General features: G+C 39.3%; 2 protein-coding genes across 3 annotated transcripts; one reads left to right on the top strand and one right to left on the bottom strand.

The window, feature by feature from the left end:
- Positions 1-12577: 12577 nt before the first annotated feature.
- On the top strand, positions 12578-31398 carry LOC121519138 (beta-galactosidase-1-like protein 2). The gene is made up of 19 exons (XM_041801950.1): positions 12578-12678; positions 13222-13407; positions 13488-13556; positions 15811-15906; positions 17637-17745; positions 19581-19673; positions 19758-19839; positions 19934-19998; positions 20378-20462; positions 23705-23842; positions 24006-24086; positions 25044-25153; positions 25260-25406; positions 28905-28976; positions 29109-29187; positions 29290-29377; positions 29463-29574; positions 29675-29791; positions 31312-31398. The coding sequence occupies exons 1-19, from the start codon at positions 12587-12589 to the stop codon at positions 31396-31398; spliced, it is 1908 nt and encodes a 635-aa protein (XP_041657884.1). The 5' UTR covers positions 12578-12586.
- Positions 31399-34831: 3433 nt separating this feature from the next.
- On the bottom strand, positions 34832-98392 carry LOC121518892 (galactosylgalactosylxylosylprotein 3-beta-glucuronosyltransferase 1). Of its 2 annotated transcripts, XM_041801575.1 has the most exons (8): positions 98303-98392; positions 69455-69713; positions 47565-47647; positions 44084-44226; positions 40639-41150; positions 38819-39115; positions 38405-38510; positions 34832-36312 (listed from the first exon to the last, which is right to left on the bottom strand). In XM_041801575.1, the coding sequence occupies exons 4-7, from the start codon at positions 44193-44195 to the stop codon at positions 38424-38426; spliced, it is 1008 nt and encodes a 335-aa protein (XP_041657509.1). In that variant the 5' UTR covers positions 44196-44226; positions 47565-47647; positions 69455-69713; positions 98303-98392; the 3' UTR covers positions 34832-36312; positions 38405-38423. The 2 variants fall into 2 exon arrangements, with proteins under 2 accessions (XP_041657509.1, XP_041657510.1); XM_041801576.1 differs by lacking the exon at positions 69455-69713 and having other exon boundaries at positions 98303-98324.
- Between the last annotated feature and the right edge of the window lie 33283 nt (positions 98393-131675).

Raw genomic sequence — 131675 nt, 5'->3', positions numbered from 1 at the left:
GACGGGGCAGGTGTAATTTAAGCCCCAACTCATGGCCTCTGCTTGTAGGTGCAATGATGGCGACCTCATGAGTTCCAGCACACAGCTGAGGAACTCATGAGCATCTTTTTGATCATTGCCCTCAAATTCTGGGTTACATTCAGCCACAACTGACTTGAATGTAGCCAGAATCTTCCTCTTCCCTGCCTCATTGCCAGCAGACCTAGACACATGTACTTCACTGAACACTCTGAAGATCTCTGTCTCTGGATGAGAGCTCCAAACCATTTCCTGGTTGTAGAGCTCTTTTACAAAAGGCTCCAGAGACAGCAGACCCTGCAGAGTCGAGTTCATGTAGCACGTCTGTGCCAGGTTTGGGAACCCGAGACAGGTAAGCTCATGGATCGGGACGGGTTTTTTCACAGATGGTGGATAGTCCAGCTGACTGATGGTGCTGGAGTGAATGCTTCCACCATGGCCTGCTGGGCTGATGAATGGGGGCTTTGGATTATTGGTGGGGAGAGGGTCAGTGTTTATCCAGTGTGTCTTCTTGTTCTTGTTGTCTCCAAAAGCTCCATCATAAACTTGGCTATTTTCACCCTCAGGATCCTCAGTGTTCTGGGGGTTCAGTGAAGCCTCCTTAGCTTCACCCTCTCCACCCTCAGGCTCCTGTTTAAAATCAGGGTTTGATAATCCTGATTGTTCAACATCTTCCTTATTGGCGTCGCTGTTGGTGACTGGAGCTTCTCTAACCTCAAACTCTTTGTTTTTCTCATCATTGAGGCAGATTAGCTCCTCACTAAGGGATCCTATGAGGGATGATGTTGCCACTGATTCAGAGTCCAGCAGACTGACCGTGTCGATCTGAAGGCTTCCGCTGTGACCTGCTGATGGGACTTGTGAGGGCGTTGGAGCACTCGAAGAAGGAAGGTCAATGATTGTCTCGGTGCTGTCATATTTTGGTTTCGTGGCAGAGGGTGGCGCTGCAGCTCCCTGTGTTTTTATTTCCCACACAGTTGTCTGTTGATCCTCCTTCCTTTTGAACCACTTTTTCCAAAAGCGGGGTTTTTTAGATGTTTTAGGGACTCCATTGTTATTGAAAGAGTCTTGGTCCTCTGTAAAACTGGAATATGGACTTTGGATATAAAAGTCTTCTTCCTCTTGTTTGAGTTTGTCTTGGCCAAAACAGTTACCCATTTTTATTTCTTATTTTAGGTATATTTAAAGAAGTGTTTTGACCTAAAACTCAAAGTAGTGACAAATTTCACTGATCCAATATATCCTGATATTTCAGTATATATATAGTATTGATATTATAGATATATAGTATAGATGTTTTCAAGTGGTGGTATGTGTTACGTTCCTTTGATCTATGACGTCACAAGCCCGCCAAGTGGACCAATAATAAAGAAGGGGCGGGGCTTAAGTTGCCCACAGGTACCATAGCGGGCTAATGTGGCTAACGCTAACCTCTGCCTGTTAGGTGAGTCAATGCGGTGATAGCCTGTTCAGAAGCAGGACTGGGGATGTTAAACACACCTGAAAAAACGGACGAAACAATACCAAAACACACAGGGATACGTCTGTGAGGCCGGCTGCATCAGGTAAATAAGTATTCACCTGTCTATTAGTAGTAAAACGACCGTTTGACGTTTGAGCTACGACCGTTATGTCAGTGTGTAAAAGCTTTACTGACTCCTGTCATTTAGGCTGAAGATGACCAACGGAGATCATCACAATAACAAATTTAATATTTTAATTGCTAGAATAAGAGGCTTTTAGATGTTCATATTAAAATGTTTAGTATTGTCACTGGCATTGAGCAAGTTTTGCTTGCCCGTGGGCTTTTTGAAGTTGCCCCGGGCATTCGGGCAAACGTTAATGTCGGACCCTGGTCACTGGAATTGAGCAGACCCCAGGAAGATAGGCTGCTGTAATGCAAACGTTAATGGAGATCTGAAAAGACTAATAGACAGGTTATTATTTAACTTTATGTGAAATATTAGGCTAAATTGTGTTTTCCATCAGACCCATTTATGAACAGGGTGTAGCTGGTATTTTAAATGTATATTGACTTATGAGTATACACAGGATATTTTCACATAAGGCTCATATAATCGAGACAAACTAATCTACTAGGTAAGATAATGACTTTTAATGATCTGTTAAACAACTAAAGCAACCATATGGCTGCTTTAGTCTGACTGGCTTGAAGGGTATCTGTTCTATTGACTGACTGGAAATACAACATGTAGCTTCTGTTGTGAAACAACTATAGTATGGTTACTCAAGCCTGCTCAACCAGAGAGCCAAATTGTTGAAAGATATCTTTGCAAGAGCCACAATCAAGCTAAGTGGTGAAAAGTGGCAAAAAAAAGACTTTGGAAGTAGTGAAAAAACAAGTTAAAGATGGCAAAATTGTTCAAAAAGCAGCAAAAATGGATGAAAAAGGGGTGGAAATGAGGAAAAATTTCAGGAAGTAGCAAAAATGGGGGAGAAGTCATAAGAAAATGACTTACAGGTGGCAAGAAAAGGTCCAAAAGTGGCAAAAATTACACAAGAAACGAGTGAAAAGTGACTAAAATGGGCAAAAAGCAGTAGGAAACAAGTGGTGTTTAATGACAAACGTGTGTTTAAATGAACATAAAATGGTGAAAAGGGCAAAAATGAGATAAAGGTGGGGGGAAAATGGGGAAGCAAGTGGTATTTAATGGCAGAAGGCAGCTTAAATGGGCGACAAGTGGACGAAAATTGGGATCAAAATGGGATCAAAGTGGCAAAAATTTGAACAACGTGGCAAAAAAATGGGATAAAAGGGTATTTAATAGCAAAAGGTAGCTTAAATTGGCGATAAGTGGCAAAAATGGGCAAAAGGTAGGCAAAAAGTGGTATTTAATGACAAAAGGAAGCTTAAATGGGTAAAAAGGGGCAAAAAAGTTTCCCTTTTTTTAAGGTTTTCTGGGGGAATAATGTTTTAGACTAAGACATAAAAGGGCCACAAATAATCACAAGAGAGCAACATGTGGCTCCAGAGCCACACGTTGAGTATCACTGATCTATAATCACATATATTAAATATTTCTGTTGGGAAATTATGCGTTGATTTTCTGTTTTTATAGGATCTTTCTCAGATTTCAGGTTTTGACAAATACCTTGTTTTTTTAAGGAGTTACAGACGTATTACTTAAATGGCTTCTCATTGAAATAAAAAGGATGGTTTACTAGAACAGGACCAGGTTTATTTGGTGGTGTTGATTTGTTTTGAAAATGAATAATGTTTTAAAAAACCAAATAGTTTCCACCATTTTCTTCAGAAAGTGAAATTATTTAAGAATAATATGACAAAAAAAAAAAAATTATTGTTGTTTTTCAATCAATGATTTATGTATCTATGTATCTATACCTCTATCAGTTCTGTCAGTTGTAAGGAGAGGCTGATGTGATCCATCCATCTGCTGTGATCCTGTGTCTGTGCTGGTAAGAGGGCTGTAACCACAAAGTGCTGAACGTGAGCAAGCTGAGGAAGAAAATCCCAAACATCCATACGTACTAGATTTCAAGCGGCTCTACCAGGTATTCTGTCATTTAATATGGGTATAAGTAAATAATTGTCATTTTTCTAGTAAATGAATGTATAAATGGTTGTCTTAAAATTATGTTTAAGTGTTTCATACGTACTGATACATGTGGTTCAGCACGTTTCCAGTTACTAATAGGGAATCCACAATAGGTGAAGCATAGTCTGAATGTCTTAAAGCAGGGGTTCTCAACCTTTTCAGCCCGCAACCCCCAAATAAAGGTGCCAGAGACCAGGGACCCCCACTGTACCTGTGGGTGGTTGAACACAGCCGTCAAGAATAGTAATGTGCAAACAAGGCTGCCCATAAAGGGAGGATAAATGGGAAAGCCTTATGGGACCCGGCCAAACTGGGGGACCATGGAGGTCAGCAAAACATGGCCCATTGAAAAGTTAAGCTGTAATATACATATCTTATATTTCACTTGAATAATAACCACTTATGAAATAAACAAATATATTTTTCTTCATTTGTGCAGTGACTAGCCTTCTTCAAAATGTAAATCCCTTTTGTTGAAAACAGAATGAAAATGGTTTAAAATTTGCTAAAATGGGGTAGTAATGGCAAAATTGGTGGAAAAAGTGGTGAAATTGGATTTAAAAGTAGACAACATGGGTTAGAAGTGGCAAAAACCTGATAAAAGTGGTTAAATCACCAAAAAATAGGTTAAAGAGGCAAAATAGACATAAGTAGTGGTAAAAGGGGACTAACAACTGGCTGCAGTGGCTTTAAAGTGATAAAATCGGGTGGAAATTTGGTGAAATAGGTAAAAAAAATTGATATAAACTGGCAAAAGGGGTAACTGAAGTGGAAAAATAGGCAGAATTTGGCAGAAATTGGTTTAACTGGCACAAAGAAGCATATCACATAATGAAATGTGGTTAAAATGGGCAAAATACAGGCTTAAAAGGTTGGTACTGGCAATACTGGGTCAACAGAGGCAACAATAGGCAGAAAGTGGCAAGAATTGGTTTAGAAGTGACAAAAACAGGCTGAAAAAAAAGTGGTGGAAAGGGTTTAAAATCGGTTTTAAGGGGCAAAAATGTGTTGAAATTGACCAAATTCATAGGAAAAATGTATGAAAATGGGTTAGAATTGAGCAAAATTGGTATGATGTGGCAATAGTGTAATTTAAAAATATCCTTATGTTTTTGAAGGCATCTGGAGACCCACTCTCAGAGTCTCTCCACCCCCAAAGGGGTCCCAGTCCCAATGTTGAGAACAACTATCTTAAAGGACCTATTTTATCGTTTCTTACAGATATTGACCATGATATACCATGCACTAATCCTGCTGCCCCTCTGCTGTAGAGATGATGGACCATTTCATTGCAATGGAGCAGGTATGAGTTAGTTTTTTACTGTATGATAGGAAAGATGCTTTTATGGGTCTCTAACCAGGAAATGATTATGCTACATTTACACCCAGATTTTTCGAACAAAAATTGATGAGGATTTGGAGCTTTGATTATATATCTGAGTCTGTGTTATTTCTATTTACTTCTATATTGTTTTGACTTGTTTTAACAGTGTGAACTTTGAAGTCCTTGCCCAGTACAGCCGGTCAAGGCCAGAAGACGCCCTTTACCAGGAACATTCCAGTTTCAGTCATGGTGGACTGTGTGGATCTGTGCTGAGGAGGAGGAGGAGTTGATGATGGGGTAATTGCAGCCCTCTTCGCTTTCATTGTTTTCAACAAGGCTTACACACTTCACATGATGCACACACTTTCTTTAATGGACTTCACAGGCCATTACTGTGGCAGTGACTTTTTCCGCTGTACTCAAGCATCTTTATAGTACAGTAGGAGTGAATGGACTTATTTTCATCTTTATTTCAACTTAGTTGTTACAACATTGCTTTTTAATTTGCTTCCAGTGTCAAATTTTTACGACTGATTGGGATTTAAAATGGGAAAAAACAAATCTATGTAAGATTATACGTATGATATGATTTACTGATGCTGCCTGAGAAGTCATCTGACAACAAAGACTTTAAACAAAGATTCATCAATGGTTTGTATGCTTTTGCACTATTTATTTTCTTAAAAAGTGTTTTTAAAATTTGATATTAAATATGAATCGTTATGGTGATGTTATGTTGTAAAAACAGTTTAATGTTAATATGACAAAAGACTAAAAATTGCTATTTCCTTTTTTTCTTTTATTTGCAATGCAAATGCGTTTAGGTCATGTAGTCCAGTTACTTACTGTGAAATTCACAATATATTACTGGCTACCTAATTGCACAAGTTCCACAGTGAGTTCACAGTATTTTACTGTAAAATATTTCACGGTAAAATCCTATGAAACTTACTGTGGAGGTCCATAAAAATTACAAACAGAATCTGTGACAAGAGGTCTCTCTTGCACCCATGCCTTGTGTCTGTCCCTGCAGGTGACTCTAGACTATGGATTCATGATTCATGAGGGTTTTGCTGAACATCTTTTTGTGTGTGCTGTGCTTCCTCCAGATTTCCCAGCCTGCTCTGCTCATCTTGGTTAGTTTGTTTGGTCCCCTTCATAGAAAAGCAGGTAGGCCGTCTTACGCCTCGAGCGGCAGACCATTTGCCTGGTTGTTTTGCTGACTTCCCTGTCGTTGCAGGTCAGACAGCAGTCCCTCTTGTTCACTGAACCTTTTGGCCTGTAGGCAGCATCACAGATATAATGTCCATATTCTGCTCCTGAGCCCAGATGATTGACCATGCTCACCAGAGAGTAAGAATTGGCTGTCTCTTGGTTGACACACGACTTCTGGTTCAGAAGCAGATTCTGGGATATCACAATTGGCCGTTGTACCTTCTCCAGACGGTAGGACTTGGTATACCTGAATCGCTGCAGCTGCAGGATCAGTACATTCGGTTGTGTTAAGAAAGACCACCTCTGGGTTGACACTTCAGCGCCACATTGACATTTGAAGTCAATGTGTGTCTCTTTCATTTAGGCAAACAGGCAGCTGCTCACACAGTATCCCTGAGATAGGTCCAAGGACAGATTGACAAAGTCCTCATTCCTTGTGGATTGAGATCCACATTTCATGCAGGTTCTTGTGTTCTGCATCTGGAAGACAATGCTTGCTTCCACTGGGCAGGTGTAGTTTATGCCCCAACTCATGGCCTCTGCTTGTAGGTGCAATGATGGCGACCTCATGAGTTCCAGCACACAGCTGAGGAACTAATAATAATAATAATAATAATAATAACTTATTTAATCCTCGAAGTGAAATTCATTTGTCTGGAGTCTCATCTGTTTATAGTAGAATTATATAGTCTTATTGCTGAGGGTATAAAAGATCATTTATATCTTTCTGTCCTGCGGCGAAGGGAGAGGAGCCGTCCACCACAGTTGTTTTTTTTTTTTTTTGGAGCATGGGCAGCTTTTTGATCATTGCCCTCAAATTGTGGATTACATTCAGCCACAACTGACTTGAATGTAGCCAGAATCTTCCTCTTCCCTGCCTCATTGCCAACAGACCTAGACACATCTACTTCATTGGACGCTCTGAAGATCTCTGTCTCTGGATGAGAGCTCGAAACCATTTCCTGGTTGTAGAGCTCTTTTACAAAAGGCTTCAGAGACAGCAGACCCTGCAGAGTCGAGTTCATGTAGCACGTCTGTTCCAGGTTTGGGAACCTGAGACAGGTAAGCTCATGGATCGGGACGGGTTTTTTCACAGATGGTGGATAGTCCAGCTGACTGATGGTACTGGAGTGAATGCTTCCACCATGGCCTGCTGGGCTGATGAATGGGGGCTTTGGATTATTGGTGGGGAGAGGGTCAATGTTTACCCAGTGTGTCTTCTTGTTGCCATTATTCGCACACTCAACCATTAATTTCTCTTTTGGTTTGTTGAATGTCTCCAAAAGCTCCATCATAAACTTGGCTATTTTCACCCTCAGGGTCCTCGGCGTTCTGGGGGTTCAGTGAAGCCTCCTTAGCTTCACCCTCTCCAACCTAAGGCTCCTGTTTAAAATCAGGGTTTGATAATCCTGATTGATCACCATCTTCTTCATTGGTGTCCCTGTTGGTGACTGGAGCTTCTCTAACCTCAAACTCTTTGTTTTTCTCATCATTGAGGCAGATTAGCTCCTCACTAAGGGATCCTATGAGGGATGATATTGCCACTGATTCAGAGTCCAGCAGACTGACCGTGTCGATCTGAAGGCTTCCGCTGTGACCTGCTGAGGGGACTTGTGGGCGATTTGGAGCATCAGAGATTATCTTTTCTTCCTCTGAAGCCCTCTTGTTTGGTTCATCTCCTCCCTGAGTGTCCTCTGTGGCATCAGGGGCAGTCGGAGCTTTACTGTCCTCCTTCCTCTTGAACCACTTTTTCCAAAAGCCTGGTCTTTTTAGTTTTTTTGTTTTCCACAGAGGTTTTGTGGACTCCAGTGTTATTCAAATGGTTTTGGTCCTCTGAGAAACTGTAATTTGAATTGAAGACATAAACGTCTTCTTCCTTCTCTTTTTCTTGACTTTTTTGACAGCCAAAAAAGTTGCCCATTTATAGCTTTTTTTTGTTTTGATATTATGAAAAGAAATTGTACCTAATATAAAAATCAGTGACAAATTTCTCTCTTGGTTGATCAGATGTCTCCAGTGACTTTCTCTTCACAATCCCACTTCTATTCTTGGTGCAGAGGTTTTTTCATCATTGAGGCAGATTAGCTCCTCAGTAAGGGATCCTATGAAGGATGATGTTCTCACTGATTAAGAGTCCAGCAGACGGTGTTGATCTGAAGGCATCCGCTGTGACCTGCTGAGGGGACTTTTGGGGGCTTTGGAGCATCTGAGGAATGAAGGTCAATGATTGTTTCTTGTTCTTTTTGTTCCTCTTGATTTTTGTTTTGCTCAGAGATTATCTTTTGTTCCTCTGAAGCAGTTTGAGCTTTTCTGTCCACATTCTCGGTGCTGTTGTAATTTGGTTTTGTGGCAGAGGGTGGCGCTGCAGCTCCCTGTGTTTTTGTTTCCCACACAGTGGTCTGTTGAACCTCCTTCCTTTTGAACCACTTTTTCCAAAAGCGGGGTTTTTTAGATGTTTTAGGGACTCCATTGTTATTGAAAGAGTCCTGGTCCTCTGTAAAACTGGAATATGGACTTTGGATATAAAAGTCTTCTTCCTATTGTTTGTGTTTGTCTTGGCCAAAACAGTTACCCATTTTTATTTCTTATTTTAGGTATATTTAAAGAAGTGTTTTGACCTAAAACTCAAAGTAGTGACAAATTTCACTGATCCAGTATATCCTGTGATATTTCAGCCAATCATAAGTGGGATATGTGATACGTTCCTTTGAGTTGAGTTGACGTATGAGCTACGTCCGTTGTGTCGGTGTGTAAAAGCTTTACTGAGTCCTGTCATTTAGGCTGAAGATGATCAACGGAGATCATCACAACAACAAATATAATATTTGAATTGCTAGAAAAAAGGCTTTCAGATGTTCATATTAAAATGTTTTGTGTTGTCACCAGGGCTTGACATTTACACCTGCCAACTAGCCAAATGAGTGACTCCAATTTGACTTGAATTGTGTCACAATTTATGCTTCACTCTTGCCGTGCATGTGTAACAGTGTAAAAAAGTTAATGAAATTATTTTTAATTTCCTGTCAAACTGGGACTGCAACCATAGTTTTACCATTTTGTATTTTATTTTGAAAGTCCACAGCGGATGTTTGCCTTGCACTAAATGCGGTGCACTTTAGCCATCTCTCAGTAGCAAACGATCTTATGCTGTGGGTAAGTTCGCTCAGACATAAATTCTGCTTTAAATGTAAATTCTGAGGATATATTGCATAAAGCTCATGAGTATTCTTGTATACATGAATATCTAACAGAATGCTGGAAAAAACAGTAGCTTTATTGCTTTGCTAGTGACTTTTGATTCCATTCGTAAGAGCTTTTAACGTTAGTTAGCCACCGCTGGCTCTAAAGAGTGAATGTGACTGATACATCTTTTAACATGGAACTTTCCTTTGTAGTCTGAGCGGGAACAGACGTCTGAGCGACTTGCTGTTAATTCTTCACAACTCTGGTTGTGTGTTTGCTGTCCCATGTTTTACAGGTATGTTTAGTTTAAGCTGTCTATATCATTTGTACTGTGTTTGCTGTTTAAAATGATTGAGTTTAATGCATTACTGATACATGTTTGCTGTGGCATGTTTTCACCATTAGATGGTGCTATTGATTTAATTTTGGTTCTGCAATGCTAAAAGGAGCTTTGGCCAACTCTGTATATATTTTTGAATGCATCCCACTCTTACAGAATCTGCAAAGTATTTTATTTGTGTAACATTTACCTTTAACTGAAAAATTATACTACTATACGATCACTACAGTAGCAAATGATCTTATGCTGTGGTCTGAGCGGGAACAGACGTCTGAGCGACTTGCTGTTAATTCCTCACAACTGTGGTTGTGTGTGTGTGTGTGCTGTCCCATGTTTTACAGAATAAACCAGACCAAGTGCTCCATTCATCCTGCCTCCTGTCCATTATATTATAGCAGCAACAGAGCAACATAGGAAAGGTCACACATGCCTGTTAGCCCTTATGATCTGTGCTGTCTGTGTGTGAGCTCCAGCTGTGTGTGTGTGTCGCTCGTGCGAGCCATGGTGTGTGTGCAGTGTGTCTGAATATTGTTTGATTACTACTCACTTTATATCAGTGTTACTCAACCCTACTCAACCAAAGAGCCGAATTGTTGAAAAATACCTTTGCAAGAGCCCCATCTAAGTAGTGAAAAGCAGAAAAAAAAATTGAAGTAGCAATAACAATAAGTTAAAGGAGGCAAAATGGACAAAAAGCAACAAAAATGGGTGAAAAGGGGCAAAAATGGGGAGGAAAACCTGGGAAAATGGTCAGAGAGTAGCAAAACTGTGTGAGAAGTGACAAAAAAATAAATTACAGGTGGCAAGAAATGGTCCAGAAGTGGAAAAAACGTGGCAAAAAAAGTTGAAAAGTCACTAAAATGGGAAAAAGCAGTCAAGACGGGCAAAAATGGGCAAAGAATAGGAAACAAGTGGTATTTAGTGGCAAAAGGTAGCTTAAATGAGTGAAAAGTGATGAAAAGGGCAAAAATGGGATAAAAGTGGCAAAAACAGGCAAAAAAAGAGAAAAAAAAGTGTTTTTTAATGGCAAAAGGTAGCTGAAATGGGCAAAAAAATGGGGAAAAAAGGCAAAAATGGTATAAAATTACCCAAAAGAAGTGGCTAAAATGGGCAAAACCGAGGAAGAAAGTGGTATTTAATGGTAAAAATGTAGCTTAAATGGATAAAAAGTGGCAAAACATGGTGAAAAAGGGCAAAAAAGTTTCTCTTTCGTAAGGTTTTCTGGGGGAATAGTATTTTAAATGAAGACAGAGCCGCACGTTGAGTTAGGAGGAAAAAGGAATTCAACAGTTTTTTCTTTTTGCTTCTAATATTTAACAACAGACACTGCAGTTGTTTAATGTTCTCCAAATGTGAGCCTCACGCACCAAATGTAAGTCATTATTATTTCAATAGATAATTTAATTAGTTTTAGACACATATGAAGACATTTCACCCATAAAGTTTAGAAAAGAATAGGGGAGGAGAGGAGAAGTTTGACAGAAGTTCGATTCTCTGGTGGAGAGCTGAAAAATACAGATGTTTGTAATCTGCTATAGTTTTGTACTAATAAATAGTCAATTAATAGTCCGCATTTTAATATTAGCATAAACTTAATATCCATATCCATCCATCCATCCATCAGCTATCCATCCATCCATCATCCATCCATCCATCCACTAATTCATCTTTTCATCCAGCCATCACCCATCTGTCTGTCCGTCCGTCCATCCATCAATCCATCCGTCCATCCATCTACCTATAAGTCACCCATCAACTCACCACCCAGCCCTCTGCCCCCTGCACCCCTCGGGACCTGTGGGGGGGCTATGCTAGCCCAGGCTACAGGAGGCTGGCTAGAGCTAAGAATAAAGGTTTGGATGCAGTGGTGTGGAGCTGCGTTCCCAAACAGTTACCCTGTCCTCCAGAGCTACAAATAAGCTACATGTAACACGTACCATTATCAGTAAAGGAGGATGGGAAAAAACTGAACATCTGGCACACAGAGAAGACCCAGCTGAGGCTAAATTGCGGTAGAAGCAGAGAGGAAGCTTAAGAGAAAAGCAGCTAAACCACAAGGGTGCTTGTTGGTAACTGTACGTACGCGTAAGCGCCAGCCGCTGTAAAGCAGATGTGATTATAAGTATAAAGAGTAAAAAAATAGTGCTGAAGCTCATTCAACGCCAAGATGGACGCTCAGAAAAGTCACAAAAAAAGCACCAGTGTGCCTTTGAGCACCATTTGACAACCATTGCCTTAAAAAAGTCTTTAGAAGTCTGATTTTTGCAGTTAGAGGTCTTAAATTTTAACAAGCGAGACATGCCCTTGTCCAGTCTTGGTTTTCTTGCCAGCCTAATACAATTTTAATCATCTTTATTCAAAAACTGTAGCATGAATATTCCCCATAAACAGGGAATTTAGTGTTGGATGCTCTAACTTCTCTGAGGAGGAACCCAGACCCCTTTTATCTGATTTTATCTGACTAATATCAAATCTTAGAGTCTGAACATAAATCTATTTTGCATAAGACATTTTATTATAATACAAGCTAATAAGCATTGTATTTTTATATAACAGTTATTTAATGTTTAAAAACATCCTGTCTGTGAGAATAGGCGTAACCTTTTGTCTTAGGTACTATTGTTCATCCATCCATCATCTTAGTCAGTATCAATGAATGAAGTCGTTTTAATTGCTCCAGTTATTCCGTCAACCTAGACTGAAGGGTCAACAATGTTTTCATGTTGCGTGTGGAGTAACACACACACACACTAATGCACTCTCTCACACACAAACGCTGCTAATTGGATGGTGTGTTCGAGATCTCCATGGCTGTGCAAGGTCACTCCCATGAGGTGGTGCGTTACTAATGCGTTCATCTGAGCTCTGATGCTGCTTAAACTTCACTGCAGCCTGAGTCACTGGAGGGAAACTCAGTCACTCACATCCATGGTTGTCCTGAGAATTAGGAGTGTGCACAAACGAAAGTATGCACTCATCAGCCTGTGCATCGTTGCTTTCATTGTGTACAGATACCTCAGGTAAGTCAAATTTCCCGATTTCAGATATAAATCAGTGAAGTTTGAGTTGTTTTTTAGCTTTCAGGGTATATGTAAGCTTGCCTTGTCAGAGAGAAGTGATGACCTGCTGAATTTGAAAAACAATGCTGCAATTCTCTGTAGAAAAAGAGACAAAGTGTGTATTCAAACTTTGCCATAGACACACAGACACACTGTAATGTCAGTGTCTGCAGGAGTATTGTGTAGTTGTCTCTACTTTAGCTACAGTGTAGTTAAAACAGTCATAGCTTGTAGTTTAAAATCAGTGTAGTAAAGAAAAGTGTCTAGGGGATAAAAGTGAAAGCCATGATAGGGTTAAAAAAAAAGAAACAAAAAGATGCTTATCAGTTTGAAATTGAAATATTGCATGCTAAGTGAATTCTATTGCCTGTTGATTCAAATATGTTTCTGCACGTTGTCGTCTTGTTTGCCTGCACAAGACTTGTGCAAATTCCTGTCAGGCACGTCATGTGGCTCATTCATGCACAATGGGCAGTGTGACACAAACTTCATTTCTTGTTCCAGCATGCCAGCAGGGGGACGCAGACTGAGCAGGAAGGTGGGTCTGAGTGCAAACACGTCCCAGTTCACTCTGGAAGGAGAACCCTTCAGGATCCTCGGGGGCTCCGTTCATTATTTCCGTGTGCCGAGGGCCTACTGGAGGGACCGGCTGATGAAGATGAAAGCCTGTGGGCTCAACACCCTCACCACGTAGGAAAACTTATCAGAGATGTTGTTTCTAGAAGCTGCACTGATATTAATAATGACATAAAATGTGCTGCAATTTGCAGGTTTGTGCCGTGGAGTCTGCACCAGCCAGAGAGAGGGGTCTTCAACTTCCACACTCAGCTGGATTTAGAGTAAGAATGACTTCTTTACCTGAGATAGACTCATGCATAATCATTCAGCACATACAGTCGTTGGATTTTTAGAGCACCTTCAGTGAGCTAAATTTGCTGCTCTGAAATGTATTTAAGAAGAAAACAACTCACACTGGAGCTGCAATAATTTATCAATACAAGCAAAAAACAAATAAAGTATTCGAGCCCAAACGAGCCTGCACAACAAGAAAATAACCAAGAAATCACAGGAGCCTAATAACAAGAAATATCCAATGCATCATAAAAACAATGCAAATAAGAAAGATAAAAATAATGTAAACAGACAACAGTAAATAAAATAGTTGTAATCAAAGTGTAAAAGAGAGGCAGCAAAAGCAAAGAGGTAAGACTTTATACTTTATTCAGACCCATAGGTCTATATCAGCATGAGTAAACATAAATACAAGACAACTAAAGGAGTCATTAAAACTAAACAAGGTTTTTGTACTGATGTTCCCAGTGCCATTGTGGGCTGAGAATGTGACACTTTGATTTCATTTTCTGAATCACAAATTTGTACATAAAATTTCTCAGTACAGCGTGAAATTTGAAGACATAATTGATAACAAATGCCAAGCATTCACACATCTTTGCAATTTAAGATATATTCTAAATGCATCGCTATACAGCGTCTGTAGCGCCACAAGCGAGCACTAAAAAGTGAAGTACAGTGAGCTCTTTATGGCTGTTGTAACTTTTCTGTACACATTTGTTATTTGCATGCCAGTATATTTGATTATGCAGCAATGATGCGTCACATCATCATGTTCACTCAAGTCTTTCCTGATCATGCTAAATTACACTGTAGCATTGTAATGTGATAACAAGAAAAAGAAAGACAGAAAATGCTGCTTTTGATCGTCTCTGGCTTTTAACAATCATATGAAATTCTTTCACAGTTATATGTTATTAGTGTCATTCTACACAGCAGATTCTGAGAACTTGCTGTGAGGTGAAAAGATGACCAAATCATCAGCAGACAGCAGACAGTTAAAAGTGTATCGGGAGTTTTCTCAGATTTAGGATACAAACAAAGAGAGCTCAAGTCAGAGATGTCTTTATCATGAGTTTATTTGAAAGTTATTCTTGCAAAAAGAGAAGTCTCACAACAACAGTGTCAACAGACAGCTGAAGGGAGAGTTCTGCAAGGCACAGAGTGCAGTCCCTTTTTTAATAGATTACAGAACAGCGATAAATGCTGTATAATTCAATAAAGAATGATCATTGGATAAAACATCTGCAGAGTACAAACACAGTATTTTATTGGTTGACTGACATCTACATGAGTGTTGACCTTAGTTGACACTAATTCTGCATACTTCTGCAAAAGTAAGATTTTGCTAGAAAGTCACTCCTGTTTCATATAACTTCCTCTGTGATTATTAAATAAATCAAGATAGCGTTTAACATTGTTTTTTCTTGTCTGATATCTCGCACCCTAGAAGTTCCATGTCTGCAAAGCATCATGTGTATAACAAATTAGCATGAATTAAAATAAATTTTCCATTACACAAGTTTAACAGCCACCATACATCCAGTCTGACAAGCTTAAAACTGTTCAGATCATTCATGTACACATTAAACAGGAGAGGTGACAGAACACCGTCCTGTCAGACCCCATCGGTCACAGAGAAGGGGGCTGTTACAATCCTGCCACATTACAATTTGCATGTTTGGATGCAAATACCTGACCTACAGAGTTCTTATCAAATAAGAAAGAGTCCCTCCATTTTCTTAGAGTGTAACATTGTGCAAGAGTAATTCTGTTAAAAGCTTTGGATGCATGTTGGAAACAGAAAAATGTTTTTCAGTTCAAGCTTCTTAGGTGTGAGAATGTGTGATTTTCTTTCTTTTTTCATTTATAACAGTTAACGGTTAATTTAAGGGTTTTAAAAAAACTACTCCTTATATCACCTTAGTAACATCTCTAGCACTTATACCTGCTGTGAGATGAGTTAGGACAGCTCTCCTTTCTTCTCATCATCTTTACCTCGGGGCTCAGGGGAGAAGCTCTAGGCACAGAGGTCCCACCTGACAACAGCAACAACTCCCAAACAACAGCAGCTTAGTGAGCAATTATTAGCACAGCAGTGATAAATGACACCTCAGACTGATGCTGTGGTTGCTGAGCACATTTCAAATTCATGAAACATCCACATATGTAATCCCACTGAAAACTTTGTGTTTATTCAGATTAAAATGATTTCATGTGTCTTCTCCTTCTGTTTTTCAGAGCATTTATCAATCTTGCAGCTGAGCTGGGGCTTTGGGTGATTTTGCGTCCAGGGCCTTACATTTCCTCTGAGCTGGACCTCGGGGGACTGCCGAGGTAAGTACATGGAGGTGTTTTAGGAAAAAGTCTTGTCCTCTGGTCTGAATTATCATCACTGGTTAACCAGATAAGGCTGACAAAAAATATTTAATAAGTTTTGCTTTACCATTTTTTGAAACCTCTTTAAACAACAGTAAAAAACACAATAATAAATGCCACATGAACTACACTTTTTATGCATAACTACTGACTTATGGAGTATTTTGCTCAGTTCTGTAGCATTAAAATAATATCTCTTCCCAAAGGTCTCAAATGCATCCAGTCATGTTTGTTCTTATTCTTGCAGTCACCCAAGCAAGATTATGTTTCTGAAAGTTATACTAAAGTTTACTGAGGCCATGGATGGCCACATTCCTCAAGCTCAGAGCAGTAGTTCTCAACGTTGGGGTTGGGACCCCTTTGGGTTCACGAGACACTGGGAGGGGGCCACCAGATGCAGTAAAAAAAAAAAACTATGAATACTTTTTAAATGATTTCCAACTGCATATTTTACTATTTTATATGAATTTATGCATAAAATAAGTTAACTGTATAATAAAAGCATAGTCATTAGGTGAGATTTTTGCTGAGTTCAAAGTGATATCTGAAGTATCTCAAGATTTCCCTAAAAAGGAAGTTTGCGCAGAGGCCTGCCCACAGATTTGGCTGAGCCCCTGAATGACCCAGGACCCTCCACAACCTCCCACCCCCAGTTGTAATTTATTAGTTGTATGACTGTATGTTTGTTGGGTCAGTAGCACTGGTGCTAGCGTCCTGGTTAACAGTCACCTTGTTTTGGAGCTAAAAGGTGTGTCAAACAAGATCTGCTACTGATGCTGAAAGTAGTTATTCGTGCCACTTTTTATCATTTTATTGCACAATTTGAACCCATTTTTGCCTCTTTTGCCAATTTTAAATGTTTTCATCATGTTTTATCTCAAGTTTTTGCCCATTTTCACACACCTTTCCTCTTTAAACCCTGTTTTATCACCTTTAAACCTGCACTTCTGTCTGCTTTAGCCACTGCTAAATCAGTCCTCTCCACTTTCCACCTATCTTTGCCTTTGTTGACTTATTTTTACCACTATTAACCCATTTCTACCACTTTCTGGGCCCATTTTTGTCTATTTCAACCACATAGTATCAGTATTTGTCATGCCTATTTTTGCCAGTCTATCACTGTTTATTCACATTTCCAGGCATTTTTGCAACTTTGAACCACTTCTACCACTTTTTAATCCAATTCACCACCTTTTCCAGCCATTTCTGACACCTTTAAGCCAATATTAGCATTGTTATCCCCTTTGACCCCTTTTTGTGCCTGTTTTGTGCCACTTTAACCCATTTGTGCCACTTTTCACCTATTTGTTTGCCATTTTTATCAATTTTTTTGCCACTATCACCCAATTCTGCTACTTTTAAAATCTAATTTCACCACGCTCTGCCAATTTTTCTCCTTTTTAAGCCATTTTAATTCTGCTTTAAAGAAAAAAGATTTACATTTATTAGATGTTTATATACTACAGCACAAATGAATTAAAAAGATACTTGTTTTGATAATCGTGCCTGTTATTCAGGTAAAATAAATCATGGATATCACAGCTTAACTTCACAATGGGCCGTGATTTTGCTGACTCCATGGGTCCTCAGTTTGGCTGCCCATCATACTCACCTTACCTCTGTCCTTGTAGAATTGTCTCTTTATAAATTATTAATCTATATTTATCTTGTTTTGTGTCTCTGTGCAGCTGGCTCCTCAGAGACGGCAGCATGAGACTGAGGACGACTCATCCAGGGTTTACTGATGCTGTCAACACCTTCTTTGACAAACTCATACCAAAAGTTGTTCCACTGCAGGTAGATAGTTCTGACAACAGCCAAACATCAGTAGGTTTTTATTGGCAAAGCAAAATCTTAATTCTTATCAGGCCTACTTTCTCATCAGAAACATCTCATCACACTTTTCATTAGACGGATTAAGCTGAAAAGTTCAGATACACATCTTATTTCAAGACATCAAAGCACAAAAATAAGCCATGAATTGCTTGAAAGTACAAAAATCAGCTAATGGGGGAAGAGAATTTGACTGAGGTGCTTTGTAATAAAGTATAGTTTATAAATCAGTTAATAAAGCTAATGCTTTTGCCACACTGGCAGATTTTTATGCCTCTGTGCCAGCAGTAGTTGAGGCATTATGATTTAGTTCTTGTGAATTTGATATCTCAAAAACACTTTGAGAACTTTTAATACACTTTGCATGAATGCTCATCCTGATCCAAGCATGAACTGATCAGATTTTGGAGGTTATAGGTCAAAGGTAAAGGTCATGGAAATCATGCATACCCCATACTAGTGAAAGTGATATCTCAAGAATGCTTTGAGGGATTTTCTTCAAACTTTGCATAAATGTTTGTCTTAACTCAAAGATAAACTTTTTAGATTTGGGATTTTAGGTCAAAGGTCAAGCTCATGAGGCTCTCACTCCCACTCAGTGATGAAATGATTGGACTTTAGAGGTCAGAGGTGAAGGTCAAAAGGCCTCAATGGTCAGCCCTTACTTATAAGAGTTGCACAACAGAAATCAGCCCAGCCCTTGTTCTTAACAAACAGTTTCACACTGTCTGGCAACTGTAAAATCGTGGAGTTCTTTTATCCCCTGGGCAGTAGTTTTAGTTTTTGTTATCACAAGTAAATCACTTTTTTTTGGACTGTTTATCTGGACTTGTCAGATCAGTTTGACCTATATTAAAGATATAGTGTACTGAATTTCTGCACAGAAATATTTATATTGATTTTATAAGTGACCATTATGTTACATATAATCCTATGATTGAGGTCTTACAGTATTTAAATATTTCCGAAAGTTTTCAAAGACAGAGAAATAATCATTTTTTGAATCATTGTAGTGGGACGTGTCTTTCTACAGAGGCTCCCATAAGTTGCAAGTTCAATTATCCAAACTCACCTCTGTAACGTGGAAACACCCCACACGGTATTTCTGGCAAAGTTAGGCCAGCACTTCTCAGCATCACCTGCATTTACTTTGGAGAAAAACCACTGTTTCATTTTCATTCATAAATTTCTCAAAATGAGAGAGAAATGCACAAAAAGGCACTTCTGTGTTTGCTTCAAAAGTGAGCATAGACTTGCCTTTTTTGTGCATTTCTCCCTCATTACAAGAAATCCATGAATGAAGATTTTCCAAACAAGCCTTATGAGGTGCCGCTTTTATTGAACAGAATCCTCAGTTCAAAACAAAGAGGTAAAACGCGGAGATAGTCCTGTAGCTCTGGTTTGTAATCATAATATTGTGTGATTGTTGTGGTTTAGAGCCCCCTGGTGGCCGAATTATGCACACTGTTTATTTAAGTGTCATGAGATGTTCTTGAGTAGAAATTACAAATACAGGTGCTTGATTTGAATCGATCATTTTAATTTTTTAAGAATATTTTGGGGCCTTTTAATGCCTTTATTTGATAGAAGAAGGACAGTGGACAGACTCGGGAACAGGGAAGAGAGTGGGGAGAGACATGGGGTGAAGGGCCACAGGCCGGATTCAAACCCAGGCCACCTAATGGGTAGCGCCTTAAACCACTAGACCATCTGCGCACCCTGAATGAATAATTTTAACAGTATGGTTCATTTTGTATCACAATTGAAAACTAAATTTTTTTTTGTCTGTGTTTTTTCAGTTTAAAAAAGGAGGCCCTATCATTGCAGTGCAGGTGGAAAACGAGTATGGATCCTATGCAAAGGATGAAGGCTACATGATTTTTATCAAAGAGGTGAAGATGCCAGTTAAAGCATGAAAATGTCTACTTAAAACTAGATTGGTATGACTGTTTATATAGTATGTTTTACTTCAACAGGCTTTACAGTCCAGAGGGATCAGCGAGCTTTTGTTCACATCAGACAACCACAATACGTTAAAGTCAGGAGGTGTGGATGGAGGTAAAGAATACAATCAAAACACACAAATCACATTAACATATACACACAAACATTCACATACACACAGCTTACCTTGTCATTTTTTATACTGCAGCTATCAGATCATTGAAGCTGCAGAAACTGAATCAGAGAGACATCCAGGATCTGACTGCTCTCCAGGTGAGTATTTGGCCTTTTTTTCACCATCTATCATGAGTGCATGCTTCATGAGGATGCTACTGGCCCCTAAGGCTTTGACTAGTTTAAAATCACTGCCTATGTACAAAGAAGCAACCCCTTAGAGTTTGTATTTGCAAGTTTCTCTCCCTTGAGGTGATTCTGCTCATTGGACAGTCACTGGCATTTATGTAAAGTAGGCTAATCCTGACATGTTACTTCCTCTTACTTAAATGTCTCCCAAATACACTGTGAGTGTAATTGTTGACTGAAATGCATAGTCTAATATCAACACAGGCAGTTCTGCAAACCACTTTTATGATTCTCTTGGCATGACTGATAATGTATGTTATAAGGTGTTTTATACCTCAACTGTTTTCAGCCTAACAGCCCCACAGTGGTGATGGACTACTGGACGGGTTGGTTTGATGTGTGGGGTGAGCTCCACCATGTGCTCCCTCCAGAGGGTAAGGAGGCTTCTCTCTTCTTTATGTGCTATTATAGATGGAAAAGAAACCTGCCCACCTGTGCTTACCTACATTAGTTTCATTTGTATTATTGATGGTTAAAAAAACAAGATTATGCAAAACTTGCCGTGTATACAGTGTCTATGAAAAGTAACCACCCCCTTGGATGTTTTACCCTTTTACTGATTTTAAAAATCAGTCATGGTCAATAAAATGTGGCTCTTTTGACCAAAAAATAAATAAATAAATAGAATAGAAAAACCTCTTTAATGGCAATGTGAAAACACATTTCTACAAAGTAATGTCAATTTAATAAAAAAATGTCAGGTAAAATAAGTGACTGCATAAATATTCACCCCCTTTAAAGTGACTGACCTAATCCAACAGAGGTCCAGACAATTGGTGCTAGTAGTCTCAAAGGGTTATTGAAAAGTATAAGGCGGTGGATGCATACAAAAACATTTCCAAGGCACAGAGTTCAGTTAAATAATCACAAACTGAGTGACCGTGCAAGAAGGAGACTATTGAGAGAGGCCACCAAGACACTTATGACTGCTCTGAAGGAGTTACAAGCTTCAGCAGCTGAGATGGGAGAGACTCTGCATACATCTGCCCGGTTCTTCCCCAGTCAAAACTTTATGGGAGAGAGGTAAAGAGAAATCCTCTGTGTGAGAAAACTTTGATTAAATCTGGACTAGAGTTCACTAAAAGGCATGTGGGAGACTCCATGGGCAAGTGGGAGAAAGATTTGGTCTGATAAGACCAAAATGGTGCTTTTTGGACACTGCACATCACCACAAACACACCATCGTCACTGTGAAGCACAGTGGTGGCAGCATCATGTTGTGGGGATGCTTCTCAGCAGACAGCCCTAGTAGGCTTGTAAAGGTAGAGACTAAACTGAATGCGGCAAACTATATGAAAATCCCGGAGGTCAATATTATTTGATCTACAAGAGAAGATTGAGAGGGAATTTATTTTATAGCAAGACAATGACTCAAAGTATACAACAGCAGCTACACAGAAAATGTTTAAAAACAACAAAGTTGACATTCTGGAGTGGCTGAGTCAAAGCCCAGACCTTAATCTAATAGAGAGTTTGTGGCTGAACTTCAAAAGGGCGGTTCATCCCTGTTCCCTGTGCAACCTAATAGAGCTTGAGAAGTTTTGCAAAGAAGAATGGAGTGAATTTTCAGTGTCCAGATGTGCAAGCCTGATTGAGACCTATCCACACAGACTTAGAGCTGTGATTACAGCCAAAGGTGACAACTAAATACTGACTTGATGGGGGGAATATTAATGCAGTCAGTTATTATACATTCCATTTTTTTAATTGGCATTACTTCATAGAAGTTGTAATCACAATTAATGTCAGTGCAATGAGTCTACATCTTTATGTAGAATCTGCACAGATTAAATTACGTAAACAGTGGGAGAGACATTTTATTTTTTGCTTAAAGTTGTAATATGACACTGCAAAATACCAAAAGGTGAAATGTTGCACATGCAAAGATCCTTAGGAAAGATATCTTAATGTAAAACTTTGTTTTAACCATGCCAAACAATTATTCTTAAAGGGATATTTCGGGATTTTTGAAGTTGGATCATATGAGGTACTTGGTTATAGTAGTGGCATTAGCCTCCAGTGATTCCTGTGAAAGTTGCTCCAGTGGTTATTACGAGCTCAGAGAGATCCGCGGCATAGTGGCTGTAGATGGGAACATTTTATCTGTGTAGTTTAACAAGTTTTACATAAAAATGGGCCAAGAAAATATGTTGTCTTGCCTTTATGCTGTGTCAAAAAAGTACAAAGCACTTAATTTCTCCCAAAAAACCTCTGTGTCAGGCACTAATTTATGATGCAGCTTTTGGCATTTTGTCTCCTTCCACCGTGCACTGATCCTCTGATCAGCTGTGTGGGTCTACACACTTCTAGGATAATAACACCTCACCAAGCCAAAACAAAGATAATAAAGATAATTTCCTTTCCCATTTTTGTGTTGAACTACATGGATATAACGTTCCCATCTACAGCCATTGTGCGCTGGATCTCTCTGAGCTTGTAATAACCACCAGAGCAATTTTTACAGAAATCACTGCAGGCTTACGCCACTACCATAGCCAAGCACCTCATATGACCCAACATCAAAAATCCTGAAATATCCCTTTAAATTCAGAATAAATCTAAGCAATGGAGATGTTTTGCCTTTGTTCTGACAAGCTGTGTGCTGTACCTTTTTTAGTATTATAGAAATTTTGGTAACTCTTACCTGGTAAATAATATTCTGTTATTAGGTAATTACCACTGTAATAAATAAGGAGGTACAGACAAGCTACAGCTCAAATACTAGGATTATTCCTAGTAAATATGTATATATGGTCAGTTACAGTGTTATTGGTGTAATAAATTTATTACAGTTGTACTTATCCAATTATACAATATGATAGAGAAGGTAAATATCTAATATTTCAGTTGAGGTTCTCTTACATCTTACTTATTCATTATAGTGATAACTACCCAATAATGGTATTATAAACCATTTATATTTACCAGGTAAAAACCTATACTTTGAGCAGCAGATGTAATAACCCAATAACACAATAAAATTGACCAGGTAAATACCTACAATCAGAGCTGCAGTTTTTCTGTATGTACCTATTTATCACCAGAGGTAATTATCCAATAACACAATATGATTAACCATATATTTACCAGGTAAATACCTAGCAGGTACAGTCCTAGGGGACTGTAAAAGAAAGGGTTACCAAAATTTCAACAGCATATTTCATATCTACTCTGCATATTTCATATCTACTCTTCATGGCTTTGAGGCTCAATGTTTAAAGCAAATTGTGAAACAAATAGCTGCAGATTTACAGTACAAACACTGATATCACTCCTCCAATAAACCCATATAGTCAGGTCACCTCATAAAAGTTTTTCAGCGTTTTAACTTAAGTGGCTTGTGCTCTTTGCTTGCTATAAACAGACACTTTCTCCCTCGTTGTGTAGATTATATGTAAATTAATTTTCCTTCTGCTTTGTTTTTGCATAATGAACACCAGCTGCACGCCAACAATGTAAATGGAAATGCAAATGTGAACGCCAGGTGTAACCTACTTTTGAAAGAGTTTCTCAGCCCCTGTTGAAGAGGCAGAAAACTTTACCTATAAAGGTTATATATATATATATATATATATATATATATATATATATATATAAATACCTCTGTTCTTGTCAGATATGGTGTCCACAGTAAGAGAGATCCTGAGGAGAGGCATGTCTGTGAACCTCTACGTGTTCCATGGAGGCTCCAGTTTTGGCTTTATGAGTGGGGCGCTTGCTGAGCCTTCATACAGAGCTCTGGTCCCCAGCTACGGTAGGTGTCAACGTGTCTGCACATATGAGGCAAATTTACAAAGATTTTATTCTAATAAGGAAGCACTGGCATGTCAGGACTGAAAATATTGGATGTTTAATATTGACTCATACAGCCAGCAGGGGGCAGCACATGATAGCTGATCTCTGTTGATGTTCCTCAGATTATGACGCTCCTTTGACTGAGGCTGGGGAGTACACACCAAAATACCACCTCCTGAGGGATTTACTCTCTCGATACAGCAGTAAGTTTGATATTTAAGTAGGGATGAGCAAGTCTGGTCCCCAAGAGGGCCACATTATTGTTTTATCTGAGGGTCAAGCTGTCAGAAATACCCTACATTCTCCTGAGACCTGCACTTCAGTTTAGACTATCCCAGTTATTTGGGGTAGGTGGGGCCTAAGAAGTAAAACACCTAAGCCTTGTCTTTGAACATGAGGAAGTTTTCAACTAAATATGATAACTACAAGGACAACAGGCTTATCGAACTGTACAACACAAAACAAAATTATTATTTCTTAACTTGTAGGAAATCTTGTTCACAAATTTAGTACCAGAGTACTAAAGATGGCTGCTCCAAGACAAAATCATAAACAGCACAACGCATATCCATAGGCGTCTATTAAATTAATAACAAAAATTTTCATTCATTAGCAGATGTATGGTGTTGTCAGTATCCTGATGGTGGACCACAATAACTTGAAACAAAAAAAATTCTGTCTTTGTGCTATATTCAATCAAATATTGATTAAAAAGGTTTAGAAATCACTGTATTCTGGTTTGAATCACATTTTACACGGTGTCCTAACTTTTTTGAACTTGGTATATGTAGTAAAACAAAATTTTGTAAAACCATTTTATAATTAATGCCACTTAAATCTTCATTAAAGAGTTCAAGAAAAAGTTACAGAAAATTATTTTAATTTATTTCTTGTAGAGAAAAAGTATTCAGCAGTACCTGAAGGTCTTTGTTTATATATTTGTTTTGTTTGTGATATTCTGATGAGTTTGGTCTTTTTCCAGGTGTTATACCAAGTAAAAGACCAAAGGTTGAAAGTCTTGTTATTTACAATTTACTGATATTTGAAATAAAGCACAGAGTGTGGAAGCGGTCATTTGTGGCTCATCTGATTAAAGAAAATGAAAACGAGTAGAAAATGGTGTAATAACTTAACTCTTTTTCCTGATCTTGTCTATGCAGAGGGAGAAAGTTTCCCCGACATGCCGGCCCTTCACTACAGGGAGTCTTACGAACCAGCCATCATGTACCAGCACCTTTCTTTATGGGATGCTCTGAGCTTCACTGAGGGAGTATGTTCTATGTAAGATTATCTGTCACCATATGTTCATAAAATAAACAGATCTTTGCTTTAAATTGAGGAGGGTCAGTCAATTTATATCCTTGACTTTCCTGCAGCCGTATAAGTCAGTCATGCCCGTGAGCATGGAGAATCTACCTGTGAACAACAGGGATGGGCAGTCTCATGGATACACGCTGTATGAGACCGCCATCACCAGCGGAGGACTGTTGAAGTCTGGAAACAACGTCAGAGACCGAGCCTTAGTGAGTCTACTTTTATACACCAGCTCTAAGACTCTTTTTTTTTTTTTTTTGGCATGTTAGGGATTTTTTTTATCTAGAAGCTGATAACTGATGTATTTAATTTTGCGAGACCAGAATGTACACAGGCAAAATACATCGCTTTTTCCATAGAATAGTTTTCTTATATCACATGAAAACGGATGCTTATATTGCAGTAAGAATTAAATTGCAGCTGATTGTGCAGCCCTATTCCTGATTCAGAGAGGAGGTTTTTAATAAGACCAAAGAAGTCACCTGCTGGAGAAATGCTGATTTATTTTTATGGTCAGTGGTAAAAGAAAGTTTTTGCATTGTGACAGCCTTAGAGGTCAGTGTATTTCCTGGCAGATCCATTTCCTGGTTGAAACCTGACTCAAAAATTAGGAGAAATTCTCGTTATTCAATATTTTTGTGTTTGACCAAAAAAAGAAAAAAATGGCAAAACAAGCCTTTTTTCCATTTTTCCATTTTTGGCCAAAAGTGGGAAAAATGGAAAAATGAGCCATTTTTTTTCATCTTTTACCAAAAATGGAAAGAACAGAAAAATTAGCTGTTTTTTTTTTGTTTGCTTTTTTCATTTCTTCACTTTGGTCACAAAAACGGATAAACGGATATTAACATTTTTTAAAAAGGGGTCCAATTTATTTAAAAAATAAAATTCTGGTATTTTGTTGTCTTCATTTAAAGAAATTCTTGAGAAAAAGGAAATCATATGACCACTGGGAAAGGTGATCATTTCAAAATAAAAGCCTCCATGTCAAAATGAGCCATTCATCGCGTACTACAGAATGATAATGGTATTCTACATATATTTATGTATCTATGACCTGAAATGAGAAAAAAAGATAATTAAAGGTAATAAAATTACATTTACATTACATTTACAATTTACATTATTTTTATCATTCATTGTATAAAGACCGAACCTGACACGCCAGATGGATTTGTTTCACACATCCATCTAGGAAAGCTTCAATAGGAAACTTTTGAGAAAAGGCAGAGGCTTTGAAAAAAACTCGGAGTGTGATTGGATGAATGTTCTCTCTGTCACATCTCTATGGGCCAATAAGAGCAACAAAACACGTGACGTAGCAGTTATCGAGCTGCGTGTGCGCAGCTACTAAGGAATAACATGAAACATGGCGACTATAGACATGTAAGTACTCGACTTTTGTCATTTTTGAAAAGAAAACAACTCACTGCTGTTCTTTGTTCTTTTAACAAAGAAATGTTGTCAAGTTCTGATAAAACTGGCGCTTTAGCAGCATCCACGCTAATCTCTTTCTCCATAACTGCACCAGCTCCAAATGTTTCAGATGGGTGCTTAACAAGATGGATTCATCAGTGAAAAACAAGGAAACGGGCATGTCCATCCTCGATTTCGCACTCACCACAGCACTGAGACCGCCCTTATCAAAATAACCAATGACCTCCTCACAGCTGCAGATTCTGGACACATCAGCCTCCTCATTCTCCTTGACCTAACTGCTGCCTTCGACACAATATCCCACACCGTCCTCCTTGACCGCCTGTCACCTTGTCACCATCTTGGCATCACTGATACAGCTCTCTCCTGGTTTCACTCATGTCTCTCACAAAGAAAACAGTTTGTTACCATCGGCACCTCTCACTCATCCCCCGCCCCAGTTAACCAGGGCGTGCCTCAAGGCTCTGTTCTTGGACCTCTCCTTTTCACCATCTACATGCTTCCCCTTGGACAGATTATTCACAAACACGGTCTCAGCTTTCACTCTTATGCAGATGACACCCAACTCTATCTCAGCACCAAACCATCCACTCAGCTCCCTCCCCACTCCCTGGTAAACTGCCTCCACGACATCAAAGCCTGGATGACCTCTAACCAACTCAAACTCAACAGCAATAAAACAGAGCTCATGGTGGTGGCCCCCAAAGCGCTGCTGCAGAAGGTTGGAGATCTCATGCTCGATGTGGACAGGACCTCCATCTGTCCATCCCCCGAGGTCCGAAACCTGGGCGTCATCCTGGACTCCACCCTCTCCTTCCAGTCCCACATAAAGTCTGTCACCAAATCTGCCTTCTATCATCTCAAGAACATCTCCAGACTCCGACCATCACTCCCTGATCCTGTGGCTGAAACACTCATTCATGCTTTCATAACCTCCTGCCTGGACTACTGTAATGGAGTCCTGTCTGGAGTTCCCAGCAAAACCCTGGACAGGCTTCAGTACGTCCAAAACTCTGCAGCTAGAGTTCTCACCCACACTAGACCCTGGCAACACATCACTCCGACCCTCATCCACCTCCACTGGCTCCCTATCAAGTCCCGTATCAGCTACAAAGTCCTCCTCCTCACATACAAATATCTCCATGCTCTGGCTCCCCAGTACCTTTCTGATCTCCTCCATCCATACACACCATCTCGCAACCTTCGATCTTCAGACACCGGCCTACTTTCCATGCCCAAAACCAAACTCTGAACCTATGGAGACAGAGCCTTCAGTGCTGCAGCTCCCACCCTCTGGAACACTCTTCCTGCAGACATTCGTAGCGCTCCATCTCTGGACATTTTCAAAAAATGTCTCAAGCACCACCTGTTCACCACAGCCTACAGTCTTCACTAAACCACCCCTTACACTCATCCTACCCCTCACATAGTTTGTCCATGTCTATGTGTTCCTGTAAAGCGTCCTTGGGTTTCTTGAAAGGCGCTATATAAATTCAAGATATTATTATTATTATTATTATCTGCTTTGCAAGGTTAATAAAAACCATTTTGGCCAATTATAATACTGTAAAACACATCGGGTGGCTCTTGTTCTGACATGGAGGCTTTTACTTTGATGAAACACTCACCTGTCCCAGTGGTAACGTGATTTCCTTTTTTTTGTTTTAGAATTTTTTTTAAATGAAGAAAACAAAATAACCAAACTGAAAAATACAAAAATTGGACCCCTTGTTTTTTAAATGTTATTATTATTTTTTCCGTTTTTGTGACGAAAATGAAAACACTAATTTCTCAGTTTTTTCCATTTTTGATTTAAAAAAAAAAATGAAAAAACACTTTTTGGTCAAAAACAAAAAAACGGAATAATGAGAATTTCTCTTGATTTTTGAGTCTGGTTTCAAGCAGGAAATGGATCTGCCAGAAAATAGACTGACCCATATAGCACCCTTTGATGAAGTAAAGACCACTAGCAATGACTGAAATGCATTCCATCCAAAAAGAATCACAAAGGTAATGAAAAAGCGTCAAAATCAGCTATTGGCCAAAATGTTCGTTAAAAATCAGCCCCAATTTTCACAGTTACAGCAGATCCAATTCTGTAAGCCGTCCCTTTATTGAGCTGCTTTACAAAACACTGCACTCTTTAATGAAAATGTGTGGAAAGTTTGCAAATCTGAAGTCACCTTTAAGATATACTTCAGTCCAGTGAATAAGAGCTTACTGTGTAAAGCACAGTAACATACTTGATCTGACATGAGTATTATTCCTCATAGGTGTTTGTTGACAGAAGCTACATCGGCCTTTTCAAGCGTAAAAACCTGGAGCTGGCGGTTCCTGATGGTAAGGTATGAAATCCTGTTGAACAATGAAGTCATGTTATATAAATCTTAATTAATTCATATCAATCTGACGTGAAGGATGCTGAAGTGTCGGCTGTAAAAACTTGTCAAAGGCATAAAAGCGATGACTCCCTGCAGGGACGGCGTACTCTGAGTTTATTGGTGGAGAACTGCGGGCGCGTTCATCAGGGGAGAGACCTTGACAAACAACATAAAGGTGATTGACAGACACAATGCAGTTCATTGTTATGCCTGCTATTAAAGCCCTCAAACACTCAGAGGATGGTGAAGAAGCCAATTTTGAACTGTGTTCTTGCAGGCCTTGTGGGAGACGTTTTATTAAACAATATCCCCTTGCGAGGTTTTACAATCTACAGCCTGGATATGAAACCCAGCTTTATTGATAGGTCTGTATGCTTTATTGAATCTAAAGCCGTGCGTATCTCTTTCATTTCACTGTGATTTTGAGTGTAAGTCAGTGTCTTATTTCAGTCTCTATCAGGCACCTTGGAAGACGCTCCCTGAAAATCCCAGCTTCCCCGGATTTTTCATGGGGAGGCTGTTTGCGTACGGATATCCAAGTGACACGTTTGTGAAACTTCCAGTAAGTTAACAGAACTCATCATTTTATAGCTGAAAACATGTGTTTGTATGATAAAAATGACATGAACTGTTAAGATCTGGTATGTTTTTTGTCTTCTAAGGGCTGGGAGAAAGGTGTTGTGTTTATTAATGGGCTCAATCTGGGGCGATACTGGTCCATCGGCCCTCAGCAGGCTCTCTACCTCCCTGGTCCCTTCCTCAATAGTGGAATAAATCAGGTACAGACATGCAAACATCAGTCAGAGGTAGTTTGACACTGGAATCAACTTTTACCAAAGGTATAATGGTACACACAAATTTCAGTTCAGGTGTTAAAAGTTATGGTTTGGTATTTTTTTGGTAAAATAAGAGGAACTATCACAACACATGCCATATCTTATTTATTTGGAACTTGGAAAATTCCCTTTAAAGACCAGAGAAGACCAAGTGCCCTCTTTGGTGCTGTCCAAGTGGGTAAAATTTACCTTTTTGGTGCCTTTTAGTGGTAAAATCTGAGAACATCCCATCCAGGATCCCATTTAGGGGGGCAGAATATGATAAAGTACCCTTTGGAGCAGGAGTTCCTAAACTTTTCTGCCTGGGGCTCCCAAATTAACAATGCCAGAGACTCGGGACCACCACTTCTCTGATGCTAATGCATATAATGTTATGAATGTCCATGCACACTCACTAGGTCTTCTAGACCTTCCTAATGTTTCTTCTTCTTCTTTTTTTGTAATCTCGCCATGCTTCGTAAGCCCCCTGAGGGTCCTGACACCTACTTTGGGAACCACTGCTTTAGAGGGCACATGTCCATAGTGGGCAATTTTTATTAACCATTTTACAACTTTTACAATTTTTGTCTACTGGTGCCCCCCCCCCCCCCAGTGTACAAGAGGGACTATTTTGATTATTTTTGCCCCTGCCCCTCAAACATGTTGAGTTGCCACTGTGGAGTATTCCCTCGTATCCACGGTAAATGGCACATCATCACCACTCGGAGAAATACGATCCTCTCAGATTTAGAAAAAAAAGGCTTCTGATTAGAGCGCAGCTGCCTGGCTCTGTGCCAGAGCAGAAAAAGAAGTTAGGGATTAAATTGACTGTTTTCTGGTACAAATCTCCTTGTTATGATGCTTTTAATGACCTGTAACTGTTAACTTTCACTGAACGCAGTGAAATCAGCTAAGAAAAGACTGTACTGGGATGAACACTCAGTGATTTTATATTATTGTATTGTTAGGGGGGCAGAGCTATTCCCCATTGAGACCGGTGATGTCATGGGTAGATATTTGCCCTGCTCAAATTAAACCAAGCCAGGAGAGAGGTGAACAATTTTTTCTAAATCAAAAATTCAGTCATACAATCATGTGTTTTCCCATGTTTACAGCAGCCTTATTCCAACATATCTAGTGTGTGAAGACACAAAGTTTGGATTTCACTTTACAGGGACTTTAAACTTAAACTATGTGGAAGGCCAGCAAGGCTGAGCAGGTTCAATTCTGCTACGCTTCCAGGCTTACTGAGTTTTATTATAGCGTTTACTGCTGTCTCTTGCTCAGTTAGCATATGACATGAGAATCTTGTCATCTTGGACTGACTCGTGGACTAACTTTTGAAAAAACATCACACTTTCCAAAAATGTCAGTTCCCATAATGGACTACATGTTTAATATTTATAATCTGTAAAAGCAAGTTACAGTGAGTTGACAGTGCTCTGACTCACCTTATCTCCCTCTTTTCTGTTTCCATCGATCAGGTCATCGTGTTTGAGGAGCAGGAGGGAGATTACAAGGTTCACTTTGAGGACACGCCTGACCTTGGCATGGCGGCAGACATCCAGTGACATCACTGGTTATATTCACTTTCTATAAATGTAAAGAACTAAGGTGTATCAATGATGTAAATAAATGTTATATTTAATATTCTAAAATGAAAATAATATATGAACAGAAGGGTTAAAAACAGACTGAGGCATGTTTATATGGGAGCAGTTTATAACTATTTACATACAGTACCTTAAATTACAGTGATTCTTTACACATAGAGCAGAAATACTCAGTTTATTCTCTTTACCATGGGTGTCCTGTAAGAGTCATAATCTGTATTTGTGAATGGCAGTTATACTGTAGTTACTGTTGATGTATGATTTGTACTGCCTGTGTGAAAGTTTTGGACAGTGCAGGAATGAAAATCCACCATATTCATACAGTGACAGTTTTCCTCTGATAACACACTCAGGAAGAGAACAAAAATATTTTGAAAATGTTTAGTAAAAATCTGGAGGAACTTCAGGCCTAGCTCACAGTACTTTCGGCTGTCCAATATGACCCTGGGTAATTTTATGATTTGCTGGTATCCAGAACTATCAAACAGAAACAGCTAAATAAAGTCAGTTCATCATTTTTTTTTTTCGGAACCGATTCGATCCAGTCTTTTAGATGAGTGATTGACCATTTAAAGCAGCACCTGCAGCTCCCTTTCTCTCTCTCTTTCTTGCACTAACACTTCACTGTTAACACCATGATCTGCCCTTATATTACATGGAAATCATGGAACATCACACATAAAGGCTGAAATTTGTACTCACAGCCACATCTAAGAGACTGAATTAAAAGTCAAACTTGGTACAGCGCTGTTGTTGGATGGATGGACTCACTGTTTTTAAGGAGTAAAAGAGCCACAGAATCACCTTTTCTGCTGTTCTATTCTTTTCAGCACTTCTCGAAATGAATTGAAAAATAAAAACATCGGACTTAGTTTGCGAGATTTTAGTGTGTGATGTTTTTAATAAGATTATTATTTAAAAAAAATGTGAAAATAACAGACTCAGTGTACAAAGAACTTCAAACTGAGATTATTATTTTTAAACTGTAGCTATACCTCTTTAAAATAATGCCTATAGCTGTATCACTCTTGTGAACATAAGCTGCCTTGCTAATGCTTGGTGTGCTACGTGTAAAAAAAAGCTTTTACCATCTGAGGATTTTTATCGAAAGTAAAGGGATACCTGCCATACAGTGATGTTGAGACTGTAATCCATGCTTTTATTAACACAAGACTGGATTACTGCAACTCACTATATATTGGCCTGAACCACTCACTCTTGCACCACCTGCAGCTGGTACAAAACACGGCTGCCCGTCTCCTCACTGGCAAACGCAAGCGTGACCACATATTCCCTGTCCTAGCTTCGCTGCAGTGGCTCCTGGTTGCTTTTAGAATAGATTTTAAAATTTATTGTTTGTTTTTAAAGCCTTAATGGCCTAGCCCCCCAGTACCTGACCGAGCTTCTCCATTACCATGTCCCTGTCAGAACACTGAGATCATCTAGTCAGTTGTTGTTGGTCACCCCCAAAACGAGGTATAAAACAAAAGGTGACCGAGCCTTTGTGGCGGCTGCCCCTCGGCTCTGGAACAACTTGCCCTGGCATATCCGCTCTGCGGGATCAATTGAGGTTTTTAAATCATCTCTAAAGTCACACCTCTTCTCCCTGGCTTTTAATCAAGGTTAAGTGGACACCTGACAGCATCTTAACAAAATTTTTGACTTTTTTTTCTTCGTCTATATATTTGAACTGTGTTTATGTATCTTGGTATTGTATCTGTGCTGCTTTTGATCTGTACAGCACTTTGGTCAACCCCATTTGTTTTAAACATGCTGTATAAATAAAGTTTGAGTTGAGTTGAGTAGTGTATCTAAACCAAATCCAAACCAACCAATGTTGGCTGGCATTTGGTTGAATGCTGATGTTAGCTTGTTCACTATATTAGTGTTTGAATCATCTCAATGCTGTTTTGACTCAAAAGACCTGATATACCTCTATAGTCTAACTGGTACTGCTTATGGTCCATATTATCTACAGAGAAGATCAAATTGAAACAGATAGCATAAGGCTTTAGTCGATTGAAAGCTAAATATGATTTAGCTAACATATGGTTAGCTATCAAATGCAAACATTAGCTAGCATTTATGTTTAACTGTTACATGCTACCTTTTGCCTGGAATTGTGAGTTTCAATTTATATTATGTGACACTATAAAAAACAAATGTTATTTAGGCTGTGGTTATATGCTAATGTTAGCTTTTGTCTGGCGTTATTAGCTCAGGAGTTATCAAATGAACTATATGGACAAAAGTATTTGGCCACACCTGTTTTTTTTTTTTTTACTGAGTTCAGATGTTTCAATCAGACCCTTTGCCATCTAGCGGTTTTCCATACCAAATGGGTTGTTCTGAAGAGCTCAGTGACTTCAGTGATGCCATCTTTGCAGGAACAATAGAGTAACTCAGTCATGAAGCAGGAAACCATGCAAAATCACAGAAAGGGGTTAACAACTGCTAAAGTAAATGGTGCGTAAAAGTCGCCAACGCTCTGCTGCCAAAGTCAAGCATCAGACCAGGTGGCACACTGTTATTGTTATTGTTATCATCATTTTTATTCTTACAACTACTATTATTATCTCATTTCTTAAAGTGAATTCAAAAACAGCTAAAACTGCATTTCTATTATCACCATTATACATGTTATACATGTTTCTCTTCCCCACCATTATTTTAGCTAATGCTAGCCTAACAGTGATCATTGCGTCGTCTTTTAACTTCATACTTACATCTAATAATTGTTACTAGAACAGTTTCATTGAATCCAAGAGCAAGAAGACTTCACTTCTATGGTAAATTAATGCTGGTCTTCTTGTAATAAGGTATAGTCTTTATTAAAATATTGATGTTTTACGCTGGTCTATTATAGTAGACTACATCAGAGGGTATGGTCTAGACCTGCCCTCCTTGTAAAGTGTCTTGAGATAACTTTGGTTATGAATTGGCGCTATACAAAATATGATTGATTGATTGACACAGACACTGGACAGTGGAGCAGTGGAGTGATGAATCACGCTCCTCTGATTGGCTGTCAGTTGGGTGAGTTTGGATTTGGCAGATGTTTGGAGAACATTACCCATCTAACTGAACTGTGCCAACTGTGAAGTTGGTTTAAGGAGGGACGATGGTATGGGGCGGTTTTTCAGGGTCTAGGGAGGCCCTTTATCTCCAGTGAAGGCCAATCTTAATGCTTCAGCATACCAAGACATTTTAGACAATGCTATGCTTCCAACTTTGTGGCAACAGTTTGGGGAAGGCCCTTTTCAATTCAAACATGGCTGTGCCTCAGTGCACAAAGCAAGGTATATAAAGACATGGTTTAAGAGAAGCTTGACAGGCCTGCACAGAGCCCTGACCTAAGCCTTATCGAGCACCTTTGGGATGACCTGGATCGGAGATTGTGAGCCAGGCCTTCTAGTCCAACATCAGTGCCTGACCTTATAAAAGCTCTACAGAATGAATGGGCATAAATTGCTACTGAAATTCCCCTCCTTACTTTCTTCCTGTACTGTCTTGACACACTTTAGCAGTAAAATGGAAGCCATTTGTGAGACTCTATTTCCATTCATTTTCATCCCTGAAACACAGAAGGACAACCATTTTTCCCATGAAGTGCTAAGCCTCCAACCCTGAGCTTTACACCGGGGGAAAAGCCCTCTTTGTGAATATGGTGGATTAAAACTGTAGCTTATAAAACAGACAGGTAGATGAGGCAGGCGTGATCCACACAACAAATCAATCAGCAGCAACATCAGACTCTCTATGAGTTAAAATTTAGGGTTTCAGACTGCTGTTACCAATAAATTACTGATCAAACTCTTAACAGTCACACAAAATGAAAACATTAGCATTTCAATCCATGCTACTGCAAGTCAACAGTGTATAAAATCACCACTTTCAAGTCAGCCGTCCATGGTGGGAATAATTAGATTGTGTAACACGGCTACTTGAAAGGATGCGCATGAATTTTCAGATTAATTGCCTCACATCCCGGAAAAGACGTGAATAATACCAGTTACTGTGAAATAATAAATAATTAGTCTGAGAAACTGTCAGTGCTCCTAGTGGGGTCTTAATTAGCTTATGAAGGAGTAGACAGGTCCGTAGAAATACTGAATCTTCTCTTGAATACGAGCAGTTGCGTTACAGCATATAAGAAATAAACAAGCCTCTACGAGAACAGGGTGCTGTAATAAATCACTGCTCTGTGTTTTTAAGTGCATGTGTGTGTGCTCGACATGTGCAGAGTGAAAGTGTGTGGAGGAGTTACGGGACTCCTAATTAGTGCTGGGTTCATGGTGCTATCTAAATAGCTCAGTGTTGTACAGTACGAACGGGGAGGGCTCAGATCCCCTCAATGCAGTCTGTCAGTCACTGCTGACTCACTTTAAACAAGGACCCCTTTATTCCTCTGTGCAGCACTGTGCCCGACAGCCAGCTCGCTCCACAACAAAAGAGCCCTATTTAATGCTAATTGGATGGTAGGCTGGTGTTCTCTGCACTCACAGGGCTCTTTATTGCTTGCCGTGCCATCTCTCCATGCAGTTTGAAATCGCGCAGCATCCTTTGTCTCATCTCTCCAGGGAGACATCAGTTGGCAGGCTCCTTTTGGCACCTCAAACCAGTGTCTCGCATCAGCCAGCGCTCCGAGCAGAACAAGCCGGTTTGTGTTTGTGCTGTTGTGCTTTGATACTCTGTGGCCGGATCACGCACATGGCTTGTGTGTCCTCCCGGGCTGGACTGGTGTGTGCCTCCATTCCTAAGCTGTGGTGAGGATCAGCTACAGTGCTGTGGTTAGATTTCTGACCCCGGCTATTGCTTTAAGAAGCTCTGAGGATGTGAATCCAGGTGGAGGACGATGAAGAAACGTCTCTTCTAAAACGAAGACAGGGAAATGTTAGGACTGTCAAGATTAAACTTTATATTTCACAAAAAACCTCAAATGTCATCTGCACCTTGTGTTATAAAATATTTACCTTTTTAATGTCTCCTTATTACCTTTTCAATCCATATAAAGTTCCTTTTTACATGTTAAAATCTTCAATTTACTTAATGCAGGTTAATGCAGATTTATAGATTGATACTTGGACTTATACTAAAGTTAATTTTATCCAAAGTAACTTTAATTTTACTTGAGGTCAGTAGTCTCGTACGGAGTCCAAGACGGAGTCCCGATTCAATACCAGTGTGAATTTTCTGGACTGACTGTGCAGACTAGCAAATTATTTTAGACCTATATGACTCAGAACATGGCTCAGCAGATAGAATCATAATGTACAACATTTTGCTTTCCTGCTGATTATTGAGTTTTACTGCTAAATATTAAAATAACAATAATACAGAGGGCTGCATCACAGGCTCTCTCTATCTCTCCACTATGCTCTATTCAGGCAGCTTGACGTGATTATAGAACAGCCTGCTATTGGCTGACAAACCTTTACAAAGGGTAAACAATATGGTGGTTAGCATTCAAGCTAGCAGTAATAAATAATCATAATTGGATTAAAATGGATAAAAAGACTTTAAATATTACTGGTGAGGATTTAATCATTAATTTCCTGAAAAGTCACATGAGTTCTGGGATCACTGAAAATGCTGCCACAAGGGATTGAAAGCATCAATATCATCGATGGGAAGGCACAGCAGTTAGTTTCAAGAGGAGAAACAAGTAAGAGGCAATGATTTATGGTTCAAAAGTTATTCAACTTTTGATAAACTGCATCACTTCTTGTCTTGTATGACATTACTGGTCTGGAAGGCATTTTATCGATCGCATTCAGAGAAAAACTGTCATGCAGCCGCTTTTCTTTGCTGCTGCAGTGAGTCCTGTTTCTTCTTCGCAGCTCTAAAAACGGTAGCTCGTGCATGTCGTGTTTTCTGGCACCAAAGACGAGTTGATTTCCAGTTTATAGCACTAACATTTAGCATGGCTAAATGAAACAAAATATAAAGCTAAACCAAACAGTATTGGATTGGTGCATAAACTTGGGTACTCACAGATACAAATACCTGCATTTTAAGCAGTATTGAATGTGTTTCGAGTGCTGATATCAGAATCATCATCCATATTTCCAGGTTTCCCAGCTGACAGCAGGAATCCAAGTCTTCCTGAGTAGTAGGCATGATAGTCTCAAGGGCTTCGCCCCACCACCGCCTAACAGCTGCAGCTTTAGAAGTACTCCCAAACACGCATCTTTTAATCAGTTGTACAACGTAGTTTATAGGTGCCTGGCAAACCCCGCAACCTGAGGCTCTGGAGGCAGAAGACGCCAACCTCAGATGCATCAGCAGCTGCCTTATTATGTAGTGGCGTATGAACCTGTCTGAACTGATGACTGGTCTTTATGTGAAAGATTCAAGAGCATCAGCCCTTATAGAGCTGGATCTGTAGAACGAACAGAAATCAATTGATGCATCAGTTGAACTTTATAAATTGGTTTATTGAGGTTCTGCTGATTGTTATCATAGCTCATCTTGCATGCTCTGGCACAGCATCTCCAATATCTGGTTGACCTTTCTTTCCACAAGAATAATGTGAGTGCTCAGTGCTCACCAAGGATATCTACATGTGTTGTTGCTGCCATTCCCATTATTTTGTCATTATAACAAACAGTAGAGATGTTACAGTAATTACTAATTCTGAAAACCTGTTGCACAACAATGAACTTAAACAAAATAACAAGTGGTAAAGTATTTCAGGTATTTGATAAATGCTCTTATCAATATATAAGGTAAATGTTCAGAGTTTTCATTTAATTACTAGCAAATGGTCGTTTATCCCCCCCAAAATAAAAAAAAAAAAATCTTCAGGACCATTCATTAAACATGTTGTGTAAAATCCAGTCTTGTTTCTTAAGTGTTGTGGATATTAAATCATGTAAACATGAGCCAAAGTGCTCCCTTTTCACAAAAATTCCCCAGGAAAAAACACCATCACTCATTTGCATTTTCAGACTTGTGCACCTACCTGTGTCAGATGAAGTCTGTCATATCTCCACATTGGAGTCTGTAAATCCTTTCTTGCCCTCGTTTACCAGCACAGGCTTCTCGGTCCGTGTGTGCCATACTAAAACCTGCAGGGAGAGATGGAGACGGGCAGGAATACACTCAGAGTGATGAAACACTTTATAAGACATTTTGGCTCCAGATGCAGCGCAGTATTTTTTATTACATCACACCTGCTAAAAAATGTCTAGAGGAAGAAAGAGGCGTCGTTCAGCGGAGCTTTAATCTGACAGTTTAGTGACTTTAAGAACAAACTGCTTTGACAGTGGAGGATCTGAAGATTTATCCTCAGTGTTTACAGCAGCGGCGTGATTTGATTTCAGGTTCACAGAGGTTTCATCACATTTCAAACATGCACCAATGCTCCTGTTCTTACCTTGGTGCAGTTGGCAGCCTTGGGCTCCAGATCGCTGAGGGTGACCAGCTCCTTTAATAAACTGCTCTCCTGATAACCTCCCTTCACTCCTCGCAGTTTAAAATAAGCCTGAGGTTTAGACAGAATGAGGTGCAGGTTCACTGCAAACCCCGCCATGTCGATAGCAAACGGCCTGTGGGGGTCGAACACCGTCTTCCAGCCGTACACTTTTCCAAAGACGTTGACTTTAGGGGATTCATAACGAAGGCCGCCGACGAAGGCTACGGGCCACACTGACACCTTTTTAGTGGAACGCATCTGGAGGTAAAAAAAGACAAAGATAAAGGTCAGTCCTCAGGATTGACTGGTTGTACCAGTCCTGCCTACTTTTTACTGGCTCCTTGTTGGATGAAAAGTTAGTTTCAAGATTTAATCAATCATATCGAAGTAGGTCTGGGTTCAGCCTTGAGCTATATAGAGAGATTTTGAAAATAGAGCTCTCAAAGTCTATCATCAGTCAGAAACACTCCATGTTGATTGCATTTGTATGTTGTATTCCTATCAAGAACAGAGATTTGATTCAACTCAGAAAAAACTTGTAAAACATTTTAATGATAAATGTTACATATTAAAATTAAGCAGCTTTATCATTGGATTCTCTCTATCCTTCCCTCACACACACACCTGTTAGCATTTTAAATCTGAGCTGAAAATGTGGCAGGTAGCCTTTCTAGGCTAATAAAAAGATTTTAATATAGACTCTAACTAATGGGACTTTAAGGGAAAATTGTTGGCGGGTTGTTGGGTATTTTTTAATTGTGTAAGAATTCTGGTTAATTGATCATATTTGGCTTTCATCCATCTTCATACGCTTATCCAGGGTCAGGTCACAGTGGCAGCAGGCTAAGCAAGACATTCCCCCAGCAACATTTTCCAGTTGCCTCCTGAGGGATTCCCGGGCGCTTCCAGGCCAGATGGCCTGTATAATTCCCCTAGCGAGTTCTGGGTCTTCCTCGGGGTCTCCTCCCAGTCGGATGTGCCCAGAAGACCTCTACAGGAAGTCACCCATGAGGCATCCTGATCAGATGCCCGAACTACCTCAACTGGCTCCTTTAGACATGAAGGAGCAGCAGCTCTACTTCGAGATCCCTCCGGATGTCCGAGCTCCTCACCCTCTCTAAGGCTGAGTCCAGCCACCCTCATTTCAGGAATCTCATTTCAACTGCTTGTGCCCGCGATCTCATTCTTTCTGTCATTACCCAGAGTTCATGACCATAGGTGATGGTTGGAACATAGATTGACCGGTAAATTGAGAGCTTTCCACCCTCATTATCTGAAATTCCCCCATTAAACGAACAGCTGGTTTGACTTTTTTATCTCTGTTTATCATCTTTCTTTTTTCTCTCTAATTGAGAGCCCCCTGCTGGCTGAAATTTAACACTGTACGTTAAAGAGAAGGATAATTTCACAAGCCTGTGCTTCAGCTTTTTAAAATGTTCAATGGTAGCTGCAACTTTCCTAAACTCTTTTTGCCCTCTAGGCCTCCATGCTGGCTGACACCTTTCAATAGACACTGGTAACAGACTGAACCTAAAACTCCACACAGTTTCTTCATCTGTACTTAACATACTTTTAACTGTCTTTCTTATATTTTTTTGGGTGTCTGCTTTCAGACTGTCCTGCTTTTTTCTGTCAAAGAACTTTGTGAAGTCTATTTTTAAAGGAGCCATATGCAAAAAGCTTCAATCATGAAGTCTAAGGCTGGGTAAAGAGGAAGAGGCATTGCAGATTTATCCAGCTTCCTGTCATGTTAGATCTTTCTCTGCACTAAACCACCCTACCTCATCAAACAGCTCCAGACTGTAGGTATTATCGTCATCTGCAAAGTAGACGATCCCCGTCTGACTGCTGTTCACCCCAAACGTCTCCCTGAGCCATCGCAGGGCCAGGTTCCTCTGAATGGTGCCCCGTGGTATTCTGGGATCCCTGGTGTCCCCTCTGACTTTATAGTTCCTGGGCGTCTCCACGTTTAGGTGAGTGTAGTTGAGTCCCGTCTCTTGCAGGAGTCTGCTGACCAGTGTGGTCCTCCTCTGAGAGTCCTCCACCAGGATCCAGTGCAGGTTTGGGACGTGCAGCAGAGTGTTGGCCAGACGGGTCAGCTCGGCCTTCTGTACGGGTCGGCTGTAGGTGGGGGTGATGACGTGGATGGTGGGCAGGATGTCCGACCACGGAGGAGGTCGGCTGTAGACATACTCAGTACGCACCACCTCCACGATGTCCCGGTTCTGGAGAGAGCAGGACTCTTTAACAGCAAAAGTGTTCCTGGAGCCGGAGCGCCCATCACGTCTGTCATCTACCCAAGAGAGGAAATGTTTACAGTATTGCCGTTAGACAGATGCTATATATTTTATATAAAAAGAATAAAAAATAAAAAAGTTAATGTGCAAACACGGGCAGAAAGACAGAAATTAACTCATTATTATAGGAAAAGTTGTGTTTTTACTTGGGAGAGTAGGATGAATAAGTTGAGATTTCAAAAAGAAAACACATTTTTTTATCACATGAAAATGCAGTAAAATAAAAAACATGGGTGCATGTCCTTCTAGGGCTTCCATAGTAATAGAAAAGAAAAACACAGGATGAAATAAAAGATGACGAATAAACATTAAATTATAATTTTAAAAAAGTGACTAAACCGTTAAAACTGAATAGAGCAACGTGCTTCTTTCACTTCACTGATAACAAAGAATGTCAACAAGCAGCTTTTTTTGTTTGCAGATGTTAGTGTGCATTTATACCTCTCTCTTCCTCTTAAAGAGAAGGGATGTAGGCTGCAGTATGTTTAAGATAATATATAATTAATATTCCAACAATAGTCTTTGTAAACAGCACACATGAATAATAAAACCTCGGCATTTGAATAAAAAGTTTGACCTGCAATGATATGAACCGCTTTAAAGGAAGTATTTCCATAGATTACTGCATTTATATTAATAGCTAAAAAACCCTGTATTAAACTTCAGTTTCTTATATTTGATTTAATAATGACTTACACTAAATGACCAGTGTTATGAGTGTTAGTAGTTTCTGCTTGAATCTTTTTGTAGTGACCTTAATGCAGAAGATTAAACTCATGCATCATTTTAATAGATAATTTGATATATTTACAGGTTTACCTTCATATAAAAAGATGCGTCCATCGTAAATTATGACATGAAAATAAACAGGAGTTTGACATTGCTAAAGACTAGAATGAGACACGCTCACATAACCTGGTACTGTTTTTAAGATTTCTTTAACAAACAACTTAGACAACATTAAATTAAATTTAAAGAAAAAAGCTAGAAAAATTTATGTTTTGATTCCAGTTATAGCTCTTAATCCACTACAAAACTACCCATATGATATGATTAAACCCATATGAATGGTTCATACCAAGGTCTTTTCCTAATAAAGCTTGTGATTTGGGCTATCGTGTTTGGCTAAATTATGAAAACAATTCAAATGTATGCGTATTTATGACAGCAGTATGTCACTTTTTTGTGTGGGTCCTAGGGGAAGGGGCTCAGTGGAAAAAAGGTTTGGAACCACTGCTTGAGATCTCAAGAAAATGATAGAAAAACCTAATTAAACTGATTAACTCAAGAAGACAAATGTGGACACATTTGACACAACAGGATAAATATATTGAGATGTCAGAAAAATATATATTAAAAAAATCACTTACAGAAAACTAGAGCAGAATAAAATGTAAAGATGGATCCCCTTTAAGGACTTCTGCAGAGATTTTTTATTTTATTTATCTATCTATTGTAGGAGACACATTAATGAACATGGATATATTAAAGTACCAGATTGTAGCCATGGATCTGCAAAAATCTGCAGACCCTGGCAGGTTAATGTATGCAGATAGAAGTGTACTTTTAATATGTACAGAATGAAAAATGAAAAATATACATAAAATCAGACAAACCACAGAGAACAAACAACATGGACTGTTCATTAATATGCAAAGACCCACATATATAAATACTGAACGTGGCTTTATGACTTTGCTAAAGACTGACCAGGAAGTGTCCATCGCGGTTAAAGGTTTCAAAGCCCATAAGACAGGTGGTAAAGTGCTACAGTGCCAAAGTGAAGAGGTGTTGATGTATTGTAACCTTGCAAAGCTGATGGACTGGCCAGACTCCATGTCTGACATCAGGCAAATACATGTTGAAAAGCTCCAATCCACAACATTTGTGCTGAACCTAACACGGCTGAGAGCCATCTACCCCTCCCCATATATTCCTTATAAAAAAGGACTGGTACAAGTTTGTGTAAGAGCTTTTATACCAAACATTACAGTATGTGACATGTACTCATTCTTAAAGTGTTATAGTTTATTTTTGTCCCTATGCCCCATGTAGAGTCTGATTTATTTGGACACTATTTTGACAAAGAAGTGCAGTTTATTTTGTTATAATTATTAATTTTTATATTTTAATGGAAATCACAGATGGCTACTTGAAATGTGTTTGAAGTTTAATGTAAAAAAAATAACATGCAACATTCAACATATTAAAAAGTTATAGAATTGGTGCTTGATTGTCTTAAAAATTATAGTTTTAATATCAAGGATTATGTAAAATGTGCGCTATTCTGAGAATTAGAGGATTTAGTCCATCAATTTTCGGAGAAATACATGCAATTATATTAATCATGGGTCTGATTTATTAAAAGCCAAACTGGTACTGAATGAAAGAGCCGGCTCTTTTTACAGAACTGAGCCAAGTGATCCAGATCTCTGAGCTGTAATTCCCATCACTAGTACTGTGAGCCAATAGCAATGGCTACCGCTTAACATAGCAGTTAGCTCAGATGTAGCTACAGTGTGGCGACAGTTTTATCAGAACTGGACTGCATTTCTGTATGAGATAAAAAGCAATGAAAATTTTATCTACAATGGCAGCTTGTGTAGCCCTAGCATTCTTCCTGTTCTTGTAATTTGGTGTAATTTGTTATTCATCTTAGTATTTTAAGTTGTTTTAAATAGCTTTTTATGTATTTTCCTCTATTCTCCATTTATATGAGCTAATCCTCTGTAAATAACTAGACCTTATGTCTTTTGTAGTTCAGCCTGATTTCATGACATTCATCAACATGTGACGTTTTTTTACCCGAGGCCAGAACACTGAGCCACACGCATGCTTCGAGTGTCAAAAGCACCATTGTTCTGTGTTTCTATGATGAACACAGATCAGAAAAATAGCATATTCAGAGTCTTGTTTGTTGAACTCTTACCCTTTCGAGCAGCGAGCAGAGGAGTGATGGTGTTCTGATGCCAAACGGTGATGAGCAGTGTCCACGGCAACACGATCAACACGATGGCGACGATGTCTCGTCTCTTCAGCATCTCCAGGGTCAGACCTGAGTCATCGCACTACCTGAAGCACATCAAGACACAAGATCAGAAGTTTAAACAGGAGAGCTGGTGGCAATGAAGTCACAGGCTTTTAGATATAGAGCTTCAAATTTTGTTGTAATAATTCCTGCTTTGTAAGTTTATTGAATTTAATAGCAAATCAGAGTAACACAGAACCCCCCCTTCTTCTTGAGCCACCTCTGTATTTCCACTGTCCAGATGTATGTATACCTCACAGAGGCGTAAAACCACCCAGTGAGAGTACTAGCTTAGTCATTTGACTGTGAAAAGTCTGTAGGGACACTTCTATGCTGTAATATTATTGAGAATGATATTCGTCATTATAGCCACGAGGTTTGGAAGGAGTACGAGGGAAATCTCCTCACATCACGGTCCATTCAGAGTGATCATCATCTATAAAGGACACATTCACTGATTTATTTTTAGCTCTCTGTCCTCAGCCCATGAATGGATGAACTGGTTGACTGAGTTTTTTCAATCTAAAGGCCCATCACTTTACAATGTCTCTCTATTTTTCCACCATAGCTGCGGGGCACAAACTACAAGGAGGGATTCATTGTGTAAAGAGGCAGACTGAGCCCACTGGAGCCGACGCATGAACGAAAATAAAAATAGGTCAGAACTGCTCTGGACTCTCTTTGTCATATAACGTCTGCCTGTGCACAGAGAACATTTAAGTGAACAGTGAGGACTTCATTGAGGCTGAAAACAAACATACACACAGAAAACTAATGGACTCACATGTGGTTCAGTTAGAGGTCCACAGAATCAGCTGGACCCCCTGAAAAACCAGTCAGTGGACCGTACCCAGATGTTATATGTTTATGATGTCAGTGCACGTGGGTTGGACCAGTAGCATTGGTGCTAGCATCTTGGCTAACAGCTACTTTATTTTGAAGCTGAAAAGCGTATCAAGCTATGATCGGGTCTAACGTTCACATCTGTTAGTTGTGTGCCTCTTTTTAACCCCTTTTCACCACTTTTTCTACCACTTCCAAAGCATTTTTCACCACATTTTAACACATTTTTGCAGTCTTCAAACTGTTTTGCTGATCTTTGCTTCTTTTGATTCATTTTCGCCCCTATGTTGCCATTTTTAAACCAAGTTCACCCTTTATTTTCAAATTTTTAACCCATTTTTGCCACTGTTAAACTTACTATGCCACTTTTTTATGGCTAGTAATCCATTTTCACAACTTTTTGCCACTTCAAGCTTGTTTTCTATGCTGTTTACTTTCTTAACTACTTCTAACCCATTTTCTTTAGCCACTTTTTGCCACTTTTAAGCCAATTTCACCCTTTATTTTCCACTTTTAACTAATTTTTGCCACTGTTAAATTTTTTTGCCATTTTTTCATGGCTGATGATCCATTTCTGTGACCTTTTTTTTTTTTTTTACCACTTTCAGTTCATTTTTGCCACTTATTTTCTTTTACCACTTTTAACACATTTTCTTTTACCACATTTCTTTGCCACTTTGAACCCATTCCTGCTGATTTTTTTTGCCACTTCATTACCTTTTCAAAACTGCTTTTGCCACTTTAAACTGAGCTTTGCCACTTATTTTCTGTTGCTTCTTTAAACCCATTTTCTTCTGCCACTTTTTAACCAATTCCCCCCTTTATTTTCCCCTTTTAACCCATTTTGCCTCTACAAACCTAATTTTGACATTGTTTAGCTTATTTTGCCACTTTTTTTAAGGCTGATATCCTTTCTGCAACTTTTTGCCACCTTCTTACCACATTTTTTGCCACTTCTTGCCTTTTTAATGCCTTTTTAACAACTTCTATTGCCACTTTAACCCTTTAAGTCTGAAAGGCCCCCGATATGGGGCTAGCTTAGCCTCCTCTGAGGAAAAGCTTTAAAAGGCAGTCTCAGAGTCCATGGACAGAGTCCTGTCACACATTGTTTGAAGCCCACAGATCCAGGCAAACTAACAAGCACATTTTCCAACTAAACAAAACACAACGCGGCCCACAACCAGTAGATTGAAAAGATGTCAAAAATGACAGTTCCTCTAAACACTGTATGTTACTGCAAACAAGGCACCCTCAATACTTTATATTTCAAGCCAGCGACACAGTAGATATTTACTCTAAAAGTGTAAGAATTTTTAGGCCCCAAAAAAATCAGTTATGCTATTTTCCATCAGTCCCAGTAACTTCTACAGGGAAATCTGCTGAAATGTGTAAAGAGTTATTGTTACATTAATGCCAAGCTTTTTCATGTAGGCTTTGTAGTTGCAGAGAAATACCCAGTTGTATTCTGGTATGTCATTTTCAAGCTTGAGCACTGAAAAAGGGCCTAGAGATGAAAGGGTTAAACCAAGCTTCACCGCTTATTTTCTTTACCACTTTTCAACCATTTTTTGCATCAACAACTGTGCAACCATTTAACTGTTTTCCACTTAAGTTGTCACAGTTCTTTCTACCTTGTTTTTCTGGCGTCTGACATTACTTCCCAAATGTTTTGGTCCAATATGCAAAACCACATTGTTATAACTATTTAAATGAAGGGATTTCTGTTTTAAGTAAAGGGGTTGACATTTTGAATGCAATGGAGATGTCAAACAGTCTGTCTGGCATATCATCATCTCTCATTAGATGAGAGAGTCTCCAGACAATTGAATTTCCCTGTAGGGATAAATAAAGTTATTGTATTGTATTGAATCAGGTTACTTTTTAAAAAATGAAAATTTGCAGTTCATATAATTGTAAAAACTCCAGATTCCATGTCTGTCATCAAGTTTCAGTCAATGTTTGTGCCAGGTCTGAAAATGGATCTTAACATTCAACATTGTTTGAGAAGAACAAGGCGTTATCTACAGATGGGGTCCAGTTGTACTGGAGGCTGAAACCAGTGGTTGCCTCTGTAACTAACAAGTACCTGAGGTGAATCAGACATCTCTGATCTGTTAGTTGGTGACTTTTTCATCGTAAACTTTGCACCCAAGTGTACAAGCTACGTCAGCCTCAAGGGGAGAGGAACTGTTAATAGGGATCATCAATTCGTATTCCCTCACATACTCCATGACCGTGTTATCTAATGACAGTTTTGATCGTTATGTGGCCTTTAAAGTAACTGGTGGTTTGTTCTTACAAGTTCATAACTGTGAAGCTAAGGTTTGACATTTTCAGACAGCTTTGGTATAGATACATGCTGACAGCATCTAGGCATAAAGGTTCATGCTTTTATTCTACTTCTGTCTCATTTAAAAAAAAAAAAAAGCCCATCCTACCCCACTCTCCCTTACTTTTTGTCAGATTTTATTACCAAATATCTATTTTTAGCCTGTCTCATTCTAGTCTTCCTCATGGTTGCTGACTAACATGACCTTACCTTTGTTTATGTCCAACAGACATGGTCGCTGTAAGAGCTGAGGCCTGGAGAAGAGGAGGCAGAGTTTCAGTTGATTTTTTTTTCTGCAGAAAGAAAAAAAAAAGACACAGTTAGATTCTCTTTAAGCCTGTCGTGTATCTCTGACCATCCCTGCTAATAAAGAACACTGTCTTTCTATTATTCCATCAGTTTGAAAACTTGTTGCCTTTTTGTGATCTACCTAGTGACTAAGAGGTGGCAGATTCTCCGGTTGTTTCCCTATGAGTGTGCAGGACATGTTGGCCAGATGTGTTATTCTAACGCAATAAACGGTCTTTATATTCAAATTAAAGGGACTGAGGTTGATGTGTGATTCTTTACCAAAGGTTAGTTGAGCTGAAGCTGTATTTTTCTGGCAATTGTGCCTGGCCAAGGTCATTTTTGGAAATGTCATAAATGTTTTAACAGAAAACTTTAAGACAACATACTGGTGCATTTAAAATCAAAGAACTTCATGTAAAAGTACATTTTTATCCACTGATTTAATTTCCGTATATTCCAGATTCATCCCATACAAAGTGGAACATTTCAAGACTTTTGTTTTAATCCTGGTTTTTACGGCATACAGTTCATGAAAACCAAAAATTCACTCTCTCAAAGAATTAGATTATGGTGCCAATTTGCAAAGGTTGGTACTAAATTCAAGAATTTAGTAGACCGTTACAGGTAGTGGACTAAGACTGTAGTCTTAGACTGTAGTAGTTGATGCATTTTCTTTTTCTGTAAATGATCCATCAAACCAAACACCAAGGATTTTTACACTCCAAGTCTTTCAGTGTTGCTATCATTCAAAGTAGGGCTGAACGATTTGGGAAAACAATCTAACTGTAATTTTTATTTATTTATTTAATTTTATTGTAATTGCGATTTAGTATGTTTTTAGTAGTGTTAGTGTTATTTAGTATAAGTTCCTCATCTCATGTATTTTGCAACAACTACAAGCAATAATTCATTCTATACTGTAACCAACACAGTATTAGATTAAACTAGGGCTGGACAATTATGAAAAAATATCTAATTGTGATGATTTTGACTCATTATACAAATGTGATATGAACTGTTGTATTAAAGGGAATGATAATTTAAATATAATTATATTTTTGATATAATTCTAATATTTAACGAGAAAAACATACAAACATACAAAAATTGGGAAAATTTGATTTTTTTGGTACACTTTTCTAAAAATTTGAATAAATGATATGTAATACAAATGTCTCCGCTGCTGCTGCAAAAAGGTATTCTGACTCAAATTTCAGGTTAAAAAAATATTACACCATCTGCGATTAGAAAATTGCAGTAAGCCATTTTGCGATTTAATGTTATTTGTGATTAACTGCCCAGCCCTAATTCAAACTGCAAGAAAGCTTTAGCTTTCAATACGTCAACACAGATGTCTCTAGTCACTCTAAAACAGGAATGAACCTGCCTCTGCTCCTCTTCTCCTCATGAGCCCGATCCTCTGCTGGTTAATCACAGGTCTTCAGACATAATTAATCCTTGATTAAATCGGATCAACCTCAGTCTGAGATCAAAGGTTGTGCTAGCTAATTAACACATCAGGTCAGCTTTAATGGGGTCGTATTTAAACAGCGTGTCATTTATGGAGACAGGCTCTGTTGGTATGCACACTATCCCCCTCTCTCTCTGAATCCACAGCCTTTACATCCACATTTACATTTAAGCTGAATTAAGGTTAATAAAAGCTGTTTGGAATGATTTCAGAACATTTTTCTTGAAGTCCTGATATTTTACAGTAAAAAATGAACAAAAAGGTTGACTTTACTTGTCCATAATCACAATTTCAGAGAGGAACTACAATCTGAATGCATTCTATTAAAACAAAGAGGATTAAAATAAAAAGAAAACATGGTGGCTGTTTGTTTGTGAACATTTAAATCAGATCAAATTAGGGCACAAGTGAGAGCTGACGGCATTATACTTTTTATTTTAGCAGCATCGCCTGAAGTGTTTTGTACTTGTAAGCTGAACATGGTTCAAGATTAAAGCTTTTTATGATGGATGACGACAGTAAGAATTTGGTACAAAAAAAATTCAAACTTTTCTTGATGATTCATAATCTGTTTGGCAAGTTAAAAAAAGGGGAAAAAAGCTCTCCCAACTAGATAAAGCAGCTTGATCATTGCCCTGTCCTTCTAAATATGACTTCCATCAGTGTGATGGAAACCTCCAGAATAAAATAAGTAAAAATGAAGCTAATTAAAGACAGACTGTCAAAATAAAAGCAATGACATCTAAGATAAATACCAAAAATCTTAATCAACCTATGATAGATTTTCTAAACTTCTATGGAGGGTTGGTGGTTAGGTGGAAGGTTGGTAGGTAGGTAGGTACGCTGGTAGGTGGGTAGGTAGGTAGGTAGGAAGGTAGGTGGGTGGGTAGGTAGGTAGGCAGGTATGTAGGAAGGAAGGTATAAAGGAAGGGTAGTATGCAGGTAGGAGGTGGTAAAGGTGGGTCAAGGAAAGGCAAGTAAGTTGGGCCAGGTAGGAAGGTACGTAGGGTAGGTAAGTATATAGATAGGTAGGCATGTAGGTCAATGAGTTGGTAGAGAGGAAGGGCAGCAGGTAGGTAGGTAGAAAGTTTGATGGGTGGGTTCACAGGTTGGAAGCAGAGTATGTAGGTGGGTTTGCAAGTTGGTAGGTTGGCAGGTAGAAAGCAAAGAAGATAGGTAGGTTGGTAGGTAGGTGGCAGTAGCAGGCAGGGTAGGTGGCAGTGGGTGGCAGTGGGTGGGTGGGTGGGTGGGTGGGTGCAGGTAAGTAGCATGGGTGGGTGGGTGGGCAGGCAGTGGGTGGGTAGGTGGGTGGGTGGCAGGCAGGCAGGCTGGTGGGTGGGTGGCAGGCAGGTGGTGGGTGGGTGGCAGGCAGTGCAGGTGGGTGGGTGGGTGGGCAGGTGGCAGGTGCAGGTGGGTGGTGGGTGGGTAGGTAGGTGGGTGGGTGGGTGGGTGCAGGTGGCAGTGGGTGGGTGGGTGGGTGGGTGGGTGGGTGGCAGTGGGTGGGTAGGTAGGTGGGTGGGTGGCTGGGTGGGTAGGTAGGTAGGAAGGTAGGTGGGTGGGTAGGTATGTAGGAAGGAAGGTATAAAGGAAGGGTAGTATGCAGGTAGGAGGGCATAAAGGTGGGTCAAGGAAAGGCAAGTAAGTTGGGTCAGGTAGGAAGGTACGTAGGGTAGGTAGGCACATAGATTGCAAGCTCTCCACGTTTCACCAGTTTGAACAGGAATGAGGAATTTCAAACTGAATCCACCTTTTAGACCCAAATTTGAGGAAGCTCACTGGGCTTTTTGAGAAGTCCGAAATGAATCAAGCATAACATTCAACCACTAAAACTCATTTTTCTCTTCAGGAATGCAAGTTAATAACTATAATTTGACATATTAATCAAGAAATCATAATTTTTCTTAAAGTCCTGATATTTTACAGTAAAAAAATGCACAAAGAAGTTGACTTTACTTGTCCTTAATCACAATTTCAGAGAGGAACTACAATCTGAATGCATTCTATTAAAACAAAGAGGATTAAAATAAAAAGAAAACATGGTGGCTGTTTGTTTGTGAACATTTAAATCAGATCAAATTAGGGCACAAGTGAGAGCTGACGGCATTATACTTTTTATTTTAGCAGCATCGCCTGAAGTGTTTTGTACTTGTAAGCTGAACATGGTTCAAGATTAAAGCTTTTTATGATGGATGACGACAGTAAGAATTTGGTACAAAAAAAATTCAAACTTTTCTTGATGATTCATAATCTGTTTGGCAAGTTAAAAAAAGGGGAAAAAAGCTCTCCCAACTAGATAAAGCAGCTTGATCATTGCCCTGTCCTTCTAAATATGACTTCCATCAGTGTGATGGAAACCTCCAGAATAAAATAAGTAAAAATGAAGCTAATTAAAGACAGACTGTCAAAATAAAAGCAATGACATCTAAGATAAATACCAAAAATCTTAATCAACCTATGATAGATTTTCTAAACTTCTATGGAGGGTTGGTGGTTAGGTGGAAGGTAGGTAGGTAGGTAGGTACGCTGGTAGGTGGGTAGGTAGATGGGTAGGTAGGTTGGTAGGTTGGTAGGTAGGTAGGTAAGTAGGTAGGTGGGTAGGTAGATGGGTAGGTAGGTTGGTAGGTAGGGAGGTAAGTAGGTAGGTGGGTAGGTAGAAAGTAATGTTAGTTGGTATGTAGGTAGGTAGGTAGGTGTGAACCAATGAAGATAAGTAGGTAAGAAGGTTGGTGGATATGTTTGAAGGTCGGTAGCTTTGATAGAAGGTATGTCGGTGGGTAGCTAAGTAGGTAGGTGGGTAGGTAGAAAGCAATGAAGATAGGTGGGTAGGTAGATACAGTGCTTAACAAATTTATTAGACCACCTGTCTCAGAGACCATCCACCATCATGAAATGCTTTAATGTGGACTCTTTCATTTTCAGCGAGCTCTCCACGTTTCACCATTTTGAACAGGAATGAGGAATTTCAAACTGAATCCACCTTTTAGACCCAAATTTGAGCAAGCTCACTGGGCTTCTCTGAGAAGTCAGAAATGAATCAAGTATAACATTCAACCACTAAAACTCATTTTTCTCTTCAGGAATGCAAGTTAATAACTATAATTTGACATATTAATCAAGAAATAATTATGTGCTTTACTATTTTTTCTTTTTTTTTGTAGATCAGTCAATTTGAAAATTCATGGATAACAATAATAATTATATTTTAACATTAAAACGTTAAAGAGCTTCTACATATTGGTGTATTAACCATTGCAGAAACATAAAAAATAATTTTGGTTTTACCAATGCTGTTAATTTAGGGCAGCTGTGACATAAACCTTACTTTGGGTGTTGGTCTAATAAATTTGTAAAGCACTGTAGGTTGGGAGAAAGCACGAAGGAAAGTAGGTAGCTTGATGTGTAGGTAGTAGGTCAATAGGTAGGAAGGTAGGTAAGTTAGTAGGTACGTTGGTTAGTGGGTAGGTAAGTAGGAAGGATGGTCAGTTAGTTGATAGGTAGGAACGGTAGGTAGGAACAGTAGGTAGGTAGGCAAGTAAGGTAAAGTAAGCCTTTATCAGAAATCCACCCTTTCACAATTTGATTGGTCATACTAGAGAACTGGCATGGGTGAGCTTCTAAAAGTTAAACTGTTTTCATTTGAGAGCGCCGAGAGCACAAAAACGCAGTGGGTGTTTTTCCTGCCAGGGTCATTGAGAATGCTGTACTACCTTGGCTTTGTATTAAAACTTAGCACAGTCAGCGCTTAAAATGCTGGCTGTGAACAAGACTGAACTCTTCTCTCCTTTCAGTACGCCTCTGAACACACACCTACCTACCTACCTAGAATATACTGATGGAGGTTTTGAGGGTATATTTCACTGAAGGATTCCTATGACATCAGAAACAGCCAAAAAGATACTATGAACATGTTTGCATAAGGAACAAACGCATAACTTTAGCCATCATTAAAATCTTAGGAGGGACTAGATTTGTGTATTGGGGCTGACAGCTTCCATGTGATTGGTTGAGTGTTTGGTTGAAGAGCTTTTGTCCGACCAAGATCACCCTGGTCAGTGAGTTGCCCCATTCCCCCTCCGTCCCCCAAGGTGCTGACCAGGGGGCAGAAGCACAAAATTGCAGGCTGTTCGTATTGAAGTGGCACTGCTGAGTGTCTCTGCTCTGCCCTCCCTCACTGCATCAAGTCCCATGATCAGTTTTTTCACCTGTCAGCAAATAGGCTGCATAGTATCATCTTCTTTTATAACCTCCTTAAAGTGTTCACGTTAGCGTTAGCTTCTCTTACAGACAGACAAGAAAGCAGAGGATATAAAAGTCTGCTGGTCATTAAGTCTCGACTAGCAAACTTTTTCCCTCTCACCTCCATAAATATACGCTGCATGCTGTATGCTTAATACTCGTCAATGACATGACGCGGGCTGGATCAAGCAATCCTGTTATTAGTTACCGTTATAAATGGAAAAAACAATGATTTGAGGTTATTTTGTAGGCTGTATGAGTTTGAAGAGTTACCGCACTGGGATCATGGAGATCATGTGATCAAAGGCAGGTGCACGACGATCATCTCTCAATTAATTATTTTTTTTCAGAACGACGTGATGGGCCTAAAAAATGCATTAATGCTTCAAACAGCTAGTTATGTTCATTTAAGGATAATTTTTACTCTTAAACAAGTGCAGCAAGGCATTGGTTCTCAACCTTTTCAGCCCGCGACCCCCAAAATAAAGGTGCCAGAGAGTGGGGACCCCCACTGTACCTGAAGGTGGCCATTCAAGAACAGTCATGTGCAGACAAGGCTGCCCATAAGGGGGGATAAATGGTAGAGCTTTCTGGGGCCCAGCCAAATTGGGGTCCAGCAAAATCATGATCCATTATAAAGTTAAGCAGTGATATCCATATACAAGTATCTTTTTTTAATCATTTGTGTAGTAAATAGCCTTCTCAAAAATGTAAATCCCTTTTGTCGAAAAAAAAGAACAAAAATGGGTAAAAATTTGCTAAACTAAGTCAATAATGGCAAAAAAAGGTGGAAAATGTTGTGAAATTGAAATTTTAAAAGTAGAAATGGGTTAGAAGTGGCAACAATTACATAAAAATGGCCAAAAAAAATGGTTGAGGTAGAAAAAATGGGCAGTTCAAACGTGGCTGAAATGCCTTTAAACGGGCAAAAATGGGTGGAAATTTGGTGAAAAAATTGAATTAAATTGAAAAAATGATATAAACTGGCAAAAAAGTGTTAACTGAGAAAGAGAAAATTGGCAGATATTGGCAGAAATTGGTTAAACTAGCAAAAATGGTCATACCAGATAGTGAAATGTGGGTAAAATGGGAAAATTGGATGTCAAAAGTGGTAAAAAGGTGTTAATAATGGCAATAATGGGTCAACAAAGGCAACATTGGTCTAAAGTGGCAAGAATTGGTTTAGAAGTGGCAAAAATAGGTAGAAAAAATTTGGTGGAAAGGGTTTAAAATGGACAAAAATAAGTGTTACATGGCAAAAGTGTGTTAAAATTGATGGGAAAATTGATGAAAATCGGTGTAAAGTGGCAACAGTGTAATTTAAAAACATTCTTAGTTTTTTAGGGAATCTGGGGGCCCCCTCTCAGTGTCTTGCGACCCCCAAGGGGGTCCCAACCCCAAGGTTGAGAACCACTGCAGTAAAGAACTTGTATGGATTAAGCTGGTCTCCAATGAGGTGATCTAAATAATAATAATAATAATGATAATAATAATAATAATAAAAAATAAAAAAACATATATATATTTTTAAATTTTTTTTGACCTGAACGACCAATTGATTGGTTGGTGCCTGGGTGTGATTTTGGTCAACCAAGTTTTTCTTTGGTTGATTACACGCCTATTAGATATGCTAATGTAGGTAAGTTCATCATAGAGAAGGTAGGCTGTCAACAGTTACTGACTTATTTTTAAGCTGGAGTCCTCGACTGTAGGGTTAGGGTTGTAACCATTGCAGAATGGACATGTATTATTTGACAGTCTGTCCAGAGTGCCATCAGAGAAATGTATCAAAATTAGTATCAGTTCAAGTCCTCGATGGTAGCTCATACTCAGGCTTGTTAAACACCATCTGCTTGCGTTCAATGATTGCCAGCATGTGTCTAGTCCCTTTTATTTTATCAGGCTAATCTTCTCTGCTCTGGTACCATCACAACAACGTGTGCTAGCCAGTGCAGACAGGGCTTTTTTTCTTTAGAGTATTTTGTAATTTGTCAAACAAAACTATTCCTCTATTTCTGAGCTAATTGGATCATATTTTTCTCTGTGCAACTACAACAGCAGTGTCCAAATGTCTGGTGGGCAGCAGGGACACGACATCATTCAGTCAGTAGTGTTTTACTTGATATTTAACACAGCTGAGCCAAAAATGCCCATGCTGAGTTTGTGTCATTATGAATCATACAACAGTCACAAAAAGACAGTCTGGTGTAGAGAAAGTCTTGTACATGGTGTCTATTATTACTCAGTCCCATGGCAAATCTGTGCAGCACTTTTATGTTGACATCAGCATCACATTTAGCCAAACATCTGAAGAATTCAACTTTTGAAACAAGCACAAAGTTAATCAGTTTATGGCATATATAATACAAGAACCTCCTTCAAAAACAGTCAGTGCTTTAGAAAATCAGGGTATTGGAGTACGGTCCCAAAAAGTCTAAAATACACAAATGAGCTCCAAGAAAAAACTGCAAAGAATAAATAAATTTCTTTCATCATATGAACATAAAAAGAGGACACTTGGAGGGAAAGACTACTCTGTCCTATTTCTATTATGGATAAATAACTGGCCTGAAAATGTTACTTATGATTGTAAAATATAATAGATACAAGTTTAGAGCAGGGGTCCTCAACCTTTTCAGGCTGCAACCCCCAAAATAAAGGTGTCAGCGACCAGGGACCCCCAGGACCCAGCCAAACCATGGTCCATTGTAAAGTGAAGCTGTGGTATTTTATATCTAACCTCTCAAAAATGTAAATCCTTTTGTTAAAAACAGAATTAAAATACGTTAAAAACAGCTAAAACTGGATAATAATTGCAAAAATGGTGGGAAAGGTGGTGAAATTTGATTTTAGAAGTAGCAGAAATGGGTTAGAAATGCCAAAAAATTGTCTTTTGTCAAACAAGTCAAGGTTAAAACCAGTATGTGGCTGACCACAACGATCTGGGACGCCTGTTGAAAAGCCAAACTGAATTGTGTGTTCTGGCAGAGAGAGTTTTTTTTTTTTTTGGGGGGGGGGGGGGGTTGTACACTGTGTTTCAAATTATTATGCAAATTATATTTTTCTCTGATTGTCCTAAATAATCGATGCAAATGACAGTCAGTATAATTTTCAAGTCATCAACCTTCAAAGCATAATTCAAATGTTATTGAACAAACCTCTCAATAGTAACTATTTCATCTTAAATGATGTCTAAGGTATCGATGTAAAAAGGTGAGTGAGTGCAACATGGGGTCAAAAGTATTTAAAACTTTGTAGGCAGGATCATGTGCTCTTCAGGATAAGAGGACAAAGATATAATGTAAAAAAGGGAACGATGACTTGCCTGTTAACATCAAAAACTGAAGAGAACTGAGAATCTGAGGCACTCTGATGAATAGGGGCAAGGCTCTGTCTACCTTGGGGTCGTTAAAATTAGATTTTTTATCATCATCCAGATCCAAACCCCCTCTTCGGCCAGTAAACACTTGTGGCGTGGACATCGAGGTGATGACATCGTATAAATATTTAGGTGTACACATGGATAAGTTGGACTGGTCTAAAAACGTAGACTTCATCTACAAAAAGGGGCAGAGCCGCCTCTTTTGCCTCAGAAGACTCCGATCAATAGACATCTGCAGTGAGATGCTGCAGATGTTTTATCAGTCTGTGGCCGCAAGTGTTCTGTTTTTATGCTGCAGTCTGCTGGGGAGGCAGTGTAAAACACAAGGATGCAAGGCGTCTGAACAAACTGGTTAAAAAAGCTGGCTCTGAGGTAGGAATCAATTGAACTCATTGGAGGATGAGGTGGAGAGACGCGCACCAAGCCTCCTCCTTTATGCCATCAATCTTAACGTCTTCCTTTATGGCATCATTTGTCACCTCCTCCACCCCAGCCTCCTCCTTTATGGCATCAATCTTCACCTCTTCCTTTATGGCAACAGTCTTCACCTCTTCTGGTATGGCATCAGTCTTCACCTCCTCCACCCCAGCCTCCTCCTTTATGGCATCAATCTTCACGTCCTCCACCCCAGCCTCCTCCTTTATGCCATCAATCTTAATGTCTTCCTTTATGGCATCAATTGTCACCTCCTCCACCCCAGCCTCCTCCTTTATGGCATCAATCTTCACCTCCTCCACCCCAGCCTCCTCCTGTATGGCATCAATCTTCACCTCTCAGAATGGCCTCCACAAGATGGAGGCCATTCTGAGAAACATGGATCATCATATCTCCCTCAGTGAGCAAAGACACAACGGTGGTGTACGGCTCCTATCCCCGCGCTGCAGGACAGAAAGGTTTAGAAAATCTTTCATACCATCAGCAATTAGAGTTTATAATTCTAAAGTAACAGATGAGAATCCCAGACGATTGAATTTCCCTTTGGGGATAAATAAAGTTCTTGTATTGTTATGTATTGTATTATTAACAAAAATCATGGTATAACACTGGTAAATGATTCAAACAAAAGTTGTTGGGTAATGGAATTTGGGTTTGGGGCTACTTTGTTTGGATTTATGTATAAAAAAAATAAAATTTATGTTAATTTGGCCAAAAAGTATCTCTATTTTTGTGTTGGTCCTGGCGGGCTCATGTTGTTTTAGATACAAGTGGGGGGGCTTAACGATAAAAAGGTTTGGAACCACTGGCATAAGAGATATATGAAAAAACATCTCCAAGTTTTTGGAGATGACCTCAATGACCATGACGTTGAGAGGATCTGGATTGGTGTGGCCAGCTGTTTTGTTAGTCATTGTTCCCTTTTTTACAGTGTTTAATGTATACTGTATGGAATGGGAGTGAGAATGTGCCCAAATTGAAATTTTATTTATCATTACTAGATAGTACCTGGAATTAAGAAAAAAAATCAAATAGTATTAATCAATCTTAAAATAAGACACAAATACCTAAGGACTAACAATTCAGTGAGCTATAGGAACTTGTTTTTTGACAGTAAATCTTGAATAGCTTGTTTGAAAGTGTCTTGAAAACAGCATGTTTAGTCATCTCAGTTGAAACAAGTGTTTTTGGCATGCCATAATGTTTTTAAGCAGCAAAAGCTGTCTGTATTTTTTACACCAGCTTTTTTGGTCCATCCACCCATACTCATCTCCTCCTTACGTACAATATAAAGATTTTCAACAACATCATATAACTTTTTTTAATCAATCGTGTGTCAGAGGAGGCTTCAAAGAGGAGTAAATTTTTGTGTTTGGGCAAAAACTTTAATGTTTCATATTTCCTGTGGAGAACTATCAGTAAAAAATGTTCTTATATTGTGTGTGGCTCTGTTCCAGTAGCAGATATTATAAGGGCCGGTCAATGAAAGTTGCAAACCAGTTTAATAGACTAGTTGTTGTTGATCTTCCATGTTGTGTTTCCATGGTGATGAGAGTTCTAAACCATGAGTTCTAGACTGTTGAGTTCTAGAATGTCTATGATGTCACAGGGGCATTTATCTGTCCTTTGATCTCTAATTTAAAATCATTCTCTTCATTCAAACCAGCAGCTTCAGACCGATCAGTCTACTCTCCAGTCTGTCGCGCTAGTTTTGCGAATTGTTCGGATTGCGTTGTTTCTGTACTTTTGTGTGATCTTTTTCTGCATCTTGAGAGCCAGAAACAGATTTAACATGAAGTTCGTCAAGGGGAGTCAAGGTCTCTACAGACCGATCAGGGCGCTGTTCAACACAACGACCTACGAGCGTGCCATGCAGATCTGCTGGCACCAGCAATCCTTTAAAACGAAGGTCACTGTGGTGGCCGAGTTTTTACGACTGCAGCAGAAGGGCCAGCTTCCTCCTGAACTCAGTGTCGAGTCAATGACCGATCTGCTTTTGGAGGAGAGCAAGAAGTCCCTGAGAGTCCAGCTGTGGGAGTTTGAGATGGAGGACTTCGATGAGAAAGTAAAACCTCTTCTCAAAGTGGTCTGGGAGGTGAACAACAGGATGCAGAGCAGGGATGTGGAGTTCAAAGCCAGAAAACTGCTGGACTCTCCACAAAACATCCCTGCCTCCTACACACACAAGAAGATCCTCAGCCAGGCTCACAAGCTCGCCAAAGTCCTGGTGGAGCGGCAGGAGGCCACAGTCATCAAACAGCTGAGCCCATGGGAGGTAGTCCTGGAAGTGGCACCCAAAGTCCTGCAGGCACTTTGGGTGCCTAAAACAACCAACTTCAACGACATGCCCTCCCAGAAGCTCTCTGTGATGGCTGTTAGTGTCACCAAGGCCATACTGGATGAGGTCTTGTCATCATTATCACCCACGCTCCCCAAGGCCACCCTCTCCCGGCCCGACAGAGACGCCATGGCCCGCGCTATCGAGGAGAAAGTCCGCCAGCACTACCCAGCTGACACTCTCAGGAAGAAACTCGATACCTTTGATGCTGAGGCTCTTCAGATCATCTTTTATGTAACAGTAGATCATGTGTGTGGTCTGTTTAAGCCACACACTCCCACTGTTCAAAATCCAGCCCAGCAACCAGATCCTGCTGCCCAGACGCCGTCCCCACAACTGAATGCCTCGCCAGCTGAAAGTCATGACATGTTTTCAGTCCTGTGGGGTGAGGTTGTGGATGAGCAGGCAACCAAAGGACCGGAGGAATCATACTCCAATGCTCAGATGCCGTCACCACAACCTGCTGATACCCTCCGAGCTGAACCTCTACCCACTGGTTCAGTCCTGGGGGTTGGGGTTGTGGATGAGCAACACACTGAAGAACCAGAACCAAACCTGGTTCCTTCTCCAGTACATCCTGGCTTCGCTAAGGATGTTGCAGAAAAGCCTTTATCAGGTGAACCAACCAACCAATCTGCTGACTGGACGCTGTCCCCACAGCCTCAATATGCCCCACCAGTTGAAATTCACACCATGGATTCAGTCCTGGGGGGCGAGGTTGTGGCAAAGCAGGCAACCCAAGAACCGGAGGAACCAGATTCCACCAAACTAAACTTCCATCCACTGGTTCAGTCCTGGGGGTTGGGGTTGTGGATGAGTAACACATCAAAACCCCAGATTCAAACCTGGTTCCCTCCCCAGGACATCCTGGCTCCGATAAGGATGTGGAAGAAGAGGTTTTATCAGGTGAACCAGCCGACCAACCTGCTGCTTGGGTGCGGTCCCCACAGCCTTAAACAGCCCCACCAGCTGAATTTCACACCATGATTTTAGTCCTGGGGGGCGAGGTTGTGGCAAAGCAGGCATCCCAACTGAACTCCACTGCTCAGATGCCGTCACCACAACCTGCCAATACCCTCCCAGCTGAACTTCTTCCCACTGGTTCAGTCCTGGGGGGGTGGGTTGTGGATGAGCAACAAATCAAAACCCCAGATCCAAACCTGGTTTCCTCTCCAGCACATCCTGGCTCCGATAAGGATGTGGAAGAAGAGGATTTATCAGGTAAACCAACTGACCAAACTACTGCTTGGACGCCGTCCCCACAACCTCAAGACGCTCCACCAGCTGAATTTCATAACATGAATTCAGTCCTGGGGGGCGAGGTTGTGGCAAAGCAGGCAACCAAAGAACCATAAGAACTGAACTCCGCTGCTCAGATGCCGTCACCACAACCTGCCAATACCCTCCCAGCTGAACTTCTTCCCACTGGTTCAGTCCTGGGGGAGTGGGTTGTGGATGAGCAGCTCATTCAAGACCAAGATCTTAAAATGGTCTCCTCTCCATGAAAATAAAGGTCTGGACTCCACCGGTGCAATGCAGCCCGAGACATCTGCCGCCATTCAGCCTGCAGAAAAAGAGCCGTCACGTGCGACTGCAGAGGCCCGACCATCACTACCATCACCTTTGACCTGGCCTGCTGAAGCCCCATGTATGGTGCCATTCCTCGGGGATGTGGTGATCAACATGCAGCCCAAGAGAACATCGGCCCTTCAGATTTCTTGTAATACTGTGGAGGTCAGATCAGCAGCCCAGCAGAGGATCATCTCTGCAGATCCCCCCTGTGTCAGTGCAGGAGGAGGTCTCAGACACTGTAGTACAGCGCCTGTTCAGGTGGTTTGGAAAATCCATCTCCTGCTGTGGCTGGTCTGAGAAAAAAGACTGGGACCTCCTTTGATAAATACTGACCAATTTATCAGTTACTCTGGTTTTAATCAGTGTCATCTTGTTATGACCGGCTGATATTTGTTGATTATTACTGAAAGAGTTTGAATCTAGCAAACAAAAAGGGAAAATAGCTATAAAATAACTATAAGCATAGTTATGCCATTACAGACATAAATGTATTTCACTCCTCAGACAAAGCTTACAATCTTTGAAAAGGTATCTCTGTCTTTTAAGTTGGAAAAAATGAACAAATCTACAACATGGCAATGGTTCCTAAAAGATACAACTTTTATGAAACACGTGAAATACAAAAAACATTCATCTTATTTGAACCAGATTTGATTTAATCAGAAAAGCCTGATTGAGTGTAAAGGTCTTCATTTTCTTTATACTGACTTTAAGAGCAAAGCCAGGCATAACTAAACGCTCACTGACCAGAGAATCCTGAACACCTGTTCTCCACTGTAACTGGTATATCTGCTAAAAGTGTCTGAACCCATGTCTTACTTATTGCAGGTCCAAAAAGTTGAACAAAGCCTGAGTTTTGGTGTGAGACTGCAGAAATTTCACACAAAATATAAATTCTAGTGAGTCTATAATTATAATGCAGAAAAATGCTGATGAATGTACAGTGCCCTTGTAGGAAGCACAATAAATGTTTGCATCATCCAATGCAGGAAAAATTGGTAGAAAAATGGGTTTAAAAGGAGCAAAAGTTGGTATTATTTGTGAAGCAATGACCTCTGATTAAATAGCACACATCTAACACTCAGTTCTAGATTGCGATGCTCACTTCTCTGGCGGAAACTTTGGCAACCAGTGGAATTGAAAAAAAAGTCTATCTGTTATTTGGTTACTTCTGTGTTACCATAAAAACATGCAAAATGCAAAAATCCAAGATGGCGGCAGGGTCAGCAAAATCATGGTCCACTGTAAAGTTAGGCTGTGAAAACTGGACCCACTACATAACAACTCTAATCAACCAAAAGAAAAATGAATTTTATTTATCCATGTGGTGGTGCAATAAAGCCTTTTCAAGATTGAAACCTCTTTTCTTTAAACAGAATCAACTTTTTATCGGTTATGTTAACAATGTGGACGGGCACAATGAACCAAACAATCAGGAAAACTAAGCCAGACTTCAGAAAATAAAGCAGAAGAAACAGAAACAACTTTAAATAATAAATAAAGCAATAAATAATTTAATCATTATAAAATAAGACAAAGAAAAGTGTCTAAAAAGGCAAAATGGTCAAAAAAAGTGTCACATTCTGATTCAAAGTGGTTTGTCAAAAATAGTAGCACGATGTAGCAAAAATGTGGCAAAATATGTGGCATAAAATGGTTAAAAGTGGCAAAAAGTGCAATAATTGGTTAGATGTTGCAAAAAAATTCCCAAAAAAGTGGCAAAAAGGCTTTAAAGAAGCAAAAAGGTGGCAAGTTACTTAGAATTGGCAAAAAGAAGAAGCGTGTGTGTCATAAATGGATTTCAAGTGGGAAAAAGTGGCAAAAAAAATGGATTAATATGGCAAAAATGTGGCAAAAATGGCGAAAAGCAGCAACAATGGTTCACAGTGGAAAAACAACACAAAAAAAAGCAAAGCTGAGACAAAAATGGTAGAAAAAGCTGTGAAACAGGTTAAAGCCTTGCTCAAATAAAAAAGTCCATGACTCTAGCACCAAGGCTAGAAAAGCTTTCAGTGTGGCTCCCAGCTCTGATTTTAGAAAGAAACGTGGTCCAGTTCCTATTAAACTGCCGCGTTCCTACAGCAACATCTGACGGCTACTGCTGCAGCAGGCCCTGGATACACCAGACAAGCTCAGCATAATGATCGCAAACCCACGCTGAAACAGAGCAGGAGTAGAGCAAAAACGTCTTTTCTGTCGCTGAAGGCTTTCAGTATTACTCTCCAGGCTTGTTTTAATAAAGACGATGTGAAGTTCAGACAAAACCGTCACCGTGGCTAAGTCCGAGCTAATCACTCCACTAGCAGGCCTTGTATACAAAAAAAAAAGAAAAAAAAGTGTTAATTGATGAATTCATACATTTCAATAAGACTTGGTGCCACGAATGTATTAACCAAGCACTTAGAAATGCAGTCTCTATTTGCAAACATTTGCGATATAAAATGGGTCGTTCTGAAGAGCTCAGTGACTTCAAGCCTGGTACTGTGATGGATGCCCCCTTTACAAGAAGACAGTTTGTGAAATTTGATCCCTGCTGGATACTCCACAGTCAACTATACGTGATATTATTAGAAAGTGGAAGTGTTTAGGAACAACAGAAACTCAGCCACAAAGCGGAAGACCACGTAAAGTTACAGAGCAGGGGCAACCACTAAGGCCATGATTTTGAACAACTTTGTGGCAATGGTGTGGAAGCACTTGACTGACCGATCAATGGGATGAACTGGAATGGAGACCACAAGCCAGGCCTTCTCGTCCAACATCAGTGCCTAGCCTCATGAATGTTGTACAGAATGAATGAGCACAAAACGCCCAAAATCTTGTCATTACAGTCCCTGGTAGTGTCACGGTCAGGTGGCTGAATACTTTTGTCCATATAGTGTATTTAGGCTCATAGACGTGTGGAAGTGTTTTCTTCTGCCCTGAAAACTCAGCCCTAACTGTGCCATTTCTTTGTGTGCAGGCACTGAAGCATCAACTGAACTCAAATTGGCTGCATGGGAAAACAACAATCGACAACCTACACACCCACTAATGGCACCAGCAGACCACAACATGCCTTAGCCTCACGGTAATTTCTCATTATACGGTCAGCTTGTGTATATTTGTGTACAATGCTTTGATTGTGCTCTCCACAGGGTGTCTCTCTGTTTGCCATGGCTTCATAAAAAACAACCAGAAACATTCAGTCATCACAGGTGAGCATGTGGACCCGGAGGTGAGGCTGAAGTGCTGGAAACAAGACTCAGGTCTACATCAAAAAGCTAATGTTTGCACTGTAGCGCTCCCTAATGACAGAGCCTGACTGGATCAAAGAGCAAGGAGGAGGAGGAGGAGGAGGAGGAGGAGGAGGAGGAGAGGAAGATAGAGCCGGCCTCTCTCAGCACTTAAAAAGCTCCTTACCGTGTGTTTGAAATGTACAGCTCAGCTCATGAAAACTATAACTAGGTCTCTCTGGATATCAAACATGTCTTTAAATCCAGTGTCAGTGGGGAAATCCGTGCTAATGCTGGATAAAGAGAGGGCAGATGGAGGCTATCAGGTGGATTCAGACTGAGGGCAGAACAACGAAAGAGACAAGAAACAGATACACCTGCAATAATCAGTTTCAAAGATGCAGAACCAGCACACTACTACTGAAGACCTTCACATTTTATCTTCTATGTTCAATTTCCAAACTCTTAAACAGCTCTCATGACTGTTTCAGTACAAAGCAGAAAGTTTTGAGAGCATTCTTGACCCCGGTTTATTTGATCAGTGTGAATAGAAACGTACCAAAAGATGACAGGATTCATACTTGAGCACGGTCTGCAGAAGATGTGAATGCAGCCGTGCTCCAGTCCAGGTTACTCATCAGCAAGTGAGGTCTTAATGGTAATTCTAAACATCTCCTGTCTCTTCAAAAACCAGGGTATTCATGACCCATTTCCTCCTCTGAGTTGTACTGCAGACATGGAAGTGAGAAGAGGGTCGCTGTCAGTGTTGCAAAAAGTATTCAAAGCCTTCTTAGCAGGTGGTTGCACAAACGGAGACTGAAATCAGACATGTTTGCGCTGTCCACCAGCCTGCAGGCGCACCCAGCTCTGAAAGGGAACTAGAGGTGACAGGTCTGATTCACAACACATCTCATACAAGCAACTTTTGCCCATATCACATCAGATATTATAAGCATAATTAAAGCCTAAACCAGTGGGGTTTCAGGAACTAATCATTGACATGTCATTGCTTGATTGGTTTTTATTTGTTCTAGGTGTTAGTTACTCATTTGCTGCCTATTTTTTGTGTACCTCACTGCAAAGTGTGTCCAGCTTGTTTCAGAGTACTCTATCACTGGAATGATGAAACTGTCTTAACCTACAAAAAGAAGAACCAAAACAATTCCATCATTTCTGAGGGATGTAATCAATCATGGAGATCACACTGCTGATGACAGCCAGTAAAACTCTCCTCTCCTCCACTATGTCCTCCAAGTAACCTTACCTTTTTAAACCATCACTATGACAACGGAGTTTACAGATGACTTTACACCTACTGGGAAAGTAGAAGGATTTATGGTATAATTTCTGTCTGCGTGGGAACTACTTCAGCTGGTGTAAAATGTTAAATGTTAGAGCTGTGTAACATCTGGTCTTAGATTATACATTATGTTCAATTTAGGGCAGTGGTATAAAAAGTTTGTGCTAGGCCTGAGAGTAAACAGATGCACACACTCATTCATCAAACAGGCAAAGATACATGAAACCATTCCAAATTTCTGATCTGACAGTTAATGTAGAGAAATGCGAATAAGAATATCATCCAAAGCAGCCTCTGATCAGCACCACGGACAGCAGCAAAGTGACACATTAATCCATGCCAATGTAGCAACCCAACCCTACCGAGCTAATGCATCATCAGGCAGAGCCATCTTGCAAAGCGTCAAGCTATAACAACCATTCTTGTTAAGTGGAGGCTGGTGTAGAGATTAGCAAGGATGCAGCTTTATCAGAACCGGACGTTTCTCTGTCAAAAGAAAAGCAAGGAACCTCAGTGCTGCATTTGGGAGCACTGTTTAAAATTTGGAATTATCAATTACAAAGTTTAATAAATCAGATATGTCACAGTCAAAAACGCTTTGCGCTGTTTAAGGGGTACTTAGCTGAAAAAAATAATTTTCTGAGGGTCCATCACTGGAGAAAGGTCAAGCACCACTGCTATAGATGACAGGATCTGAAACATTTACATCTAGACTGCATCATTCATCATTTATGGTACAGCAGGTGTTTTCCAGCCTATAAGATGCGACGATGATGCTACATATTCAAGCTCCATCCTAGCAAACAGAATCTACAGGGGCCGACTTTCCATCAGACAGAGCCTGCTTGCATCATGGGCCCAAATACAGCGAAATAGTCTGACTTCATCCAAACGTGTCAATTCTTCAGTATCTTAACACACAATGAGATGACAGACTCACAAACAATATCAGGATTATGTCATCACACTCTCACAGTTTGTTAAATCTTTAATGATAGAGAAACAGTTTTGGTTTGCTAGTGTCTCCACAGAGGGAGATTAACTGAATATTCTTTATGATTAAATCCTCATTACTGACAATTTTATTCATCAAACTCTGATTAATTCATCAGTAATCCAAATGTTGATGTGTCCATGTGTGCACATATGACAGACATCCTAAGGTAATCTGATGTGAGCTGTTCCTGCTGTTTGATTCTCTCATGTTTGCATTCTCCCTTCAAACCTGTGTGAGATGTAAAAGCGGAGCCCGGCTGTACGTCTGGATGTGAATTCTAATATTTTGGTGCTGTGGGATTTTACAGACGAGCGTCTGTGAAATCCTTCAAACCAAAGTCACAGAAACTTCAGAAGCGTTCGTCTCGGCTGCTCTCTCCTGCAGGTGCTGCTCCACTTTTCAGCTCTCTTTCGCTTTCTGTGGCTGCGGCAAAGTTATGTCTTTTCACTGGATTAAATGTTATATCTGAATTTAACTAATAACTCTGAAGCAAAGCAAAGATTATTATAAGATATTAGAATAAAAATAAAGGGATCTAATTAAACAAGTGTGTGTCAAAGCTCCTGTAGGGTTTTCAGCTGCTATGAAACATAAAAATGAATATATGTGCCTCTTTATCATTTACAAAGACCAATAATACAATAAAGTGAAAGAACTTCATTTCTAACTAAGAATTTTTTGATGTTGTGGGGTGAATGTCGAGACAAATCAACATCGCAGAAACAAATTTTGTTGATTTTCCATTTTCCATGGCAAGGAATTACCCTGATTGGACACAAGGGTTGCCAGCTGTCCCATATTAACTGGGACGTCTCACATTTTGAGCCAAATTTGTTTGTCCCTAAAGGGGACACTCCTTGTCCTGTGTGTACTGACGTTACTTCTCTGTGATCACTATACAACACTTTACTGATCCTGGATCAGATCATCTGACACACCCGTCATGCACTGATCATAAAAATGAAGCCACACCTGTCAACCAATCACAGCTTGCTTGTGCACATCAGTGATACCTTCAGCATCAAAACCACAAATCCTGCTAAGGTAAGTTTTGTTTTTGGATGTTTTTCTTGTTTTTGGTTTGTGCATAAATGTGGGTTAAAAATATGAATAAAGTTGCAAAAAAGAACAGCTTTACAAGGTTTTTACATCATCACTATTCACTAGATTTACCTCAGGCTGCAATCACAGCACTGAGTCTGTGTGGATAGGTCTCAATCAGGCTTATCTGGACACTGAAATTTTAGTCCATTTGTCTGACACAAACTGCTCTGTCAGGTTGCATGGGGAGTGGGTGTGAACAGCCCTTTTCATGCAAGCCAGAAATTATCTATTAGATTGATGTCTGGGCTTTGACTCAGCCACTCCAGAACATTCACCTGGTTGTCTTTAAACCATTTCTGTGTAGCTTTCTCTGTGTGCTTCAGGACATTGTCATGCTGGAAAATAAATCTTCTCCCAAGACATAGTTGTCTTGCAGGCTGAATATGTTTTTCTTATATTGCTAAACTTAGTTTACTCCCAATCTTTACAAGCCTTTCAGGACTAGCTGCTGAGAAGCATCCCCACAGCATAATGCTGCCACCACTATGCTTCACAGTGGGGGTGGTGTGTCTGTGGTGATGTGCAGTGTTTGGTGTCCATCAAACATAATGTCTTTCATGGTCTCATCAGAACAAAGAACTTTCTTCCAGAGCTCCCACATGCCTTCTGGCAAACTCTAGTCCAGATTTAATCTGAGTTTTCTTCAACAGAGGCTTTCTCTTTGCCACTCTCCCACAAAGCCTTGACTGATGAAGAACCCAGGCAACAGTTGTTGTATGCAGAGTCTCTCCCATCTCACCTTCTGAAGCTTGTAACTCCTTCAGAGTAGTCAAAGGTGTTTTGGCCTCTCTCACTAGTTTGTGAGGACGGCCTGATCTAGGCAGATTTAAACAGCTGTCATATTCCTTCCATTTCTTGATGATGGAATTAACTGAACTCTGGGGGATGTTCAGTACCTCGGAAATTTTTTGTATCCCTCCCCTGGCTTATAATCGTTCATAACCTTTCCTCTGAGTTGTTTGGAGTGTTCCTTTGTCCTCATGGCATAATGGTAGCCAGGAATACTGATAAACCAGTGACTGGACCTTCCAGACACAGGTGTTTTTATACTACAATGACTTAAGACACATTGACTGCACTCAGATGATCCCCATACCACTAACTGTGAGACTTCTATCACTAGCAAGTAATTGACATTACTTTGTAGAAATATTTTTACACTTTAACATTAAGGAATTTTTTGCAGGGTTTTTTTTTTTTTTGGTCTATAAAGCAAAATTATATTGACCAGTACTGATTTAATCAAATCGGTGAGTACTTATAATAGGCACTATTTATAACATAGGAATGTTTTTTAAATTAATATAAATATTTCAGTGCAAAAATTCTACATAGCATATCTTTAATTCATATATACATTTTGTTTCACCTATATTTTTTTTTTTTACTGTTTTCCAACTCTCTACTAAGGCTTGACTACTATTAATGCAACAACATCAAAAATAAGGAGAATGATTAAGTCTTTTTAACTATACTCAATGCCTTAAAAGTGCGATTTATTTCATAATTTTCATAAACTTTGCCTTTGTGTTTGAAATTTTGACCTACCTTTCTATTTTTCTGTTCTTCAAAAGCCCTTTTTAGTTTTATTTAATAAAAGCGCCCTATAAATAAGGACTATCATTATTAGTCTGGGTTGAGAAACGCAAAAACATGGAATCTTTTGGATGAAATTAGATTAGAAGATTCTTGCAAAAACTAAAAGTCTTTCCTCAAACAGGGCCATAATGAAAGATGAAGAATAAGGATGCACACTTACAGATTAAAGTGATGGTTCCAGCTGTCTTCTGCTGCGTCTCTTTGTTAATGATGACGTTGTTGATAAAGTTTCAGGCTCTTGAAGTGTCAGCTGAGATGAGCAGGGCGATCCATCAGCTTCTTTTCCCGGGGAGTTGGAGCGTGTTTGGCGCACACAGGAGCAGCTGAGTTTGGGGTGACAACTGGTGGATCTGGCTGTCAGCATCCGGTGGGCGCTGCTATCCAATCCTGGGGTCGAGTCTCGTCCTCGCTGCCGGCCCCTGCAGAGACAGAGGAGGTCATCCCTCTGGAAGAATGCTGCTTCTCTTTGCAAAAACAAAGGCTGGGATTGTCAGGGCTGGTGGCGAGGGGACGGGGCGGAGGGGCAGCCATGGCCGGAGGACTCGGGACAATAGAATAAATCACATGAAAAATGTCACAGCCACACAGACTAGATTCTTACTCCAGGAGAAAGTGAGGGAGCAGTGCAGAAACGTGGGGGTTGTTTATCTGAGGCATAAACAGACACAGTCACATGGTCCACTAGTCAGACAGTAAGGACGTTTCTATTCACTTCGCTTTCATTTCCTGACAGCCATATGAAAGGAGAGCTTTCTGAATAGACTCCTGAGCTTGAAAAGTGTAATAAAGCGAGAGTAAAAATATGCCTCCAGTCTAAAGAGCTGCTGCACAGAGGCAGCATGGCTCATGTCAGTAATTAAAGGAGGACGGTTACAGTGTGGAGAGTGAAAGAGAAGACTCTTTATGTCATACCGGCTGACGCTGTCATGATCACTACATAATAGTCTGTTAGTGTTCTGTGTAGCTCTGCAATACTCCACCTAAACACTACCAAGCAGTGGGATTTCTATGTATAACACCAGTCCCCAGCAAGTGTATATCCAGCAGGTACACACACTTCTAGAAATCTGATTGGCAAAATTTGCTCCTTTTTCTCCTCAGTGTGATTTCATGATTGAGTCACATGACCAGATTTGTTTACCTGGCTAACTGGACTTTTAACAGGCTTACCCATACAGTCTTTTGAAAAGGTATTTGCTCTTTTTCTGGTTTATTTTTTTTAAGGATATTTGTCACACTTAAATGTTTCAGATCATCAAACAAGTTTTGATAGTAGACAGACATAACCCCTGTAAATAAAAAAGTCGCTTTTTAATGGTGATTTCAATTATTAGGGGAAAAAAGTCATCCAACCCTACCTGACCTTAGGTGAAAACGTCCTTGTCCCCCTTATTAAATCATGGATTAACTGTAATTAACCCCATATTTTGAAAGCTGAGTTCATCTTTACTAGCCACACCCAGGCCTGATTACTGAAAGACCTGGGGGGGGGGGGGGTCAGTCCCAAATGTTTTCTTACAAGCTGCAAATCTTTCAGGTTGGTTTTAAGTGTGTTGTTTATGGTGTTGCTGATCACAGTGTAGAAATGTTATTGTTTTTTTTTTTTTAACTTTTATGAACATATGTACGGAGGAGGATTAGGGAAATTTAAGAAAAAAATATGTGGTATACATTTTTTTTTTATTCTAAGACAAGTGACAGAATTTTAATTTCTCACAGGATTCTGACTTTTTCTTAGAATTAAAAAAAAAAATGCATGCCAATTTTTTAATGTCCCTAAAACTCTTTTGTATCTCTACACTTAATGCAGTAGAAAAAATACATTAAACATTGAAAAAAAAAAATCAGCATTTCTGTAAATAAATTAATACCTCTAAACCCAACTGTTGCTTTTTATGTACTTTGTTTGAAAATGCAGAACTTCAATTGAAAACCGTCTCACCAAATTCTTACCCTACCTATGTGATGTTACTTAGAATAAATATAAACCTCAGACATTTTTAGGAGGCAGAAGTGAAAATTATTGGACTTCAGGATGGTGTATCATGGTTTTAGAATGATAATGGCACTTATAGCTCAGTTAGGTTAAAATCTGGTATCATCTAAGTATTTTTTTAGGTTGAGCAACATTATTTTTGCCTAAATGGTGCAGAGATTTGTTGCCATTTTGAATTAAATATCTTTATTTAAAAGTGCATTAAGCTGTCCAATACACAAAAAAATTATAGGGAGTGCCCACTCCTCAGTCATCTTTGTTTGAGCTTATCCCCAGATTTTAAACATGTCTGGCTCTGCCTCTGTGAAGTAGGCTAAGGCTGTGTCCAAAACCCAACCTATTCACTTTATGGTGCACCGTATAGTGAATACACCATTTCGTAGTGCTGTTTGAATTCTGAGTTAGCATTGTTAATGACTATATAGTGCACCCATTCTATCCCAGAATGCATTGTGAAAAGTAGTGAACAACTGATGGTGGCTAGCCCAGCAATATTTCCCATCAGGCTGCTGTTCTTAAACATAATGGACGAACAAAAGGAGGACAGGAACATGAATCAAAAGATTTCTTTGGCTTTGTTTTGTTTGCTTGGTTTAAACCAAAGTGTACAATCTGCAAGAAAGTGTTCAGGATTTAAAATGAAGCAGCTTTTTCCCCCATGAAGATTACAAGACATGAGACCATCATCTTTATGCAAAAGTAAGAGAAAATACACACAAAAAAATCAATTTTTTGTCACTAAAGTTTCAAAACTTTTTTATCTAGTCGTATTTTTATTTATTGTGAAAATACATTACATTTAGTATCAGTTCTCAGTGAAATTCTTCCGTTAATTTTGATCCTCAGTTGTTGCCATAGAAATCTACGAGGCATTATTGCTACAATGTGAGACAGCAATGACAACACTGTCTGTGGCCAGACTAGTGTCTGAAATCATTTTTGTGTTTTGTAGTTGAGTCCACTATATAGTTTGTCATATGCTGTTCACTATAGAGTGGATAGGGAGTAGGGAGTGAGTGTGTGGTTTCAGAAACAGCCTTAAAGATCTCAAAAAGCAACGCATCATGGCGCTCTCTAAAGAAATTCAAGAACAGATGAAAAACAAAGTGATTGAAATCTATCAGTCTGGAAAGGTTTACAAAGCCATTTCTCAGGCTTTGGGACTCCAGCGCACCATGGTCAGAGCCATTATTCACAAATGGAGAAAACTTGGACCAGTGACTGGCAAACCAAAATAACTCCAAGAGTGCAAAGACGACTCATCCAGGAGGTCACAAAGGTCATGATTCAACAATCAGAAAGAGACTGGGAAAATGGAATCTATGGGGGAGTTCTAAGGCCAAAACCCCTGCTGACCAAACAGAACACAGAGGCTCGTCTCAAATTTGACTGAAAAACATCATGATTTTTCAAGATCAAGACTTTTGTGAAAATATTCTGTGGACTGACGAGACAAAAGCCTAACTTTCTGGAAGGTGTGTGTCCTGTCCTCTCCATCTGAACTAAAACTGACAAAGCATTTCAAACAAGAACATCACACCAACAGTCAAACATGTGTGATGGATTGGGGCTTCAGGACCTGGACCACTTGCCTTCATTAAGGTTATTCCTGCGTATGTGTGGACTGGGACTTATTCCATAAGAAAGTCATGCATTTAAAAGCCAAGATGAATAAATAAGGAGCATTTAGAGCGATATTTTTTCTTTCTGGTTACATCAGCAGAAGTCCAGTCAGACAGTATCCAGGCAGGCCTTTGTTCCCCCTAGAATATCTTCCTTTTACTTTAGTTTCTTTTTCCTCTTCTAGCTCTGCTTCTTCAATAACTTAATTTTCCTTTTCACTTCAAGAACAAGCACCACAGTGTGTTTCATTATCTCAGCACCCAATATTTCATATCAGTCATCTTCAATATTTCTCCAATATTAAAAAATCTATTTGGTTTTGTATGCACCTGATCACCAGTTTGGGCTCTCATTGTCTGACTCACCCTTATTTTCCTGCAGGAAATAATCTATTCATTCATGCATGGCCCGCCGTTATTAGGCTGCAGAATAAGAATGTGCTTATAAACATCCTTTGAAGACCAGCAGCATTAGTGGCATTAAGATCTGCAGCGCTCTGAAATAAAGTGTGCACGTAAACAGATTCATTGTGAGAGAATAATAGCTCTCAGCTCAACACCTCCTCTCCAACTGGAGTCTTTATATCCGGCAGAAATGCAACACCTTCAATCGACCTGAGAGGAATCGTGTCTCAACAACTTGCCATTATGCTGCCTCTACCTCATATGACACTACGGAGGCAGAAAACAGGAGGATGCTGGTCAAAATAGACAGCAGAAACCTGATACCAACAATAAACGTGTTTAAATCTTACTGGGCTGTTATGCTACTCACTGTAAAAGCATTTAGCATAACAAATTGATAGTCCTTGTAACCTTTCTGTCATTAAATTCCTCCATAACTACTCCGTCTGCATCCATAATCTGCCTACACTTGGACGAATGCCGTTCAGTGTTTGACAGATGGGACATTAATGAGATGATGATGCTCTCGAAGGTGTCACACACTGAAGAATAAGTGTAGGAGTGCTATTAAAATGCAAATCATTAAAATTCAGATTAAATTAATTGCTTCTTTAGAAGCTGTGGAAATATTGATGTGAATGTGCTGAAAGTGTCAAGGTGTCAGTCCTGTTTTTTTCCCGTCTGTTGAGTCTTTCGACGATTCATCTGGCTGATAATTGTTGGCTTTTCTCTGTACTATCTCAATCTTTGCAAATGTCTCATCTGCTTACACATCTTGATTTTCACTGGATATCATACAACAGATTCATGACTTGTCAACACCACAGCTTGTTCAGATGGCCAAAAGTTAGAGTTGCTGAGGCTGACCTAATGCTTTGCATGTTTTTCTGCCTGTTTGGAACAATCTGCTCTACATGGATTGGTGCGTTTATGGACCAACACATTATGAGTTAAAAGGTGTATGTTTTCTATGGAGGATGTGTGATTTCATGTGGTCCATCCATCCATCCATCCATTTTCTATACCCCTTATTCCGTTCCAGGTCGGGGGGGGGGGGCTGGAGCCTATCCCAGCTGTCATTGGTCACTGGTCGCCAGTCAGTTGCAGAAATTCTGTAGTCTTCCATCTCAAAAGTTAACTTTTCCTCCTCAATGGTGCCATAGTAGCTCTGTGACCAACTGACCTCCGAATGACCTTTTGCTTGTGCCACAGGAACAGACGTAATGTTGATATATTGATGATTTGCTATTGAGAGTCTGTGCATTGTGTTGTGTGATGAAGTTAAACTTAAACTTTGCATGCTTTTCTGGTTATTTGGATGGATTTGCTCCTGGTGGATTAGCACAGTTTGGTAGCAGAGGTGAAGCCACGGTTCTCTACCAGAAAAAAGGGGATTGGGCCCTCTGGGTGAGGAGCAAGTCTCAGTTTCAGGTGAAGGAGTTCAAGTATCTCTGGGTCTTGTTCATAAGTGAGGGTAGAATGGAGCATGAGACTGATGTGCAGGTTGGTGTAGCATCATTATGGAGTTATTGTTGCAAAACTCAAGCAATGACTTATTAATTAGGGGCTCTGAATTTCTTCAAACAAGACCTTCCTTTGTTCTATAAATGGCCCTTTCTCTTTTAGTTACTTGCTAAAATTACATGTAGTTTAATACTGTAGGGGCACATGTCTACAAATTCCCATGTTTGTTGCTCTGATTGGCCTGTAATGAATGCGACTGACAGAGCTTTCATCCAATCATTGTCTGAGATTTGCTTCTTTAAGGTTCCGCCTTCCCTTAACACTGTGTACGGGATGTTGCCTAGATGGATGTGAAATGAATCACATGTAATACATATGTGAAACAATCTATCTGGTGTGTCAGGTTAGCAGAATAAGCTGAAAACCCCAGTACACCAACTCTTGTCTAGAATCAGTCCACAGATCAGTTTGTACTGCATTCTCATGATCCGGGGCTATGAGGACTGGTGCACTTATGTCAAGATAACATTACAATAAATTAAGATAAAAAGATCACTAACAGATCTGTATGAATGAATCAGCAGAATTGGTGGCAACAACACTGCTTACGTGACACTGATCTTGACGTCAAAAATTGTTTTGAAATCTTACACAAGCAGCCTTAAGCTGGTCTGATGCAGCAGCATCCTGCAGAATTCAGCCTGACTCTGATGATAATTACACCTCACAGACACACAGACAGCATGTCCTCATTTGTCAGCAGGACGCTCCAGAATTCATCTGTTTTGTGCTATCATCAGCAGCCATCATGTAGCAGTAATAGTATTATTAAAAGAAGCTGAGCTGATATTCAGGAAAGGTGAAACTTAATGTCAACATACCAAGACTATTAATGTAAGGAAGAAAAAGTAACCACTGTCATACCTGACATAAAGACCTGAAAGACCTTCTCCTGTTTAAACAGCAGCTATCAAACAAGCAGAGTGAGAGTTTTTCTACGTGGGTGTTTGAAATCACAGCTTTCCACAGTTAAGATGTTAACAAGTACAGACGGCGTGAAGTCGTCTAACATTTCAGAGAGTGTTAATGAGAGCAGATAACACAGAGCCAACAGAACGTTTCACAGCTCCAAACTAGCTTACAGCTCTGCTTACATCTCAAACTAGGATCGCCTTCTTTTCATATTATGCTGTATGTTACATTATTTACTGGAGTTATAGTTTATCAATCAAATAAGACAGAAAATACTCAATGTTTACAGAGCAGCATGTCCCAAAGTCACTATCAGGACATCACTCAGTACAGGGGACAGCAGAAATGCCATTGTTGACATCAGTGTACTATGCATTCAAGTTAACAATTAAATGCATTTAGGAGCCATAAAAGTAACAGAAACTACCATAAAGAACTGGCCTACTTAACATTAATGTCACTGACTCTGTTAAATGAGGAGCCTTGATGCTTATGGAGCTGTCTACATGAATCCCTCTTAGTTAGTACTTCATTAAAATGTCAAAATATCCTCATCAGACAGTACAAGGGGCTTTCAGGAGCACTGTCTCTGTTTGTAACATCTCATTTCAACATCAACATATGAAAGTCATCTGTGCACAGGGTCACATTTTAAACCGTAACACTGATGTTTGCTCATGTTAGCATTAGCCCATCCAGTGCTTCCTGAAAAGATGTTTCAGGCCTTATAAAATGATTTGCAGGTAATCAGTACTGACATTTTCAAGCTTTCTAAACTTTCTGAGTACAAAATGTGCACTACACATACTGCAAAGGGGAATTTGTGGACTGGAGTATTTATTTAGCACTAGCATCCAGTCAGCAGCATGAGTCAGGCGAGGCCAGATGGAACAGACTTTGTATCCTCAGATCCAAGAGGTCTGAAATGTTTTTTTTAAACCCCACTACCTCTCACAAAGACAGGGGGCAAGTATAAAGAAGGACAACAAACAGAACTGAAGGGCCCCTGCACCCTGGCACGTGTTAGGGGGTGTTGCAACCATGGGAGTTCTGGAATAATTGAGTGTAAGCAACCCATCCTCCTAGGACTCTTATTTATCATGTAAAATGAGACAAAAACAGGACATTATGCTTCTGCTTTCTTGCAGTAGGTGGTGCATGAGCAAAACTAGAAAAGCACTCGGAGAGCGCAGACCTCCGCCATTAGCCTTATCTCCCAACAGTGAGGTTCAGTTCTTTCTAATGCCGTTTCTGACATTTCCTGATAATCCATCCACAACTTTTTGGGTTATGTTGCTAACAAACAAACTAACAAACAAACCCTCCCGATCACATAACCTCCTTGGTGGAGGTAATAATGTAATACACATTTAAATACACACTTAAATATGTAGACGGGCAGACCTTAATCATGTGCGATTTGATGCGAATCAAAAGTTTTATCTAAGAGTTACAATGATTTCTTGTGGCTCTCACCGATGCACAATCTCACAAACTGTACGTATAATAAGGTATAATAAACGTATCTCACAAATTGCGTGCCAATAAAAAACAAAAAGGTCCAATTGTGTGACTCCCTGTTGCCAGTAGGGGTGCTACATCAAAACAATGAAATTAACCTTTGAATGTGCAGAGGGTCAGACCTTGATCATACATGTGAAATTTGAAGGCAATCAGATGTATGGTATGAGATTTGCACATACTTCCTGTTAAATTGGCGCCATCACAAGTGACACATCCTTCAATAAAACATATCTGTGTTGTGGCCAATTATTGAGGCCTTTCTTTCAAAATCAGAGCTCAATAGGTTAAGCACAATAGGAGCATTGAAGAAATTACCTATTTGTTTCACTTCCTGTTGCCAGTAGGTGGCGCTATGTCATACCGCTGTCTTGAAAGAAAGAGCAGAAGAACACAGATGTTTTTTTACTAAAGTTAAATGTATCAAAGTCATTTGGCACCATTAGAATGCCTTATTTTGAAAGTGAGATGAAGCTGGCTGACAGAAGGGGGCGCTGTGACAAAATAATATATTCATGTATGAACATTTTCAGGATCAATGTGTGGTTGTCCCTGTGAAGTTTGGTGATGATTGACTTAAGCTCTAAAAATTCAAACGGCATTATCGGTGTATTTTCACTGCAAAAAGGTAAAAAAAATAATAAAAAGCAGTTTAAGTCTGAGCTCTGGTCACGGCCCTGTCCTATGGTGAAAACTCACCATTCACACAACTTCAGATCTCTAGGCTGTCTAAGGCCGGCCACAAACTACAGGATTTTAAGCCCGATTTGAGGCAAGATTTGCCTCCCCCGACAATTGTGGGGGCGTAACCCAAGTGGCTCCTGTTGCAAACGATTATTTGTCTAAATAATGTGCATGTGTATGGTGTCGCATCGTATCCTACCAGACCTTGAATCTAGGTTGTAGTGCTCTCTGATGGAGTACCCACAACAACCAATGACTGTGAGAAGACGGGGCGGTGTCACCAGCAGGATCATACGTAAAGGTCTCCAGTGATCTGACGGTCTGGCTGACATGTCTAGTGTGTGCCTTCTGACAATTAAAGATGAAAAATCTTTTGAAATTGTCCTTATGTCCGTGGTCTCCCACGTTTTTAAAATAGTTTCAGATTTAAAAGTTGTCTAGTGAGGGCGCGGAGATGGTTGAGTGGTTTAAGGCGATGGCCATGTCCACGGACGGCCCGGGTTCGAATTTGGCCTGTGGCCCTTTATTGCATGTCTCTCCCAACTCTTCCCTGTTTTCGAGTCTATCCACTGTCCTTCCTCTATCAAATAAAGGCATGAAAATGCCCAAAAATAAATCTTTAAAAAATGGTCTAGTGTGTGGCCAGCCTATATGAGCAAAAAAAATCTGCAGTCGATCAGATAAAATCCCTCGGACTAGTTTGAAAAATACGAAACCTGTGAATCGCCCAGAAGAGCCAAAATTTGACGATTTGACAGGACAACTTTTTTGTAAAGTTTGATGCGTTCTTGAGCATGTTTGTGCCCCAAAATGAGAGATTCTTCCAACAGAAACAGATCCTCTAGAAAAAGTAGGGAACTCGCTGACTGATGTCGTTGCTTGGGCCCCTAACAAACCACTCGTTAAGCTGAATCAGCAGAATAAAAAAAAAAAAATCTTTGTTCTTTTAAATTATCTGAATTTGTTTTTTCCTTTAGATTTGGTAAGTTTAGCAGTCATTAAAACAGGTTTTGATATTGTGAGATTTTTACCAGAATCATGCCAGAGTTCAGATATCTTGTTTCGTGTTAACTCTACATGTACTTTTACACTATTCTTTCATTGTTGCTTCTATGGCCCCTTCAAAGAACAGTTTTAATAAAAAACTAACATTCTGTTGATATTTACTGTAAATTGGATTAAAAATTTTAATGATATTTTTCTGACTTAGAGCACATTGCTGCAGCCTACTGACTGGAGCAGCCTTATTGTGGAGGTTAAAATCATAACACCAAATCAAACTCAGCTCATTGACATTTAAAACAAACAGGTCAGCAGAACAAACCATGTCACACTCAAATGCCCTGACCATTTTCATGCATGAGGAGTCCCATCTCACAAAGATAAATCACACTTCCATTATCAAACCTATTTCATGCTTAAGTGTCTTTTTTGTTAGTTTAGCATTTTCTCTGCTGTGGTCACAGATAAATGTTAAAGAGATGCCTGTTAATATTTTGGTGTGAAATTAATGTGGAGCATTTTACCTCTCTGTCACAGGAAGGTTGGCCACACTACTGGAATTTAAGGCTTTCTTTGAGACAGACATGCCCTCCTGACAATCAGGGCAGCACTGTCTGGAGTTGAGGTTCTATGCAAATTGTCAAAACAATTATTTTAGTACTCCCTGCCATGCTGGAGACTCCCAGACTGCAAACTGTAAATGCAAAGTGTGGTGGAACTGTAATGCACGCCAGGACAGCTGAGGATTCTGATTATCCTCTATGTTTGTTTTTCTTTTGAAGTCACACGTGATCAGGGGAGTTTCTGTGAGATCTTGCTTATGTGGGAGTCTTCAGCGGGAAATTGTTACTACAGATGACTGGTGTGTGATCTTTCAGTCTGGCTGAGTCGACTTGTGTGTGCTCAGAGGATTATAAGATAGAGTAAAAATGTCTGAAACAGCCCTCATGACTGTGGTCTCCCACTGTTTTACACACTGTTTTAGATTTTAAAATCGTTCCCATAGTGTGCACTGGGGATCACTGGTGGGCCCTGGGGGTACTTCATGTGGGCCACGAGAGGCCTTTTACCTTTTATAAAATCCATGGACATCATTAAAAAAATTAGAATCAAGTTGTAATTCATCATAAAATAATTGATTACATGTTTAAATGCTTTTTTAAAGTCCAAGAGGTAACTACACACATCATCTTAAAACTTTTATTTTTTTCTGATGAAAAGACCAGGTGTCATGGTTCAACTGGTGCTGAATTAACTGGTGACACTCAATTAGACATTCTACTATGCTGCATAAATGTTTCTAGAAAAGGATTTATGCAGACAAAGCATACATTTAAAGAGATTAATGTAACTTTGCTGATGCTCGCTTAAAAAGAACCCTGCATGATCAGACAAGTTCATCTTCTTGGATAGATATTTGTATCTCTCATATGTATATTGAACAAAAAAAAAACTCACTAGATATCAGTGATATCTGCATTTTGAGTAAATTTGAGCTGATTAACTCACCAAGAGGCTGCCATGTTTTGGTCTGCGCTGGTGGTGTATGACGTCACTTAGCCGGAGCGCTCCTCGCCGTTGCTGTGTTCCATTTGTCATCGTAACTTGTATTCCAACTTGTTTTTCCGACTTCTGGCTGGAAGTGACAAATGGAACGTCTCTCCAAGTCATATTTATAACTCATGAACTCGTTCTTACACAGAGCACCCTGACCTTGGCATCACAACATGGTGGCACAAAGTATTAAGTGTAGTAAAAACTTTGATTTGGACCTGTCTTCTGAACCTTTTGTTATTTCTCAGTGCATTTTTAGAAATTGTAGACACAGCACCATCCTGTGGTTGCATGTAGTGTGCAGAAACAGTCTTTTAATACATGAAGTATTGCGCAATGTGTTGGTTTAAAGGCTCATCCGCTAGCAACTGGAAACCTGTTTGATCAGACGACTGTGACATCATCCCAGTTCAGCCATCTGACTTCTGAGTTCATTGGAATGCAGCATATGCAGTCACTGGTTTTTCAGACTGGCATTGAGTAATTTTTACCACTTTATTAAAGAGACATATTTTAGCTCGTGGGCTTCATCTGGTTCATCAAGAAACTGATTTCAAACATATTCTACCGATGTGGACTTGCACATTTGCTACGAGGTGAATATGCCTCTGTAGTTACCATTTTCCTGCCTAGTTTGACTGATCATGGTGCAAGGAAAAAAAACACATACATGAGAGCTCAAATCTCAAAATTCTCAGTGTGTGAGACGTGCAGCGTCTCTGAGATGCAGCCCTACCACTAGCTGCCAGTCTGAAACAGTGGTTACTGCATAGGACGGCGAGGAGCGCTACGGCATTGAGACATCATTGTGCCAATGCAGGCCAAAACATGGTGGCCTCCTGGTGAGTTTATAAACCCAAATTTACTCAAAATGCAGATATTTAGTGAGTTTTTTAGTTCAATTTACTGTACATGTGAGAGATACAAGCATCTATCCAACACAATATCTGTGTTCTTTCATCAGAAAGTTACAGTGATACCAACTACTAGGCTGGCATGCATTCAGCGTTTTTAGTCATTTTTAGTCGTGTGTGCATAGATCTTGCTATTAGTTTGTGAAGTTTATTTCGACATGTTAAAAAAAACAAAACATAAAAATATTAAAATATTTCTGTCTGAAAACCAAAAGAAAAAGAGGTTCCATCTTCAGTGGATTATTTTCACATAAATGTGGCCTAACATGACTTTTTCAAACTTCAGAAATGAAACCCCTCATCTCTCTAAGTCCTCATGCCTCCTGTTTCCAGCAGCCATCATTGACTAGCTCCAGTTCTGTTCTCACTATAATCTAATTACTGTGTGTACTCAGAGTTGGAAAATAATTTAATCAAGCTGTTCCCTCACTTAATATTCCCATTTTCTCTCCGTTTTGCATACTGCGTTTGTTGGCAGAGTAAATAATAATTATGTGCTTGTTTCCCTGCAGGCAATCAACATTCATCAAAATTCATGTCTTATCTCGATATCAATTCACAAAAAATATGGCCATAATCAAAGTAATAATTACGTTAAGATGCTTACACGGCCGTGTTGTAATGGAAGCAGCCGGAGGCAAACGACTATCAGAAATCACTGTGTGCACACTTTAACGGAGCACAAGTGTAATATTCTGCTGGGCATGTAATGAGTTTAATCCAATTATTCTCATGATCAAAGACAGAAACAACAACGCGGTGTAAGTTTGTCACGCTTAATGGAGGCGCCTCTCCTTCCAAAAACACGGCAGAAAATTCCAGGGAGAAATGTGCTAAAATACAGAGTTAATCCTCTTAAACTTGTCCATATTTGTCATGGTAAAGCTGCACATTTAAAGGGATTTTATTGGGGCTAAATGGGAGGGATCAATGGGAAAGAGTGTCTAATTTTATACGAATAAAGTATGAAGAGTTTTGACTGCTTTGCTTTAGAAACACCAAAGAAAAAAAGCATACAAGTGCTTTGGGATCAATAACACGTCTGCTTTTGCGATTCAGCTTTCTCTGCAGGATTTAAACACATAAAGTTTGTTTCATCACGCTGAAAAAATGTTAATTTCAATATATATGCAGGCTTTGAAGCAATCAGACAAATGAAGGCAAATCCATACTTTTATATGCATACATCTTTCTTATTTCTTTGAATAAATTAGCATTTAATCACATCTCTCTGATTGGTGTATAGCTCACCCCCTACAGAGGCAAACTTTATCATCCAGCACACGTTTAAATGGAGTCAAAACAATCACAGCCACATACACAATCAGCAAAAACAATAAGGAATCAAGTGAACGAATCAGTCTGACTCAATTATAGTATACACCCAGGCTGCAGCATCAGTTATATACAACCATATATACACTACACTGATTAGAAACACATACTCTCATTATAATATTTAGTCCCCATGTTTTAGTCTCAGGAGAGAACGTTTAAAAGTAGAGAAGGAAGTTTGAAGCAGTCCGTTCAGCATCAAATTGACTCATTTAGCAGAATAAACAAACACCATCGTCCGTCTGTTATTTACAGCCTGGAGCTCCACTCCACTGAGACTAACGGAGGCATAAACAAGTTTATTCAGCTCAAGGTGAGTGATCAATGTGTTGTTTTTTTATCACTAATATGATCAGTTGAATAACAAAATCAGTTGCACACTGTGTGTAAGACAAGCACTGAGCCTGTTGATCAATCAAAATAAAAGTCCAACTAATTATTCTGAAACACATCCTTTAAGTGTTGGATTTTGTTTTCTTTAAAAAGGTCGACTCAGCTACAAAAATAAAATGTTCATGTTTTGAACAGCAAGGTTCATTTGTTTGCTATTGTCTTTTTCTCTTTACAATTGTCCATCGGAACGACTTTTCACCATCCTAAAAGATCTGGGACTTCTGAGCAGACATTCAGGGCTGAAAAAATTACTGTCAGTGATTAAAACATGTATTTTGAATATAGATAGGGGGCCAAGGGTCAATTAAATTGCATCAAAATATACTTATCATTGTAAAAAATCTTTAGTAAGATCCCCTGGTGCCAACAGCAGCAACAAAGCCCTTCAAACATGCCCAAAATGTCCTTATAGCAAACAAATTACTGTAGGTAGATCCGTACACATACTGAAACTAGAAAAGCACTTGGAGAGCGCAGACCTCCACCATTAGCTCTATCTCCCAATAGTACAGAATCCTTTAAAAAATTCCTGGATCCAGACGGTGATCCAGATCACTCCCAAAATCTAATCAGTTCTTCCTTATGCCATTTCTGACGTTTCCTGAAAATTTCATCATAATCCGTCCACAACTTTTTGAGTTATGTTGCTAACAAACAAACTAACAAAACCTCCCGATCACATAACCTCCTTGGTGGAGGTAACAAAGCACAGGTTGAGTCATTGAGTAGAAAATGACATGCACTAAATAATAAAAAAGGTATGATTTGTGGCAGAAGATTAGATATTGCATCCAAAGTGAGCATATATATTTTTTATTCTATTATGTGAAATCTGGCCTAGAGACGTGACAAAGTAATACGGTTTGGTAAGTTTGAGAGGTGATCTGAAAGGTGGCGAAGTACTGTTAGATAACTGGATATTGTATTTTAGATTTGGGTATGTCCTGTAGTTCTCTGGGTGATTTTTTGCCTTACAGAGAAAGATATTATGTTAACTCATTTAACTTGATATGAGTGAAAGTGGCCCACATGGTCACTTTCTGGGGCCTCCAGGTGACCAAAGTCCCTCCTGAGCTATCTGTGAACTATCAGTAACCTCTTGGATCTGATGTTACAAGCTTTAGTGACCTGTCAGTCATGATAGAGGCAAAGCAATTCATAACCCTGGACTATTCCACTGGTGGCTCCCAGACCAAATCCAACCCAAAGGCAACCTTCATGTGGTCCCAACTACAATTTTACTATATTTCCGTCTTTGTTAAGAGTTGCATCCGTGCAGTAGCGACTGGAGTAGAGGTTAATGGAAGTAATCATTATCATTTTCATCCTGACCATGCTGAGGAACCTGGCCTTATAAAATCTTGCTGTTTATGATTACACAAAAAATAATTTAATAATGTAATTTACTGCACACTCCAACAATAAAACCGGTATGCCTAATTCGCAACAAGTGTGTTATCAAAGAGTATATCATTCAAATCCTTAGCTTTGAAAAACACTTGAGTGTTAGGGCCAGCTCTACAGAGGGATCACAGGAGAGTAACACCAGAGTTAGTCTGCATCATATGAACAACCCTGGCGTGATCCTGCACCGCCCAGCAAACCAAAGACCTCTCTCTGTCTGTAATGGATCCCTCAAAAAAGAAGCGAACAGTCACGGACACTGAAATAGGGATAGAATGAACGCCAGCCATGTGGATGGAGTGATGTCTGAATTAACGTGGTATACGCCTGTCTGACACTCCACCTGTTCACGTCCAAAAAATGTGGACAAAAGTAAATAGCCACGTAAAAACCTCTGTGTACAATGACCAACACTGCTTCTTTTACATGTAATAAAGATGTAGACAAAATCTGCACAGAAAAACACCACCAGCCCAGATTACTGATGTGGACTGGATTACTGTCATTAATGTGGACAAGGTTTATGGTGCTAATGTACTAAAATACTGTCTGCTCATGTTTAGTAAATACAAAACAATTCAAATCCTGTCAGTTTCATATTGTGGGAGTTAAACTTTATTTTTATCATCCAAAACAACAGAGTTGTTGTGGAGGATGGTGTGGGAGTCCACAGCGTGTTTATAATAAAACAGGGTGTCAGAGTTCAACAAAGTGTGTTACCACTTTTATTTGTTATTATATGCATTCTTTATATGTGTTTATACTGTAATAGTGTGAAAAGTTGATCTGATTTCTTGGCAACAGCAGATAGAGAATGTGAGATTTGCTATGATGAGCCAATCAACACCTCTCTGTTTTAGTAGATTCTTTGTTTAGTGAGAAAAGTGTCTCCAACAGCGTTCTGTTTATCACATATTACAGCAAACAATCTAACCAGCCTACAGGGCTGTGAAAATTATTTACCCCCCTCCTGAATTTTTTGGCACATTTATCTCAGTCAAATTTGAATACTAGACGAAGCCAAGCCGAGCTTTAACTGACAATTTAACTTTGATTTGATGTTGGGTCAGTGGCGGTTCTAGACCTACATGTTTAGGGGGGCCAGGCTGGGGCCAGTTGTGTAGTTGGAGGGGCACATGAAATCAAAGTTATATTGTGTGATTTGTCTTTAGATTACATTTTATTCTGGTTTTAATTTAATTAACCATTGTTTATTTTCAATAGTTATTTGTTGGTTTTGTTTATTTTTATCGTTTATTTCCTGAAACCAAGGCCATTAATCTTAGTTCACTATTGGGGGGATGACAAACAGGAAGGTTTTCAAGAGCAGATTTGAGGGGGCCACTTAAGTTGCCATTAAAAATAAGATAACTGGGCCATTTTTGGTAAGGTGACCAGATTTCTGAGATGAATGCTGGGGACATTTCCTTCTTAGTGGACAAAAAACATTTAATATTGTTATCATAACATACAAAAATGGGGACACATGTATTTTGCCCAACCTGTAGCAAAGTGAACCTTTTCATTGTAAACACTACCTTTAACTTTGTCCATGTCCATTAGTACAGTGGTTCTCAACCTTTTCAGCCTGCGACCCCCAAAAAAGTTAGCAAGATATCCATATCCATATTTTATATTTAACATGAATAATAACCACTCTTAACATAGAAACAGATATCTTTTTAAGTCATTTGTGCTGTAGTATATAGTCAAAAATATAAAATAAATAATAATAAAATAAATAAAAATATAAACCCCTTTTCTTAAAAACAGAATTAAAATAGTAAAAAAAAAAAGTCCCAAAAAAGTGGTGGGAAAGGTTGTTAAATTGGATTTTAGAAGTAGCAGTAATGGGTTAGAAGTGGCATAAATTTGATAATAGTGGCAAAAAGTGGCAAAAATGGGTTGAAATGGCAAAAACAGGCATAAAAAGTGGTAAAAGGGGATTAAAAAGTGCTTTAAAACTGGCAAAAATTGGTTAACTGGGGCAGATATATAGGCGGGAATGGTTTGAACTGGTTAAAATGGGCATATCAAAAACGTCTTCGTCCGTTTCTTTATCTTCTCTGTTGTTGTTGAGGATGACCAAAATAAGCAGTAGGATGTAAGAGGAGCACATGGCGATATTTAACCTTTCATACATTCTTGCGTTGTGTTTTCTCTCCACTTTGGCCCAAAAAGTGCCAACAGGCTGAAACAGAAGCTTACTGTGGTGACTGGCCATCAATCCCATGATGCATAGCGCCATATTTAAAAAGTATTTTAAATTTATTGTTCTTTTTCAAAATGCAAAGGTTACTCTTTCATTTTTAGTGTTTTTAAAACAAACATTACAGTTTGTTGGTTTATGGTCGTGTTTGTTCCATTTTTAGTGAAGTGCAAATAAATTGCAATATAATGGGTGTCCACTTTAAGGCTCGCTGAACACCAGAAGTCCTGTCTGGACACCTGCTAAACAGCCAGTTTGTAGAAATAAACTGGTTTACAGCCTGGTTCAAAACACCAAACGTGTCTCATTAGGTAGTGTCTTCATGTGCTCTCACTGTACGGGGGGTGAGTTTATTTGTACCACAACCGTTTGGATTATATTTAGGAAAAACCTCACTGCGACTGATTGATGCATCTCATTTGATTGACAGATAGCGCAACAGGCAGAAGCTATGTTCCTGTCAACCAGAATGCTGGCTAGCTAGCTGACAGGAGGTCACGATTAGTGGGCGGGCCGTTAGGTTGACCCAAAGTTTGGTTGAGACTGCGATTTCAATATGGAAGCCGCCGCAGATTGGCTTCAAGAGCCGTTTGAGTCCGCCTATTGTAAGCAGACAGCTGACATCACACGGGGTTTGTCCAATTCTTTCTACAGCCTATGGTTGTTCTCTTGTTGATGTAATCCACAATCGTTTCTGTTGCAGCCATGATCGACATTCCTTGACCCGTTCTCTGATGGCAAATGAACTTGTGCACAAAGACAGCAGATACATGATTGGAGAGTTGCTGGTTGTCAGCCAAGAAAGGATGAGATTTTTGTGGCTAAGTCTGAAACGTTGGCCATCGTGAAAGACAAAAACAGAAGTTGTCTGACCTGGTCATTAGATGTTGCGATTGTCTTTCATTATGGTGATATAAATGGTGTTTTCATAGTCAGAGTTACGTCTCATTGCTGACTGCTCACATCGTTTGTCTCAAAGACTCTTTAGGCATCTTTAAAAGTCTGTTCTACTCTTAGATTCAAAGATTCCTGACTCATTTTATTTGCTTTAGACACAGACGACCCTCACACAATAAGAGACTGCCAACCTTTAATAAGAGTGAGGACCTCATCAATAGTCTGCAGTGTGATGTTCCTTATCTGTGTCTTGTTGGCATTTAGCAGAGATGAGTCACAGTCAGGCTGAAATATTTACAGACAGGAGGAAAATAAAGAACAAGTTAAATAAGAGAGAGATAAGATGAGAAACAGCTGCTACTATAAGGAGAGCAGACAGAATCTCTGAGCCAGGCAGTCTTAAGGGTTGGTGTGCATTAATCGACATGTAGGCAAAAGTAAATGTACCAAAGTTAACCAAAAGGCCAACATTCACCAGCATCCCCTTATGTTTGTGCCTGATTCATCACACAACAGCTAAAGAGAGAGATGATATTCACTCACTCTATTAAAGGTTATTACACTTTGTACAAAATCCAGAAATCATCTACAGCAAAGAAACAGACCGTTCTTTGCCTAAGGTCGTACAGCCTCTGGGATTACAGGAGAGAACTGCAATACTTACGAAGAAATGGGTTATAATTCAACATACTGCAATGTTGAAGCAACTCAGCATCATGACTGTGATCTAAAGAGTGCTGAGACTTTACCTGCAGTTTAATGTAACAGTAAGTGACAGAATTTATGTTACATGTTAAAATAAACACCCAAAAACAGGATTTCTACAAAGATTATATCAATAAATTGCTGCACATCTTTGTGAGGTTGCCAAAATTTTGATACTTTATACTTTTTGATCCTACATGCTTAAAATGATAAAACATTCGTTATTGGCTCTACCGAGGTCGGTCTTACTAATCTTACTATCGGTCTTACTATTGGCACTACCGAGGTCTGTTGCTGACTGAGTGACTGCTACTTTCAGAGCTGTACGTACAGGGTTGCCTTGTGGGTGGGGTTTAGTTGTACTGAAATGGCATCCAGTGCTGTAAATACCTCGGATAAAGCTTTGGCATTGCATACATTTGACTGGAACTGGGCCACATTTCTGTTTGAAAAAAGAATAAAAGCAGCTCAAAAAGCTTTTCATGTTGTGAAAGGCATTTTCGCTCTTCTGCCAGCCTGGTTCGGCATGAGTATGTGATAGTTACGGGGGAAAGGGTTAACTTCTTGTGTGAATGCTTGTGTACAATGGCTGCTAGTGGAGTGATTAGCTCGGAATTAGCCACAGAGGCACTTTTGTCAGAATTGGACAACAGGTCTTTATTAAAACAAGCACAGAGAGCAACACTGAAAGCGATCCGTGACAGAAAAGATGTTTGCTCTTTTCCTGCTCTGTTTCGCCATGGGATTTTAACCGTTATGGTGGGGTTTTCCGGTGCATCTAGGGGCTGCTGCCGCAGTAGCCGTTAGCCTGAATGTAGCTAGAGGAAAGCGGCAGTTTAATCGGAACTGGATGACGTTTCCTTTTAAAACAAATGCAACTAATCAAACTGGAAGCTTGTCTTGGCAGAGAAGATGTTTTTGCACGCCCCCCTAGCTACCTTGGCAGCAATTTCACATGAAGCTCCGCCATTAACAATCTAAGGCAGCACAAGAGTAGCGCGTGCACACTACGCATGTAAACTACTTCATTTGTCAATATGATTGTGACAATTGTCATGAATGTGAGACAAAATGCTCCTCCAATCACCTTCTGAAGATTTTGTAGCTCCCATTTTCCATGGGAGCTTTCCTGAATGAATGTCAAATATATTCATGCAATGTAAATGAGTCGATGTGGTGTGTCAGGTTAGCTGTTTCCTGCCGACAGGGCTTTCAGTTAAACTTTAAAGATCCTTCAATTCTCAACCCACAGACATAAGCAACAGCACAATTACACATCCCAGAAACTAATCACTCAGCCAGAACTCATAATTCAGTCAGGCTTTTCAACAGGCATTCCAGATAATTGGGGTCATCTATATACTAGGTTTTAACAAGTCTTGTTTTCTGCAGTATCACAATAATTGAAGTTTAAGACCAGTTTTTAGTCTCAGTCAAGGTCTTCAAGCAGCAACCATATTCTATTGGTGATGATGAATATCTGCTAAAACATGGTAAACATGGCTCTCTACTTGTGGCAGATTGGAAATAAAAACAAAATTAATCATTTTTTTGTGTCCAAAGATTAGTTTTAGAAAACTTCTAATGATTTTAAACACTGTAAGTCAGTCATTACATTACAAGAGAAAATTTGCACAAATAGCAGTAATGATTTCGTTGTTGGTCTTTTAGTCTTGGAGCATAAAAGCTTACAGTGTGAGCCAGAGACGAGTCAGCATGCTGCTCCGTAGGATGAGAGTGCTGCTTTTTTTTTTTTTTTTTTTGCGTATTGATCTGCTCATGCAGCAGTCCCTCCTCTCCTTCTGAAGATCTGTCTCTGATCTGAACCAGCTTTCAAGTGGGCAAAAAAACAACCTCAAACAATCTGACTCAAAGGCACTTTTCTGTACTGTTCATCAAGAGCAGAGCCGAGCATGCAGATTAAAAAATAGCAGGCCTGCAGAGCTGCTTCAAAGCCCAATGATTTTCTCTTCTCCAGCCTCCATTGGAGCTGCTCTTTACTCAGCTGAGATGTGTTCGATATAGATTACACAGTCAGGGGGCTGATGCAGAGTCTAATTGTTTGTGCAGGATTTCTAATGCTGCATGAAATAGTGCTCTGATGAATTTCTAAGCAGATCTAAATCCTAGATCAAACCGTTTCATCTAGAGCCATTTGCTAATCACCACACCAATAAATAAGGAGTGCATTTGATGGTAAAATCCTTCGACTTCAGCACATATTTCTCTAAAGATTATACGATCTACTGAGGGTGCATAAATGGATCCGACCAAAGCAGAATCTCATTGTCTAAACTGTTTGTTTTGGTAGTTTTTATTCAACATGCATGCTGTAAGGATGCGTAAAATACAGACACACATTCCAGCTTTTTTTGGATTAGATTTTGTATTAACCACAGGGGATTGTTTTGGTGATTGGCCATGATTTGTTGCCATTCAGCTAGGGCATAACTGCTTTCTAAAAGATCAAATAAAATATCATCAGTCCAAATAAATGTATAACCAAAATTCCAAAAAAGTTGGAGCACTGTGTTGAATGTAAATAAAAACTATGTAGTAGGCAAATCTCACAAACCTATATTTCATGTATTATAGAATATAAACAATAAATCAGATGTTGAAACAGAGACGTTTGACCATTTCATGAAAATTATCTCATTTGAATTTGATGGCAGCAACACATCTCGAAAAAGTAGGGACAGGGCCATTTTTTCCCATGCTGGCATCCCCTCTTCTTGAAACAACAGTCAGCAAATCTCTGGGAAGTGAGGAGATCTGTTGCTGAAACTCTGGGAGAGGAATGTTGTCCCATTCTTGTTTGAGGTAGAATTCTAGCTGCTTAACAGCAGTGTTAATTTTGTTGACTAATTATTTTCGTTATAGTTTTCGTTAATAGCTTGATTCCCCCTGACGAAAACAAGACAGTAACTAATAAAAACAAGTGAACATGGACAAAAACTAAAACGAAATTAACTGAGACTTTAGTCAACAAATAAAAACTAGACAAAAATAATTCACAGAGACTTTATCCAATCAGACCTAATTTCGTCATGTAGTAAGTAGGGGCAAGTTAGGCATACTGTATATCCAATCACAGCTACTTTGGCTGTGTGGAAAGGTAGGATGAGATACGGGGGAGATCCAATCACAGCTGCTTTTGCTGCATGGTGGTGGGGTAAGTTAGAGAGGGATTCAATGAGGCGACTAAATGAACTATAAATTTCGTCGACTAAAATGTTGGGAAGTTTTGTCAACTAAAACTAGACTAAAACTAAAACAATTTAGATTACTCTATTATGACTAAAACTAAAAGATATTTTTGGCAAAAGACTATTAACTAAAACTAAATTAAAAAGTGCTGTCAGAATTAACACTACTTAACAGTCCTGTGTCCTTGCTCGTTTTCTCCATATGTTTTGTATTTGTGAAAGGTCTGGACTTCAGGCAGACCAGTTCTGCACCGGGACTGTTCTACTGTGAAGCCATGCTGTTGTGATGATGTGGTATGTGGTTCAGCATTGTCTTGTTGAAATATATAAGGCCTTTTGTAAAAAAGGTGTCGTCTATCTACTTTTCAGCATTGATAGTTCCTTTCCAGATGTGTAAGCTGCCTGTGCCGTAAACACTAATGCAACCCCATACCATCAGAGACGCAGGCTTTTGAACTTTTGGTGTTTCTGTATCCTGTTCACATTTGTCTTCTTCTTTGCGTGATACAGCTTTAACTTGCATTTGTGGATGGAAAGGTGAACTGTGTTGACAGAAAGTGATTTCTAGAGGTGTTCCTGAGCCCATGCAATGATTTCCGGTACAGAATCATGTCTGTTTTTCATGCAGCGCCACCTGAGGGCTCAAAAATTATGAGTTTCAAATGCTGACCTTTGACCTTTACTTTTGCCCACAGGTTTCTGCAGATTCTCTGAATCTTTTGATGATATTATGGACTGTGTATGGTGGAGTCTGTGCAATTTTCCAAAGAGAAACTTTTTAAAAATTGTTCCATGATTTTTAAACCCCATTTCTCAACGACTGGTGAATCTCTGGTCATCTTTACTTTTGACAAACTCTGTCTTTCTAAAATGCTCCTTTTATACCCAGTCATGTTACGTAAGTGCTACTAATTAATCTAATTAGATGCAAAATGCTCCTTCAGCTGTTTTTCATAAGTCCCACTTTCTTTTTGAGCCTCAGTTTAAACATCTGATATGTTGTTTATGTTCTATTGTGAATAAAATACTGTATGGGTATTGCAAATTATTGCTCTCTGTTTTTCTCACATTTTACATTGTGCCCCAACTTTTTAGGAATTGGGGTTTTACATCTTAAAAAGGGAATGACACAAGCAAGGATCTAGGAAGGGGGGCACAACATCAGCCAGTACCACAAACAGATTCAAGTCCAGCTGTAAACAAGCACAGACAGGCAGTGCACAGAGGTGACAAATGAGATTCATAGAATTGACCTTTCCCTTATTAAGCATCATAAATATCAACAGCTTCATAATCAATATCATCATCATTATAATTGTTCTTATCAGCATCAATGCCATCAAGTAGGCCATCGTTAATGTTACTGACATCCATCAGAAGCATGAAGATTAAATGCATAGGAGTTCCTGACAAAGCCTTTAGTCTTCAGCAGCTTTGTCTTAAAGGTAAAGACTCTGGCAGGAAGATGTTTGCACCAGGATGAGACAAAGAACCAGTGGAGGGAGATGAAAGCCATTAATGACCAGCACCAGTTGGCGCTAGTAGTCCTGGATAATTAATGAAATGAGGCTCACCTGAGTGCAGTGAATGCATCACAAATGATTGTAGTATAAAGACATCTGTGTCTGGAAGGTCCAGTCACTGGTTAAAAGGTATTTCTGGCTACCATTACATCATGAAGGCAAAGGAACATTCCAAGCAAATCAGAGAAAAGGTTATTATTATTGTAAAATATATGACTGTATAAAAAATCAGCCCCTTTAAAGTGACTGACCTAATCCAGCAGAGGTCCAGTCAATCTAGTCTAGTAGTCTCACAATTAGTGAAATGAAGATCACTTGAATGCAGTGATTGTGTCTCAAGTGATTGTAGTATAAAAACACCTGTGTCTGGAAGGTCCAGTCTCTGGTTAATCAATATCCCTCGCTACCATTACACTATGAAGACAAAAGAACACTCCAAGCAACTCAGAGAAAAGGTTATTGAAAAGTGTAAACCAGTGGATGGATCATGGAACATCCCCCAGAGTTCAGCTAAATCCATCATCAAGAAATGGAATCAATATGGCACATGTGTAAATCTGCCTACATCAGGCCGTCATCACAAACTGAGTGACTGTGCAAGAAGGAGACTAGTGAGAGAGGCCACCAAGACACCTATGACTACTCTGAAGGAGTTACAAGCTTCAGCAGCTGAGATGGGAGAGACTGCAGACACCAACTGTTGCTCGGGCTCTTCACCAGTCAAAACCATGGGAGTGGCAAAGGGAAAGCCACTGCTGAAGAAAACTCAGATTAAATCTTTACTAGTTTTCCAGAAGGCATGTGGGAGACTCCTGGGTCGAGTGGATGAAAGTTCTTTGGTCTGATGAGACTGGAATGACGCTTTTTGGCCATCAGAGTAGACACCAAACACTGCACATCACCACAAACACACCATCTCCCCACAGTGAAGCATGGTGGTGGCAGCATCATGCTGTGGGGATGCTTCACAGCACAGCATTCACTAGTTTTACCTTACATATTTGTACTCAACTGGCATCACTTTGTAGAAATGTGTTTCCACTTTGAAATTAAACAGTTTTTTAAATTTTTTGGGTCATAAAAGCCGAATTATATTAATCATGATTGATTTATAAAATCAATAAAAGGGTAAAACATCCAACCTATATAGAGCACTAGTTGTATTAGTACATTTTGGATCATCTGCAGGTGTTTGGGATCAGGATGCAGACTAATAACAAATTAAAAGTACAGCAAAAGGAGGAACAAATACCTTCTTTAACAAACTTTTTAATCAACCATTTCAGATGCAACTCCAGTTCTTCGGTAAAGTCTCAGAGCTGAAAACCTTTCATGGCACTGAGATGTATGCATTTCTTACATGAGCTGAATTTTTCAGCGACTGCAGCTGCATGAAAAACTTGAATTTGAGTGATTCATGCATCATAATTCCCAATGCCTGGCACAGATTTGCCAGTTTCCATTGATTTTGTATGTAATGAGGTCAGGCATAAAATGTGCTTTTTGTCGAACCACACCTCACAGTGCTGTGCTTACAGAGCTTTCTTACTCTTTTTCCTGCCCTCAGTCTGAACAGACTCGGTAAATTGTCCCCCTCTAACTCAGCTCCTTTAAACCTGGGACACCCTGCAGCAGGAACTGAAGCTGTCTAGCCTAAATCCCTTCAGGGATTTTAAAGTGTTTTTAAAAAGCCGGAAGGGAAAACCTGTAGAGGCCTTGTTTTTGTACGTGACGCTCTAAAATCTTATGACCTTTCATGATTTTATATTTATGTTCTGCTTTGTCAGTGAATTTCTTGTCTCGTTTATCACTATGAGTCACTTGTTTTTCTTGTGTTCTTAACGAGTATTTTTAGGCGTTATGCCTGTATTAATAGCACAGCTGTGTGAAGAGGGGAGGAGGGAGTGGAGTGGACATGCACCAAAGGGTCAAGGCCAGGAGATGAACCTGCAGCACATACTGAATATGCATCAAGGACTTGAGCCTTTGTTTGGTGGACAACTTCTCCATGGACTCGTCTTTTATAGTCTTTACCAGATTTTTTGAATGAGTCTTGTCCAAATAAAAGTTAGATTACATCTTAAGGATCCTGTCTGGTTCCGAGTCTACAGTTAACCTAATGAGCTTGACTTTGATCTGCAGGAGGAAGCCTCTGTGACAGCTGGGATTTGCTCCAGCCTTGTGTGTCCCTGCACAGGATAAGGATGGAACAAAAGACGGATGGAACAGTGAAGTTTTGCTTTGGTTTTCATTAATTTCTGAAGGCTTTTATGTTAAAAATAATGCAGATGAGTGAATGTACTTGCAGTATGCAGCTACAACTACATGAATGCATCACGTCTGAGAGAGAAGTGTGGGATAATCCTCTGTGCACTTCAGACAGTTTGACAGTAAGATGTCAGAATATCATCCAGAGTCTAATTGAAAGATTTAAATGTAGAGAGAGCTGAATGGAGAAGAGTCTGACAGCTTCTAGAAACCAAAGAGATCAAATGAAACACAGACAATGATGAGAAATGTTCACCATCGAATATTATGCATATTAAGTTATTTGTTCCCTGGTTAACAAACAGTTAGTTCTCTATCAGTTTATTCTGAATTTCTTCCTTAGTTAACTAGCAGTTATGTACTAATTTGTCCTTGATGATTAAGTTACTAAGTAGTTCCCTGGTTAACTATCAGAAGGTGACTTATTTTTACCCTGGTTAACTAAAACAGTGGTTTTCAAAAGGATCCAAAAGCGTCAGTGAATGTGTGTCTGGACAAAAATGGTGGCAAAAAGTCTATGAAGTACCTGCTTTACTGGGATTAGGCATGCATGATATTGTTTTTTTGCTGATACCTGATATGGCCATATTTAAAGATTAATTTTAGCTGATACACACATCAATACTGATATCTAAGTATATTTTTCATACCTAAAACTTCAGTCCTTTGAACACGTTTTATTGAATATGAACAAAGAAACAAACTGAAATATTTAAATCACACTTTAACATTTAAAGATTAAGAATGAATAAAGAAAAAGACCTCAACTGGCGTAGGTCTGTTGGTCCAGCCTAAAACTTTACAAACTTATAATTACAAAGGGCAAAAAATCCACAGACAACAAAAACACAGATGTTCACTACCAAAATATCGGTTTTCAATGTAGGCAGAAATTTTGATATCTGCTGATATCATTAACAGCCACCTATCGGCCGATACTGATAATTGCCTTTTAAGTTAATATCTGCTGACATGGGCGTAGCACGGGGGGGAAAGGGTACCGATTCCCAGGGCTCACAGTAGGGAGGGGCCCTTGAGATGCCTGTATGGAAGCCCATTTGGGTCAAATAAAAATTCTTGAGAAGAAATTCTCAGTCATAATAATGAAATAAAAGGTCATAATTATAAGATAAAAAAGTCATTATTATGATATAAATAGTCGGATTATGATATAAAAAGTCAGATTATGATGTAAAAAGTCAGAATAAGAGAGAAAAAATAATAATAATGAGATACAAAGTTAAGATAATGAATTAAAAAGTCAAAATTATGACCTAAAAAGTCATAATTGACTAGATGACTTTTTATCTTATAATTTTAACTTTATATCTTTAAATTATTTTTTTTTTTATCTCATAATTTTAAATAATGATCTTATAATTATGACTTTGGATTTCTTTTTTTTTTAAATTTCCTTACTTCCACATTTTTCCTTTTTAATTTGCTGAAATGGGCTTCCATATGCCTACAATGAAAAGTGTGTTTTTAATTTTTTTTCTTTTAATAATTAGTCATTATTGTATCAAAAGGACTGAATGAATCAGTCAACAGACTGAAAGTGTGTATCAAATAGAGTAAAGTACAATTCTGGGGGCCCCTCCCTTAAAAATGTCTGAATAGTGTGGTCCAGCACCACAAAACAATGCAAGTCAATGTAATTTAGCCATAGTAAAAAAATTTGCTCATAAATTGGGAAATTATGTTAAAAAATACATCAAAATGCATATATATTTGTAAAAATGATGCAACATTTGTTGCTTTGCTAGCCGGCTAAGGGGAGCCCTGAGGAATATCCTTTCTAGGGGCTCTAAATCCCTGGCTACGCCCCTGTCTGCAGATACAATAATACAGACAACATTCATGCTAAAAACACAATATGACATTTCATTTTAGACGTGTTTCCTACACTTACCTATTATTTTATTCCTATATTCCACCACTTTTGTGAAGCTAAGACTTAGGTAAACCTATTTCAAGTGCCAAAACAATTAACATGAGTGAAGTCATGCTTTCAAAAGAGATTCAAACATTTTCAAAGATCAGATTTCAAAATTCAGAATTTGGGTTTAAATTACTCTAGGACAAACATGGGCCTCAGTCTCCATAAAGCTGATTGTCCTGAAAATGTTGATATAAAACACTTGTTGGACGTTTTGTTATCGGCAAGTACCTTAAAAACATGAATTAAAAATAATATAAAACTCAAGAAAATACCCGTAGACCTCAGAGAGTAAACTGTCTGTCAGTTACTCATTCATTCTGGAAAAACAAGCATTTAGTCAGTAGTTTTTTTTCTCCTGTTAACTTGCAGTCAGTTACTAATAAATGTCTTGGTTAACAAGCAACAACTCCCTCATTATCTAGCCTTTAGTAATTCATTCATTCCCTGGTTGAACAGCGTTTAAGTCTTTTTTTGCTTTGGTTAACTAGCAGTAAGTTCCTCATTTTGCCCTGTTAACTATCACTTTGTTGCTCATTTGATCCCTGTTTAAGCATCTTTTAGTTACTAATAAATGTTCCGGTAAACTAGCAGTTGCTTTGTTGTTTCTGAGTAAGTTCTTCATTCAGTCCTTGGGTTTATATAGTTTCTCTGTCATTCTCTGCTTAAACAGTAGTTCATAACTAATTCCTTTCCTGGTCAACTAGCAGTCATTAGTTTTCTTATCTTACTGTGCCAAGTTTTATGTGCCTTAGACCCAATAATCTTTCACATTCATACTCTCCAGTTCTCACAGACCCCACAGTTTCCTCTAAATGACTTTCATCAACATGAAACTTCAGCTTGTTTGTCAAACTCATCTGTGGTTCATCCTTTGTTTCATTCAACATTCACTCTGGCAAAACAGAGAATTAAACCACCCATAAGCAGTCATAAAGCATGTTCAGTCCGCTCATGTTTGCCCATTGAAAAAGAGATAAAAACATTCAGACCTTCACAGTAGACTGGATCCACTCAGCATCCTCATCCCTGCATGTCCTCTCCTCCTCCTCTTGTTCCTCTGCCTCTGAGCTCCAGCGATGTCACCAGCACAGCTCTAAAAACACTCAGAGGTGTCGCTGCCGTCTGCACACGCTCACTGCAGCACCGACTGAATGGAGGAGCTGCATGTCGGGGACGGAGCTGCTGTGGCTGAGCTCACAGACAGACTGAGATGTGGCAGAGGAAGAGAGGGAAGCTCATTTGGTACTAAAACCCTCCCTCTTTCTCTCTTTCTTACTCTCCTCCTCCTCCTCCTGATGCTCTTCCTCTCTCTGCCACTCTGCTCCTTGTCTTATTCACCTCTCTCTGTTTAGCTCTCAGCCTTTAACAACATCACCTCATTCCTACTTCTTAGTACAGTGATTGTCTTATTCCTGCAGGAGAAACAGAGGCAGCTTGGAGCGAGGCATCTGTCAGAGTGTTTATGTGGGACTCTGCTTAGAGGGAAACACCAACCCCCTCCTCCTGGCATCTACCAGAGAGGGATCAACAGCCTGGAATGAGGAAGAGAGGGAAAGATATGAAGAGGCAGCATCATTTTATCAGACAAAATTATCCTGAAAATCTCAAAGCACGCAACCTGCTCAGTGAAGAGCCTCTGATTTAAATCGCCCCGGAACGTGGGACGCAATTACATTTTTTGACATTGACATATCGCCCCCGAGGAACCATTAAGTGCTACTTTTCCTCTTTTTGAAAGGGGTGACATTTAGAAAAAGTGCAAAGCAGCAGAGGCTAATCCACCAAACTTCAGCCTAACCTTTTAGAAATGATGGTTTGTGGCCATGCAGCCTGTGAAACGTCTGTAATTGGAAATCATGTTTAAAAGCCTTGCAGAAAGAGTTAAAAACCAACAGCAGTGTGCACATTAATGGACTCTGATGAAATTCATTTAAAGAAAACTGTATTGTTGTTAATGATGTGTGCACCTCAGAGCTGAATGTAAGGTCATGCCATTAATCACATTTTAATGTTTTTTCTTGATTTGACTCCTTTTAAACTAAAAAACATAAAAATATAGTCTCTAAAAGTCCAAGTTAATGCCTAAGGTACTCGTTCGATCATACTACCGTATTTCAGTCTATAGATTTGAAGAAAACACACCTGTGCCCTACAGAGAGAATAAGTGCTGAGTGAACCAACCCCTCATTCCAGTTAAACCCTTAATATTTGTCTCCGCTGGTCAACCGTGCAAATCAATGGGCAGAAAAAACACAGCGCTTTACCAGAGTTGTCAAGTGGGAATGAGAGACAAGTAATGAATCAAAGATAAACTTTTATTTTACAAACCATAAGAACTAAACTGCAGAAGGTACCAGGACTCTAAGAAAGGCTTTCATTTGGAGTCAGACTTTTATTGCTAATTTTCTCTGAGAAGTATACTCAGGGTTGAAAGTGGTTTTAAATTCTTGCTAGTACCAAAACCACCACCTTCAATTTGTTCTATCCTTCAAGAAGAATATGCATCATGTGCCATCAAGTGTAGGGATGCACAGTATTATTGGCCAGATACTGGTATCAGTTAACCTTGCAAAGCAGATGGATACGCCCGTTTCCTTTTTTCTCACTGGCGGATCCATCTTGCAAAGCTCCCATCTGAACCATTTGGGCCTGGTTAGAAAGTGACAGGACCAATCAGCTACGAGGGGCAGTACTTTCAGGCGCATCAGAGTCATGATGTTAACAAGCAGCAGCAAGAGCTGGTGCAGTTATGGAGGAAGAGATTAGCGTTGATGCTGCTAAAGCGCCAGTTTTATCAGAACTTGATGACAAAAGTGGAGTACTTACATGTCTATAGTGCCCATGTTTTGCGTTACTCCTCAGGAGCTGCGCGGCTACGTCACGTGTTTTGTTCCTCAGATTGGCCCGTAAATATGTGACAGACAGAACATTCATCCAATCACCCTTCGAGTTTTTTTCAAAGACTCTGCCTTTTCTCAAATGTTTCCTATTGAAGCTTTCCCAGTTGGATGTGTGAAACACATCCATCTGGCATGTCAGGTTAGGTATCAGTGTGACACACACAAATGTCATCACATTTTATGTCGTTTGTGTTTTAGGGTGTTTTCACACCTGAAAGTTCGGACCAAGGTCCGTGTTTTTGTTACATTGTATACATTTGGTTCAGTCTGTTTGGGTTTCACACTGTCATTATTGCAACCAGACTAACAGACTTTACATGACGAACCTACGTGATATCATCATCAACTATGTGGTTTGCGCATCTCTGTAGTTTACATTGATTAGTCATTTGGCCAGCGGGCGTCTGACGTCAACACGTTGAATAACGCGAGTTTTGAATGTTGTAAATAATGAATGAAATCGTCATTCCTACCATCATATTATTGTTGATTCTCTATCACCACAAGCGACAACTTGAAGACCTGTAAACAATTTTATCCTCGTCGACAGGGAAGGAGAAGAAAGTATGCAATCCTGCAAGCCACTGCAACACCGACTCGGGAGAGAAGGTATGTGTCGTAAAACTCTTGAAAAGATGAGCTGTCAATAGTGAGGTATAACTTTATCTACAATTTTATGAATTCTTCTGTGCTTGGACAATCCCTATTTAACATAATAACGGACACTTCTACTCCTCGTGTAACATAAAGCAGCTACCGTTAGCCCACCTTGTCCAGGCTGCTGGTTAATTTCAGTCCGTGAGATTGTTCTGGGCTCTTCCGCAGCTCATTTTGTTATGGTGATGGATTTCCTTTGCTGGTAGTCATGTCGTAATTTCCTGTCATTGATACGAAGATCTGAACCTTTCAAAATAATGCTTTCACACTGGGCATGAACCAGACCGTGGTTCTGTTTGGTCCGGACCGAGACCACCTCTTTTGGTCGGGCCAAGGTCTGGCTGTTGGGTCCGGACCACGGTCCAAGGGAGGTTTCACACCTATCATTTTGGTTTGGACCAAACAGAAAAGTCCAACAGTCCGGACCAAACGACATAGGTGTGAAAGCCCCCTTAGAGTTATTTTCCTGGGAACAAAAACACAGTCATTTGAGCACTTATGGTCCATAATGTTTTTGCTTTGTAACTGATTCAGTGTGATTTATCCCGCATACCTCAGTTTGACCAGCAGGAGGCAGTGTGGCACTGTGCTTCTCCCCATAGACTGTTGTTTCCTCACTCTGCTGAACTGAACAGAAGCATCGTTGCCTGTCTCATCTTTTTCTCCTGTTTTTACAGGTCAGTAGGGTTTAAAAACATGTATTAATGTGCAGAAATGCTGTTTAACACTAGGAATAAGCTACAAAACGTTTCTAAGTGAATTTGTGAACAAGTAGAGACTTAATTCTTAACTTTCTGTTCTATGTGGGCTAAAATGGCACCCTAAGTCTTTTGTTTGTGTCAAAGTGAGATGCTCACTAAGTTTCTGGCTCTGGCACATTCCACGTTAAATATTTTGTTGTTCTTTAAAAACTGTTTATTAATGTAATTCTTAATGCTTAGGTGTATGTTAAAAGTTTTCCGAGCAAGTTCAGTTGAAACAGTTACCAGTCCTCAGCTCCATGCTTTTTTTTTTATTGCTAATTTAGAGCAATATGCTAGTTTTTGCTATGTCAAAGCATGTCGGCAGTGTTGTGTCCATTGTTGCATAAAAGGTAAAATAAACAGACTGGACTACGACGTACTTCAACTCCAGTATTTAACTCTGGATGCTGCAGGGTTTATTCATACGCTGCAGGTACACACATACACATACGGGGCTCAGGCTGTAGCAGTGTATGTCATGGAGACCAATCACAAGTGAGCATCTTGAAGAATCAATAAGAGAGCTTGTGTAGATAAGTGGCTCAAATCTTAACAGTAGCAAATCCTACCATGACATTACTGTCAGAATGTTACATGCAGAAGGGCGAAACATCTTTGACATCACGAAAAGCTTTTAGTGTTGTTTTATTCTTCATTTCATCCAGAAACATGGTCCAGTTCTTGTAAGACTAATGCTATGCTGAAGCGACATCTGAGCTAATCACTGCAATGAAGGCAACCATTGCAAACAGCTTTAAATACAGCTAATCCCTGCTCATTCCTTCAGCAATGCTGGACTCAGCGGACTGGAGCTTTTCAAGATGGACTTGCCTGATGGCAGAGATGGAGTCTGGAAAACCCATCTGCCTTGCAAGGTTAGTACACTCACACCATCACAGAAACTAGAGGAAACTAGCTTTGGAACTTTGCTTGGATAACTGGATGGTGTTTTTCATCTTTAGTCTGGAGGACTCGAAGGTCATTAATTCCAAAAAAAAAAAATTGTAATCTGGACTTGTGGATTTGGATGTTGTTTATTTCTGACTTTGACTTTGCATGGTCGAGCCTTAACTGACATTTGTAGATGCAGGGATGTACTGTGTTTACTGATAATGGCTTTCTGAAGTGTAATTTTATCACAGAATGATGCCTGTTTTTAATGCAGTGCTGCCTGAGGGGTCAAAGGTCATAGGCATTCATTGTTAGTTTTCAGTCTTGATATTTAATTTTTGTCTTTGTCACAGATGTTTCAGGATCCAGTCTGTAATATTATGGCTCATTATTCCACGGAGCATCTGCAGAATGAGACCTGAGGCTGCAGCAGGCTTGGCTTTTTAAAGTCAGAAATGACCTTCAGTGACAGGTTTGAGTGACACTAGCAGTGAGCCGTTTGGTTTTCATGTAAATATTTTTGTAAAAAGCTACAGGAGGGACTGATACTTGCAGTCTTGTTATGGAGTTTTTATTGTGAAGTGTCCTGTAGCATTAAATTTCCACCTCTGTAAGTATTTTCTAAATTCCTATCCCCTCAAAATGGACAATCACATACAGTGCTCAACAAATGTATTAGACCACCTGTCATATTTGTCTCAAAGACCATCCAGCATCATGAAGTACCTCAATGCAGACTCTTTCATTTTCAGTGAGCTCTCCACGTTTTACCATTTTGAACAGGAATGAGGGATTTCAAACTGAATTCACCCAAATTTGAGTCGGCTCATTGGGCTTCTCTGAGAAGTCAGAAATGAATCAAGCATAACATTCAACCACTAAAACTACTTTTTTCTGTTCAGGAATTCAAGTAAATAACTATAATTTCACATATTAATCAAGAAATAATAATGTGCTTTACTATTTTTTCAATTTTTTTGTAAATCAGTAAATTTGAAAATTCACGGCTAACAATAATAATTATATTTTAGCATTAAAAATAGCATTTTGGTTAAAGAGCTTCTACATATTGGTGTATTGGTGATAAAAAATGATTTTGGTAATTACCAATGCTGTTAATTTAGGGCAACTGTGGCATAAACCTTACTTTGGTTAGGGTTAGGGTGGTCTAATAAATTTGCTAAGCACTGTATAAGTTGTTATTATTTATTTCAGATGCCTGTAAAATGAGAGTTGGTTCAAATGATGGTCATGGAATTAGCTTGGAGATAGCGAGCTGGTCACAGATGGTGGTCATGCTGAGTAACAGATTCCTTTTACCATTAGTTACCTGTTTGGACCATGTAAAAACTTTTAACATGTTTCCTGGGAGACTGGAACTGTCTGAGATTAACGCCCTCTGCTGGGCCCTCCTGCATCCCCATGTCTTGTAGCTCAGTGGTTTTTTAACCTTGGAGTTGGGACCCCCTTGGAGGTCGCGAGACACTGAGAGGGAGTCACCAGATACCTTAAAAAACTATGATTTTTTTTTTTAATTACACTGTTGCCACTTGACACCAATTTTACCAAATGTTAACCCTTTTCATCCCTTTTTAACACCAATTTTGCCAACTTTAACACATCTTTGCCGCTTAAAACCAGTTTTTGTCAATTTTAAACCCTTTCCATTGCTTTCTTCTGCCTGGTTTTGCCTCTTTTAAGCCGATTCTTGCCACTTTATTTCTTGCCTCTATTGACCCATTATTGTCTCTATCAACCACTTTTCCACCCCTTTTTGCCCATTTTACCACAGTTAACCCATGTTTGCCAGTTTATATCAATTTTTTCATCCCATTCCACCTAATTTCCACCAATTTTGTGCACTTTAAAGCCATTTCAGCCACTTTTTAATCCCCTTTTACCACTTTTTGTGCCTTTTTTATTAACCAATTTTAGCCATTTTTAACCAATATAAATTATGTTCTTAGCAGGAGTTATTTTCATTTAAAGATGGCGAAATGAATAAATAAAGATATTTATTTCTTTGATAAGAGTGGTTATTATTCAGGTCAAATATAAATGTTGTTATCACAGCTGAACTTCACAATGGACCATGGTTTTGCTGACCTCTGTGGGCCCCCAGTTTGGCTGGGTCCCAGAAACCTCCCCCTTTATCCTTCCTTATGGACTGTCTTGTTTAAACACGACTATTCTTGAATGTTCATGGCTGTTCAAACACCTTCAGGGACGGCAGGGGGGTCGGGCTGAAAAGGTTAAGAACCGCTGTTGTAGCTAACCTGCACCTTCCTGTTCCTCAGTTAGACTGAGTTTTAAAAACCTTAACACAACTTTGTTTGCTTATTTTGGAAAATTATCACACCATTTAACTATGTGACATATTTGTGAACATCTCAGACATCAATATTAAACATTTCAGAGACCATATTGATTAATTACTGAGTAATTAGGCTCATCGTGTTAAAATTTCTTAGCAAACAGGTAGCTACATTGCTTGTTTTATGCGTTAACATCTTTGGATTACCAAAGCTAAGTTATTACTTTTAAAAGTAACTTGTTACATCACTGCATTGTTATAAATGGTAAACTGACTTGAGGCTTTTCTAGTCGTCTGATTACACAAGGCACTTTGGCACCGCAGGTCACACCTACCCACTCACACATCAACAGTAGTACCTAATCCCATTCATATGTAGAAAATAAACATTTTCTCTCCTAATTCCACGTGTTCTGTTTGCACAGTGTTCCCGTTTTAGTTATGGCAGTTGATGACAGCGCGAACAGCTAGATCACATATGAACAATAATGAAAGATCCACATCGGGGTAGTACACCTGACGCTGCAGGTAGGTTGAATGTTGCTGGTGATGCTGAGGTGCCATCCACCTGTTCTCAACTATTTTGGCTCAGCTTGATGCAGATTTTCTGGGTTGGTGCCTGGATGGGACTTTTCTTCAGGTGGACTCTAACATACCTGCGATGTCAAAGGAGCCGGCTTGGCTTGGGTTTGCGGTCACTGCCTTGTCTGAGGTGAGGCGCCCTTTGCAGGGTTGGATGCACAGGGTACAGAGGATCTGACTTTAAATTTGATTTATTTTTATACATTTCCAAGAACCTCTTCAAACCTTTTAAGACTCCTGTAATAAAACTTACAATGAGTAATAGGACAAAAATGTGACGAAAAAACAATAGAAAATGCCAGGAGTATTTCTTATTGTAGTGTGCAAATGGGGCTTTCTTTGAGCATCTTAAGATTCTGTTACCAAAAAAAAAAAAAAATGGTATCGTGAGGAATCTGAATGTGAGGTCTTAGTTTTTACTTAAGTTGCCTAAAAATAGTTAAACCACAATCTAGAGGTACTTAGAAGTTTTGCACTGCAGTTAAAGCTAAAAAGTAGAACAGCAAACATTACAAAAAAATTACAAGCCTTAAATGCCCGCTTCTGGATACTCATAAAACGCCTCAATTTTGGACTGATTTTAAAGTATTAATGTGTAATTGATAACCTTAAATGATGCTGCTGATCAGCCATAGCTGGGTTTAATGGAGTTTTTAAAATTTTAATGTGTTATTTCCCTAAATCTATTCAGACTAAAACCTCCTTATTATGACAATTCAAAACCAAAAAAAAAAAAAAAAAAAAAAAAAAGGATTCATGTTCATGAATTTACAACTTCTAAGTAATTTTAAAAGCCTTCATTTTGGCTAAATTGAATAATCAACTTTATTACTTTTAAAGAACTGTGGACATCCTGATGCATCTACACTGCATTCCACATTATTATGCAAATGACATGTTTCTCTGATTTTCTAAATATCAATGCAAATGACAGTCATAATATTTTTCAAGTCATCAACAGTTAGAGTATAATTCAAATGTTTTTGAACAAACTTCATAATGATAACTATTTTTTTTTTAAATAAAAACCTCAAAATGCACTTTTCCACATGTTCCACATTATTAAGCAGGCCACAGGTTTCAGCAATATGGGAAAGAAAAAGGATCTCTCTGCTGCTGAAAAGTGTCAAATAGTGTAATGCCTTGGACAAGGAATGAAAACATTCGATATTTCAGGAAAAATTAAGCATGATCATCGTAATGTGAAGAAATTTGTGGCTGATTCAGAGCACAGACGGGTTTGTACAGATAAAGGCATAATGAGAAAGGTTTCTGACGGACAAATACATCAGATTAAGAGAGCAGCTGCTAAAATGCCATTACAAACCAGCAAACAACTATTTGAAGCTGCTGGTGCCTCTGGAGTCCCACCAACCTCAAGGTGTAGGATCCTCCAGAGGCTTGCAGTTGTGTATAAACCTACTATTCAGCCACCCCTAACCAATGCTCACAAACAGAAATGGTTGCAGTGGGCCCAGAAATACATGAAGACTCATTTTCATACAGTCTTGTTGACTGATGAGTGCCATGCAACCCTGGATGGTCCAGATGGAGGAGTAGTGGATGGTTGGTGGATGGCCACCATGTCCCAATGAGGCCAGGATGTCAACAAGGAGGGGGCGGAGTCATGTTTGGGCCAGAATCATGAGGAGAGAGCTGATAGGCCCCTTTAGGGTCCCTGAAGGTGTGAAAATGACCTCAGCAAAGTATATAGAGTTTCTGACTGACCACTTTCTTCCATGGTACAAAAAGAGAATCGTGCCTTCTGTAGCAAAATTTTCTTCAAGCATGACAATGCTCCATCTCATGCTACAAAGAATCCCTCTGTGTCATTGGCTGCTATGGGCATAAAAGGAGAGAAACTCATGGTGTGGCCCCCATCCTCCCCTGACCTCAACCCTACTGAGAACCTTTGGAGCATCCTCAAGCTAAAAATCTATGAGGGTGGGGGGCAGTTCACATCAAAACAGCAGCTCTGGGATGATATTCTGACATCCTGCAAAAAAAAAAAGTCTAGCAGAAACTCTCCAAAAACTCACAAGTTCAATGGATGCAAGAATAGTGAAGGTGATATCAAAGAAGGGCTCCTATGTTAACATGGAACTTGTCCTGTTAAGATGTTTTTGATTGAAATAGCTTTGATTTCAGTAAATATGACCCCCTGATGCTGCAATTTCTACAAATGACCATTTTCAGTTCTTTACAAACTATAAAATGTTTTAAAAAGCTGTTGTGCTTAATAATGTGGAACAGTGCATTTTGAGGTTTTTATTTTTTTAAATAATTTTTGTCATTATGAAGTTTGTTCAAAAACATTTGAATTATGCTCTAATGGCTGATGACTTGAAAAATATTCTGACTGTCATTTGCATTAATATTTAGGAAAATCAGAGAAAAATATCATTTGCATAATAATGTGGAACGCGGTGTACTACTGGTCCGGCCACTGAGAGGCGGTGGCGTTGCGAGCACACTGGCCCCCTTGATTTTGGAGGTAAGGCCTGTCAATGTAACCTTGCAAAATCCCCTGGTATGGTGCCTTGGTTGTTCTTGGTAAATTCAATGCTACCTTTAGCACTGAGAGGACTAGAGAGATATAAAAGCTCCTTGTCTTTGAAAGTAGTTGAAGCTGGAGTATTGCTGGGTCATGGTTCCATGGTTCCAGGACCTGATTCACAGTGCTGGACTTGGTATTCCAATAATATGGAATGATATGGATGTCTGATACAGGAACAGCAGCTGCGCTTTTACAGGCACCTGGGGCGTTTTCCCACGGCCTGATCCAGCTCACTACATAGTGGATGCCCAGGACCCGGTGGGCTGGTCCAGAAGCCAAGGAAGGCTGCATGCATCATAGAGGGGTCAGCTAGGAGGATACCTGGAGGGATTGGGCATGGGCCTGGTGCAGGACCAAGGCTGATGCATAGATACTGGCTCCCATACTTGATCTAACTGTCTGTCTGGAGTCTGTGTATTGAAACTGACTTGATGCTTTGCGTATTTTTCTGGGTGTTTGGATAGATCTGTTCTACTTGGATTGATTGGTCATTTATATTAGACATAGTGGAGTGGCACTAATGGGATGCGCTGGAGAAGGAGCGGCGCACACAATGGAATTACTGAGATTGAGTAGAGAGGGAGAGATTTTCCTCGCAGTGTGCTTTGGGAGTAGATTGCTTCATGGACAGAGTATGTGGAATTCTGGGGTTAGAGTGCTTTGCATTGCAAAAACAAATATCCTCTAACAAACTTGATTTACATTAATTGTGAGAAAATCACATTAGAGTCAATTTAGTCTTTGGGCTTCTACTGCTGAAGTGAGGCTGAGTTAATGCAAATCTTTCTTACTGTCATCTGTGGACTCATCAGATAAACAGTGTAACTCTACAGAGAAGAGAAATGGCAGTCTTTACATTTGCAGACATAAATGCAGAGCATAAAATAAATCTTTGCTGGAAGTTGTTTAATATAATGTCATACTGTTCACAATTATAACCATAAAAGCAGAAGAGCCTCATCTAATATGACAGTCCTATTGTCTTGGTGTTGTTTTGAAATTGAGAGAGCATTTTAGGAAAATGCAGTTGGATTGTGTCAAACAGTCTTTTGAGTCACTCTGAAATAAACAGAGGTTTTAATTTTAGAGCAGGTGGTTTTTATCTGTACCAGTGAAGTATTTCTGGATGTGAATGTGTGCACAGTTTGCCTTGTAAGAGGAACAAGTAGGTCAGAGCACCAAGGGACCCTCACAGCATTTTGACAGACTTCCAGATCTCCTGGAAGTTGGTCTCCAGAGGGGTGAAGGCGATATTTAGGGCAGAGCCGTGCAGAGTAATCTCCTTCCTGCAGCGGAAGCGTAAGAGGACCAAGGATGTGGAATATAATGGTATTTTTAGATCATTATCATTTATGCTGTTTGTAAATACTGGAAATCTGGGAAAGCTTGATGAAGACTCATGCACATATGGATCCATAATTCAGGAAGTCTTCTGATCTGAAATATTGTGTCTGTTAGTTTTACAGTTGAATTTATTGTATTTCTAAAATAAATCCCTTATGGGAATGCATCATCGACTTGGTCACTGCTGTTACCAGACAACAGAAGGCTCAAACTGAAGCCACAGAGGGGAAAGACGGGGCCAAGAGAAAGAGAGAGAGAAGACAACACAGAGGAAGTATAAGGAGCAAAAAAAGTGGGGGCTCAGTCAGGCTGAATGGTCGGGTATTTTGTCTCTGGGTGTTTCAATGGGAAGCCTACAATGTGTGTTAATTCATCCTTCACAAAGACCCTTGAAGCGAGCCGTTCCCAAACCAGAAAACAAATCACTTCCTGGGCTCACTTGGTATTCTGGAGCCGACTCTCCAGTCTTTGTGTTGGGGAATCAACGCTGGAATAACAAGCAGGTTCAAGTTAAAGGTAGGGTTCACCCACAGAGGTTTGAATGTCTTTATACACTTTTTCATATCTTTGGAGCCAGTGGCGCGGTGTGAGGAAAATTACTGAGGAGGCCAAGTGAGGGACAACACCTTGAAAGTGTAGGCACTTTTCTGGGGGCTCATGTTCCTACTTTCACGGTCATACTGATGTAGATTGATTTATTTATTGGTGGATTGAAGTTTATTATTGTGTCATGCATGAACAATATGCCCAGCACAAACAGGCATACAGGCTCCCATTATTAAAACAAAAGACCAGGAACCAAAAGATGATCCCAGGTAGAATAATACCAATAAAATAAACCATCCTGATGTTTCTTCTAGGCTTTTTATTTTTCTTACAAAAGAGGCAAACATATAAACATTAGAAACAAAAAAACACAATCCTTTTGTCATCATTGCTCCAGAATATTTAAAATGAATAATAAAAATTTCATTTATTAGAAGTGATCTTAATTCATCATTGAATTAGAGGTGCGTGAGACGCTGAAGCAGGTGGCAGCATAACTGTTATGCCCAAAAGTGGTCTGTTTCTTCTTTGACTAATATTTAGTTCTTTGACCAATACAGCTGTTTAATGTCGTATGACAGGTGAAGGAAACAAAAACCAGAGGAAAATCACAACAAAACACAGAAATGAGTGTTACCTAGTGAGAGTGAGGAAACTGGAAGCGCAGCTAGCAACCAGGATGCACACGAGGACATGGAGGCTATCCAAGCTAACGTCATTGCAGGAATAAAGGCGGCTGACTGAACATGAAAAAAAAAAACCTCACTGAAACTATCGGACAATAGAAGCATGAACTAGTAAAGTTTAGAGGAGAATATAACCAGAAGCGTCATGTCATTGTTGAGGACTTAAAAGAAACAACTGACCGGGGCAAACGCACAGAGCAGAGAATAAACGATGTGCTGGAGTAGAGGAGTGGGGAGATAATGCTAAAGAGGCACTCAACCTCACCTTGGAACTTCCTGCAGATTTACAAGCTTAACTGACAGACCTGAAAATGTGTTTACGCAGTAACATACACATTCTCTACTTTCAAGAGAAAGCTAAAGACCCAGCTCTTTAGAAAACTCTACGCACTTAGCTAGACTTGTCCCCACTGGTAGAACCCGTGTCCCGTCTACAGCTGGCTCGCAGCATCCTGCTCTACTTCTGGGATTTTTTTGTGCCCAGTTCTTTGTGAGTGACCCAGCACTTGGCACTTTGGCCATTATTTGTTTGTGAAGACAATTTAATTGATGGTGATGATGAGAGATCTCACATGATTATTGGATGTTTCTTTGTTAAAAACAGAAAAGCTTTTACACCATGTGCATTTACTTTACCACTGCATGGCAGTACCTGCATCCAAATGTACTTGAAGCCCTTTGTGGTACTTACTGATGTTATTTCTTCTTGTCTAGATCTTTGCTTGTGTTGTTCTTACTCTCAATGCATGAAGCTTTGGACAAAAGCCGCTGCTAAATGACGAGGTAACATTGTAACGTATTCATGGAACCCCTGAAGGAGCTGAAGGTGAGTATCTTCAGGACTTTATCCAGTAGTTTCTAAAATTTTCTTTCATTTCATTTATTTGGATCTCCATTAGCTTTGGCTAGGGCCATTGCTACTCTTCCTGGAGTCCACACCCAACACAATTGTCTTGTCAGAGCAGTACACAATTACATAAAACACACCACACAACAAAGCAACACAAACAACAACTAAAAACAGCTCACAACAATTTACAAAACAAAAACAACATTCATATAGTAGGACCTAGTTCCAATTAACAGCGCCTCCAACGTGTAGCTTTTAACATCAGATGATCAGTTATCTATAGCAATACAATTTTATAATATATCAATATACATTTACAGTTATATGTCAATATACATATACATTTATAGATCTCATAAAGCTAATCAAATTTACCCTGGTTAATTGTACACAGTAGCCTTGATTATACATCAGCCGACACCAAGAGCTGTTTTGCTAATAAATTTTCTTTCAGTAGTACTTTGAATCTAAATTTATTTTCTTGAATGATTTGTCCTGGCAGAGCATTCCATATAACCATGGCTGTGTACATTACAGTACTTTTCATCTTATTTGAGTTAATCTACCTTCCATAGCATGCCTTGTATTACATACGTGTTCATCAGAACTGAAGACAGTCGTTTATATAAAACCCTTGGCTGTTTAGTTGCATATATTTTCTAACTTAAAACAAGTAATGAGGCACTAAATCTGTTCTTTGCCTTTAACCATGCAAGACAGTGATGCATTTTGTCAACATTTGCTTGATATGGACAACACAGTAAACATCGTGCTGCCTTATTCTGTGCAATTTGCAGTTTCTTTATGTGTGATGTGGCAGCACACGACCAGACCTCTGAGCAATAATCCAAGTGTGATAAAAGGAGACTGTTGATGACACTTCCCCTTACATTTAAGGGTAAAAAATCTGAGCGTCTCCTTATACACGAAAGACATCTACCCATTTCATTTATTACTTTCTCAATGTGTTTAGACCAAGTTAATTTACTATCAAATATTATACCCAGAAGTTTGGTTTCATGTACTTATTCTACAGCCACATCATTTACATGTAGTTATCTGAGCTTCACCTTCCAGATGCCCCTCTTACCACAGGTCCCGCAAGCCCCCACAGGGCACCAACCCAAGGTCAGTAGTTATTTACATTCTGAAGTATAAAACTAAAGTGCTGATACTATGTAAAAAAGAGAAACCTTTACGGCGACAAGCAAGTGCTTTTTGGGCAAGACTACCCGACTGAAATAATGATTTAAAAAATGAAAAAGGCATACTCCAACATTAGGAATACATTAAAGGAAAAGGCGCTCCGTTTCCAGACTCTTCACCCAAGAAAACTCAGAGTACTCTTCAACACCAGACCAGTTATATACAACAGAATTTCCCCCACAGGAGTTACACCTGTGGTGAGACCAAGACAGCTGCTGTGGGCAACAGTAAGTGCAACACCATGTCAACACCAGGACTGTGGGAGTTTCAGCACAACAATAACAATACATAAAACTGACTGAGAAACTGTTCAGATAGTCAGGTAAGACATGTGGGACATATTAAGATGTTAAGCAAAATGTATTTTTCTCATAATGTATCATAAAACTTAAAGCAACCAATGGCAGGCTGTCCCATCGTCATATCATGTTTTGCTGTACAGTGCATGTGCACGTTCAGAAACTGCAGAAGAGAGCCCGAATGACTGATAATAGAGAGAAACAGACACATAGAGGCTGTAATTTGTCCCTCAGAGTCATTACTGTTTCAATAATGACTCGGACCTTGTCCACACGTAGGCGGATATTTTTAAAACTGGAGGTTTCTCCTCATCCGTATTTAAAAAAAAAAAAATCCCTTCCACACGCAGTGTTGTGGGAACATCCACAACAACACAAAGATGCAAAATGCGCTGCGTCTGTAATGCCCATTTCCTTCCCAGAGTTGTCACATTGACCTGAACCGGGTCTGATCCAAACTGCTGATGTTGGGGGAGGGTTAAGGTCTCTGTTTATCAGCACAGTAGGAGAGCAACTGTGTTTACGTGAGCATGGAGGAAGTTCTGTCGCTAGTCCAGTTAGCACAGCTTTGATTGCATCCATTGCTAGGGAAACAAAGGTAACATCACACACCATCGACGTTAAACAGAGGACAAAACAGCACACAGTTTCAGGCCAAATTCTCAGTTTTCACAGAAACAGGGTTAACAGGGTATCAAAAATATCCACCTTTGAAGGAGTTCTAAAAAGATGTGTTTACGGGGACCTAAAATGCTGTTTGCATGTGTGTATGGAGGGTCAAAACCAAGTGGCAACCTCTGGTCCTGAAAATGAAGCCAATGCGGAAGTGCAAAAAATTGCAATACGGTGAGTGTCTACTTGAGGCTGGATGCAGGAACACCCGAAGTCCGTAACACAACACATGTTAAAAAGCCATTTTTACACTACAAATAAACTGGTTTACAGCCTGGTTCAAAAAACAAAATGAAACAAATCAACAGATATCCTCACAGGCAGACACTACCACCAGGAGGCTAGCTTTAGCACAAGCTTAGTTGACAGAAAGTCAAGCTCAGTGGGCAGGCTCTTGTCTACTGTTAGGTTGATCCAAAGTTTGGTTAAGACAGTGATTTCAGTATGGAGGCCACCATGGATTGGCTTCAAAACCTGTGTGAGTCCACCTATTGTAATCGAACTGCTGACATCACACAGTCTATGGTCAAAACGCTCAGAAAACGTCCATTTTCTAAAATACCCACCTTTGAGTGGACAGGGCATCAAATTTCCAAAATCACAAGGACTTTTTTCATGCTTTTGAATATTTTGAAAACTTTTTTTTGTCTCAGAATGATTATTTATCAATTCTTTTGTCCAAAGAAATGGAAGAACAAGTTTGTGCAAAAAACCTTAGTTATTAATATCTACTGTGTTTAATTCATGAAAATCTAGAAAAAGAGAACACAGAAAATAGAAAAATTGATAAAAGTCATAAAAGAGAGCTCAGAGAGAGGAAAAGCTGAGAATTAGGTGCCATGATCAGAGTCAGCTACTCATCCCTGCTGGATTACACCTTTGCTCTACCTCCCAATACTCTCTGGTTTTCCTGAAGAAAAAGAGGAGAGAAGAGGGTGATTAAAGTATATATTATTTTATCTACATCGCACATTTAAATGACACCTATGTGAAAGTTTTCATCAGCAGTCTTCTCTTTGCACACTTATTGCTTCGATGAAAAATCGTAGAACAAAAGCAGTGATAAAAATCAAATTTTGCAGCTAACTACACCCAGACAAAAGAAAATGACACAATAAAATGAAACTCTTGATATGAGTTGAAGTGCAGGGATTCTAATTATTATCACAATCCTTCAGTAAAAGCACATTCACGCTGACATTCATATGTTCCTGTTCTTTCATCTTTTGAGCCAAGGCTTGGCCCAAGGTTATTTTATATCGCACTATGAATTATTAATGAACCAAATGGCCTTGCTTCATTATTCAATAACAAGCGGTGCAAGATGACTGTCTGTGCCGTGTTAGTGCATGGTGCTCTGAGGGTCCTGTAAGACTCCTGTAAGAGCTCAGACGATGAATATTTAACCAAAGGAAGAAATACATAAATGATGTCTTTTCTTTATAAGTGATGAGGACATTATATTTGATTTCTAAACTGTTTTTTGACTTCATGTGTATTTTTGTAATTGCCCTCTTTCCTCTGGTGTGTCTCAGTTATTTATAAATTCTGTGTGGTTTCCTGAAGAGTGGGTCTGACCCTTTTTCACTCCTCGGTCGGGCGCCCATCTCTTTAAATTATGACATCCCCTGAGCTTCATCTCTCTCTGCTGTACTCTAAATTATAGCTCTAATGTGGTGTCGAAGTTAGCTATGAAGAGCAAGAAGGTCCACATTTTTGGGGGATACTGCAAAGAAACGGGAATGTTTTTTTCCAGAGAGAACTTAAATATTTGAGCTGTTCACTTTGTTTTAATTACGTACGACTACAGCTACAGCCTGCTGGTTACATGTCGTCAAAAGGAATACATCTACGGGACGGTGAAAATAAAGTGGCAGGTCAAGAGGAAGGCCAGGAGTCGTATTTGACCTTAACTTTATATCTTGAAAATGTATTTAGATTATCCTTTAGAGTGGAAAGTTTTTGCAAAGTTTTAAGTCAATTTTTCAAATTGTTCTCAGTATTAGGGGTTCTCAAATATATAATAATAATATAATAGTAATGATAATATCAGTAGTACTTTATTTTAATGGCCACTAATCGCCTAATAATTTTAAGGCAATTAGTACATTTAAATGGTCATTTCTCAAGAATGAGGTCAATCCCAGTAGTAAGTTGCATTTTATGAGGTACATATGACTTGGAAATGTGGTAATGCTAAGGAAGTATTTACCTCATAATATTGTATTAATTATCTAGTAATAACCTTGTAATATTGAGGTAGTTCTCTGGTTAAAAGATGGTATTTTAACCTAACCCCCTGTTTTACCCTGACCCTCTAACCCTAAACCAATTTGGGAACTGCAGCCGTGCTTTTTTGGGATTTCATGGGTCTAATCCAGTTCCTCCCCTACTGGGTGCCCAGGACCGAGTGGATGGGTCACATGGAGATGGGGCATGGGCCTGAGGCAGACCTGGACAATGGTCATCAAGAGGCCAGAGCAGTAAAGGACCAAGGCTTATGGGGTGTAGTGCCGAACCCACATGTGCCCCCATACCTAACCTGACCCTAACCCTAACCCCCCCTTAAACTCTGGTAATTCTCTGGTAATTAGGTCGTACTTTATCAAGTAATTTCTTAGAAATAAGATGATAATTTCCTGTATGTTGCATGATAATTCACAGGTGATTTCTTTATTTTGGCCCACTTGATTAAAGCGAGTCCTTCCTGAATAATAAACATTTTTAAGAATGGGGGTTAGGGTTTGGGGGGTTAGAGTAAAATACCACTTAAGTACCAGAGATTTGCCACACTAATGAAGGAATTACTTGAAAATTAATGCACTATAACTAGGTAAATACTTCCTCAATATTCCCATATTTCTGTTATTACTTGGTAAAATGAAAACTTTTTACAAGGTAGCTGCACCTTACTCCTGAGAAAATTCTCTACCCCCATCTTTTGTGTGTATGTACATGTGTTGTAATTGAACATAGAGTATGTTGGTTGTGTTATTTATTGGGGGTGTGTTTGTTTGCTTATCTGTCTGCCCCTTTTGGGTTTTGTGAAGCACTTTGTAACTGTGTGATTTAAAAAGTGTTACATAAATAAAGTTATTATAAAGTTATTAAAATACTCGATAATTATAATCTGGCAGTCCAGATGGATGTGTTTCACACATCCATCTGGTAAACCACTCATAGACAGCGTTTGGGAAAGGGCAGAGCCTTTGAAACAAACTTGGAGGGTGATGGGATGAATGTTCTGTCTGTCACATCTTTATGGGCCAATCAGAGCAACAAAACAAGTGACGTCGGAGCCGCTACCGAGGAATAAACTCCACAGAGAGCCGCATAACGCAAACCATGGCGACTGTAGACGTCAGTACACGACTTTTGGCATTTTTGAAGAAAAACACCTCAATGCTGTTCTTTGTTTTTCTTTTAACAAAGAAATGTAATCAAGTTCTGATAAAACTGGCGCTTTAGCAGCATCTACGCTATTGTCTTCTGCCATATCTGCACCAGTCTCTTGTTACTGCTTGCTTACATCACGACTCTGCCGCTCACAAAAGTATTGCCCCTCATCGCTTATTGGTCCTGTTACTTTCTAACCAGGCCCAAACGGTTCAGACGGGAGCTTTGCTAGATGAATTTGTCAGTGAGAAACATGGAATTGGATGAATCCATCTGCTTTGCAAGGTTATGATACTTACACTTATTTCTATAAAATAACTTTGTAATTAAGGCCCAATAAAATAAAGTGCTATTAAAATAACAAATTCACAGAAAATGGAAGAATGTAAGACCCATGACCTTTAAATTTGACCCATGAGCTTCATATTCTGATTACTTTATTCCTCAGTCAGGGTGGAAATTTTAACAAAGTTTGAAGAAGTCTGAAGAAAATCCCAAATGGTGTTCTTGTGCCAAAATGACCCTGACCTTTGATATTTAAATTCTAATCAGTTAACCCTTCATTCAACATAAAATTGACCATTGACCTATGACCTTCATGATCTCATCAGTTCATCTACCCCTTTTTAATGATTGTAATGTGTAAATCTGGCTGTTCTGTTGCTCCAGTCACTTCATCCTCGAGTCAGATAAACATTGAAAGAAAACCACTCTAAGGATTCTGGAGGTATCGCATTCACAAGCAGAGGCAGATAAAAGAGAATGACACTGGAGTAAATGGTAACCTCATGCCAGATAAACTGTTTCATATATATCCATTATATAGATGTATTTCACATTCATCTGGGAAACTTCCCTTACAGTGCTGGAGAAAGGCAGGACCTGTGATTGCTGATTGGACAAACATTCTGTCACATTCAAGACAGGCCAATCAGAGCAACAAGAGAAAACGAGGTAGACATGCACCGCTCCAGCTCTAACCTGGGCCCTACAGGCTAGTGCTGCTGTAGTTTATGAACAGTGGAGCTTGTCAATTCATGCAGAAGTAAATCGGTGTGGCTTTTTGCTCATGTTTTAATTGAAAAATGGTGTCCAGTTCTGCTAATACTGCTGCTATGGCTACATCCAGGCTAATCACTACACCAGACTCACATTTCAGCAACTCCCAACTCTTATAAACTCATGCCAAAGCAGGTCTGCAGATGGGATAAAACACCTTTTATGTCATGAAAAGCAGTTCTGTTTTTTGCTTTTTATTTCATACTCTGATAAAACTACCACTATACTATCACTACATCTGAGCATATCGCTACACCAGTGGCAGCCATTGCTACCAGCTTCCTGTACAGCTAAACCCCACACAGAACTGTTTTTGGGTCTGCACGGGAAGTTTTGCAAGATGTATTTGCATAATGACGGACATGGCAAATCCATCTTTATTGCAAGGTTAAGTGAACGCGAAATCAGCCTCAGAAAGGCAAGGTTATTTGCTGTTTACATACTACTCACCCTTTTGATCTTTTGTATGATCTTGCAATTCCTGTAAGAAGCTTTCAGGTTTCCTGTGATTTTGTGAACTCATCTCCAGCTGCTTTGGGCTTTAGAGACGGACTTCACAGGTCACACTAAGGAGGAGACTTGAACTGATGAGAGCAGTGATCAAAGTAGATTTTTGAAGATTTAGTATGAACATGTTGGCATGGTATGATTATTTAAAAAGGGGGATAAAGCAGAGGTTTTTTTTAAACACTGCTCTCATTAACCCAATTAAAATCCACAGCTTGTTCTCCTCTTCTCAAGACTCATTGAAATGTTCCAGGCTTCACCATTCACCAACTGTTCCTGATCTACCATCCTAGAGTCTCTGTGTCAGCGGAGTATTCCTGCTCAGACTGATTTATGTCTACATCTCAGCGTCCCTGAACACCACTGCACTTTACAGAAAACATGCGTAGGCACAGCGATGTTCTTTTCATTGATGTAAACATGGTCGTGACTGAAACTACATTTTCTACTTTAGATCCAACTATAATGACACACTCATCTTGTCAGTGAGAGCCTGAACACTTCAGACAGTGTACAGACTTTAAATACTTGAGTTAGAACTTACAGTACTCTATGCTCTGGCTTTTCACAGCAACTTATCAATCAATACAATGAGTGAGATCCTGTACAGGAAGAAAGCAGCAGGGAAGTCATCAGAAAGCAAAAAGAACAGCAACAGTAGGTCAAATAAGTCCAGTTGTTTTTATTTAACACACATTTAAAAAGGCAAACGTACAAAATGAAGAGTCGTTTTAGAGCCAAAAGGCTGGCTGAGTAAAATGATCAGGCTCTCCAAAAAGACACAGATTTCCAGTCACAATGACTGAGACTGGATGGACACTGGCTGTGGAAACCTAATTACGATCAAGGTCTGCTGTGACAACCCGTGCCAAACTGCACTGAACCACCCTCCAGGCTTTTTTAATCCACGTCTGCTGCTGTTTGAGCTTTTTAAACTTTTTTGCCTGAATGTGTAATACTTTCAGGCCTCAAAATTAGCTCTAATTTTTTTCCCACAATTTGAACAGTCAAGCCATTAACAGCAAAAATCTCTGGCATGTTAAATTTCACTATGCAGAAATTACTTTCTACTCATCATCCATGTTCCCTGCAGTGACGAGGGATGAGTTTCAAAATATACTACCAGCATGAATTCATCCAGTACTGACTTAGATTAAAACACAGCTTTCAGTACTCCAGCACCCTGGCACAACCCCCAACCACTCCAACAAAAGACATGACATATTATCCAGGACAGTGGTTTTCAAAGTGTGAGGCAGGCCCCCCTGGGGTGTGGAACCATAAACCAGAAAAAAGGTGATTTGCTTTGCTAACCTCTGCTGTGCATGGAGCAAAATGAATAAACTTATAGTTACTTATAGATCAGTTTTACTCAACCAAAGAGCCAAATGATTGAAAATACCTTTGCAAGAGACACAATCTAAGAGGTAAAAAGAGGCAAAAACTGCTTGAAATAGCAATAAAAATAGGTTAAAGGTGGCAAAAATAGTCAAAAAGCAGCAAAAAAAAAAAAAAAAAAAAAAAAAAAGTGAAAATGGGGAGAAAAAGTGGAAAAATGGTCAGAAAGTAGCAAAAATTTGTGGGAAGTGACCAAAAAAAAAAAAAAAAAGAGTGGAAAGTAACTTAAATGGGCAAAAAAGCAGTCAAGAGTGGCAAAAATTGGCAAAAACAGAGGAAACAACGGGATATGTAATGACAAAGGGTAGTTTAAATGGGCAAAAAGTGGCAAAAATTGTGAAAAAGGGCAAAAATAGCAAAAAGAAGAGGCAAAAATTGGGAAAAAAGGGAAACAAGTGATATTTAATGATGAAAGGTAGCTTAAATGGGCAAAAAGGTTAAAAAGGGCAAAAATGGGATAAAAGTGGAAAAATGGGGAAAAAGAAGCCAAAAGAAGTTGTAAATTGGCCCAAAAAATATGAAAAAGGGGTATTTTTAATGGCATTATAACTGAATAAGAGGGAAACGTAGATGTTTAAGGGCATTTGCAAACCAAAATATCCAAAATATAGTAATGTTAAAAATGTTTACAATTAGACATAAATGTTTGAAATGTTGTTGTATTATATATATTTTTTAAATTTAAAACATTTTGTGGGTGGGGGTCCACCGAATGGATCAGTTCTTCTTAGGGGAGGCTCACTCTCACACACTTTGAAAACCCCTGATCTAGGATTCAAGTGCACTTGTATTGTGTCATGAAATCATTTTGCCGTCCGGAGCAATGCCTCTGATCTGCTTGCATGTTCCTACCAAGGACACGGCCACATAGACTGACACGATTTACTTTGTGTTTTTTCTCTGATGCAACACCAGTATGTCAATTCTGTTTGAACATCGTCCATAAAAAAGCTACACCCATTTCCTTTACATAGAAACTTAAATGACTGAGTGAAAACAGATTTCTACAAAGTAATGTCAATTACATAAAAATATGTATTGTAAAATATATGACGGCATAAGATTTCACCCTCTTTAAAGCGACTTTCCTAATTCAACAAAGGTCCAGCCAATCGATGCTAGTAGTCTCACAATTAGTGAAATGGGGATCACCTGAGTGCTTTGAAAGTTCCTCAAGTGATTGTAATATAAAGACATCTATGTCTGGAAAGTCCAGCCACTGGTTAATCAGCATTCCTGGACACCATTACACCATGAAGCAAAAGAACACTCCAAGCAACTCGGAGAAAAGGTTATTGAAAAGTATAAGTCAGGGGATGGGTATAAAAAAATCCAAGGCACTAAATATCCCCCAAAGTTCAGTTAAATCCATCATCAAGAAATGGAAGAAATATGGCAATGTGTAAATCTGCCTAGATCAGGCCGTCCTCACAAACTGAGTGATCGTACAAGAAGGAGACTAGTGAGAGAGACCACCAAGACACCTCTGACTACTCTGAAGGAGTTACAAGCTTCAGTAGCTGAGATAGTGGAGAGACTCTTCATACAACAACTGTTGGCCGGGTTCCTCACCAGTCAAAGCTTTATGGAAGAAAGTTCTTTGGTCTGATGAGACCAAAATGAAGCTTTTTGGCCCACAAATAAGACGCTATGTTTGGCAGACACCAAACACTGCACATCAACACAAACACACCATCCCCACTTTGAGGCACAGCATCATGCTGTGGGGATGCTTCTTTGCAGCCAGGCCTGGAAGGCTCGTAAAGGAAGATGGTGCGGCAAATATAGGACAATGTTATTCAGCCTGTAAGAGAACTAGCTTGAGAGAAGATTTATTTTTCAGCAAGACAATGACCTGAAGCACACAGAGAAAGCTACACAGAAATGGTTTAAAGACAACAAGGTGAATGTTCTGGAGTGGCTGAGTTGAAAGCCCAATCAAATCCAATCAACTGTGGCTGGACTTAAAAAGAGCGGTCCAAGCCCCCAACTGTACAATATTTATATTATACAATACAATACAATTATACGATATGTTTAATTATATTGACTATGATTGATTTATTAAATCAATTAAAGGGTAAAACTTCAAAGGGGATGAATGCTTTTCATAGACACTGAAAATATTGCTGCTGATCATGTTCTTTGGAGGAGTGAATCTCAAGTTTCTAAAAAGTTGGTTTGATTCAGATTTGTTATTTTTGTTATAATGAAGTGTTTATTCAGCATCTACTGCAGTCTGTTGTGTACTACAGTAAATTAATAGAGAACAAACTTGAACTAAAATGACATGTGTTTGTTCTTAAAATAAAAAAATTATTCAAATATATTTTTATGAATGAAAATATGGGAGCTTAAGCCAGACAATGACAAAAAAATATCAGAGTCTTTCCAGTGGAAAAGAAAAGGCTTAATAATGATTCTAACGCATTTTATGATGATGATGGTAATATTGGAAGACTTCATGATCTCACTGGTTTCCAGCAGTCACCTGGGGTGGTGCAGGTCTTGGTTTCTTGTCTAAATCCTGAAACACAACAGCTCCACACTTTCATCAGTTTCCAGAGGAAGTCAGGAGCTTTGATTTCTTTTGTTTCACTGAAGCATTATTATATCCCGGAGGGAAGGAAGGATCTGTTCGGAAGTCTTTTTTCTGAAAGCCAAACTGACAGAAGACTCTGGAAAGAAGAAGTTGCACCTGCACAGAACTGCACAGACTTGAAATCCTGATGGTTGTGTTCAGTGTTACTAGAGCATTAATGAACTGAGAAGATGAGCAGTAGGGCTGACTAGACCAGCTGATTTTGACATTTGAAATTGATTTTTAAAAACATGTCAAACATAAGGGCAGTTTTAGCTGGGTTTTTTTATCATAATAATCCTCTACTTCAACACAATCAGACCAAATGTGTGGTTTCCTTTACAGTTCCATAGTGGAGAGTCCACAGACTTTACAGACTCAGAGGAAACATGACCAGGAAGTACGATAGATGTCGCCATCAGCTGGCTCAGCACTCATGATGTTGCCTCGCCTCTACAAGCTGTTTTTCTTTTTCAGTATTACTACCAGCCTTTGGCACTGTTGTGTCTGTGTTGTCTGTAATGTTTATGAGCTTTCTAAGTCTCTAAAAGCTCTAATCTAGTCCTGCTGGATCTTTTTAAAGCCATGCTTACTGCCAATTGAAATGAAAAATGTGATTGCCTCTTTATATCATAGCAGTTTAACTGAGTTTACAAAATTTGTAAATGATTTATTTTTTCTTAACAGGTCACAAGTGTTGAACAGAGTTTTTCAATTAAAGAATAAGTTTTAGGGCAGATACCTCTTATCAACCCTCTGAGCCCTTAAATGTTTTTTAACTGTTGTGTCTCGCCTGGATTAATTGTGTTTTAAAGCTGGTAAAACATCAACCCTGTGGTCCAGTCGGGCTCCAAAAAGCCTTTTTTAGGACAACCTGGGCTTTAAAAGGAACCTGACATGATCAGACAAATCCACCTTATTGGATAGATATTCCTATCTCTCATATGTAATCTCACTAGATATCTGCATTTTGGGTATATTTTAACCTATAAACTCACCAGGAGGCCGCCATGTTTTGGTCCGCTCTGGTAGTGTGACGTCACTCGGCTATTGCGCTCTTCGGCCACCCATGCAGTGACCGACCCGTTCAGACTGTTTTGCTGCTTGAAGATGCTGCGCTTGCTGCTCAAGCACAAACTTGTCCTCCCATCTTCTTGGGACCAACAGTTGAAAAATAATCATTCTGTGACAAAAAGTCATCAATATATTCATATATTTACAAAAAAGTCCCTGTGCTTCTCCGTGTTTGCATGATGTGACAACAGAACAGACCATGTGACAAAATGAAACAGCGGAAAATGCCAAGCTAGAGGCAGAAACGATCAAAAATGGATTAAAAAAAGATGTTTAACTTTGTAGTTAAAGGTGTGGATTTAATCCTTATTTTTAGGATTTTATTTTGCAATATAGAGGGCCATTGAAACGTATTTTCCCCTTTCTGATTCCTGATGTTTTTGCATATTTATCATGGATCATCAAACCTTGTACCTTGAACCTTGTTACCTTGTTATTTATTACAAGGAAACAAAATTCAAACCTATCTGGCCCTGTGTGAAAAAGTAATTGCCCCTGAACCTAGTAACTGTTTTTGCCGCCCTTGGCAGCAATAACTAAAATCAAGCATTTGTGATAACTGGTGATGAGTCTTTCTCATCGCTGTGGAGGAATTATGGCTCACTTTTCCTCCCAGAATTGTTTCAACTCAGCCATATTGGAAGGTTTTCCAGCATGAATTGCCGTTTAAGGTCACACCACAGCATCTCAATTGGATTGAAGTCCAGACTTTGACTTAGCCTTTTCCAAAACCTTAATTTTGTTTTGGTTTGCCTTCAGGCTTTTCTGGTAGACAGCAGAATTCATTGTTCCATCAATCACAGCAAGTGGTCCAGGTCCTAAAGCAGCAAAGCAGCCCCAGACCATCACACTGCCACCACCATGTTTGACTGTTGGTAGGATGTTCTTTTAATCAAATGCTGTGTTATTTTTACTCCAGATGTAACGGGCCACACACCTTCCAAAAAGTTCAACTTTTGTCTCGTCAGTCCACAGAATACTTCTCCAAAAGTCTCTGGGCTCATCAAGATGTTTGTTGGCAAATGTGAGACGAGCCTTTGTGTTGTTTCTTGTCAGCAGTGGTTTTGGCCTTGGAACTCTCCCATGATGCCATTGTTGCCGTGTGTCTTTCTCATGATTGAGTCACAAACTCTGAGCTTATCTGAGGCCAGTGAGGCCTGCAGGTCTTTGATGTCGTTCTGGGTTCTTTTATGACCTCCTGGATGAGTCGCTGTTGCACTCTTGGAGTAATTTTGGTTGGCCGACCACTCCTGGGAAGGTTCACCACTGTTCCCGGGTTTCTCCATTTGTGGTTAATGGCTCTGACCATGGAGTCAGAGTCCCAAAGCTTTGGCAGTGGCTTTGTAACCTTTTCTTAAATTTCTTTGGATCATGGCATGATGTGTTTCTTTTTGAGATCTTGTCGCCTACTTCACTTTGTCTGACAGCTTCTATTTAAGTGATTTCAACAAATCTGGCGGTAATCAGGCCGGGGTGTGGCCAGTGAAATCTCAGCTCAGCTTTCCAAGAACTGTGGTCAATCACAATTAACTCATGATTTAACAAGGGGGAATTACTTTTTCACATAGGGCCAGATAGGTTTGGATTTTTTTCCCTTAATAAATAAAATCATCATTTATAAACTGCATTCTGCATTTACTTGGGTTGTCTTTGTGAGATATTAAAATTGGTTTGATAATCTAAAACATTTAAGTGTGATAAATATGCAAAAAAATGGAATCAGAAAGGGGGCAAATGCTTTTTCACGACACTGTATCTTTTGAATATTTTACAATCTGTTTAAGGGCTCTTTTTTAAAATTACTTTTTATTTAGGTTTTAACATTCAAAATAACATAAGACAAACAACACATAACACACAGGACAAGTGAAAAACAACAACAACAACAACAAAACTATATACGATAAACAATAAACATTAAACATTAAAAAATAAACATTAAACATTAACCATTAGGGGGGACAATAGATTAATGAGTTCATATAAAAAACAGAATAAATAATAAACAGATGATAGTTGAGCATATTAAGCTCAGTCTGCTTCAATACATGTAGCTGCTGACCACTCATCAAATAACACATTAAGGGGGGACCAGTCTTTTATAAATTCATCAAGGGTTCCTTGTAGTACATTTGATTACCTCTCATATGGAAGATTTGACAATAATTTATCATACCAAACTGATAGTGATGGTGGGTATACATCAAGCCAGACATGTAGAATTGAAAGGCGTGCTGCATAAAACATGACACTGAGCAATTTTCCTTTTTGATCAGACCTTGAGCTCACTCCAAGGATGCATAGTTTTGGATCCATTCCTATTCTGATGTTAAGATATTTTTCAATCTCTTTATGAACAGAAGACCAGAAAGTTGTTATAACTGGACATGACCATATTAGATGATATATGAACCTACTTCTTTTTGACATTTCCTACAAATTGCAGAGCATGAATTGTCATATTTACTCCGTATTTCAGGAGTTACATGTAATCTATTTATAATCTTATACTGTGTTTCATGTGATTTATCTGACCTTGTAATCTTTTTCGCATTGTATAACACTTTACACCAGGTCTGATCATCAAGTTGTTCACAAAGTCCTTTTCCCAGCTTTCTTTCATTTTCATTGTGATCTTGGCATTAATTATCAGCTGGTCATATGTAAAAGTCATCACCTTCTTTTTCAGTGTTGCTGCTTTTTTCATAACAATATCAAGTAGCGTATGCTTCATTCCACTTCTGTAATATGAGATTGAGTTTAGATAATTTCTAGTTTGTAGATACCGATAGAAGTGTGTATAAGGAAGATTAAATTCTTCCTGTAACTGCTGAAAGGGCTTTAATGTATTACCCAGATACAAGTCAGAGACAGACAAAATGCCAGCAGCCTTCCAATCTCGAAACCCCACATCCATACACGAATATTCAAAATCAGGATTGTTGGCAACAGGTGCTAAAAAAGAGTACTGGCGTAAACCAAAGTGTTTTTGTATAAAACTCAAAGACTGCAATACAGTTCTAACAATGAAATTATTATTGACTCTGTTTTGTAATTTCCTGAAACATACAAAGGGAATATCAGCTAATGATACCCTATCTAAACCTATACTCTCTAAGTCAGGGAAACAGGCCTGTCCATCTTTAACCCATTCTCAGTTGTGACGACCAGTGATAGTACAACAAATTAGGTAGGGCTAATCCACCATAACTAACAGGATACTGTAGCTTTTCTAATTTAATCCTTGGACGTTTATTTTTCCAGACAAAGCTTTTAATTGCATTATGTAATGATTTGAACATCTTTGAGGGAATGCAGACAGGTAGCATCTGTATTTGGTATAATAGGCGAGGAAGGATGTTCATTTTGTCTATTGCAGTTCAGCCTAATATTGATACCAGAAGGTTCATCCACCTCTGCAAATCTGATTTAACTTTAGTCATAACAGGTAAAACATTTAATGTCATTACATTAGATAGCTTTGGTGGGATGAAGATGCCTAAATATTTAAATCCATTTTCAGCTACCTTAAAAGGAAGATATTCAGACAGATCTAGACCGCTGCTCTTTACAAGTGGTAGTGCCAAAGACTTTTCATAGTTAATCTTATACCCAGAAAAAAATACTGAATTCATCAATTATTTTAACTAAAGCTGTTATTGATTCAGATGGGTTTTTCATAAACAAAAGCACATCATCTGCATATAATGAAAATGTATGTGTTTTAGTTTTAGTTTGAATAGCCTTCACCCTCTCATTAGCTCTTACTGTTTCTGCAAGCAGTTTTATAATCAAAGTGAAAAGTAGAGGTGAAAGAGGGCAACCCTGTTTAGTACCTCGTTTCAGTGGAAGTGTCTGTGATGTTTGACCATTTACAGAAACAGCAGCTTGTGGAGATGTATAAAGTAGTTTGACACAGTTAATAAAGATATCACTAAAAGAAAATTCACAAAGTGTCCTGAATAAGTCTTTCCACTCAACTCGGTCGAATGCTTTCTCTGCATCCAGGCTATTACTGCATCGCTCCTGTTGTTTTCTATATACTGCATAGAACCAAGCAAGCGTCCAATATTTGAATTAGATTGGCCATTTTGAACAAATCCTGTTTGATCTGTACTGACTAACTTTGGCAGAACAAAATTAAGACGCTTTGCTAAAATATTTGCAGAAATTTTAGAATCTGTATTCTGAATAGAAATAGGTATGTATGATGATGGAAGCTCTGGAATTTTCTTCTTTCAGTATAACCTTTATAGTAGTTAGCTGCATTGATTTAGGCAAAGTCTCAACTTGAAAAGAATGCTGAAACATTTTGGTAAGTAAAGGGGAGAAAACTGGTTTGAATGTCTTATAAACTTCTGATGGAAAGCCATCTGGACCACAGGATTTTCCTGTTTTTAATGATGCTATAGTCCTCTCAACTTCCTCAACTGTGATTTCTGCATCCAGCAGTTTTATCATCATCACTAACCTTAGGTAGTTTGAGTTTTTGGAAGAACTTATTTTGTCTTCTGTTTCTGGATTATTTGAAGTGTAGAGTGAACAAAAGAAATCTTAAAATTTCAGTACAGGTGTAAACCAATTTAGCATTTTTATCTTTCATTTTTGAAATTAAATTGCTAGACTTTTTGTTATTTATTAAGTTAGACAAATAGTGCCCTGGTTTGTGTCCATACTCATATCTCCTATGCTTTTGTAAGAAAAGTGCCTTCTCTACTTTTTGGGATTGTAATATAGTCAGTGCAGACCGAGCAATAAGTACTTTATCCCAGCTCTCTTTTGAGAGGGTGCATTTATGCTCAGATTCTGCCTCTTGCAGTTTAGGGCTCTTTAAGTAACAAGCTCACTACCATACAAAAATGATCTAAAGATGATTTTATGTGCAGCTCTGTGGAAACTTAACAGGTGCACATTTAAAAGGTCTGTATCATTCATCATAGCAACATTGTTTTTCCTTTCCCTCTTTAGTCAACATGCTTTACATTTCAGTACAATTCAAATCCACCTTTTATGAATAATGAAACTAAATACTTTAATAATGCATGTAAAGCAGACCATATTTAAACATAAAGAATATTTAAGACAAGCGTTGTCCCTGCTCTGCTCAGAGGTCATAAATACTTGATGTTTTGCAGCTTCTTTTATGACTATTTACCATCCTCCTTGTAACATCCAGGCTGTTGTTCTCACTTTTGGAAAAGCTGTAATAAAACTCCTGCAATAACCTCATTGTGATTGTCTGTGTTTCAGCGAAATGCTATAAAGTCTAGAGAACCTGCAGCACCACAGAACTGTAAAATGAAGATGTATGTGGGCTAATAAAGCTGCTTCTGTGATAACTGTAAAACTTTAAATTGGATTATATTTCCCCTACAGAAAACTGACCCAGCTCACCACATCTACTGAGTCTGCTCTTTAATAATTCATTTCAATAAAACATAAAGTTGCAGTTTTCCCACTCTGATACCAGCTTCTATCTGCAGATGTTACATAAACTCACAGTGACCACAGACTCTGTCTTTCCTGTGGACACAGAAACTTTAGTGAATTTAACTTTTACAAACTCATTAATAAAACATTTCTTAATGGCTCTTGTTTGGAGCTGGATTCAGGAAATTTAATCTCATACTTGAGCAAGCAAAGCTTTCAAGCAAACCAAACTTGGTTATGCTCTCCTCAGAAGCTGGATTATATTCAATGACATTTAATGAAGGAAGAGGACGCCGGCGAGGAGAGATATTACACTGAGAAGAGTCTCATTTTACATAATTATACTAAACTTCATGGATTAAAAATAACAGGAAGCACAGTAGACTGTAAAACTATCATGGCACTGAGGAGTACAGTGTTAACTTTTATCTGCTCTTACTGTCCATGTCAACAGTAGAGATGACCATTTCAAATACTTATAGACAGTGAAGACTTCTGTTGGCTACCAGAACTGCAGGGTCGGCTCAGCTGACCTTTAGGATGTGGCTACACTGAATTTGTCCAACCTGTTTGGTTTGACTGAAACAAACTTGAGTTCATTTGCAGCGTCAATTCTATTTGTTTGTGCTTGTGTCGAAGCTGACCTTTGAACTCTGGTGGTCCAAACAACTTGGGCAAGTCTGCTTGAAAAGGTGGATCTCTACTTACTCTGATCAGTGAGCTAGAGGGGTAAGGTGGGCGGTAAACGTCGGGGCAAAGAATTGCTCCTTTTAGGCCGAGCTCCAGTTTCCAGGAGGTGTTGCTCACAGGAAACTTTACCAAGTTAAACTATTGAAATTAAGAAAAAATAATAATAATAATAATTAGTTTCAACAGTTATTTACAGGCCTATTCAGAACTGTTCCTATTTTATAGGGCTATATCCTTTTATTTTTGTGCATGGCCTTATTTTGATCTTCCCCATTCAATAAACTTCACCAGTTTGCCAAAACAACAGTTGTAAATTAGCTACCTGAAAAGAATACTTTATCTTGTGTTGTCATATGTGCCTAGGATTGCTTTTTGAAGGACAGTTGCAGTTTAATTTTTGGATTAAACCCAATTTTTTCATTCTTGCAACCACCTCTTCACCCCTAAACTGAGCAAATCATGCTCAGAGTTTCCAAAGAGCACCTGTTTATGAAACCACAGAGACCCAGCAGCGCCTCTTCTTTTTTGTCTCTAAGCAAAACATATAAACAGTATTTCCATGCAAAATAGCCTCTTTAATTCTTGTTACATCATCTTCAGTCACAGTTATAGCAATAATGCATTGTTATCCAAATTCCCAAGGCACACCTGGACTTGCCTCAAGGCAAACCAGTGTGCCTCGCCACAGCATTTAAGAACCACTGCTCTATAAGTGACAGCTATCAGTCAGCACCATGGACAGTGCCACATTAACACACATTTACAGCACAAACATCAACAGTTGCATCTTTTACAACCCAAATACCCACTTGTACGCTGTACCTCACACTCATTACACGCCAAAATATTTAAATCATCATTTAATTCATCAACCTTCTGAATAAAAATAATGTAGACTACACAGCAGCAAAGTGGATAAGAACATTAAAACATGAGCTTACCTGTTAATTTGGCTCAAACAGCCCTCTATTGATCCCTTGGTCTCCTGTCTTTCTTTTTTTACCTGACTGATTCTGTTAAGTGTTGTCTTAGTTTTTAATGCTGTTGTTAGCGATGTCACCACTATCTCTGCTGACACTACTTTAGTCCACTTAGGAACCGACGGATAAACCAGTTTAATATGAAACTTAAAATGATCTTTTTCACGTTTCCTCTGTCCCCCATGCTGTGCTAAACCACATTGCAAATATTAACTTAACTTGCGTGATATGCACAAAACTCATATGACTCACGATCAAGTCAATGAAATATATATTTTTATAAGTTCAAAGTGAATGAAAAAAGCTGCAAATTTTGCAGATAAAATGTGCAAAACCATGTCAATATAGCATTGGAAAAAGTATATACTATGTTAATAAAACGTATTTTTCTGGCATAACTACAGAGAGCCATTCAGGAGGGGAAAAAGGAGATGCCAGCGGTGGCTGATGGCCCGGGAGCTTCAGGTTGTCGACCGTGGCACTAGGTCCTGTCTGGTAGCATCACTTCTTGTGTTGACATCACTCATGTATCCTTACACCATTTACTGCATAAAATAGTGCCAATATATTATATTACACTAATGCTGGGATTATGTAAGAATCAGCATTGTATTCTTATTGGCACCTAAAAGTGCTTTCACATTAGGCCCAGTTTTTTCGAACCCCATCATGTCGAGATTCCTCCCCCTTTCTCCCGCTGGCTTGCTTTCACATGAGCAACATCGATTCATGCTCGGGCCCACTTACGTCTGTCTGAAACAGCAGGTGGCAGTATGCAAATCCGCCAAGGAGGAGAGAGAAGAAGAAGAAGCTACCATGGCAGCCACTTGGGTCATGACCTGAGCGAAGATTGTTTGTTTTAACCTGGCAACAAAGTCCACCCTGCAGCCATGGTTTATTTACAATCTCTTTTTAAGGTGGCCCGGTCCTGGACCCGAGTGCACTTGAGCCCGAAGTCCAGTTCATTTTGGTTAGTGTGAATGCAAACAAGCAGCACCAG

Source organism: Cheilinus undulatus, linkage group 12, assembly GCF_018320785.1.
Source record: "Cheilinus undulatus linkage group 12, ASM1832078v1, whole genome shotgun sequence".
NCBI lineage: Eukaryota > Metazoa > Chordata > Actinopteri > Labriformes > Labridae > Cheilinus > Cheilinus undulatus.
The sequence above is the reverse complement of the archived record's forward strand: the minus strand, read 5'-3'. Positions and strand labels throughout refer to the sequence as shown.

What these genes read in the sequence shown, in the direction of transcription:
- LOC121519138 (XM_041801950.1), top strand. Translation starts at nt 12,587, where the DNA reads ATGGTTGTCCTGAGAATTAGGAGTGTGCACAAACGAAAGTATGCACTC. An exon ending in CACACTCAGCTGGATTTAGA is followed by an intron (nt 13,557 to 15,810) that starts GTAAGAATGACT and finishes TCTGTTTTTCAG; the next exon opens with AGCATTTATCAATCTTGCAG. An exon ending in ACATGATTTTTATCAAAGAG is followed by an intron (nt 19,674 to 19,757) that starts GTGAAGATGCCA and finishes TTACTTCAACAG; the next exon opens with GCTTTACAGTCCAGAGGGAT.
- LOC121518892 (XM_041801575.1), bottom strand. Translation starts at nt 44,195, where the DNA reads ATGCTGAAGAGACGAGACATCGTCGCCATCGTGTTGATCGTGTTGCCG. An exon ending in TCTGCTCGCTGCTCGAAAGG is followed by an intron (nt 41,151 to 44,083) that starts GTAAGAGTTCAA and finishes TCTCTTGGGTAG; the next exon opens with ATGACAGACGTGATGGGCGC. An exon ending in AGGCTGCCAACTGCACCAAG is followed by an intron (nt 38,511 to 38,818) that starts GTAAGAACAGGA and finishes CTCTCCCTGCAG; the next exon opens with GTTTTAGTATGGCACACACG.